The sequence below is a fragment of the Oncorhynchus keta genome, chromosome 18 (assembly GCF_023373465.1).
Source record: "Oncorhynchus keta strain PuntledgeMale-10-30-2019 chromosome 18, Oket_V2, whole genome shotgun sequence".
Lineage (NCBI taxonomy): Eukaryota > Metazoa > Chordata > Actinopteri > Salmoniformes > Salmonidae > Oncorhynchus > Oncorhynchus keta.
The window spans coordinates 9,845,319-9,989,497 of record NC_068438.1 but is presented as its reverse complement, the minus strand read 5'-3'; the positions used below and the strand labels follow the sequence as shown (position 1 = coordinate 9,989,497).

The 144,179-nt window shown below is 44.6% G+C and overlaps 7 protein-coding genes across 14 annotated transcripts in view; 1 reads left to right on the top strand and 6 right to left on the bottom strand.

Moving 5' to 3' along the window:
* Window positions 1-17,341, bottom strand: part of LOC118397222 (smoothelin-like protein 2) — a 20,387-nt gene extending 3,046 nt beyond the window's left edge. The window contains exons 1-8 of the mRNA XM_035791773.2: window positions 17,187-17,341; window positions 15,986-16,795; window positions 2,108-2,189; window positions 1,756-1,998; window positions 1,552-1,614; window positions 1,374-1,440; window positions 1,087-1,230; window positions 299-422 (exon numbers count right to left, since the gene is read on the bottom strand). Of these exons, the coding sequence (XP_035647666.1) occupies window positions 299-422; window positions 1,087-1,230; window positions 1,374-1,440; window positions 1,552-1,614; window positions 1,756-1,998; window positions 2,108-2,189; window positions 15,986-16,528 (1,266 nt within the window). The 5' untranslated portion in view covers window positions 16,529-16,795; window positions 17,187-17,341. The remainder of the gene's footprint in view (window positions 1-298; window positions 423-1,086; window positions 1,231-1,373; window positions 1,441-1,551; window positions 1,615-1,755; window positions 1,999-2,107; window positions 2,190-15,985; window positions 16,796-17,186) is intronic.
* A 24,424-nt stretch (window positions 17,342-41,765) lies between these two features.
* LOC118397220 (tapasin-related protein-like) lies at window positions 41,766-50,168 on the bottom strand. Its single transcript, XM_035791771.2, has 8 exons — window positions 49,893-50,168; window positions 49,522-49,707; window positions 49,137-49,415; window positions 47,793-48,122; window positions 47,175-47,510; window positions 44,752-44,850; window positions 44,584-44,600; window positions 41,766-43,512 (listed from the first exon to the last, which is right to left on the bottom strand). Exons 1-8 carry the CDS (start codon window positions 49,936-49,938, stop codon window positions 43,498-43,500), a joined length of 1,308 nt encoding a protein of 435 aa, XP_035647664.1. The 5' UTR covers window positions 49,939-50,168; the 3' UTR covers window positions 41,766-43,497.
* Window positions 50,169-50,197: 29 nt separating this feature from the next.
* On the top strand, window positions 50,198-56,052 carry LOC118397219 (gem-associated protein 4-like). The gene is made up of 3 exons (XM_035791769.2): window positions 50,198-50,351; window positions 50,448-50,538; window positions 52,725-56,052. Exons 2-3 carry the CDS (start codon window positions 50,526-50,528, stop codon window positions 55,976-55,978), a joined length of 3,267 nt encoding a protein of 1,088 aa, XP_035647662.1. The 5' UTR covers window positions 50,198-50,351; window positions 50,448-50,525; the 3' UTR covers window positions 55,979-56,052.
* A 60-nt stretch (window positions 56,053-56,112) lies between these two features.
* LOC118397221 (TLC domain-containing protein 3A-like) lies at window positions 56,113-60,399 on the bottom strand. Its single transcript, XM_035791772.2, has 5 exons — window positions 60,190-60,399; window positions 59,453-59,536; window positions 57,560-57,776; window positions 56,831-56,929; window positions 56,113-56,709 (listed from the first exon to the last, which is right to left on the bottom strand). Exons 1-5 carry the CDS (start codon window positions 60,306-60,308, stop codon window positions 56,410-56,412), a joined length of 819 nt encoding a protein of 272 aa, XP_035647665.1. The 5' UTR covers window positions 60,309-60,399; the 3' UTR covers window positions 56,113-56,409.
* Window positions 60,400-79,953: 19,554 nt separating this feature from the next.
* Window positions 79,954-82,662, bottom strand: LOC118396936 (GTPase IMAP family member 8-like). The gene is made up of 3 exons (XM_035791326.2): window positions 82,238-82,662; window positions 80,717-81,442; window positions 79,954-80,549 (listed from the first exon to the last, which is right to left on the bottom strand). The coding sequence occupies exons 1-3, from the start codon at window positions 82,263-82,265 to the stop codon at window positions 79,987-79,989; spliced, it is 1,317 nt and encodes a 438-aa protein (XP_035647219.1). The 5' UTR covers window positions 82,266-82,662; the 3' UTR covers window positions 79,954-79,986.
* Window positions 82,663-83,815: 1,153 nt separating this feature from the next.
* Window positions 83,816-126,161, bottom strand: LOC118397217 (ubiquitin carboxyl-terminal hydrolase 2-like). Of its 6 annotated transcripts, XM_052467367.1 has the most exons (14): window positions 124,536-124,644; window positions 123,492-123,609; window positions 114,977-115,767; window positions 92,229-92,279; window positions 89,633-89,759; window positions 89,390-89,501; window positions 88,740-88,850; window positions 88,470-88,534; window positions 87,913-88,016; window positions 87,630-87,789; window positions 87,152-87,256; window positions 86,932-87,052; window positions 85,849-85,952; window positions 83,816-85,809 (listed from the first exon to the last, which is right to left on the bottom strand). In XM_052467367.1, the coding sequence occupies exons 3-13, from the start codon at window positions 115,721-115,723 to the stop codon at window positions 85,868-85,870; spliced, it is 1,788 nt and encodes a 595-aa protein (XP_052323327.1). In that variant the 5' UTR covers window positions 115,724-115,767; window positions 123,492-123,609; window positions 124,536-124,644; the 3' UTR covers window positions 83,816-85,809; window positions 85,849-85,867. The 6 variants fall into 6 exon arrangements, with proteins under 6 accessions (XP_052323327.1, XP_035647657.1, XP_035647658.1 ...); XM_035791764.2 differs by lacking the exon at window positions 124,536-124,644 and adding an exon at window positions 125,701-126,161 and having other exon boundaries at window positions 83,816-85,952; XM_035791765.2 differs by having other exon boundaries at window positions 83,816-85,952.
* A 286-nt stretch (window positions 126,162-126,447) lies between these two features.
* On the bottom strand, window positions 126,448-143,502 carry LOC118397216 (tubulin-specific chaperone cofactor E-like protein). Of its 3 annotated transcripts, none has more exons than XM_035791761.1 (10): window positions 143,346-143,502; window positions 136,875-136,993; window positions 135,873-135,937; window positions 132,929-133,162; window positions 132,604-132,743; window positions 132,239-132,420; window positions 131,704-131,960; window positions 131,341-131,467; window positions 130,474-130,590; window positions 126,448-130,210 (listed from the first exon to the last, which is right to left on the bottom strand). In XM_035791761.1, exons 2-10 carry the CDS (start codon window positions 136,877-136,879, stop codon window positions 129,826-129,828), a joined length of 1,512 nt encoding a protein of 503 aa, XP_035647654.1. In that variant the 5' UTR covers window positions 136,880-136,993; window positions 143,346-143,502; the 3' UTR covers window positions 126,448-129,825. The 3 variants fall into 3 exon arrangements, with proteins under 3 accessions (XP_035647654.1, XP_035647655.1, XP_035647656.1); XM_035791762.2 differs by having other exon boundaries at window positions 132,929-133,102; XM_035791763.1 differs by lacking the exons at window positions 136,875-136,993; window positions 143,346-143,502 and having other exon boundaries at window positions 132,929-133,166; window positions 135,873-135,943.
* Between the last annotated feature and the right edge of the window lie 677 nt (window positions 143,503-144,179).

Here is a 144,179-nt window from a genome sequence, read left to right as displayed (position 1 = left end):
TAGCACATTAACGCTCCACTACATGCTAATGGTTTTAGCCATGGAGAAACTAGGGGAGTCATTTCACTACCCTGTTCAGGAACTAGCAAAAACGACACAGACTGCTCCTGTGGAGTGGGTCCATTTCAGGTGAACAGATGACAGTTCCATATTCAGTATCTTTGTTCCTGGCTGCTATAGAGCTGTATTCATAATGGGTGGACCTGATCCTAGATCAGCCTCTAGTCTGAGGTGGTTTGTGAATACGGCCCAGGACTCTGTTCCGGTGTGTAGCCGTGTTCTGTCACCACGGTCTCACCTGGTATCCTATGGTTTTGGAACGGCACCACTCCAGAAGAATCTGCTTGATGCTGCTGGCACTGGACACACCAAAGCTCTGAGAACGCTTCAGCTTGGGCTTGGAGTCCATGGGCTTGGGCCTACTGAGAGGAACAGGGACAGGGGTCAACACGATGAGCCAGCAAACGTGACAGAAGTCGTGTCCCCATTCGCTCTTGTCTCTCCCCAAGTGTACACAAGCACACTCCCTTTGGTTAGGCGGTGGTTTTCCACCATTGTTAAATCCACTATGAGAGAGTGTGCAAGTGTAGAGAATTGTAATGCAACCCGAAGTATGAGTTTTCTATTTGTATTTAATAGTTATTATGGATCCCCATTAGTTCCTGCCTTGGCAGCAGCTACTCTGCCTGGGGTCCAGGAAAATAAAGGCAGTTTATACAATTTTCAAAACATTCCAATACATTCACAGATTTCACAACACACTGTGTGCCCTCGGGCCCCTACTCCACTACCACATATCTACGGTGCAAAATCCATGTGTATAGTGCCTATGTTCGTGTTGCTTCACAGTCCCCGCTGTTCCATAATGTGTCTTTTTATCTGTTTTTTCAATCTAATTTGACCGCTTGCGTCAGTTACTTGATGTGGAATGGAGTTCCATTTAGTCATGGCTCTATGTAGTACTGTGCGAGTTAAGAATTACCCAGAAGAAAGGAGGGATAATATAAGGGAAAAGGAGAGGACCTATCAGTTTAGGGACGGATGGCATAGAAAGAGAAATGATGGTGGGAGGAGAGAGGTTGGTACCTGCTGGCTTCAGAATCCAGCCTTTCAAAGATGGACCGGCGGGCCTGAGCTCCAAGGTTGCGCGGCAACGTCTGTGACCTCACCAGCTCCCGCCTCCGCTCCACTCCCCTTCCAAAAGGCAGGTCCCCGCCCGCATCTTCCACCCTGCGGGTCGGAGAACGGAGGAGTGTCACACATCAACTTGGGCCACAATGAGGCCATTCGAAATGGCAAGTGGGTTCTGGCATGTGGGTTAAAGCATGGACTATCTCACTTCTCTAGGAATGAGTAAAGAATAGTTCACTCACCCGTCTGTGTTGTGTTGGATGAGGCCAGAGTAAGTCACTGACTTCGGGGGAGCAGACAAGGACTTTTCTGCAAATGACAAATCAAAGAACAGAGAAGGAAACTGTGGGAATAAAACATGGTGTGAGTCTGGTTAGTTCCAGTTCTAGAAACAGGCCCGAGTTGATAGATCCCTCTTACCTGACAGTCGAGGAGAGCCCAGACCTCGGCTGAGACTGGGGGTCCATGTCTTCATAGACGACACTGAACAACAAAAGGACAAAGAGTGCAACAAATCAAAGGATATTAATGCTTACGGAGCAGAAGAACCATAGAAAGATATGAAAGTCGAGAGTTCAAATATTTGGTCTGGACAGCTTTTAGCTGATGTCTGGTCCCTCTTACCTGGTTGAATTGGGGATTCTTGGATGGCTTGAGGCTGGTTGTTGGCAGTATGCTCTGATACAGGCGAGGGCTTAGAGCGTACGGGACTGGCGGGAGACTCGTATTTCATAACTGAGGGGTCAGCCGTTTTGGTTGTGGCGGTGATGGGTAGGTGTGGCATCCGCATGGCAACAGGGGCCGTGCTTTCATGAGGGACGTTGTTATTGGCTGGCGAGCTCGTTCCATGTGACACTGTCGAGTTTTCTGATTGGACAAGCATTGAGAAAATAAATCCCCTCATACAGTACATGGACGGTGTGTATGGTTGTATTTCTACTGCAGCTGAGATGGGAGAGAATAGAACAGGCATTACCTGGGGTAGTAGAGTGTCCATTCTCCAGTCCAGGGGATACAAGGTCTGGATCCACCTCTATCGGCTCCTCACGTTCAATACTCTACAGGGAACAGAGAGAGAACCACATGAACACCCCACCCCACAGTGCTCAGGTGTCACAATATCTTCAACAACAGTCTTTTGAAGACAGGCCCTTTAAACATATGAATATCTCTCGGATGACATAATATGCATGTTATCTGAGACATCATCAGATCAAGTCATTTCAGAGTGCAGACATGTTTCAACGTCCCATTAATGGCATCCATTTTCTCCGTTTTTATCTCATTGACCGTGTTACTACCACGCCACATCTATGACTTTCATTAGTAAGTGACTGGGGCTCAGTACACTGTGTGCCAGACTAACCAGCCAATCCACAGAGGAGCCTTTCAGGAAGACAACCAGGAAGTGACCGAGGGCTGTGTGATTTGTCTGTGGAGGATGTGTCACGTATCTGTCTGGTTCCTTCTTGCTCTTTCTCTCTCTCACACATACTCACACATACTCACACATACTCACACATGCAATACAAGTTATTATATACAGTTATTGTCAAAGAAATTGTACATTCCTCCCAGTGAAAATAAAGTCAGTAATTGAGCTGTAGGGGAGAGAGGAGCCAGGTGACCTCAGCAGAGAGGAATGCTGCTGCTGGGTTGTGTGTGTGTGTGTGCGTGCGTGTGTGTGTGTTACAGCATTAGGAGGGCCGATGGGAGCAGAGAGCTGGGAACAGCTGGCTGTCCCACTGGGAGAAGGTGATAAGGGGGAGACAAATTTCCCCCGCTCAACCATGGAAGCCCGTGAGCCCCAATCAACCCTGATGCTCTGGCTGAAACTCAAAGCTCCTCCTGTCTTGGTGTGTCCCAGCCATGGAAACTTTCTGTACTAAGTCACACTTCTCCTCTTGTCTGAATGGGCCACCAGACACGTGTGTGAGACTGTGGTGCTCTGGGCCTGAAGATAAAAGTAGGTAAATCTTTTCGGGTATAAACGATCGAACGTAGAGTGTACCACCGGCTATGTTGAATCTGATCTCAGATCTCAGAAATAGTTCTGCAGCTAAACTGTATTGAGAACGGAAGGAAGGCACCTTTCACATCATCTCTATTGTGTTTGTGCATTTCAGACAATGTTAAAACAGTGTGGAGCTCAACCCAGTGTGTGCAGTCAGATCTGCTGTCATGAGCTGCCCAGATACAATGCTATATTAAAGAGGATGACCAGGAATCAAGGCAAACCCCACAGTGCAACACCAACACTCGCACCCATGCACGCACACGCACAGGCAGGAGCACACAAAAGCCCCTTTCTCCGCTTTCCTGGAACAACAAATCCCCCAACCCTGAGAGTGCGTCATCGAATTATCAGTGGAGAACTATAAAATATTAGGAGGAAATCGTGAAATTAAGTAGAAAATGTGGAAAAGCCCTCAGTCTGCTACACAGACTCACGAGAGAGGGGGCTCAGTCTTAGCCTGCAGGGCTGAATGAAAGATGAAACCCCCTGTCCTGTGTGTTTAGTTTCTATATTTGTGTTGTTTTAGAAGCAGTGTTGCTGGGCACACACCAATGCAGCCATTCTAGGAGCCTCTACTCTCTCTTCTCCCTAGTGAGGCACACCTGACCTGAGAGAGGATCTCTACCTTAGAATCTCCCCATTCAGCCCTACTCAGCAGGACTGTAACCCCACCTTTAAACACTACAATACATCTGCATCTCTCTCTCTCTCTCTCTCTCTGTCTCTCTCTCTCTCTCTCTCTCTCTCTCTCTCTCTCTCTCTCTCTCTCTCTCTCTCTCTCTCTCTCTCTCTCTCTCTCTCTCTCTCTCTCTCTCTCTCTCTCTCTCTCTCTCTCTCTCTCTCTCTCCCTCCCTCCTCCCTGATGTGCTTCAGCACAGTACAGACACAAAGCATCAGGGCCAACACAGCATTCAAAGGAATGAAACTAATATAGGCTGTGGTGGTAGAGTGGGACAGTGGGTTCTTCCAGGCACATGGCTATTTCATATGGGTTTAACTATCACAGCTGTCCCATGTGACCTTGGCCAAAAATGCCATGGGTGGGAATTTTTCCTACCTGGCAACGTGCCATAGAAATGTTGATGTGCAAGCACAAGATAATCTAAGTGGATTGTTATATCGCAAGTCTTGCAGTTTTCGATGACGTTTCAATGAAGGGGTGCAGCGTGTTACAAGGCTGACATGCCATGTAACACGCGTTAGCGAGGTGAAGTCCAGTCGGGACGGAGTTGGAGATGAGGCGGTTGATTTTGAGACGATTAGTTGAGAGGATATTCAAGCCTGTTTCCCGGGATGACATTTGACATTCTTGGAACATTGAGTGGTTGTGGAATGGAACGTGAAAACAATGGAGGCATGCTGTGAGAGAACACTGGGCCTGGGGAGTTGAGTGGGGGGTATGACAGTATGTTGGGCACAGAAACAGAGATAGACAGCTCTTATGGACAACAACACCACCCTGCCATACAACGAGCCTCACTAGTACAACTTTTCCCCATTTTCCACTGATCACATACGAATCCTTTATTCTTTGAACACTTCACAACATCGCTGTCTCAGTCACCATTTCCACACAAAAAAAAAACACACAAGCAAACACAATAGAAGGAAATATCTGCTATGCTATTGTAGTCTACGGTAAACAGCATGCAAACACATGCTTTCAATGTACCATCACGATGATTTAATAAGACAATTAGAGGGATAGAAATATATTGTGTTTAAAAGGTACAGTACTCATTCAGGCGTGTACAATACATGATCACATATTTAACTAACTCCGCAACCCCTTCTGAAGTCAAGTGAAAAACACACACGCACGCACGCACGCACGCACGCACGCACGCACGCACGCACGCACGCACGCACACACACACACACACACACACACACACACACACACACACACACACACACACACACACACACACACACAGTTACAAAGGTCTTTGCTCTGTAATTTGCACACAGGAACAGGGAAATCCTCACGGAGGGAGAGACACATTAAAAAAAACACCTGTTTCTCAAAAGACCCACAAAGCCTACAATTTAGCAGGGAGACCCAGGCCGGCGCCTTGGTCCTACAGAAATGGAAGGGGCCCTTTGAACACTTTCTTTACATCACCTGACTACAGGGGGCCCCTGTCTTATCTGATGGGGGTGTGTGGGAGCTAGGCTGTTTGGCCGAGCACGCACACACATGTGCGCAAGCACTCACACACAGGCCCTTGTATTAAATTCACTGGGCACGCATACCCTTTCTCCTCTACTCCCCCTCTACACCTGCTTCAGGATCACTCCTCTGTTACTGGGGTTTTCCAGGGTTTCAGTCACAAGGCAGGGACCATAAAATGCTGTCAAAGGTTAAGAATAGATATACTAAAATGTCACTGACATACAGATAAGACAACCTTATGTTCCCGGCTGGATGTCACGGAAGACCATGTACCACTGAGAATATGTGACCACATTCTGCATTATTTACATTTGCAGTGAGAGAGTGGGATGATGACTTGAGCAGCCTTCTGTGACACACTGTCTGTCCTGTCCTGTCTGTCACCCTCTCCGTCTCTCCTGTCCGGTCTGTCCCCCTCTCTATGTCTCTCCCGTCCTGTCTGTCCCCTTCTCCGTCTCTCCTGACCTGTCTGTCCCCCTCTCCGTCTCTCCTGCCCTGTCTGTCCCCCTCTCTGTCTCTCCTGTCCGGTCTGTCCCTCTCTCCGTCTCTCCTGTCTGGTCTGTCCCCCTCTCCGTCTCTCCTGCCCTGTCTGTCCCCCTCTCCGTCTCTCCTGTCCAGTCTGTCCCCCTCTCTGTCTCTCCTGTCCTGTCTGTCCCCCTCTCCGTCTCTCCTGTCCTGCCTGTCCCCCTCTCCGTCTCTCCTGTCCGGTCTGTCCCCCTCTCCGTCTCTCCTGCCCTGTCTGTCCCCCTCTCCGTCTCTCCTGTCCGGTCTGTCCCCCTCTCTGTCTCTCCTGTCCTGTCTGTCCCCCTCTCCGTCTCTCCTGTCCTGTCTGTCCCCCTCTCCGTCTCTCCTGTCCTGTATGTCCCCCTCTCCGTCTCTCCTGTCCGGTCTGTCCCCCTCTCCGTCTCTCCTGTCTGGTCTGTCCCCCTCTCCGTCTCTCCTGTCCTGTATGTCCCCCTCTCCGTCTCTCCTGCTGGCTATGGAACGGTCAGGGGGTCAGAAATAAAGTTTAAACTGCTCTGGGGTAGGGGGACGGGGAGGGAGGGTGTGAGGGAAGGGAGATGGGACCATCTCCCGACTCCCCAGGACAGCACAGCAGTTGGCACCTAAGAACTCTGACATCTCCAAGATCTGAGAGGTTTAGTAGTCTGCTCTCGGGTTACAAGGCACCAGCTGTGGAAGACATGGGTATACCAGCCTCCCAACACCAAAACAAATCAATAAAACCTGGTGATATGATACGGCTGTCTGATGATTCAATCAGTTAAGTTAGAGGTGATAGGACACATGCTCCGATCTGACGCTTACCCTCTCTAGTCCATACAGTATGGCTGCATGAAAAGCGTGGAGTCAAACCACCGCACAAGTCTAATTCAACCCCCTAATTCGTACTATACATTTGCTGTTCTTGTCTGTCTGTTTGGAAAATGTCAAATGTAGAGGGCCCAGTGCCCTCTAGAACGATGAACGTAGAGGGCGGTGAGGTCGTCCACTAAACAGTGAATTATTAACCTGTAACCACGGCGATGGAAATACAGGGCATTGTATGGAAGTAATTAGGAGAGCCAGGGGCAGCCTTGGAGGGGAGCGGCCAGCCAGCCAAGCCCGGCTCGCATGCCTCTCTCAATCCCCCTTCACCCCTGACCCTGGCCTCTCTCTCTTTCACTCTCCTGTTCAATCTCTCTCTCGCTTAAGTTCTCTCTTGCTCAAGCTCTCTCTCGCTCAATCTCTCTCTTGTTCAAGCTCTCTCTCGCTTAATCTCTCTCACGCTCAAGCTCTCTCTCATTCAAGCTCTCTCTCGCTCAATCTCTCTCGCTCTCTCTCTCCCTCTCTCTCTCCCTCCCTGGGTCTGTCTCTCAGGCTGAGCTCCACTGTATTAATAGCCATGCTGAGGGGTTTGTGCCAGGAATCTGGATCCCTGGGCTGGATGGCTGGATGGCCTGGCCCAGGCAGGGGACACACAGACAGACAGAGAATAAAAGACCCTGCTCCATTGTGGGAAAGCTATGAATTTGGGAGGGGAGTCTCTGTGGCTGTGCTGGAAATGTGAAGCGTATTTATCATGGGGATAAACACAGACGCACACAAGCACGCACACACACAGGCTTGAATGCACACAGACACACACGCACGCACGTACACACTCACACTCACACACACAAGTGCTCTTGAAAGACTTGTGATGGGAACTTCCAACTCTGGCACGTAAAGTAGAAAGCATACACCGCTCTAATTAAGTTCCCAAGACATTGTCTGAGAATGTGACCATTTTAATAGGGAAAAGAAGCTGAGTTGGAGCTGTTTGATGTTGCTGAGTTGCTCCCATCATGTTTCTCGCTTTTAAAGGGCCCGAGTGGAGAGATCTGGTGTTGGGGGCAAGAAGGGGTCAATGATGCCATGCCGGGCAAGATCACATCTCTAAATCTCTGAGAAACAGATGATTACCCAATGTTGGCCACAGTGGAAGCTGGTGAGGGGAGGACGGCTCATAATAATGGCTGGAATGGAGTAAATGGAATGGCATCAAACACATGGAAACCAGGCGTTTGATGTATTTGATACCATTCCACTCATTCCACACCAGCTATTACCACGAGCTCATCCTCCCCAATTAAGTTGCCACCAACCTCCTGTGGTGGGCCAAAGATCCGCATCAGGAGAGGAGTGTGAGGTCAAGATGCATTCCTCTGGGCACCATGGAAGAGAATAGCTTGTCTGGTGGGATAGATGAGGATGGAGGACAGAGAAGCAGGTGGAGCTGATCTGACTCCTGAGGTGTGTTGGACCATCCACTAGAGTGATGAAAACAACGGAGAGCTCACATTTGCACTGTGTGTGTGTGTGTGTGTGTGTGTGTGTGTGTGTGTGTGTGTGTGTGTGTGTGTGTGTGTGTGTGTGTGTGTGTGTGTGTGTGTGCGCACGCGTGTGTGTGGGGAGAGGGAGGGGTTGTGTGTACGTGCGTGTATGCATGCTTGCACAACTTACGCGTGTGTGTGCCACAGGAGGTTGGTGGCACCTTAATTGGGGAGGATGGGTTCGTGGTAATGGCTGGAGCGAAATAGGTGGAATGGTATCAAATACGTCAAACACGTGGTTTCCATTTTGTTTGATGCCATTCCAGTCTCACCGTTCCGGCTGTTATTATGAGCCGTCCTCCCCTCAGCAGCCTCCATTGCTGTGTGCATATGTGGCAAGAAAAAGTATGTGAAACCTTTAGAATTACCTGGAGTTCTGCATAAATTGGTCATAAAATTTTATCTAATCTTCATCTAAGTCACATCAATAGACAAACACAGTCTGCTTAAACTAATAACACACAAACAATTATAGGTTTTCATGTCTTTATTGAACACACCGTGTAAACATTCACAATGCAGGGTGGGAAAAGTATGTGAACCCTTGGATTTAATAACTGGTTGACCCTCCTTTGGCAGCATTAACCTCAACCAAATGTCTGTAGTTGCGGATCAGACCTGCACAACGGTCAGGAGGAATTTTGGACCATTCCTCTTTACAAAACTGTTCAGCAATATTCTTGGGATGTCTGGTGTGAACCGCTCTCTTGGGATCATGCTACAGCATTTCAATCGGGTTGAGGTCAGGACTCTGACTGGGCCACTCCAGAAGGCGTTTTTTCTTCTGTTGAAGCCATTCTGTTGTTGATTTACTTCTGTGTTTTGGGTCGTTGTCCTGTTGCATCACCCAACTTCTGTTGAGCTTCAATTGCTGGACAGTTTGCCTGACACGGAACCCGAACCGGCTACGCGCGTGTGCCATTGTGCATCAATTTAACGCAATCATGACATGCAGGTTAAAATATCAAAACAAACTCTGAACCAATTGCATTAATTTGGGGACAGGTTGAAAAACATTGAACATTTATGGCAATGTAGCTTGCACTTGCTAGCTAATTTGTTCTATTTCACTAGCTTGCGGTTGCTAGCTAATTTGTCCTGGGATATAAACATTACAACGATGACCGGCAACACAGTTCGTCTTTCAATCACCCACGTGGGTATAACCAATGAGGAGATGGCACGTGGGTACCTGCTTCTATAAACCATTGAGGAGATGGGAGAGGCAGGACTTGCAGTGCGATCTGCGGCACAAATAGAACTGACTTCTATTTTAAGCTTTGGCAACGCAGACGCTCGTTGACACGCACGAGCGTTGTGCGTGCAATAATTGAATAACATAGATTTCAACATTTATTTTGCTACACTTGCGCACGCGAAGCAAGCGGTGTAGTCAGCCTGTTACATTCTCCAGCAAAATGTCTTGATAAACTTGGGAATTCATTTTTCCGTTGATGATAGCAAGCTGTCTAGGCCCTGAAGCAGCAAAGCAGCCCCAAACCATGATGCTCCCTCCACCATACTTTACAGTGGGATGAGGTGTTGATGTTGGTGTGCTGTGCCTTTTTTTCTCCACACATAGTGTTGTGTGTAGTTTAGTTTCATCTCTCCACAGAATATTTTGCCAGTAGCGCTGTGGAACATCCAGATGCTCTTTTGCGAACTTCAGACGTGCAGCAATGTTTTTTTCTGGACAGCAGTGGCTTCTTCCGTGGTGTCCTCCCATGAACACTATTCTTGTTTAGTGTTTTACGTATCATAGACTCGTCAACAGAGACGTTAGCATATTCCAGTCTTTAGCTGACACTCTAAGATTCTTCTTAATCCTATTGAACATTCTGTGCTGTGCTCTTGCAGTCATCTTTGCAGGACGGCCAATCCTAGGGAGAGTAGCAACAGTGCTGAACTTTCTCCATTTCTACACAATTTGTCTTACTGTGGACTGTTGAACGTCAAAGCTTTTAGAGATACTTTTATAACCGTTTACAGCTTTATGCAACTCAACAATTCTTAATATTGGGTCTTCTGAGATCTCTTTTATTCGAGGCATGGTTCACATCAGACTAGGCTTCTTGTGAATAGCAAACAAAAATGTTGTGAGTGTTTTTTATAGGGCAGGGCAGTTCTAACCAACATCTCCAATCTCATCTCAATGATTGTACTCCAGGTTAGCTGACTCCTGACTCCAATTAGCTTTTGGAGAAGTCATTAGCCTAGGGGTTCACATAGTTTTCCTAACCTACACTGTGAATGTTTAAATGATGTATTCAATATAGACAATTTGTGTGTCATTAGTTTAAGCAGACTGTGTTTGTCTGTTGTTGTGACTTAGATGAAGATCAGATCTCATTTTATAACCAATTTATCCAGAAATCCAGATCATTCCAAACGGTTCATATACTTTGTCTTACCACTGTACGTGCACACTGCGAGCCAATGATCACAAATAGTAATCTGGCTTGGAGCAGAATGAGTACTTTCCCCCCACTCATACAGTCTATCCATCAGACTATACTAGACCGTGACGAACACGCACCCACGGCACTGCTACGTAAGCCGAGCAGTCTGTTAGTAAATTGCCTGTTTGAGCAGCAGTGCAGAAGACAGAGGTTAAGTAATGTTAACAGTGCGAGTCGGGGTCCTGTGTGTGTGTGTGTGTGTGTGAGGGATTTTACGTGTGGCAGTGACAGGGAGGATTGGTTGTCAGCTGTCAGCTGATTTTAGGGGTCTTGATAATAGGATTTTAGTCCTCTCTGCTTGTACTCTATATCAGTATGTGTTTGTATGTGTGAGGTGTGTGTCTGTGTTTGCTCACAGTGACAGTGTGAGCGTGCTCTGACGGAGTTTCCACTGATAACACCTCACACACACACATCTTATCCCCCCACCCCTCCCCTCCTGTCGGTTCACAGGGCCTGGAGATGCCTCAGTCTGAGAGAAGACACACACACACAGCCCACATGACACAACCCAGCCCAGGGCAGTGACAGGGCAGGGACCTAAGGATTCACACTGTGGTCCTGTGTTATGTAGTTGTGTTACATTAACTGTCAAAGATAACATTGTGACCTGGGTGGAATCTATCTAGTTCGTCTTATAGCAGGGCACAGCCACTCTCTCTTCAACTTGAGTACACTGAGGAACGCAGCGAATGTGAGGTTTGAGGCGTGCAGGTGTGGTCTGTCTGAGAAAGCATGCCTGTGTGTGAATTCTACCGCATGCTACAAGGGAACAGATGTGAAGAGGAGGTCTGTGAGAGGAGGGAATGGGGGAGTGGAAGAGGGGGCCCTGACTCACTCCTGAAGCCCAGAGAAGGCGTGTGGAGTCTGGGGATGGCTGGGTCTTGTGTGACCCTCTCCTCTAATCCCCTCCTCAGTCAATGTACTTCAAATGAGGTAGAATGTCGACACAATAGTCCTTTGAGACCACAGCTATGTTGGAGTAATTGGCAACAGGCAGCATTGTGTGACTCCTCGGCAGAGACCGGACAGACTGACTGACGTAGGTGGCCGTGGAGGATGAGAAGGAGGACGGAGGAGGAAGAGGAGAAGGAAAGGAGGGGGAGGAATAGGGAAAAGTAGGGAGGAGGAGGTTGGAGGAAGAGGAGGAGGAGGAAGAGAAGGAGGGGGGAGGAGGAGGAGGTGTAGGATGGGGGAGGAGGAGGAGGATTCCTGTCAAGGGAGTTTTTCCTAGCCACCGTGCTTCTACACCTGCATTGCTTGCTGTTTGGGGTTTTAGGCTGGGTTTCTGTACAGCACTTTGAGATATCAGCTGATGTAAGAAGGGCTCTATAAATACATTTGATTTGAGTATCAAAAAGCCCAGTGAAACCCACTGCCTGTCCTCCTCAGGCTCTGGGAGAGCTGGTGTGTGCTAGAAGGGACTGAGGGGAACTTGTGATGAACTGTGCTCAGCCAAGTAAGACTCAATAAAAACAGGGCCCAGTTAGGACCAGAGGGCTCTATAGAGGCTCTGCACATGAGAGAGAGAGAGAGAGAGAGAGAGAGAGAGAGAGAGAGAGAGAGAGAGAGAGAGAGAGAAAGAGAGAGAGAAAGAGAGAGAAAGAGAGAGAGAGACTCATATCTGCATCAGAGTGTCAGGTGTCCCAGGCACAGTCGAGCACAGGTGGAGATGTACTGTAAGCAACCCTATAGTGAAAGTGCAGACCCAGGGCAGGCCCGCACACATCCCAATTGGCTGTGCTCTTTCAGTACGGTGACGCTTAACTCCAGGGCTGCAAAACCATCTTCAGATGTGCCTGGAGGTCCCCAGCATAATCAGCTACCTCCCTCAGACCTGCTGAAACAGCCCCATCTGACTTTATGAGGTCAGCATACAGTCTCTGTACAGTCTCTCTCTATTTCTCGTTGGCTGTGTCTCGACTTGACAGTTCATGTAGATTTTGTATTCTGGTCATGGAGTTCTGGTCATGGAGTTCTGGTCATGAAGTTCTGGTCATGGAGTTCTGGTCATGGAGTTCTGGTCATGGAGTTCTGATCATGGAGTTCTGGTCATGAAGTTCTGGTCATGGAGTTCTGGTCATGAAGTTCTGGTCATGAAGTTCTGGTAATTGAGTTCTGGTCATGGAGTTCTGGTCTTGAAGTTCTGGTCATGGAGTTCTGGTCATGGAGTTCTGATCATGGAGTTCTGGTCATGAAGTTCTGGTCATGGAGTTCTGGTCATGAAGTTCTGGTCATGAAGTTCTGGTAATTGAGTTCTGGTCATGGAGTTCTGGTCATGAAGTTCTGGTCATGGAGTTCTGGTCATGAAGTTCTGGTAATTGAGTTCTGGTCATGGAGTTCTGGTCATGAAGTTCTGGTAATTGAGTTCTGGTCATGGAGTTCTGGTCATGGAGTTCTGGTCATGGAATTCCGAACACGTCTAGGCCTACATTTAAATGTGTCTATGTCCGGATTCCCTTTTGCCGCACTATATTTAAATGTAGTATGCATTCTGCAAACGGTGGAACAGGCTAAATCTGATAACACAACGACAACAACTTGATGGCGGTAGCCAACTACAGAAGCTAACTAGCCAGCCAACCTCTGAAACTAACCAGCAAGCTATCTAGCAATGCTAGAGCGTTTGCTAACATGTTAGCATAACTCTTGCCAAGCAATGTTTTCCCCTTTTAAATAAGCTAGCTAGCTAGCATTTATGAGGTCAGCAAACCCGTTCCTCACACGCTAGGAATGTATTTCATCCAACGTTTAGTGAAAAACGTTGCCTTGCAGTCCCAAAACACACTTTTTCTGGAGACTTGTGGTCAGAGAGCTGATGACGTCGTCCACTGTATGCGCTTTCGGTAGCCTGATTGCATCCACAAACAATCAGTCCCTGACCACCTCCTGATTGAACACAATCAGGCCACAAAGCGAACTTTGTGCGTCTACACTTGTCTTTTCAATGCGATCTTCGTACTCTGATAGCAGAAGTCCGATGTAAGTGTCAAGTGTAGACATGGCCATTGAGGCTGAAAGGTGTAGATGTGGCAGTAGGGGAAATCTGAATAGGATAGCGTTTCCCTGTTGAGTTCCCGGATTAGATTCGATTTACACACACAAGCACACACACACCAATGAATAGATTTGCGTTGGATCAATAGATGAGGAACTCACATTAGTTTTCTACAGTATTATGATCCAATCTCTGTCTGGTTGTTCGGAAATTTGGAGAATGTGGAGAAAAAAGTTTTGGCCACGAAAAGGGGATCTCCAGCAATGTATTATGAGAAACAAAGGACTTCTGTTTCATACTAACCGACATATTTACATCAGATAAGAATCCTCAGATGCTTTACAACATACTTTGTTAAGATGAGGCGTATGACATCACTCATTTGCATACATGTTTTTGGGTTTGTGTGTGTGTGTGTGTGTGTGTGTGTGTGTGTGTGTGTGTGTGTGTGTGTGTGTGTGTGTGTGTGTGTGTGTGTGTGTGTGTGTGTGTGTGTGTGTGTGTGTGTGTGTGTGCGTTTGTTGCGTCTATGGCTGTGTGTGAGCAGTCACAGTTAACAGTCAACATCCGTGCCAGACTATCAAGGGTCAGTTTTGCTACAGAAAACAGCTGTGAGTTTACAACCAAATACACAGCAAAGGATCTCAGTGCTGAGAGGAAAGACTGAGAATCAAATAAAGTGAAAATCTGAATTATAGACCTTATGAAAGATGAAAGTAACCGGTGTAGTTTCCAATGCAGAGTAGCCATATGGCCTTGTGTTGGGATACAGTCAAGACAAACCTCTGGTCTTTTCAAACAGACAGTACTGTGGTTTACAATACACCAAGAACTGAGATGAGAACTTTCCCAGACTTATCACTGAGTTCCCACCCAAACCTCATCAACAAGTGTCAAACTGTACTGGACCTTAGAACTGACCAACTACCACAGCATTAGCTTCTCATCAGCTGTACCAAAGTACACGCGTTTTTGTCTTTCAGTCCCTCGCTTGTTAGTCAAATGTCCCAATGACAGTCCGGATAGAGATAAGTAAGAAACAATGTACTGTGTTTATATTTGTTACTGGTAAACCTGAAGAACATGATTGAATCCATTCTAAAATGTTGCGCAAGCTGTGGTGCCACTCAACAAAGAGTATAGTGGGAGAAGATTCATGAGCAACAAGTTGTCAGCAACATGACAGCAGCTGTGGTGTAAAAGTGCTTAAGTAAAAATAGTTGAATGTACTACTTAAGTCGTTTTTGGGGGGTATCTGTATTTTACAGGCATTTTTTACCACTTTTACATTTACTTCACTTACATCCCTGAAGAAAATAATGTACTTTCTACTCCTTACATTTTCCCTGCCACCCAAAAGTACTTGTTACATTTTGAATGCTTAGCAGGTCAGGAAAATTGTCTAATTCACACAGATATCAAGAGAACCTGGTCGTGCCTACTGGCTCTGATATGGCGGGACTCACTAAACACAAACGCTTCGTTTGTAATTGATGTCTGAGTGTTGGAGCGTGCCCCATAGCTATCCGTAAATGTAAAAAATAAGACAACACTTAAGACATTTTCAATTATTTATACTTTTACTTAAGTGTATTTAAAACCAAATACTTTTAGACAAGTAGGATTTTACTGGGTCAATTTCACTTACTTACTTGAGTAAGTTTCTATTAAGGTATCTTCACTTTTACTCAAGCATGACAATTGAGTACTTTTTCCAGCACTGGATAGCAGTATATGAGTGCAAAAGAACCATTCACCGCAAAGAGAGAAAAAGGGAGAGAGAGAAAGAAAGAGAGAGAGAGAAAAAGGGAGAGAGAGAGAAAGAAAGAGAGACTCTTCCCATGATCTATCACACTCAGGAAAGAGTGGTCCAATGCCAGGAGAACAGCTTCTTTCTCAGACTGCAGAGGCTGGACGGACATTAAAATAAGCAATTACTTCTCCCAAAAATGTTCAGCGATAGGAAATGATCCTGATTGCTTTCATCTGGTATCTACTCTGCTCACGTGTCTAAATATTAAGTTGAATATGACCTGAGTTTCCCCACCACTGTGAAAGCTCTGACATCATCCCTGTGACATATTCAAGAAAGTCTATTCAACCCCCATATCATGATTTAGTTCAGACACACTCTGGATGAATCATTGCACAATCTTGACAGTCTCTCAGATCCACATACAGTCACCACCACAGATTCAAATAAAACACTTTAATTTATCCCTGACCAAGATGGCTGCCATTCTCACCCCCTTCTAGAGTTTTGGAGGTTCATGACATAGTCTACTGCTCTAATGTATCTATGTTCGCCATGACCCCAACCCCGTCTCCCCACTGTATAAGGCTACTCACGTTAGTCTTGCTGGACACAGCGAAGGTAGCTCGGCTGGAGAAGCGGGCGGCAGTGGGGCTGGAGGCTGAGCCCGAGGCTGACCCGGTCAGGGCTCCCATGCTGGGGCCACCAGCAGGGCTGGTAGGGGAGGTGGAGGGGGACCGGGGGCTCGCCCTTTCCTGGCTGCTGCTGTGTGTCTGGGCCTGGATGGATGCTAGCTGGTGCTGGTGGTGGTGGTTGTTGTTGTTAGTCATCAGGGCGCCTCTGTCGCACACTGTCCCAGTGAGGAGCTCTACCTGTCGGGTAAGGGCCTCCAACTGGCTCCGGAGCTGCCGGTTCTCCTGCTGCAGCTGCGCCACAGCCCGGCCTAGGGGGCCCTCGCTGGGGTGGGCTGTCGCCTCCTCCAGACGACGCTCCACACCCTGCTTGAAGGCGCTCATGTCCACATGGATCTCACACACGGCATCTCTCAGTGTGGCCTCGTAGCGGGCGAGCGCAGCGCACACCGTCTCGCCCTTCGGAGAGGAGCCCTCTCCCTCGGCTGTCAGAGGACCTGTGTCCATCTCTGCTCCACTGCCTCCAGTCCCTGTGTTCCTCACTGGGTCTTCTCTGCTCTCACTGGGTCTTCTCTGCTCTCACTGGGTCTTCTCTGCTCTCACTGGGTCTTCTCTGCTCTGTCTGGGGCTGCTCCTTCCACACTACTCCTCCTGTCTGAGTGTCTCAGACACATCCACTTTGAATGGAGATTTGGGAGAAGTCAGTCTTGTCAGCTGCAGCCGAACCTTTCAGATCCCATCTGTCCCAGGAAATCCCTCAGGGTGTCCTCTATCCTGCAGAGTGAAAGCACACTTTTACAAGCCTGCTCCGAATGACAGTACTGAGGTCTATCGAAAAGCAAACATGACAGACTCTAAAATAAGTGAAGTGAATCAGTAGATAAGTAAAATGACAATCTGTGTTGAAGCCAGGCATGTGACAAGGCTGTTGTGAATTAAACCAGTGAGGTAATTGTAACTTAGTTTCAGCGAGTGTACAGTGTGTGTGTGTGTGTGTGTGTGTGTGTGTGTGTGTGTGTGTGTGTGTGTGTGTGTGTGTGTGTGTGTGTGTGTGTGTGTGTGTGTGTGTGTGTGTGTGTGTGTGTGTGTGTGTGTGTGTGTGTGTGTGTGTGTCAGAGAGAGAGACAGAAAGAGAGAGACAGAGAGAGATAGTAGGAACCCATACCTAAGTTCACCTCTGGAGCTCCGGTATAGTATTCCCCCTCAGCGCTGGACAGCTATGAGTGTCTGCTCTGCTCTGCCCGGCACACTGCTTTAAAACACTCCTCTCTCTCACACACTCACTCAGGTTAATCTCCTTCTTCTCTACTGGTCAGGGGGAGGGAGCAGGGATACAGTGGGAGGGAGGGAGGGAGGGAGGGGAGGGAGGGAGGGAGAGAGAGAGAGAGAGAGAGAGAGAGAGAGAGAGAGAGAGAGAGAGAGAGAGAGAGAGAGGCAGGCTAGATTTCCTCATTAGTTCAATTGAATTTAAGGGCTTTCTTGGCCTGGGAAACACATGTTTACATTGCCATAGCAAGTGAAATAGATAATAAACAAAAGTTAAATAAACAATAAATAATTGACAGAGAAAACATTAAACTCACAAAAAAGTTCCTAAAGAATAAAGACATTTCAAATGTCATATTATGTACTAAAGTTAAAGTACAAAAGGGAAAATAAATAAACATAAATATGGTTTGTATGTTTGTTCTTCACTGGTTACCCTTCTCTTGTGACAACAGGTCACAAGTCTTGCTGCTGTGATGGCACACTGTAGTATTTCACCCAATAGATATGGAAGTTTATCAAAATCGGGATTGTTTTCAAATTCTTCGTGGATCTGTGTAACCAGAGGGAAAAATGTATCTCTAATATGGTCATACATTTGGCAGTTTAGGAAGTGCAGCTCAGTTTCCACCTCATTTTGTGGGCAGTGAGCACATAGCCTGTCTTCTCTTGAGAGTCAGGTCTGCGTACGATGGCCTTTTCAATAGCAAGGCTATGCTCACTGAGTCTGTACATAGTCAAAGCTTTCCTTAAGTTTGGGTCGGGTATTCTGCCACTGTGTACTCTCTGTTTAGGGCCAAATAGCATTCTAGTTTGCTCTGTTTTTTTGTTGTTGATTCTTTCCAATGTGTGAAGTAATTATCTTTTTGTTTTCTCATGATTTAGTTGGGTCTAATTGTGTTGCTGTTCTGTGGCTCTGCTGGGTTTGTTTGTGTTTGTGAACAGAGCCCTCCCAGCACTCTGTTGAAAGGAATCATATGTGTTCATGTTGCCTTTCCCCTTTCCACATCTCCCCGCACCTCTCTGATTCAGACGGGCTGGGTTAAATGCGGAAGGCACATTTCAGTTGAAGGTATCCCCCCATCCATTCCTTCTCCTCCTAGTGTATTTGTGTCACTCCCTCACCAAGGGAACTTCTAACAGCAGGACGTTCAATCAGCACTCTCTCTCTCTCTCTCTCTCTCTCTCTCTCTCTCTCTCTCTCTCTCTCTCTCTCTCGTCACGGGAAACATATGTTTACATTGCCAAAGCAAGTGAACTAGATAATAAACAAAAGTGAAATAAACGATACAAATTTACAGTTAACATTTACACTCACAAAAGTTCCAAAAAAATAAAGACATTCTTTCTCTCTCTGATCTCATTTCTCTTGGTTCCAAGTCTTGTCAATCACGCTGGCTGCCTCCCTCTTTTAGCCGTGCTGTCATACATCAGGGGGGAAACGGATGCTTTCTTCCTCCCCCCATACCTCTCTCTTTTCCCTCCCTCTCTCTCTCTTTCTCTAATGGTATTATTATAGGTGGGCTGACAAGATAAGAGAGATAAGACCGGACAAATAAACTTGTGAGATTACTTTTAATGAGAGAGAGATTTACAGGCAAGATAATGACTGGCTTCGGGTAATCTGTGAACAAATCTGTGAAATTCAGTACATTCAAGTAGTGGAAAAGGCTCTGTGAGAATTCCATTGTATAGTTGTATTGTGACGTGAACAACTATTGACCAAATTGTATTGTCAAAGTGGGTAGCGATAAAAGCTGGGTTTGAGCCTGGTGAGTGAAGGGTGAAGGGCTACACCCCTCTTCTCTTCCCCTCCCCCGCGTAACAGGACCCTAGCAGAACAAACATTCCATATCAGATTGGAGAGTGAGTGAGTGGGGGTCTGGCTGGGTTGGGGGGCACAGTGCTTGACAGACCAATACTGCCCTGCACCACCATCACGATGAGAGCAGACGGACAGACACAAATACCTTTACATTCCACCCCACTGTTTACTGTAAACACAGGGGGGTTTGGGGGGGGGGGATATTTGATGGCGTATAGACTGTACCTCCCTCCCTCCATCCCTAATTCCCTCCCTCCCTCATACCCCAGGCCGTATGTAAGTCTACCTGGCTGAGACAGCCAGCTACCACAGGGACCACAGTCTACAGTAGCCTGGTTCAACCAGACAGAATGCTGTGCTCACCAATGTTTCAATTCAAATCAAATCACATTTTATTTGTCACATGCGCCAAATACAACAGGTAACTGTGAAATCCTTACTTACAAGCCCTTAACCAACAATGCAGTTCAATAAATAGAGTTACCTAATAATTACCTAATAAACTAAAGTAAAAAATAAAAGAAAATAAAATAGCAATAATGAGGCTATATACAGGGGGTACCAGTACCGAGTCAATGTGCGGGGGTCCAGGTTAGTTGAGATAATTGGTACATGTAGGTAGGGGTAAAGTGACTATGCATAGATGATAAACAGCGAGTAGCAGCAGTTTAAAAACAAAGGGGGGGTCAATGTAAATACTTTGGGTGGCCATTTGATTAATTGTTCAGCAGTCTTATGGCTTGGGGGTAGAAGCCATGTGGTAGCAGAGAGAACAGTCTATGACTTGGGTGACTGGAGTCTTTGACTATTTTTGGGGCCTTCCTCTGACACAGGTCTCTGAACTCCTCCCTATAGGCTGTCTCATCGTTGTTGGTGATCAGGCCTACTACCACCGTTGTGTTGTCAGAAAACTTAATGATGGTGTTGGAGTCGTGCTTGGCCACACAGTCGTGGATGAACAGGGAGTACAGGAGGGGACTAAGCATGCACCCCTGAGGGGCCCCTGTGTTGAGGATCAGCATGGCAGATGTGTTGTTGCCTACCCTTACCACCTGGGGGCAGCCCGTCAGGAAGTCCAGGATCCAGGTGCAGAGGGAGGTGTTTAGTCCCAGGGTCCTTAGCTTAGTGATGAGCTTTGTGGGCACTATGGTGTTTAACGCTGAGCTGTAGTCAATGAACAGCATTCTCACATATGTGCTCCTTTTGTACAGGTGGGAAAGGGCAGTGTGGAGTGTGATTGAGATTGCGTCATCTGAGTATCTGTTGGTGCGGTATGCGAATTGGAGTGGGTCTAGGGTTTCCGGGATGATGGTGCTGATGTGAGCCATGACCAGCCTTTCAAAGCACATCATAGCTTCCGACGTGAGTGCTACGGGCGGTTGTTATTTAGGCAGGTTACCTTCACTTTCATGGACACAGGGACTATGATGGTCTGCTTGAAAAATGTAGGTATTACAGACTCAGACAGGGAGAGGTTGAAAATGTCAGTGAAGACACTTGCCAATTGGTCAGCGCATGCTCGGAGTACGCGTCCTGGTAATCCGTCTGGCCCAGTGGCCTTGTGAATGTTGACCTGTTTAAAGGTCTTATTCACATCGGCTGCGAAGAGCGTGATCACACAGATGTCTGGAACAGCTGGTGCTCTCATGCATGCTTCAGTGTTAAAGCAGCATTCAGACTGCTTTAACCAGGCTAGATCTACAGGGGTGAGAAGGAAGAGAACTCACAACAACTCCTATCCTGTTAATGTGTGTTAATTGAATATCTGGATAAATCATGGCAAATACATTTACTTCACCGATACTTAAAATTGTATTAGTGGGCTGGTAATGAGCAAAATCCACTTGCCATCCTCCAAACAATGTCTCTAACTCCCTGAGTCGCTGGGCCAAGAGCAGCTGTTTATTTCAGTGTTTTCATAATGAATAAATATGATTGAGCTCCTGGGGTGACGTCAGCCATGTTGCACCACTCGACAAATGTCGGACATGATTAGTGGGACGAACCAGAGGAGTACACAAACTTTGTTGTGCTCTGCCTATCTACAACAAGTGTTTGTTATTGTACTTGAATCCCTAACCGTCTAACACTCTAGTCTGCTGTGAAGAGTGGCTAATGACGCGTGACGAAATGAACTCACGGATGTTTGTGGTTCGTGGTCCAGCTCTGGAGCTCACCGGGCTGCTGAAGAAAGGGCTCTTTTGATGTAAAACTGAGATCCCTGATAGCGATAAGTTAAGTATTGCGCAATCAAGTAGTAGTGACACAAAAGCTGGAAGTCAGAGAGACAAAAAAAAACATGACGCATGCATAGTCACACGCCTGTTCCTACACTCTACTCTGGCTTCAGTTCAGGGAATTGTGTTGGGCCGCACATGACATGATGACACCAACTCTCGTTGATGCTATACAGATAGTGGGATCCAGAGATACTCTAAGTGGTAGACCAGGTCTTCACACAGAATTTCAGTTAGCTTTGGAATCCAAACCCGAGTCCACACTATTAGTGAAACAATAGTGAAATGTGGCATGGATTCAGTAGCAGGAGCAGAAATAGTCAAGATTTCGATTCCATGTCAGTCTGGGGATCAGTAAGAGAAGACAGAGGAAAGAGGTTGTGTGTTGTGAGGGGTAAAGTATGGTGACCTCTGACCTCAGAGTACTGGAAGCAGGTCAGTTGCTACAGTACCTTTGCTATTCTATTCTTGACTTCAACACGTCAATATATCAGTCAACATATGATCAAAACGGTTGATTCGTTAAGTTAGTAATAACCTTGGTTAACCCAGAACTAAAGTCTTGCGTAATTGGTCAGCTGCTAAATGAAGTTCGGGGCCCATACGTGTTAAGAGAAGAGATGCTAGAACCAGGAGCGGAACCGTAATGAGGAGCTCCACCACCTCTCTCTTTCTGCGGGTAAGTCTACGGGCCGAATGTCTCTGCCCCTTTCTGAAATTCGAAAGATGCTAACACAAGCGAAGCCGTGATTTGGACAAATAACCAGTGACAGTAAAACCCAAGCACCAGAACTATTGCTGCTCGTTTAGCTATCAGTGTCCATCGTATAAAGACAGATCTACCGTACCATTTATGTGTACGTAGTCTGCCCATTAATAAGTTGAAGTTAGTAAGTATAGTAATCTGCATGTAGGGTCAACATTATTCATCTCTTCAGAGGGTGCCAGGCTAAACCCCATTCCTATGTCCCCTGTAATTTCTCCTCCAACTAATGGTTTTGAGCTGTGTACATTAACAAGGAGCCCTGAAGCTCGCCCACAGAGCAGGGCTGCGTCACTACACTATTAAAACTGTACACAAACTTGTCTGTCCACTCTCTCTCTCTCTCTCTCCCTGCACTCAACCTCCCATTAAAACTCCCAGTGTTCACATGGAGGCCAGCACTAGTCTCTGTACTAAACAAGCACTCCTCAGCCAGAGCAAGTGCCATGCAAACACCTCTTTGTCTTTACGAAGCATCTCAGAGTAGGAGTGCTGATTTAGGATCAGCCCCCCCCCCTCTCCCATCTTATTCATTATAATTTACAAGGAAAAACAGATCCTAGATCAACATTCCTACTCTGAGATGCTGTGTGAATACAGGCCCAGAGCTGCATACACTTAGCAGGGCACAACATTGTGGAACGTTCAGACCAAAATAGTGTATATGAACAAACATGGCTCTCTGATACGTAAGGGATCACGCCAGCTCTATTCATGATATTTCCATCGGCAATGTTCCATAACGTTTGCCTACTGAACGTGCCCCAGACGTCTGACTGAGGGATGGACAGAACACTCTCACTAGGAGGGAGGAAGAGAGTGAAGGAATGCCTCGGCTGCCTCTCCTGTCTCCTGGGAAAAGATAGAATACCTGCTGGCTTTCGCCCACCGAGACAGCCCGTTGACAAACCTGCTGATCCTTCCAAAACAAAGGCCCATTTCTCTCTCTTTACCACATGTCGACTGCGCTGTGGTTTCCCCAAAAACAAGCCTGCATGGATGTGATGACATCAAAGTTTCCATGGAAACCCTGCAGCCCCCCCAAAAATAACAGGCAGCTGATGATGTCATCGTCGTTTCAAAGTCAATTTAATGAAGTGCACATGGAGCCAAGACAGAGAGAGAGAGAGAGAGAGAGAGAGTTCTTCGGCTGTTCCCATAGGAGAACCATTTTTGGTTCCAGGTAGAACCCTTTTGTTTCCAGGTAGGGTTCTACCTGGAACCAAAAAGTGTTCTCCTATTAGGACAGCCGAAGAACCCATTTGAAACCCTTTTATTATAAGAGAGTGTAGAGAAGACAGAGAGAGAGAGTGAAGTATGCTAATAAAATGTATTTGTTACTAGCGTTTTTGGCACGGTTTCTGAGGTACCTGCAGAGACATCCCGTGATGAGGTGGATTGAGAGGTTGGCTCAAGGTGAGAAGGCTGATAATTACCATTTTATGGCAGGGGTTGCATAACTCCAACCCTGCAAAACACTATCTACACTGAACGTACCAGGGATGCAAACTGGTGAGGGCCCAAAAAGGTGAAACTTTATTTATTTTTTTGCACTGAAACATGCAAAAAATCCCTGCTAAGGGGAATTGCAGGTTTTAACTGCATTAAACAACAAATAATATGATCTACATGATCAGTCTCTTTCTGTAAAATAAAAAATGGTTCATGTGAACCTAACTCACAGCTAAAAACGTAAAGAAAGCTATTGTTGCCTAGACTTTACTGCAAATGACAGTCTTGAGATAAAACAAAACACTAATATTGCAGTTGGCCATGACAGCCTTTATAACAGAACACTTGTGACCACACATGTGTAAATATTGCACTTGGGGGGAAAAACATCTTAAAGTAGAAATAGAATGAAACAAACAGGCATTCTATTTTTGCTCTATTATAGTGGCCACTATAGTAGACATTGATCAAGTGCACAAGGCTACATGTGTATAAATAACGTTCACTGAGTAAAAAATGTAATAATCCCCCTCACACACACACACACACACACACACACACACACACACACACACACACACACACACACACACACACACACACACACACACACACACACACACACACACACACACACACACACACACACACACACACACACACACACACACATTCACCTGCATTGCACAGGCCCCAGAAGCACTGAGAATAGTGGGCCTCATTTGGCTCTCTGTCACTGCAGCAAATAGCTAACGCCATAATGAAAGGCTTATGATATGAGTAGCTGTTTTCCCCTGACGTGTCTTCGTCGAACTGTGGAAGTTTATTTAGTGGTGAAAGTCACTTTCTTCCTGTGGACATCTGTTCTACAATGTGCCAGCAGAGCATGATACCCTTTGTTGGCATAATTGATCTCGTTCAGGCAGAGAGTACACCTGGCATACCCCTTTTTATCCACTGTATTGAAAAAGTGAGAAAGTAAGAAAGAGGGAAAGTGTGTGCTATTCCTTTCACCTCTGTAGTGACATCCATCTGAAGCCAGGCCCAGCTCCAGCTACACTTGTTTAACAAGCAACGCCTCATTTACACCTAATTCTCTCATTCTGAAAACTAACCCCACACTGTAGAGGGAAAACATTAGTTCACAGATAGTGGTAGGTCCGTTAGCTAGTTGACTGGTTAACATTTCACACAGGTTGCCAGGGTCCAGTAAGCAACTAACGCGTTATAACCTGAGGAACCGCAAGGAGTCGTATACCAGTTAATACTATTGCGAATTGGTTACTAATGTTAGCTCATCTGATGTTGTAGCTGTCTGACTTTATTAGACAGCTAATTTTGATCAGAGAAATTGGCTCATGTTGCTCAACATTTCTCTGGCTAGCTAACGGAGAATTCGATCCAGCTGGCAAGATTCTTAACAATGCTAACCATTCTTGTTCCACCACACTTTCTCAGTCGCCTCAAACTTTCCAAATGACAGTTGTTTTTTGGTTGCAGCTCATGAAGTACGCTTCATCACCTTCTCAACCCCGTCTCCGTGGTCAGGCTTCTCGACTAACGTTACCTCTTCGTTATCGTTCAGGGAACACGCTGCTGTTACTGGCAAGCTGCCTTTCCACTCTCCGCTGTCTTCCCAGAGTGCACGCTGATGCACCCTATAGGAGAGTTTAACTTAATCTAAATGGAAAAATACTGTCACATATCTGCCATACATAGCCTAAAGACAAGTGGGCTAGTACTGTATTATAGCTAGCAGAGAGAAAGTAGAAGGGGTGATGGAGGAGAGGGGGGAGAGGAGGATGGGAGGAGAGTGGAGAGGGGGGGGGGGGTACATTCCCCAAACCCCAGCTAACCTACTGAGATCACTGGCTCTGGATAATTACAGCCCTGCTCCCCCCAGCTCCCAGAGTCGGGATGGGCTGGGCCCATGTCCTCACACACACACACACACACACACACACACACACACACACACACACACACACACACACACACACACACACACACACACACACACACACACACACACACACACACACACACACACACACACACACACACACACACACACACACACACACACATTCGCGCAAACACACTGTTGTTTTCGGCACATTTGACAAATACAATTTTATTATATTTGACATGCAAGCAAACACACAAACACACACACACACACATTCGCGCAAACACACTGTTGTTTTCGGCACATTTGACAAATACAATTTTATTATATTTGACATGCAAGCAAACACACAATCACACACACACGCACATGTAGCGCATGGGAATGTGTGAAACTTTCTCCTCAGCATGAAGTGTGGCCACTTGCACAGTTGAATTGTTCACTTTTCGGTTGCATCGACTGGTAAGATCACGTGTGCTAGCAAAGCAGAGGTCCGGGGTTCGAGCCTCGATGTGAGCTGAATGGAGGAAGTGGTAAGCTCTAACCAGGCAGCAAGACGTCTGTTACACACACACACACACACATACACACACACACATACATAGACACACGTCGTGTAGCTCTGTCATCCTCATACACCACGTTTAAGATATCCTCAGAGACAGGAAATTACATTGAAAAGACAATGACCAGACACACACTGGCTCTGTGGAAAGTGGCAAATTATGAATGAGAGATGAGTCACCTCCTTGGGCCTGCACTAGGAGGAAGGTGGGAAACAGACTAACCCCACATGCACTCCTCACAGCTGGAGTGCATGTGAAAGATTGTGACACACGCACAAGAACACATGCGCGCGCACAGACACGCTGAAACATTCCCATGTGCCAAGAACTATCAGTCTGTGTGCAGCTTCAACAAAAACTGATACTTCAGTGATGATGGATTCTCAAGGAAGTGAGCAGTGCTGATGTCATACTCCCAGGCCGAGCCAAAACACATCTCTGTCGTATCCATCAATTGTTCCCCACAATCTGCTCTCCTATATCGAAACCTCACAACCTTCTCCCAGGCCTCCCTCCTCTGGCAACCAGACGATCCCTGATTCAGCATGACATCATCCACACACACACACACACACACACACACACACACACACACACACACACACACACACACACACACACACACACACACACACACACACACACACACACACACACACACACAAATACACACACACACATCAACAGGACAATAAAGGTTGTCTGTCTGTCAAACCTAACATTTTTCACTTAAAGACCCTGAAGTGTGGTTTGGAAACAACATCACTATTTGTCCTGGCAATGAAGGTCTGTCCTCCGGAACACTCATGAAAAAAGAGAATAGTTTTCATTGAATTTGTCCACTTTAAAACCCCTTCAGCTTCTCCCTCTCTCTCAGAGTTGCTTGAGGGCATAGGAGCGCTGTGGCGAGGATGCACAAGATAGGTCCTTAAAATAACCTACTTAAGGCTACTTAACACTGTAGAAACTCTGGAATCACACCTTACATTTTTTTATTGACCTTTATTTAAACTAGGCAAGTCAGTTAAAAACAAATTCTTATTTACAATGACGGCCTACCCCGGGCCAAACCTTAACCCGGACGATGCCGGGCCAATTGTGCTCCGCCCTATGGGACTCCCAATCACGGCCGGTTGTGATACAGTCTGGAATCGAACCAGGGTCTGTAGTGACGCCCCTAGCACTGATATGCAGTGCTTTATACCGCTGACCCACTCGGGAGCCCTTGTTGGCATAAGGACACCCAAAATCTCTCTCTCTCTATCTCTGTACATTCTGTTGCGCAGCATCGGGTGTTCAGTCCTTACACACCATATAACGGACGGTGTCATTCCAAAACACCCCTCCGCTGCAGTGAACCTGCTAATTACCGAGACAGTTGAACGTTAAAATGATTGAGCGTGACTTTCACCACTAAATAAACTTCCACAGTTCGACGAAGACACGTCAGGGGAAAACAGCTACTCATATCAAAAGCCTTTCATTATGGCGTTAGCTATTTGCTGCAGTGACAGAGAGCCAAATGAGGCCCACTATTCTCAGTGCTTCTGGGGCTTGTGCAATGCAGGTGAATGTGTGTGTGTGTATGTGTGCGTGTGCGTGTGTGTGTGTTTATGTGTGCGTGTGCGTGTGTGTGTGTTTGTATGTGTGTGTGTGTATGTGTGTGTGTGTGTGTGTGTGTGTGTGTGTGTGTGTGTGTGTGTGTGTGTGTGTGTGTGTGTGTGTGTGTGTGTGTGTGTGTGAAATGTTGGATTGTCTGAGCACAAACAGAGTGACTTCTTTTGGCAACGCATGAAGCAGAGTTAAAAAACAGCTTGAGTGATGAATGACAGGCTGCTAGGAGTGTCAGACAACCCAAAGATCCTTCCTCACTCACACTCCCAGAAAAGGCTTTTGAGTTGCTGTGGATCCAGTGTGTGTGTGTGTGTGTGTGTGTGTGTGTGTGTGTGTGTGTGTGTGTGTGTGTGTGTGTGTGTGTGTGTGTGTGTGTGTGTGCGCACGAAGCAGGCTGCCCCTGCCAAACTCTTAATGAATGCGTTACTGAGGAGGAGAGTGATAACTCTTAGACAGATGTGCCTCAGCTCACCTGTGTGTTTGTGTGTGTGTGGTGGTGGGGGGTATGATGAACACATGACATCTGCCTGTGGCACAGATGAGAGCTCCAGGATCTAGCCCAGCCTGACTAGAAAAAACTCATCTGAAATTTGACAATAAACTACAGTTTGTAATGAAATACAGGAATGTGTTTTAGTGCCACATCACTGAGCTTTCTACATTTATAGAGGCCTTGGGTCTGAATGAGGTTTCTACAGAGATGAAGCACTGTGGTCAGACAGTGATGTTGACACCGTGGTGGGGCTGTTAAGCATGAAACACACTGAGAATCTCACTGCCGACATACTGCCGATAGGTACTTACTTTACTTTACTTTCATTGTCCCCATGGGAGCATTTTGTTGCAGTATCATGTACATTTTTAAAGTGGTGTTTAAATACAGTAGACAACAAATTGACAATACAAAATTAATAACAGCTACATACAGTATATACCAATGAAAGGGACTAGCCTGCTGGCCTTACTGGTGGACAGGAACGTTAGCACGAGCTGTTTAGGAGGGATATCACACCTGGCACAAATGATTGTCTAGTTGTGTTTTTCCTGCTGGGGGGGGTGCCCTATACCTGCACCCAGAGGGGAGTAGTTCAAAGTTAAGGTACTATAGTGACTTGGATTTACACATTTTTATTGAGAGTATTTTCCCTTTTTGAATTGTTCACTGGTTTGGCTTGAGTCTAAAAGGTTTTGTGAGCCTTGCTGAGGGCCCTGAACTTAAAGATCTCATCACTTTGCTTGCTGTGGTGATAATCCTTCTCAGCATATTTTTCTGGCTGACAGTGGCATTGCCAAACCAACAAACAATGCAAAAAGTTTAAATACTCTCAATTCAAGATTTGTAAAATAGAGTCTGTATAGTACAGTCAACATTAAAAGATCCCAGCTTTTTGAGAAAGTACAGTCTCTGCTTGACTCTTGTTGTAGATCAGGTCTGTACATTTACTCTACTTAAGCTCATTGTCCAAGAGGACACTCAGATAATTGTATTCCTCTACAACCTCTATGTTATGACCTCTGATAGATGTTGCAGAGGTAGGTGGTTTATCCTTCCTGAAGTCTATGCACATTTCTTTGGTCTTGTTGGTATTGAGGACCAAGTGTGATTCATCACACCACTCCACAAATTCATTTAGTACCACTGGGCCATGACAGTGGGAGGCCGTTCCTTCTCTAGCAAGAACAAAAACGGTGCCTGCTGCGTGCCGACCCAGTAGCAACGAACCTACCGATTCTACTTGTCAAATAGCAATGCTCGTCAGTGGCCAATACTTTGAGCCAGTCAGAGAACACAAACCCCTATATGGGCGAGCCAACAAAATATATATACTATAAAGATGGCATTTTCTGCGTACATCCACAGATGAGCCATTCACACTTCATATGCAATGTAGGCTATGGACCATGAAGAGTGACTTAAATTGTTTCTTCTTTATCCTGCTAGGTAGTTATTTAGCTGAGACCATCTGGCTCGTATCAACAAGGGCTTTCTACAAAATAGCAACATTAGCGCAGATAACGTTGTAACGTAGACCATGAGCAATACGCACAGATATGCATTGCCAAACAATGCTACTGCCACCTTCTGGTTTGGAGTATTTTAGCAAGGCTGAGTAGCTGAAGGTCTTTGCTGTGTGAACACATAAGAGATAGACTGCCAACACTCTTTAACAGAGGTGCTAAGTACTGTCGGCAGGCAAACGTTTGACAATCCTACCCGTGTGTCTGAGCTTTTAGAGGAGGGGAGACACCCTTCTGTGCGTCTGTCACAGCTGAAGACCAACACAGACGTGAAGGGCTGTTGATCTGAGAGGAGGAGTGAAAAGAAAGGCAGGGGGAGAGATCAGGGCCTAATGTGCTTAACAGTCCAGAGAGAGGAGTGTGAGAAAGCCATCAAGGAGACCACACCTCTGTTCAAATGAAGAGGCACCAGTAACCACAACGACCTCTGCTTCCTCCCCTCCGTGTCCACCCCAGGCCCCTCCCAACTATCCCCTCCCCCAGACCCTCACTACAACTGGTGGTCCTGGAGGTAGAGCTCGGGTGTTGCCAGACCAAAACAAAATGGGATGCAAGAAAACACACAAACCCCTCACACCCAGCTCACAGAGCAAACTGTTCAGATGTGGCTACTTTTGAGTGGATTGGGCAGGATTTTGGTTCCAATTGTGCTAGAAAGTGTCAGTAGAATTTGGCTACACTGGTAGAGCTATACCAGCCTTGGGATGGGGAAGAAACCCAACCAGCTTCTGAGCAGCCTCTAAGTATGCTTCTTAGTCAAAAGTTTGGACACACCTACTCATTCAAGGTTTTTATTTTATTTAGACTATTTTCTACATTGTAGAATAATAGTGAAGACATCAAAACTATGGAATAACACATACGGATTCATGTAGTAACCAAAAACGTGTTAAACAAATATGTTAAAAAAATATATTTTATATTTGAGATTCTTCAAAGTAGCCACTATTTGCCTTGATGACAGTGTTGCACACTCTTGGCATTCTCTCAACCAGCTTAAATGAGGTAGTCTCCTGGAATGCATTTCAAATAACAGGTGTGCCTTGTTTAATGTTAATTTGTGGAATTTCTTTCCTTCTTAATGCGTTTGAGCCAATCAGTTGTGTTGTGACAAGGTAAGGGTGGTTTACAGAAGATGACCCTATTTGGTAAAAGACCAAGTCCATATTATGGCAAGAACAGCTCAAATAAGCAAAGAGAAATGACAGTCCATCATTACTTTAAGACATGAAGGTCAGTCAATACAGATACAATGTCGAGAATTTTGAAAGTTTCTTCAAGTGCAGTCACAAAAACCATCAAGCGCTATGATGAAACTGGTTCTCACGAGGACAGCCACAGGAAAGGAAGACCCAGAGTTACCTCTGCTGCAGAGGATAAGTTCATTAGCCTTAGAAATTGCAGCCCAAATAAATGCTTCACAGAGTTCAAGTAACAGACGCATCTCAACATCTGTTCAGAGGAGACTGTGTGAATCAGGCCTTCATGGTCGAATTGCTGCAAAGAAACCACTACTAAAGGACAGCAATAAGAGAAAGTGACTTGCTTGACCTATTTACAGTACCAGTCAAAAGGGATAGAGCGTAACTGGACATGCCTAGCTCTGGAACGCAGTCCTAGTGGTGCTAGGATTCTTCACAGATTTATTAAGCTCTTAATGAAAGAAGAGTGAAGACAATGGAGGGAAAAACAAACAGAGAGGAAAGAGAAGGGGAAACTGCTGGTTCTTTGGGTGACGATGATGAGTTGTGTCTTATTTGCTGAGGTGCCAAGATAATTCACTGCAGAGGACTCCCACATACTCCCGCATAACTGATAGATCTCTGCTGCTAGGAGAGGCCCACACTCTCACACAGAGAGTACACACACAGAGTACACAATGTATCTTTTGGGGTCATGCACTGTATGACCTGACTGCGCACGCACACACACGCACACGCGCACACACAGACAGACAGAACTGATTAACTGGCTCCCAGAAGGCCTGATAAAACACTGTCTGCATGGCCTCACTTCCTGTTGCTGCAGCCAGAGGATGGATAGACAGTAATCCGTTGAGTGGTAGAGGAGAGGAGAACACACACACACACACATTTCCACTCAGGGTGTTTTACTGGCTGGGAATCTGTCCCCCCTGACCTTTCCCGTCACATGCTTTTAGGGGAGGTGGTCTGATCCTGATCTGTGACCCCCACATTGGCCCTTAACAAATTAAATAAATTTGTCCTTTGGGGGTTAATAATGTTTTCCATACTATCTATCTATATACAAGTAATATAATTGAACCTCAACTCTCAGTCTCAATTACAGTTCCAGCGAGTTTAAGAGTGATGTCTGATGTGACGACATCATGAGGTTTTCCAACTTCTGTCCCTCGTTGCTTAAATCATCCTTCAATATGAATTCATTTTACATAGTCGTTTGCCTGCTGGTGTCTGCCTTCAATTTACTGTATGGCTATGTAGAGAAATGCCTTTTTGGAAGTAAACCCCATCACTCAAGCTTGTGGCGTCAAGCAAGTTTTAGAAGATACATTTTCCAGTGGACAACTTTCTTCTTTAATCGGTGCAATGTGCCGAGGAGTGAGGAAAAGCCTGGCCACATTTCCTGGCATGCCCTGGGAGAATCTACTCCCATATGGACCATGACATCAGATCAGTCCTTAGCAAAGCTGCACTGATTAAAATGCTCAGACTGTAATTACTACGAATTGCTTCTTCAAACAGGTAAGATGACAGAGGTACCCGGGAGGCCAAGGCCAGACTCAGTGAGATGACTGAGGTACCCGGGAGGCCAAGGCCAGACTCAGTGAGATGACTGAGGTACCCGGGAGGCCAAGGCCAGACTCAGTGAGAAGACTGAGGTACCCGGGAGGCCAAGGCCAGATTCAGTGAGAAGACTGAGGTACCCGGGAGGCCAAGGCCAGACTCAGTGAGATGACTGAGGTACCCGGGAGGCCAAGGCCAGACTCAGTGAGATGACTGAGGTACCCGGGAGGCCAAGGCCAGACTCAGCGAGAAGACTGAGGTACCCGGGAGGCCAAGGCCAGACTCAGTGAGAAGACTGAGGTACCCGGGAGGCCAAGGCCAGACTCAGTGAGAAGACTGAGGTACCCGGGAGGCCAAGGCCAGACTCAGTGAGAAGACTGAGGTACCCGGGAGGCCAAGGCCAGACTCAGTGAGAAGACTGAGGTACCCGGGAGGCCAAGGCCAGACTCAGTGAGATCTGGACCCTCATACCATCATGGCCACCTAGTCATCTTATTGATTGTACATGACGGAATTATCCCCAGGTCGTCAGTAAGTGGCATCAAGTACTTTTTTGTATTTGTTACTACAAACTGGTGACATGACAGAGAGGTCCCGGGAGGTCCAGGCCAGACTCAGTGTAGTAACTGAGCACGTACTGTAGAGCGCGTCCCAAATGACACTCAATTCACAGTGTACTACTTTTGACCAGTGCGTAATACACTGAGAGTACAAAACAGTAGGAACCCCTTCCTAATTGTCTCGAGGGTTAAAAATCCTTCTTTAACCTGTCTCCTCCCCTTCATCTACACTGAGTGAAGTGAATGTAACAGGCGACTTCAATAAGGGATCATAGCTTTCACCTGGATTCACCTGGTCAGTCTGTGTCATGGAAATAGCAGGTGTTCCTAATATTTGGGGCACTCAGTGTATAGGGAATAAGGGGCCATTTCAGACATAAACCAAGCCAGCGACATGCACCAAAGAAATGGTTACGAGGATAATGTTTATAATGTGACCCCTCTGCTTTTCCCTCTTACTCCCCTGTGTCTGTCTGGGTGCCTCTCCTTTAATCACTGGATCCTGGATGAATATAGCCCACTAACGAGCACTCTGACAGGTATATTACCACTCAATCTCAGGGGACTAACTCCCAACCTGTATATCCCTTTCAGCTTCCATGTAAACAAACAGGTCAACAGTCGGAGCATTAAAATGTTAAAAATACATTGTTACTCAACATGAAATGCGGATCTCAAATCTCAGGAGTCAAAACAACTTCAGCTTTCAAATGCTTGCCATCACCATCCCCACTTCCTATCACCATGGTGCACTTTACAGTTGACCTTCTCAGCCTGGCCTCAGAGCCACACGAAACACAGCCACTTCTCAGTGAAATCGCACAGGGCCTTTAGAAACGGAAGCCTCTTCTGGTCTAACTTGCTGCTGAGAGTTCATACTCACACTGGGCCCACAGAACATAACTATCCTGTGACACATATGTTTTTCTGATCGTACTTCATGTTTAGCTGTTGAAAGCCATATGAATCATACTATAACCACTTACACAACGTTTCAACATGAAGGACAAAAAGACCATGCATGTGTCTTTCACATGACATCATCTCTTCCAAGCTGCTGCTTGTATTTATACCGTTCATTACACACTTGGTGAGGCCAGACCTGGGTTCAAATATTATTTGATATATTTTCAATTACTTTAGCTGCCTTCGATTGAGCTTGCCTGGTGCAATGGAAGCAATAGAACAGTGACAAAACGTTTGAAACGTGGTACTCCAGGCAGTAAAGGACTCCCACAGAAGACTATTCATAGACGTAAAACTCAGAGTGGATCGTGCCGAACAACTAGCTGTGAGTAATGATAGGGTGTTGAAACAGAACACAGAGGGGATAGAGAGCAGCTGGACATGCCTAGCTCGGGAACGCAGTCCTAGTGGTGCTAGGATTCTTCACGGATTTATTAAGCTCTTAATGAAAGAAGAGAGAAGACAACTGAGGGAAAGACAAACAGAGAGGAAAGAGAAGGGGAAACTGCTGGTTCTTTGGGCGACGATGATGAGTTGTGTCTCATTTGCTGAGGTGCCAAGATGCATGCGTCTTTCACGTGATGTCATCCCTTCCAAGCTGCTGCTTGTATTTATGCCTTTCATTACACACTTGGTGAGGCCAGACCTGGGTTCAAATATTATTTGATATATATTTCAATGAATTTAGCTGCCTTTGATTGAGCTTGCCTGGTGCAATGGAACCAACAGAATAGTCGCAGAAACTGTGAAACCCGCCCATCTGGCACTCCAGGCAGGCTAACGCAAACACTCAAGGTTTTGGAAAAACTTCAAAGAGTATTTGAACCCATGTCTTGGTGAGGCCAGTTCAGGCAACATGACCCAGCCCAGAGATGGGTGGGATAAGCAGCACTGGGAGATGAGGATCCTTCGACGGGGCTGTGTTCAATTTACATGTGGTACACAATATTTTGCTCTCGCTATCCAGTCAACAAAACAGTTCTGAAACTTCACAACAGGTCAGAAAACTGAATTGGGATGCGGCAGTGAGGGCAGTCGGGTTCACTCTGTCCTCTAGATACTGATGCATAATAAGAGCACATGGTATTTTGTTTATAGTACATACAGTAATGAGTAGAAAATGGTCCCAGCAGACACAGGCTGGAAGTTGAGTTGATAATAAGAAACTGTGGGATTACTCGTGAGGAGAGAGGACAATGAGTGTTGGGTTATAGGAGAACTGCCACAGACAGATGAATGCAGGCAGACAGGCAGACAGGCAGACAGACGGACACACACACACACACACACAAGTCTTTCGACTTGCTCTGCATGGATGTTGATTAAGTTAGTGCCAGTTAAAGTGTGTGGACTGTGGCTTTGTCACAAGGCCTGGTATGCTACAAATTCTGACTCGGGTGGACTTTCCCTGGTCATGACCTCGACATTACACCCTGCTAGCTAGGCTTTCCATAGGTCTGCGTGGAGACAACATGGCGACAGGGTCACTACCTGTCACATAGAGGGCAGACGCGCACCTTGTGTGTGACATAATGTTCAAACATACACAAACACAAGTTGATGAAAAGAGAGATGGCATGGGCCTCCCGAGTGGCGCAGTGGTCTAAGGCACTGCATCGCAGTGCTTGAGGCGTCACTACAGACCCAGGTTCGATCCTAGGCTGTGTCAAGGACGGCCATGACCGGGAGACCCATGAGGCGGTGTACAATTGGCCCAGCGTTGTCCGGGTTAGGGTAGGGTTTGGCCTTCTGGGATTTCCTTGTCCTATCGCGCTCTAGTGACTCCTTGTGGTGGGTCAGGCGCCTGCAAGCTGACTTTCTTTGCCAGCTGGACGGTGTTTCCTCTGTCACATTGGTGCGGCTGGCTTCGGGTTAAGCGAGCAGTGTGTTAAGAAGCAATGCGGCTTGGCAGGGTCGTATTTCGGAGGACGCATGGCTCTAGACCTTTGCCTCTCCTGAGTCCGTAGGGGAGTTGCAGCGATGGGACAAGACTGTAACTACCAACTGGGGAGAAAAAGGGGATAAAAGTACAAAAAAACAGAACAGCAATAGAAGAGGAGGGTCAGACTGTCAGAAACAAAGAGACTGACTGAGGCACAAGGGGCCAAAAATGAGACAAAAGCTATGGCCAGAGGCCAGACATATGAAAACGGTTAAGGATACTAGAAGAAAGTTCATTTTATGGGGAGGTAAAATGCAGTGGTGTAAAGTACTTCAGTAAAAATACTTTAAACTTAAGTCGTTTTTTGGGTATCAGTACCTTACTATTGATATTTTGTTGACAACTTTTACTTAACTACATTCCGAAAGAAAATGATGTACTTTTTACTCCATACGTTTTCCCTGACACCCAAAAGTACTCGTTACATTTTGAATGCTTGGCAGGACAGGAAAATGGTCTAATTCACACACTTATCAAGAGAACAAACATCCTTGGTCATCCCTACTACGTCTGATCTGGCGGACTCATTAAACACATTCTTCGTTTGTAAATGATGTCTGAGTGTTGGAGCATGCCTCTGGTCATCCTTAAAAAAAAAAAGAAAATGGTGCCGCCTGGTTTGCTTGATAAGGAATTTGAAACAAGTACAGTTTAGCAATTACATTTACCTCTAATAATTAAGTATATTTAAATCCAAATAGTTTTACTTTTACTTAAGTAGGAATTTGCTGGGTGACTTTCACTTTTACTTTAGTTATTTTCTATCAAGGCATCTTTACTTTTACTCAAGTATGACAATTGGGTACTTTTTCCACCACTCGTAAAATGCTGTGACTTTTTGTACACATGATGTCTGCAGCCTCTTATAGACACTAAGGTCTTATCCTGAGCTAATTGTTTAGTTAGTGTAACAACATCTGTGGCATTCGAATGGATTATACAAGCAGCATAACTGAACTCATGCGAAACCACTACTGTGCCTGTGGCCTTAAACTACACATAACTTACCCTTGTCTCAAAAACTGGGCAAGTGATGTTCAATGAAGTCAGTTTAATCCTAGCCAACTGGCACAACTCCTACTGTTTCTGTTCCCTTCCTATTGGTTCCTATTGGCTTCCTATCTGTTTGCTCTTGTTGAACCTTGATTTCACCCTCCGGTAAAAGCTCATCTACCAGCACATTTACCATCATTTACCTTATAATTATTGTTTTTCTCCCAGAACAAGCTTTACACTCCACCAGCAGGTTCACAGGTGGCTGGTTTGGAGGAGAGCCAAGTCGGGCACTGCACTGGAAAACAAAAGCACAATTTCTTCTGCCTTAGCTTTCATTTTCTTTTACAAGCCTCCATCTACCTTCTTCCACCTCCCAGTGAGATCTAGTGCTGTTTGTTTTCCATTGGCATATTTGATTAAGCCAGGGGCCACACCATATGCCCTTTCAGCAACAGCAGAGAGGCCCCATGGGTCCCAGGGTAGACTTTGTAGACAGGGGACCAGGTCTGAGGGCAACTCAACAGCCATTCCATCTGGTCCCACCTAAACTCTGTTTATCCTTCTGGCAATTTTTTTATCCCTGACAGACTGACTCCTCCAGTTGAATTGTCCTCTGTATACTTATTTGTTTATCTGGATCCCCATTAGCTTTAGCAGAAGCAGCAGCTACTTTTCCTGGGGTCTACAAAAATCACGACACGACAAGAAACAAAACACTGATAAGACAGTCACACATATGTAAAATACAATGATATACAAAAATGTCACCAAAAATAATACAAAAAATAAAACAATTTGTGTTAGTGTGTCTGTGTGTTTGCGCGTCCCCTCTCACAGTCCCCGCCCGTTGTTTTGAAATCTGTTTTGAAAGGTAATTTTGCTGTATGCTTGAGTAAGATGGAAAGGAGTTTCATGCGATCATAGCTCTGTATAAAACTGTCCGTTGCCGTGAATTTGTTTTGGACTTGGGGACTGTGACGAGACCCATGGTGGCATGTCTTGTGGGGTATGTATGGGTGTCTGAGTTTAATGTTATTTGATTATGCAGATAATCTGGAATTTTAGTCAGTAATATTTCTGATAAAAACTAGGGAGAGAAGCAGTTCATCTCTAGTCAACCTTCAAACAGGAAATACTGGCATGAATGGTGTTGATGACAAGTAAGGGCATGGCGTGCAAGTAAGAGCATGGCGTGCTGCTCTGTTTTGAGCCATCTGCTGCTTTGCTAGGTCTTTCTTTGCTGCACTTGACCATATTACTGGACAGTAATCAAGATGGGCCACCCCTCAGAGCCTGGTTCCTCTCTAGGGTTCTTCCTAGGTTCTGGCCTTTCTAGGGAGTTTTTCCTAGCCACCATGCTTTTACATCTGCATTAATTGCTGTTTGGGGTTTTAGGCTGGGTTTCTGTATAGCACCTTGTGACATCTGCTGATGTAAAAAGGGCTTTATAAATACAGAGCCTGAACAACGAGTACAGTTGATGTGTCTAAAAACGCAAAACGTCTTTTTACAACATACATACCACTCCCAATCTCCAAAACAATTTTGTCAATATGACTTGCCCATGATAATTGACCATCCAATGTTATACCTAGGAGTTTAGCTTCCTCAATTCTCTCAATGGTCACACCCTTTATACAACTCCAGTTGAGGTTGAGGTCTTAGAGAATGTTTTGAAACAAATACAATGCTTTTAGTTTTAGATGTATCTAAGACCAGTTTTTATTAAATCACCCATTCTGATACTGACTGTACTCCTTATTTTAAATTTCCGTGAGCTCAATGGCTTTGGGTGCTGACATGTAGAGTATGGAATCATCCACATACATAGTCATTCTAGCTTTGTGGAAGACCAGTGGCAAATCACTTGTAAAAATAAAGAAGAGTAGCGGCCCAAGACAACTGCCCTGAAGGACACCGCTCTGTACATATCTGATGTTAGAGAAGCTTCCATTGAAGAACACTCTCTGGGTTCTATTGGATAAATAACTCTCCAACCTTAACAAGTTTATTTTTTCAATAACATTTTATGATCAATTACATAAAAGGCAGCATTGAAATATAACAATACAGCTCCAACTATCATCTTATTATCCATTTATTTTAACCAATCATCAGTCATCTGAGTTAGTGGAATACAAGTTGAGCGCTCCTCTCTATATGCATGCTGAAAGTCGTGTACTCTGAAAGATAGCATTGTATTTGGTCAAACAATCCTCTCCATCAGTTTACTAAGAACAGGCAGCAAACCGATTGGGCGGCTGTTAGAGCCACTAAAGGGGGTTAGAGCCACTAGAGCCACTATTTTTAGGCAGTGGAATGACTTTAGCTTCCTTCCACACCTGTGGACAAACACACTCCTTTAGGCTTTAGTTAAATATATACCAAATATGGGTAGCAATACAGTTCCTACCATTCTCAGTAGTTTCCCATCAAGGTTGTCTATACCTGGTGGCTCATCATTATTGATGGATAACCATCGTTTTTCCACCTCTCTCACACTAACTTGACCAAATTCAAAACAACAATCCTTCTATTTCATTATTAGATATTTTATACAAAAATATGATGGTTCACTGTTCAATGTTGTCATTTCACATCTGAGTCTCTCCAATTTACTAGTGAAATAGTAATTTAAATGATTGGCAATATCGAATGTTTTTGTTACACCCATCAACTTCAATGAACGTTGGAGATTAATTGGGTTTTCTGCCAGTGATATCATTGAAGGTACTTTTGTCCATTTCTCAATTTACAGTATGCCAAAAAAATCAGCTGAGCAGCCGGACTTGTTTGCCACTTCTTTTGCATCATTTCTTTGAGCCAGACACGTTTTCAATTCATCATCACTCCAGGGGCTCAAACAGTTCTGTTTCATAAAGAGGAACATGCTTTTCAACAAATGCCATGAATCATTTTTGCAAATACACCTGCTACATCCTAGGTTTTTTGACAATCCCTTTGATGAAGGACTATATCTCCGAAACTCATCTGGAAACATTTACTAAAGGGAAGTTACCATCCATATCTGTCTCTTCACTTTCCCAGTTTATATTCAATGGAGTCCATCTGAGGAACTAAATATATAACCCACAACAATAGTTGACTATAATAGAGCTAGACCACAACCAATCCTGACCCCAGATTGTGCATCATCATAGTTTACAGGAAGCAGATGCTTCGTTAGAACTACCAGTGGGTCTACTCTGTGCATCCTTGAGCCTCCTGATCCCATTACAGCCTTTTCCACTTGTGGAGCTCTGAGCTGGGCTGTGTGTCAGAGCGGAGCCTCCCCTGGCCCTCAGCTGACTTCTAACCCACCAGGCACGCAGCTTTACACTGGCTCTGCTCTGTGATGATAGCCTCTCCAGAGCCACACTTCTCCCCATGTGCCAACAGTAGAGTCCAGAGATATGGCTTGGCATTTGCAGTAGCAGTGCATTGGCATGTACTCCACTGGACAGCTCTGGAGTGCATGCCTGTCTGCTGACTGTAGACCCAAAGCCAGCCACTGAGCATCTACTCTTGGGCGAAATGAAGTGCTCGGGTGGGGAGCTCTGCTTCTCAAGACCCACCGTCCGTGCAGTGGCATGAAACACTGAAGAATCAAGTCATTTTCTGGATGGGATATGGGACATCTCTTCAATGCCTTGGTGAATGGCAGAATATGGGAGGTTCACTTGAGTATATATATAAGTTTGAAAGTGGAAAAGCAGGCTAATGAACGAGGGGTCGAATAAGTGTAAGAGAGGGTGATGGTGAGGGTGAGTGGTGTACAATGTGCTCTTTGAGAACAGCTGCCATTCCAGAGTGAAGTGTTTATGGTTTCCATACTCACCTGGTGGACCGCGGATTGGATCCGGACTCAGGACGGGGGTCAATACGGACCGCACGTCCCAAGTAAAAAATAAATAATTAACACTTTCTATGTTTTGGGCATCGACCCCCGGTATCATACAACCACACATTAGACATTGAAGAACGCATACAATTGCAGGAAATTAGCTTTAAAACGGCAACATTTTCTCTCCGCCAAGAAGAGGGTTGTGCAGTTTGGGGTCGCATGGGTTGCGAAGTGGGGGTTTGTTACTACGCCAATAAATTACATTATCCATCCGGACCTTCGCCACCTCGGAAATATGTACGACCAGAGCTTCTCAAATAGTACTTGAGTACCCTGGTTTATGGTATACTTGACTATGTAGCAACTGAGAGATAGGGTTTTGGCACAGTATTTCTCCATTTGTAGGGTACTAAAGACCTTATAACCAAGAATACTCCAAAGCCTTTGAGGCTTCCAGGCTAGGAAACAGATTGGTTTTCAGCATCGAATGCATCGAACTACAGCTTTTCATACTCCATCAGAAAAGGGAAAAATGGTGGGGGGGACAGACTCTATTTTTACTAATGCCATCAGCGGTAAGGACATTTCGTTGGCAACTTCGTTTGATGCTACACTTCTTAAATGTCAGCCACCAGTGCTTGCCATAACCCTGTATAGGCCACCAAAACACTGCCTCACTTTCTTTACAGATTTCTCTAAACTATTGTCTATTTGTCCTTGAGAGCTATGATCAAATCAATGTTTTGGGTGATTTTAATATTCATGTTGTCAAAGAGACTGACTCCAAGGCCATTGAATTGATGAATATGTTGAGCTCTATATCCAACATGTTACTGGGTCCACCAATAACCACAGCCATACTCTGGACCTGGTTATTACCAAGGGGCTTTCTATTGACATATCCTCTATTGTTGATGTTGCTTTATCAGATCACCACAGTGGATATTTGTACTACCCTGTTGACCGTAGCACAGGGTAATATTGAACACATTATTAAGAAACGCTATTTAAAAACTCTGAAGTTGCTACAGATTTTATTGAGTGCATGAACAATACTCCATCACCTATTCTGCAGTCCTCCTGTAGGATTTAGTTGACAACTTTGATAGGAAATGAAGGGCAACCATTGATGCTAGAGCTCCAGTAAGGATGAAAAAGGACACATCCAAATGGACAGCCTCTTGGCAGCGTTATCAGAAAGCCCAGCGTTGCATTTCACTGCTACACAGACGATACACAACTTTACATTTCTGTGGCACCAAAGGATTTTAGCTCCAAAGATATATTATTAGACTGTATTAGTGATTTAAAGACTTGGATGGCTCACAACTTCAGCTAACCTCCAGCTAAGTCAAGACCGAGGTACTTATTGTTGAAGCCAAAGCATACAGAGAGAATCTGGCCGCACATTTTAATTGCATGGGCAATAAAGATAAAACATCAGGTAAAAAACCTAGGCGCCATTTCAAATTCTGAACTCAATTTCGAATCACACATTAAGAATGTGACCAAAATAGCTTTTTACCACCTGAGGAACATTGCCACGGTGCGGCCGTTTCTCTCGCATGCTAATACATAAAGATTCATCCATGCTTTTATTACAAGCAGGCTTGACTTCTGTAATGCTCTCCTGTCTAGTCTGCCCAAGAAAGCCATTGGTCAACAGCTAAACATACAGAATGCTGCAGCACGGGTACTGACCACGACCAGAGGGAGAGCACATATTACACAGGTTGTAAGGCCTCTGCACTGGCTCCCTATGAGTTTTAGAATTAATGTTAAGATTCTTCTATTGGTTTTTAAATCAATCCATGATTGTGCACCCCAATACATGTCAGACATGCTTTTAAGTTATGTTCCCAGTAGGTCCCTCAGGTTCTCTGACACTGGCCGTTTAACTATCCCAACGCCTAGGACCAAGAGGCATGGAGAGGCAGCATTCAGTTATTATGCCCCCAGCCTCTGGAATAGCCTGCCAGAGAATCCACGCGGGGCCAAATCTGTGGACATATTCAAAAGAGATCTTAAAACACCTTTTTAGCATTGCTTTTCCTGAGGGTGCTTTATAGTGTTTCAGTTTTCATTGATATTCTATCTGTTTTAATCCTCTTGTGTAGTAAATATTTCAGTTTTTATTTTCATTGTTTTTATTTGTTTTCTTCCTGTGAAGCACATTGCGTTGCATTCCATGATGGAAATGTTCTGTATAAATAAAGCTTGATTGGATTTGACATCACACACTCTCACTGACCCGCTGACTTAGTAGAACTCTCTAGAGCGAAAACAGTCAAAACAACAGCAACTATTAAATACATGAAATTAATGAAAACAATAACTTCAAACAAATACATTTCTTACTGCATATTTTCATATCAAACATGATCGTGCATTTTTCTAAAAGAAAATCATTATTCCATGTCAATTATTTGTTATAGCAAAATTAAGCTACCTTACACAATCTTAGAGTGGTATTATCATAGAGTAGTACTATGACCTTGTGGGATAGTCCCTGGTTCACAAATAATTAAAAACACATGATCAATCTTTCTACATTTACTGTACTTTTATAATGGGAGAATCGGAAGAAACATTACCCCTTATCAAATGACTTGATGGACACACACTATACCCACATTCCCAAAATAAACCTCCTGATAGAGAAGTACTGAGATGAAGAGAAGGAGAAGGAGGGTAGGAATGGACTGTCTCTATCCATGGAGATCAGCTCTAACCACTCTGGCATGTTCTCTCAGTAGGGCTTTCTCTGAACAGGAGAGATACAGTACACACACAATGAGCAGGGAAGTCTTTCTCTGAACAGGAGAGATACAGTACACACACAATGAGCAGGGAAGTCTTTCTCTGAACAGGAGAGATACACACACAATGAGCAGGGAAGTCTTTCTCTGAACAGGAGAGATACAGTACACACACAATGAGCAGGGAAGTCTTTCTCTGAACAGTAGAGAGATGACAGGGAAGTCTTTCTCTGAACAGGAGAGATACAGTACACACACAATGAGCAGGGAAGTCTTTCTCTGAACAGGAGAGATACAGTACACACACAATGAGCAGGGAAGTCTTTCTCTGAACAGGAGAGATACAGTACACACACAATGAGCAGGGAAGTCTTTCTCTGAACAGGAGAGATACAGTACACACACAATGAGCAGGGAAGTCTTTCTCTGAACAGGAGAGATACAGTACACACACAATGAGCAGGGAAGTCTTTCTCTCGTTCTCTCACCCACACGTATACAGTCATGTTGGGTTGTCTCGATACCAGTATTGCGATACTACAATACCTGATTCTCCATGGCAAAAAAGGAAAACACAATGCAGACTACTTTATGTCAAATGTTGTGTGTTATAGCTTGTTAAAGAAACATGTGATTCTGGGCGACAACATAAGGCTGCTTGTTTCCAACATTAGGACTGTTTTCCACCAGGACATTTAGTCTGCTTCATGTTTTGTTTCCTTGCTACGATACCTTGGAGTATCGCAATGCTGGTATTGTGACAACCCTACATTCATTCTACACACACATCACAACTGCTGCTACCAAACAGCTTAAACACTTCTCCCTCCTTCTCCAATACACGTGTAAATATTGGACTATATAGTTTGCCTTCCGGTATTATACTTATGCTAAAATGTTTATTGTATTCTACTGCCATTTACTTTATATTCATATTCTTATATTGTATTGGCTGCATTGAGACGAAATCTGCGAGTAAGCATTTTGTTTGATGATGTATACCATGTGTATCCCGTATATATGACCGATAACACTTGAAACGCACACACCCTCGTTATGTATGAAGATGTACCCACCTTGTTTGCTGTTCTTGCTGTGAAAGAAAAACAGTAAATGTTCAAAAGGTTGTCCTGGCAAGCAAACAACAATTAGCAATATCTCAATTGGGTGAACTCGTTAACAAATTTAACCTGGCAATGACTAAAAGGTAAAGGACAGAGTAGTGGTGAACGAGAGACGCTCACCTGAGCTCAGGCGGGGTAGCATCACACACAAAGTGGCCACCATGACCAGGATGAATCCACAGCCAAAGAACAACCACAGCAAGTTCCAACTGTCAACCTCTGACAAAACACAACATCCAAAGTTTTATCAGTCAATGCAGTTTTTGTGGCATGTTCTCCTCTCAAAGCATACTACAGTATTGTATGTATTGGGGCTGCCATCAAGTGGCCATGAATTGGTGCTGCATACATTATAGTACATGTTTGGATCAATATCCTCTGAAGACTATATACACGAAGTATACAAAACCTTAAGAACACCTGCTTGACATAGCTTTGACCTGCTTTGACCTGGATTCACCTGGTCAGTCTATGATCCCTTATTGATGTCACTTGTTAAATCCACATCAATCAGTGTAGATGAAGGGGGTGAGACAGGTTAAAGAAGGATTCTTAATCCATGTATCAATTGTCTCAAGGCTTATGTATGTGTGCCATTCAGAGGGTGAATGGGCAAGGCAAAATATTTAAGTGCCTTTGAACGTGGTATGTTAGTAGGTGCCAGGCACACCGGTTTGTGTGAACATCTGTAATGGTGCTAGGTTTTTCATGCTCAACAGTTTCCCGTATGTATCAAGAATGGTCGACCACCCAAAGGACACCCAGGCAACTTCACTCAACTGTGTACAGCTGAAGTCGGAGGTTTACATACACCTTAGCCAAATACATTTAAACTCAGTTTTTCACAATTCCTGACATTTAATCCCAATAAAAATTCCCTCTCTTAGGTCAGTTAGGATCACCACTTCATTTTAAGAATGTGAAATGTCAGAATAATAATAGAGAGAATGATTTCTTTCAGCTTTTATTTCTTTCATCACATTCCCAGTGGGTCAGAAGTTTACATACACTCAATTAGTATTTGGTAGCATTGCCTTTAAATTGTTTAACTTGGGTCATACGTTTCCGGTATCCTTCCACAAGCTTCCCACAATAAGTAGGGTGAATTTTGGCCCATTCCTCCTGACAGAGCTGGTGTAACTCAGTCAGGTTTGTAGGTCTCCTTGCTCGCTCACACTTTTTCATTTCTGCCCACAAATTTGATATAGGATTGAGGTTAGGGCTTTGTGATGGCCACTCCAATACCTTGACTTTGTTGTCCTTAAGTCATTTTGCCACAACTTTGGAAGTATGCTTGGGGTCATTGTCTATTTGGAAGAACCATTTTACGACCAAGCTTTAACTTCCTGACTGATGTCTTGAGATGTTGCTTCAATATATCCACATCATTTTCCTGCCTCATGATGACATTTAGTTTGTGAAGTGCACAAGCCCATCCTGCAGCAAAGCACCCCCACAACATAATGCTGTCACCCCCATGCTTCACGGTTGGGATTGTGTTCTTCAGCTTGCAAGCCTCCCCCTTTTTCCTCCAAACATAACAATGGTCTCCATGGCCATTTTTGTTTAATCAGACTAGAGGACATTTCTCCAAAAAGGACAGTATTTGTCCCCATGTGCGGTAGCAAACCATAGTCTGGCTTTTTTATGGCGGTTTTGGAGCAGTGGCTTCTTCCTTGCTGAGTGGCCTTTCTAGTTATATCAATATAGGACTCGTTTTACTGTGGATATAGATACCTTTGTAAATGTTTCCTCCAGCATCTTCACAAGGTCCTTTGCTGTTGTTCTGGGATTGATTTGCACTTTTCGCACCAAAGTACGTTCATCTCTAGGAGACAGAACGCGTCTCCTTCCCGAGCGGTATGACGGCTGCATGGTCCCATGGTGTTTATACGTGCATACTATTGTTTGTACAGATGAACGTGGTACCTTCAGGCATTTGGAAATTGCTCCCAAGGATGAACCAGACTTGCAGAGGTCTACAATTTTTTTCCTGAGATCCTTCTGTTTTCAAAGTTAAGAGGTAGTGAGTTTGAAGGTAGGCCTTGAAATATATCCACAGGTACACCTCCAATTGAAGTCAATTAACCAAATTGAAGCTTCTAAAACCATGACACCATTTTCTGGAATTTTTTAAGCTGTTTAAAGGCACAGTCAAAACTTAGTGTATGTAAACTTCTGACCCACTGGAATTGTGATACAGTGAATTATAAGTGAAATAATCTGTCTGTAAACAATTGTTGGAAAAATTACTTGTGTCATGCACAAAGTAGATGTCCTAATCGACTTGCCAAAACTATAGTTTGTTAACAAGAAATTTGTGGAGTGGTAGAAAAATGAGTTTTAATAACTCCAACCTAAGTGTATGTAAACTTCAGACTTCAACTGTATATTTAAAATATGCTTCTGTAAATCTGCAGAAATGTGTATGAACACATACTGTATCACTGTACATAATCAGACTGGGTTGTAAGGTACTCAGCTGTGCCTGAGAAAACAACCTTTACTTGAAGACTTCACGAGAAGTTTCTAAACCACCTAACCTGTGACGATGAGGGTGAAACTCTTGCGGATGGGCATGCGCAGGGAGCTGTGAGACACCCTGCAGAAGTACTTGGAGCTCGAGTCATGCATGGAAGCGTGGAGCAGGAAGAAGGCCGACAGAGAGTAGGTCCCGTCCTGGTGGTGGCGGTGGCTGGAGTACAAGACAGTGTCCAGCTTCTCTGGTAGGAGGCCTCCACCTCCACCACTGGGCTCCCTGAACCACTCCATCTCCACGTCCAGGGGGTAGTAGCCCTCTGCCACACACACCACCTTCTGCTTCTCCGTTTCCACCAAGGAGATGACAGAGTCCACGTTCAAGGACACGCGAGGAGGCTCTGAGGGACCATGTCAGAAATGACTGGCATTACAATGAGGATGTTGGCGGTATATACCAGGTGATCAAAATGGCTAGTCTATGACACCTTTAATTGGTTGTTATGGTTACCATGTCATAGATATGTACATATTCATACATGTGTATACCATATCAGGTAGTGATAATAAAAGTCATTTGTTTATCCTTTCAATTTTCAATGATAGCGCAAATGAGTGAGCAAAGTTTCAACAATTAAATGTATCTGCCTCATGTCCCGTGACCCCTAACCCTTCCACCTTACCCATGATGTGCAGAGCGATTTCATGGCTGCCAAACAGTGGAGGCACCGAGACAAGGCAGACATACGTCCCCTCGCTGCTCTGCTTGGTGAGGGGGAGCGTCAGGGATGCATCGCCCCTACCGATGCCCTTAAGCTCCACCCCGCCCCCCTCCCTTTGGCCCGAGCGTCTGGAGTGGCTGAAGAGCCTGGTCCGTTCGCTGCGTCGTTGCAAACGCCATTCCACTGTCAGGTCGACTGCCTTGTGGTCCACGTCAAACTGACAGTGCAGGCTCTGTTGCTTCATTAGGCCCACCCACACAGAGGGAGTGCGGGTGAAGACTAGCATCGCAGCTACACACAGACACAGGTCACAGCCAAGGCAGGGCAGGAAGGGGGGCATGGGTTGCAGAGGAGGGAGAGGGAGGAATTTGGGGAAAAAAGGGAGGTTATAGCTAGGGACTTATTCTGTTGTGTGTGACATAGACATACATTTTACAATTTACATGAAAATGTAACTCACACATAGATCATAACTCAAGATAACAACGGCCTAAAGTAAATAAACAAGGGTATAAAAGGAAACAATGACCCCAGGAGGTTGGGGGAGCGGAATAGGTGGAATGGTATCAAATACGTAAAAGACATGGTTTCATGCGTTTGATGCCATTCCATTAGCTCCGTTCCAGCCATTATTATGTGCCGTCTTCCCCTCAGCAGCCTCCACTGACACACGCTACAGACTAGAGCAGTGCTTCCCAATCCTGTTACAGGGGACACCAAGGGGTGTACATTTTTGTTTGTTGCCCTAGCACTAACACAGTTGATTCAAATAATCAATTTATCAAGCATTTGATTAGAATCAGGTGTTAGGGCTAGGCTCAAAACTCAAATGACCAGGAATGGGAAGCACTGGACCAGAGTACAGACTACATCTACTGCATGGGGTGTCAAACTCATTGCACAGAGGGCCGAGTGTCTGCAGGTTTTTGGTTCATCCTTCAAATTAAGGCCTAGACAACTAGGTGAGGGGAGTTCCTTGCTAATGAGTGAGCTTAATTCATCAATCAAGTTTTGGGCTCCCAAGTGGTGCAGCGGTCTAGCACATCTCAGTGCTAGAGGTGTCACTACAGACCCTGGTTCGATTCCAGGCTTTATTTCAACCGTCCGTGATTGGGAGCAAAATTGGCCCAGCGTCGTCCTGATTAGGGTTTGGATGTCATTGTAATTAAGAATTTATTCTTAATAACTGACCAGCTAATAAAAAATGTTTTTATAAAGTGTTCAGAGAAAACTTGCAGTCCCTCGGCCCTCCTGGAATGAGTTTGACATGAGATCTACTGCACAACAATCAAAAGTTTGAATTACTTGAGGTGGTTAGCATCTCTCTGTCTGCGATGGCGGCCCAGTTGCGGTAGTCTGTCTGGCCAGGTGTGGGTGTGGCAGGGGTTTGTCTGAGGAAGCTGGTGATGACGAAGAGGCCGTCGGTGTGCCGTAAGATGCTGGTGAACCAGATATCGTGATCCTGGGCTCCTAAACCTGGCCAACGCACCTGGATACCCTCTGTGCTGTACCTGCGGATCTCACACTGCAGCTGGTGCTCCACTACTGCTCCTTCAATGTACTTCCTCATGTCCACCTTAGAGCCTGAACACACACGGTTTGAAGAGCACCTCTCAGTGTTGAAACACCAAACACAGGCGTAGAAAACATAACCAAATCTGACATTTGTTTAGCTGTTTCTCTCATTCACCTGTAACAAGGAAGGTGATGGCATTAGGGTTCAATGCACTGTCCCCTGGATGACCAAACTGCAGCCCAGCGTTTCTGTGTTGATACTGGGTTTCAGCATGTCCCTCATCATTGAACTTTACAAGTTCATCCACCAGCATACAAGGCAGCCAAGGCACCTGTTGTAAAGACTGGATGCCTGGCACCTCTGTCAAATAGATGAATAAGTAGAATAATCACAATGAGTTTAAAATGTAACTTCAGCTTTAAAAATCAATCATAATTGGAGGCTAACAAATAGTCCATTCATAAGAACTCTGAATGAACACAGCACGCGTGAAACCGTCTGGGGAATTAAAAATACTCGCAAAAATAGTTCATAGGGTAGCCTACCTGCACAGAGAAATAAACAGATAACAATATTGACGTTTAAACGCATAATGTTACAAAACTGTCTTCCGGAGATGTCTTTCCCTGTGCCATTCGACTCCAAAGAACTTTCACTTTCATTTCGGCAATTTGACGCAAGTGAAAAAAAATAGAATCTGCTCGTGCAGCTGCCTGTAAGTTAACATTAGATTTTTACAATGGCTTGTAATAGTAAACTAAATATCATCAGATAATATGTGAATGAGGAAGAAACTGTTAAAAACTGCAACTGAACATACACCCCCATACATCCATACCATGAGTGGCGCTGTAAAGTCACGAAAATACGTTTCGTCGCTCTTCAATAAAAAAAAATCCCGCCCACGTGACGTTGATGCGGACGTACGACGAGTTGTTTTGAATGGTCGAAAAAAAGTTCAACACATTTTATTTGATTGGTTTCTTGTCATATCTCCTTGGAAAGTAAGTATATATTTACATCTATTAACTTGTCTCTTTTTATTATAAATCAGTATAATAATTAAATGAACAAAAATGTGCACGTGTTCTTCGTTGTAGTTGGCTTGGCGTGCTGTTAGGTCCGGCGTGGATGACAAGGTGCACATTGAAGACTGAACTGCCCCTCACCCAAACAAAATGATGACTCAAGGTAGCTATGAGATTTAAGTTGAATGCATGTGCTTTGTTTATAGCTATAAACATGTTAGCTGTATAACTAGCGAGCTGACACTGACACACATTATTTACTGTCAGTGGTACCTGGTAGTGAAATGTGTAGCGATGTGTTGGGGTAAAACCATTTGAATCACTTTTTGACAGGATACCTTTTGATTTGAACTAAACCTTTAATACATATTTGCCCATTTGTACGCAGAAAGTGCTTTTTCTTGGGACCTGAATGGATAAACATTGTAAATAAATGTGCTCAAAGTTGACCGATTTTGCAATCCCAACCATACCATGAGACACAGTGCATTTGGAAAGTACCCCCTTGACTTTCATTTTTTGTTGTTACAGCCATATTATAAAATTGATTTATTTTCCCTTATCCACACACAATACCACATAATGACAAAGCAGAAAGAGCCTTATAGAAATATTTGCAAATGTATTACAAATAAGAAACTGATATCACATTTACGTAAGTATTCAGACACTTTACTCAGTACTTTGTTGAAGCACCTTTGGTAGCGATTACAGCCTTGAGTCTTCTTTGGTATGACGCTACAAGCTTGGCTTCTCTGCAGATCCTCTCAATCTCTGTCAGGTTGGATGAGGAGCGTTGCTGCACAGCTATTTTACATTTACATTTTCAGGTCTCCCCAGAGACGTTAGATCAGGTTCAAGTCCAGGTGCGACTGCACTTAAACTTTCAATGTTATTGAAATGTTCTGGATTGACTGACTTTCATGTCTTAAAGTAAAGTAATGATGTACTGCCATTTCCCTTTGTTTATTTGAGCTGTTCTTGTCATAATATGGACTTGGTCTTTTACCAATTAGAGCTAGCTTCTGTGTACCACCCTTACCTTGTAACAACAACTGATTGGCTCAAACGCATTAAGAAGGAAAAAATTCCACAAATTAACTTTTAACAAGGCACACCAGTTAATTTAAATGCATTCCAGGTGACTACCTCATTAAGCTGGTTGAGAGAATGCCAAGAGCTGTCACGGCAAATGGTGGCTACTCTGAAGAACCTCAAATAAACCATTTTGATTTGTTTAACACTTTTTTGGTTACTACATGATTCCATTCCATTTCAAATGGTACCACAAAGATGGTTGGGAGTCCACACATAAGAGAATGTTGACTTGAATGGGAATAAAGGACTGTTTTAAATTACTGTTACTCATCATAGATAATAGAATAGATGTGACCATTTAAAGGTGCCACACATCATTTTTATTTTAAAAAACTGCATTGTAATTTAAAAAATGGTCCATAATATCTGCAGTAATAGTGGAATGATGGTGTGTCACAGTATTACTTACCTTCCAGTGTTGTGATATTCACCTATTGATTTCTTCTACCTGAGAGGCATCCAATGTCAAAATGGGAAAGCTGTTTTGACTTTGTTATCTAGTGGAAATCGTGTCATGTGGCCAATGTAGAAATCACTCTTGTCATTTCTTTTGGTTGCTAATATTCTACACTGTCATTCAATAAAAAAAAAAACAAGCACTGAATAGTGTAGGGAATTATTGTACCATCTAAATTGTGTGAAGTTTAATAGAAAAATATTGTTTCTACATCTGTTTGAAGCTGGTGGACCAAAACCTAAAGTAAAAGGCTCAAGGGCAAGTCTCTGCCATGTTACGGGGAAATGGGATGCGGTGGAGGGGGAGATTATGTTTTCAATGCAGCCTAGTGGCGTTGCAATTCACCTAGCTTCCACATGGGGGGAGAAATTATAGGCGTCGCGCCTTTCAGTTGACATTCGAATATGGGCAGATCAGCGGACATCTTTTGTGGTGGTGAGTTGAAGGTCAAATTTCAATGGTCTGAAGAATAGGTCCATTCTATTTCTATGATTGAAATGACACACACCCTGTATCCAAGAACATGTGTCTCAATGGAAGCTTGATGAAGACTTGGACGTCTCATGGTATAGTGGCGTATGCAAAATGGGTCAACTTTGAGCTCCTTTATCCCTGGAATGTTTTGGCATTCAGTTACATGTATACGAAGTAATAGATTTTTTTAAACAAAAGGGATGCTGTCAAAGTGATTAAATTCAAATGGATTTACCCATGGCAACCTGGTTTCTGTACTGAACTAACTACTCTAGTCTACTCGTGTTCATTCGTTCTCACTGTTCTGCTTGTACTTTCAGATTCCTGGCTGAGCTGTGAGAAGACTGCCATACTCCAGGGAGGCTTTCTGTTGGCCAACAGATTGTGCCAGCCAGCGTCACTCAGTGCCCTGCAGAAGGAGGACTGGAGTAAGGTTGGCCACCCAATTCTACAGGCTGTCAGAGAAATTTGTGGGCAGGAGCGAGGTAGCTGTCTGACCAGTGTCCGCTGGAAGAAGAAAATCATCTGCGTCTTATGGAGCAAATTACTGGGAAAGGAGAACGAAGAAGACATGGAAATCGGCTGGAGGGAGAATCCATTCTTCTCTCTGCAGAACAGCCTACCTGACATTAACCGCATAGTGCTGTTTGAGCTGGTCAAGTTGACAGGCTTCTCTCAGATCTACGCCCAGCTGCTGCTTTGCCTCCCATCGGCCCACCTGAGTGCAGAGCTGGGGGAGCTAGTTCAACACGTTACCCGAAACAGCACTGAGGAGGATGTCCGCGTCCTGCTGGAGGTGTGGTGGGAGCTGTGGAAGGGCAGGTGGGGAAGGCAAGAGGAGGACAACCTAGATAAGGTCTTTACTAACCGGTGGACCAGCCTCACCAACACCACCGGCCTTTCACCTCAGGCTGCCAAGAGGTTCAAATCAGACCCAGAAACCTCAACATCATCATCGTCCACCACTGATGTGCTATCCATTCTTTTTCATGCTCTGGAGGAGATGAAAGAGCATCTAAGCACCTCTGACCTTTGCTACCGTGCCCTATCCAACTGCCTCGACTCCCTGTACACCTCACATCTGATAGACCAAGCTATCATCCTCCCAGCTGAGGTACAACTTCAGAGCCTGAACAGTGCGGTGACTGTCAGAAAGAGTCATGCTGGGATAGAGAAGTTTGACCTGGTCCAGGTGATAAGTGAGGCCCGCAGTGACCTGAGGGCAGCCCACACACCCTCTCTGTTTAAACCCTGTGGAATGACACTATTGCAAGCCCTGCAGACGGTCTCACAGCTCACTCAGGCCTGGGAGAAGAGAGGGCTGTTGGAGATGACAGACAGCGGGGACCACAGTGACTTGACACGCCGTTTGAAAAACAGTCTGGCCAGAGTGCTCGAGTCCCTAGAGGAACGGTCCATGTCTGAGACCATGGATGAGGGGGAGCAGCAGACACTGAACAACATGCACAGCACTTTGAGAGGCTTGTTTGTCTCACTGTCCTTCCCCGACACAGAGAGCAACGCTGGGGAAATGGCCCACATTGCTGTAGCCATCATTGACCACCGCTTGGAGGGCTTCCAAGATTTCACTATGCTATTTGCCACTGAACTGAGCTGGTCCCTGAGCATGGAGGAGTGGATCAGCTGTCTGGAGAGAAACAAAAACGCATTCCAGCGAAAGGATATTGTCATGAAATTAGTCTCCACTCTCATTGCAAAGTGCCAAATGGATAGTGAAGTTAGGCACTGCAGAAAGCTGAAGGACATTATTGTGAACATGTTCGCAGAGCTCCCCTTAACTGAGAAAAACACAATATTAGCGGAAATGTTAACCTGCTCCAAGAGGGGTCTCCAGGGCTCTCTGCCCCTGGCTGTGATGGAGGGCTTTAGTGAGGAGCTCAACATGACGTTCAACTGCATCATCCAGGGTGGATCGGCGCAGAAAAACATCAGCTTGGCCGTGGCCGCCATAGCCCGCGTGGCCTTTCAGAACCCCGAGGCCACCCTGCGTCGGTGCTGCCATCTGGCGGTGGTGAACCATGGGGCCCACAGCCTCCTCTCCAACATACTCCAGCAGCTCTCAGGGCTGAGGGGCGGTGCCCCCGGTTGCACAGAGGGGACGGGCAGCTCTGCGGGGAGCTTACTGTGCAGCTGTCTTCAAGATACTGCCATGACTAAACTGTCCTCGGCTAAGGAGGAGGACCAGTTCCTGCACTTCCTGGTTGCACTTATGCAGCCGAGCATTTCGGAGAGCTTAGAGCGAGGCCAGAGTTTCCTGCACCCTGAAGAGGTTGTGTGTGCCTTTGTCCTGCCTCACCTCTCCCCCTCTTCTGGCTATAGCACCTGCAGCCTGGAGCTGTGCCTGCGTTTGCTCCACTCTGCCTTTTCTCTGGAATCCCAGGATCCATCTCCACACTGGGTCATGAACTGCTCCCCATTCCCCCTCCTCTACGTCCTCTGCCAGATTCTGAACGAGGGCTGCAGGTGCTGGGAGCTTCCTGTAGAGGGCGCACCCTGTCACTTATCCACGGAGTCCAAGGAGATGCTCGTCACTGTGCTGACTGCACTGGGCAAGGTGGTAGGACGGGAGGTGGCCTCAGCCCCCAACACCTGGTCCAGAGCCCTCTTCTGGCTCTACAATAAAGTGGAGGCCCTGGACTGGACTGTTCGCTTCCATCTGAAGGTAGTTTGGGGGGATCACTTCAAAAACGAGGTGCCGTCCTCACTGTTGGCTGTGTGCGAGCTGCCGGAGCAGGAGTGGTCAGGCCTAAAGTTGGCCCAGTATGGGCAGGGCACAGGGCTGCTGGCGTGGATGGAGTGCTGCGCTCTCTCTGACGAGGTTCAGAACACCATGCTGACCTCTCTGGCTCTGGACCAGCACCGGCCCGACGATGTCAACATGTTCAGCAAAGGCCTTCTGGTGGCAGTGACACAGACTCTACCCTGGTGCACCGTCACCGAGTGGGGCAGGCTGCTGAGAGCACTGCGAGAGCTGCTCCGCTCAGGTCGTCTCCACGTGCCTTACTCACTGGAGTACGTGGACTTTCTCCCCCTGCTGGACCTGCGGCCGTTCTCCTGCGAGCTGCGTCTGTCCGTGCTACTGCTGCGTGTCCTCCAGCTGCTCTGCGGCTCCAGCTGCAAAGACTGGCTGCCCGGCCAGGGCTGGGCCCATGTGGGACTGCTGTACGCCAGCGCCATGAGAGAGGTCATAGACTCCCTGAGGGGAAAGCTGTCGCCGTCTTCCTCCAACACCTCACCCAAAGACTCAAAGGTAGAGAGGGCAGCTACCACCACTGCCAGCCAGGAGGTGCTGTTTGTACTGAGCCAGCTCTTCTGTCATGTTCAGCACGTTCAGGTGATGATGCCCGGCGGGCAGTGCGAGTCTCTGTTCCTGTGTGCCCTGGAGATCCTGACTCACTACGAGGCAGTGCTGGCCACACACCCCAGCAGCAGCTCCCACTTGGAGATCGAGAACACTCGCCACTTCTTCACCACTATCACAGACAACCTGGAGAGCGCCGAGATGAAGGCCGTGTTGCATCAGAAAATTGCTCAGCTGTCGTCTTCGGGTTGATTTACTTTTTTCAGACAGCACTTGAATGAGGGTTTATTGTTTTCAGCCTCAAATAAAAATGTGTTCTGACCTTGTGTTGAAAATACAATTATTTTTATTTAAAAAAATAATTAAAAAAAAATGGACAAATTGCATGTCTTTCAATTGTTTATTAATCAAACAATAGTTTGGGGGTGGAAAGTTATCCTGATAAATCACTAAATATTCTGTAGTCTGTAGTAGTACAGACAGTATAACACCCTGACCCCTGAGAATTTTGATAAATACTGGTCATTTTGTATTGATAGGCAGTTGCAGATCCTAAATTCCACACAGACTGTTCCTTCAGAGGGAAGGATTGAAATAACTGCTAACTCATAGCATGGAAGACCAGCAGCAAAAGAAGCATAATTGACATTACATGTTGCTAACCATAGAATTTGATGGCAACTCTAATCTGTTTTTGAGCCATCTTTGTGAGCAAGTTGACCCTTTGACCTAGTCTGACGCAGGTAGAGGCGATAGGCCTTGTGACACAGAAGCATAAACCAGTAGATCTGAGGTGCCAGTATGGATAGGTTGGCTAAGTTACAGTGGAGCGGTAGATGGAAAGGCACTTTGTGGAAGGGAATGATGTACTGCTGACCATACACCCAGTACATGTAGGGGAAGAGCAGGATACGGCAGGTGAAGAAACTCAGCAGAACCATCACACCGTTGACTCTGTGAAGCCATGAGTCCTCTAGTCCCAACTACAGAGGAAAATATAGGGAACGTTTACTGATTGTACAGCAAGTTACAGTACATACTATGCTCAGTCTTCCTAAAGCACAACAAAAACAAAGGGGTTTATGAATCTGGGTGTGTCTTTACCTGGATCAGAACCTTTCCTAACGAGACAAAGGGAGTGCTGAATTCTGCCATGAAGAAACAGCCAATGAAGAAGTCTCCACCTAGACCAGTCCTAAGGAACTGAGAAAAAAACAGCACTATATGAATATTAAACACTAACTTACTGTGAAATGAGCACAGTCAGCTTTTGAGGATGACATGGCAGATTCTCAATAACAAACTGGACTATAGTTAAGCAATAAGGCCTGAGGGGGTGTGATATATGGCCAATATACCACGGCTAAGGGCAGTTCTTAAGCACGACGCAACATTACAAATCATTAAAATCCAGACAGAAAATATTTACACAAGAAGCAATCTTATATCACACACAGTCAAAACTCTCCGTCGTTTAGTTCACCATTCTGCGATTCTCACTGTTAATAAACATCAGACGTTTCAACACAACGGCATCATTTATGGCATCATTTGATCTGAACGCCAAAATGTTTTTTTCCTGGATACAGGCCTTAGCTGTTGTATATTGGCCATATACCACAAACCCCTGAGGTGACTTATAAGTTTGTTAACGTAATTAGAGCAGTATAAATAAATGTCATACCAGTGGTATACGGTCTGATACACCACGGCTGTCAGCCAATCAGCATTCAGGGCTCGAACAAACCAGTTTATAATTAACAAATTTCAACTGCCGTTGTAACACATCAGACCTAACGTTACGGTCCAGTAATGTTTGTGATCCTTCCTCACCAGAATGGTGGGCATGAAGACCGTGAGGAGGACCATGTGATGGACAACCAGCAGGGGATGCCGGAGGAGGAACAGCTTGATGGTAAGGAGGGAGTGCTTTCTGTACGCCTCGTGCCCTTTTAACTTTTGACAGTGGTAGTTACTCAGATACATGGCGTAAATATCAAACGCCATGTAAGGAGCGCCAAACCACACAAATTCATTGGTCAGTCTGTGCCTAAAGAAGATGGTGACATACCGGTACATTAGGATCATGAGGAAAGTAAGTACTTACACTCAATTTTTTTGTTGTTGTGCGAAACAAAAAGAAATGTTACTTCATCCTTCTAAAAATCACAGAATTCTCTTCCTCCACCAAATGCAACTTTGGAGCTTTGAGTAAAGTATTATAAATAGGTCCCTGTGTTTTGGTTAATCATGTCACATGACCTGGATTTGAACATTTATTTTAAAAAGGTCCCGAACAGTCATTCTGATTCCCATGTAAAATAACCTTTTGAGTGACTAAAATAAATCACCCATTAAATATTTGCTTTGGATAAAAATACTAACAATTTTGAGAAAGACAGGCTGAGTGGGCGGGGAGCATATATTCATGAGCTCGCCTTGAGTGACAGCTCTTTGAAACACCCATGTCAAGCAACTTGGATGAAGTGTTGCGGTAAAATCATCAAGCAAATTTGGTGATAAAACAAAGCAAATCAAACACTGAAATTGCATCGATGATGTCATACATTTTTTTATCCATCTTCCATTTGGCACGTCTCTTGTGAGGCGGTTCACAGCAGCACTGACAGGTGTTGACCTGACAATGGCGTTGGGAGTTTTGAACAACTGCCCCACCCCCCCTTTTGTTCCATGCTGGCAGAAGACCTAGCTAACCAATAAATAGCTAACCCCAGACAGATGAAAGGGGAAACATAAGTATCTTTGCCATAGATTAATAGGGTCAACTTTTAATTCTGTTTGCCGAGACCCTACAGTGACATTTTGGCACCAGTCGAGTAGCCATCTCGCTATATAAACCACGGCCATCTGCAAACAAGCCTTCTTTGATGTTGGTTACAAGACGGTACTTATGACACAGGGTAGGGGACCGACCAGTAACTTTATCATTGTGGAAGCAAGTCATTTTTCATACTTTGATCTGTTTTCATCCAAGTATCATCACATTTCATGAAAACATGATTTGACTGTTCGTGACCTTTAAAGCTTTTTCAACAAACTGACCCCTTTTTATGTCAGATGGTCCAGAACCATCCTTAGACAATTGCTTTAATTTTTGGTGTAATTCTAATTCCAGGAAAAGGCAGGAAAATCTAGGTCATGTGACATGATTAACCCAAACGTAGAGCCCTAATTATAAAGTGTAATTCTTGAGCGGTGACAAACTACATCATAAACTGATCATCAATGCCAGCTGACTAGTCAGATATTTGTAGGCTTATAAAGACTATATAATACTAATACTACTGCACAGTGCACTTAGAAGCCTACCTATTCTAATCTATAACCTGTGTTTGGTATGAGATGATCATGTATAGAATACTATGAATATTTGAGATACAGGAAATAAATACAGCAAACCCATGCTGATAATGAGAATATGATAATTGGGAATGGTTGTGTAAATTGACCACAGTGTTAAGATGGGGGATTGATCTCTAGAGATCACTACAGTGATGGGGACGTATACATGTCAGTCTTGTATCTGAGTGTACTACTGCCTCTGCCCCCAAAAGCTTGTTTTTATGGCACCGGGGGTAGTGCATTCAGCCGGCAAACAAAAGTACCACTGGTAAGTCTCACTCAGAGGAGAGGGGAGGAGATGACTCAATCACGACAAGTGATGATTGCTGGTTTGATGGCAATAATCAAAATATAAATTCTTACCTGTCATACATCACATCACTGGAGGCAGTAGCAATTATGAACCCAACAATAGTAGCCAGAGTGGCATGGATGGAGGACACCAACCTTGCAAAGAGATGGGATATATGATGAGGCTATGAAAGTGTACACAATTGGTTATTCATTTGTTCTGATATTAATTTAAAATAAACACATTTGTATTTATTGGCATGCCAGTTAAAGGGTTAAGTAGACAATATAGGCTACATTTCAGTGATTGTATATTTATAGATAGGCTATATTTTGTGTATTATAATGATATTACAAATATTGCAGGGGGTACAGAAGAGGTATTTGGCCCATCCACACTTCGTCAAAAACAATGGATTATTTTCAGATAAGGCATTTTTCCGGTTACATGTAACTTTTTATTTAGACCTATTCTGGAAGTCCATCGGCTGTGGCGGCTGTAATGACGATAGTTGCTCAGTGAAACTCCATTATTTGGTAAGTACCGAACGTATTTTGACATTATTAAGCTTGAAAAGCTGGTGAATTGCAAGTTGGATTGCTCCTGGGTTTAAAGGAGAATCGCCAAATTCAATGTCTCCTGTAAATCCAGGTTGTGGTTCAGTCCTGATAGATTGATCTCCGGAGTTGTTTTGATATAACTAGACATCTGCTCACTGAAATAACTGTTGTCAGTTACTAGTGAAGTCATTCAAGGACAACAACTAGCTAGGTTATGCATATGTAAATATTACTGTAATAAAGCCTACCTTTCGCTGACCACAAACACATCTGCATCATTCCAGTTTTTGAAAACTGATTTAAGCACTTTCCTGGATATGAAGAACAATCCCGGGAAAAATGCAGTGCCCCAAGCTAACATAAACATGATACACTCGCATTAACCCGCCTCGAGGTCAAAGTGCGAGGAAGCAGGAAGAGAACTTTCACGGTGCAGATGCAAATTAATAGTAGCTGAGCGTTTTAAGTTCAGCTACTATTAAAATAATGTGCAGAGACTTTCCTGTTTTTCAACGAGGAAACCTTCAAAATAAAAGCCCTCATTTCTAAACATTGTAATGTAGATGTAAAAAAATATATTAAAATGAATCAGTGGCCATTTGTATTATGCTAATAAACAAATATAACAAGGAATTTCTGAAAAAAATGACTCATATTTAAAAAAATATGTTGAGACTGGTATGCAATAATTGGATGTAAAAAAAAAATGTTCAGAGATTAAAAAAAAGGGGTTGGAAGTACTTATTATTAGGGTCTCTACTAACCATATATTATTTTTAGGGGCCCTGTGGTCTAAATATCCAGCAGCACTTCGTACTCAGCTTATTTCATTACCCCCGATGCAATACACCAGGGGTGTCAAACTCATTCCATGGAGGGCCTATTATCTGCTGGGTTTTAGTGTTTCCTCTCAATTTAGACCAAGACAACCAGGTGAGGGAAGTTCCTTACTAATCAGCGACCATAATTCATCAATCAAGTACAGGGGAGGAGTGAAAACCCAAAGACCGTCAGCCCTGCGTGGAATGAGTTTGACATGTGCAATACGCAGTATATGGAAATCATTTGGTTAAACAGAAAAAACGATTATTTGTGCTGATGTTAAAGTTGGGTTGGAGCTACTCAGTAAGGTCTGTAGAATCTATATCTGATGTAATTTTCATGGGAGACTAAGGAGTGTTTTAAGCAACATATCCTCAAGCCAACAACATATTTTGCATAATTGTACACAAAGTACCATCTTACACAAGATACCTTAAGGAATGCACAGGCTGCCACCAAAATGGCACTATTCCCAATATAGTGCACTTCGTTTGACCAGAGCCATATGTCCAGAATATGATTTTTTTTGTGCTTTGAAAATACTTTTGCACTATGATGATTTCACCCTTATACTACCTTTTTACACAAGAAACCTTACACTATAAGAGGTCCGAGTTTAGGCCACTAGAGCCTGTCATTAGACTGTAGAGAAGACGGACCAGATAGTAGACTGGTCAGGGGCAGACTTTGGACTCCATTCCATTGTCTTGTTCTTCCAGAAACGCAGAACTCCTATACTCTTCTCCTATTCCTATCTCCCCTCCAGACCTTCAGGTTCCATCACCTCTCCTGTAGAATAATATAATTTATACAATTGGTGGGTGTAATCCTGAATGCTGATTGGTTAAAACCGCATTCCAGCCAGTGTCTATTCCACAAATTGCCGCCAGCTAAATCTATGATGTTAATATGCCTATTTACTCTGTTCCATCTGACTGCGCATTGTCTCGTCAGCCAAACAATTTATAAACGTTATCTCCACTATAAAAGCATCTAGACATTATCTCACTTTTTTTTAGACAAACATTTAGTTTTCAACAGCGGAGATTTGTATAATCCTTGCTGACTGTCTCTCCGATATTTGCAACATTGTTTCAATATTCAAATTCGATCTCCTGCTGTCCCATAGTAATGAACGTGTCGTGATTCCGGATGAGACAGGCAGGTACCGTTTCTCAGCCAGTCTAAATCATGATTCAACTGGCATCATTTTAATGGATATATACAAAAAAATGTGACTTGAAAAAAGGTCAAACGAAACGCAGCTAATTTGCAGTCTTTCCAGCTTCAGTTTGAAGTGATTGTGTTTCTGTAGCTGTGTTGTTGGCTAGCTCCTCTGAACAACAGTGTCCTGACTAGTGAGCACATTTTCTATGCCAGACGAAATCTCCCCTCATCAGCTTATTATGGATGTTTCCAAATAAATGTCACTAGAAAACAGTTTAAACAAATGCAAATGCAGCTACTTTGCTGTTATTCTGTCTGCACTGTTTGACATGACAGTAAGTTAGCCGTAGTTGGTTAGCTAGCAAGCAAGAGATAAGAACGTTGCCAGCCAGTATGGCAATATAACATTTAGAATGAACGACTGGGTCGAGTCCATAGATATAGAACAGACAGACTGAACGACTGAGTCGAGTCCATAGATATAGAACAGACAGACTGAACGACTGGGTCGAGTCCATAGATATAGAACAGACAGACTGAACGACTGGGTCGAGTCCATAGATATAGAACAGACAGACTGAACGACTGGGTCGAGTCCATAGATATAGAACAGACAGACTGAACGACTGGGTCGAGTCCATAGATATAGAACAGACAGACTGAACGACTGGGACGAGTCCATAGATATAGAACAGACAGACTGAACGACTGGGTCGAGTCCATAGATATAGAACAAAACGACTGAACGACTGGGTCGAGTCCATAGATATAGAACAAAACGACTAAACGACTGGGTCGAGTCCATAGATATTGAACAAAAAGACTTACGACTGGGTCGCGTCTCTAGCAACCCTATATTTGTGTCGGGACTATATGTTGTGGAAGGATGAAATTGTATAAGTAAATTAATCAAAATAAAGTTTTTAATGAAAATGTTACAATCATTATTTAAGTATGTTGGTAACCCGTTGTAGAAAAGTGATAATGCCCTTGAAGCCGGTGTTTGGGGGACATATTGGCACGGTTTGCCGGCCCTCGACTAATCCTGTTCCGTTGCAACGTTCCATACTGGCTGGACCAGACTGACCGCCTTACAACACTGTGGTTACGGGTGTGATATTAGGAATTTCTAATTCATTGATTCTCTTCAGTAGCCGTGATGAAATCAGGTTATTATTTAAACAGATACTAGAAACTCCAGCTAACTTTAGCCACTACTAGCTAAAAGCAATGGAAGTGGTACAGTAGGGGCATAAAAAAAGGCCAAATCACCTTTAAGAGTAATGTCAGAACAAATTATTCCTCTCCTCTCTCCTCCATCTCTACTCCCATTTCTTCTCCTCTCATCAGGGGCCCTAGTCAAAAGTAGTGCACATGAAATGACACCAGATATAGATTCTACAGTCCTTACTGAGTACTTCCAACCCCACCTTTACCTCTGCACAAAGAATAGTTTTTTCTCTATAACCCAATTTGTATTTCATGTATAGTGTATTGCATTGGGGGAATGGAATAGGTGGAGTATGGGGTGCTGCTGGATATTTACGACACAGTTCCCCTACAAAACGAAACATTTGGTTAGTAGAGACCTTACTGAATAATTTCCACACCCTCTAGCTGAAACATGTAGTCAAGTATTTTTCTCTATGGCCGTATGTATTTTGAATATGGTGTATTGGATTGCATTGCAATGAATGGGGTGGGTGGAGTAAGGAGTCACCAGCACTCTGTATTAAACCAGTTGCCCAGCACAAGAGACCATTTATATTCTACAGAATCTATTGAGTAATTCCAATAGCATATACAGTGTGTTTCGTTAAATATACACAATAGTTTTTAACATAACAGTATTTGTGTAAATCTTCAGAATAAATGCTGTTAGAAATAATACAAAATATAAAAAAGCTAAAAATATATTTTTTCCCCCCAAGGTCTTTGTTCTTGCAGAAACACAGAAACTTCTCTCTTCTTCTCCAGACCTTCCGAACAATCATGTTTGTGCTGCCAGCATAATTTCCTGCTTCTGGGAGAATGGAATACAATTGTTCTAATATTTTTCACAACAACATCACACCCCAATCTAGCCAATATGTCTCGACTTGAGGTTCAGCAAGAAGTTACAAATCCTCCCTTCAAGTCATAACGATGCCATGCTAAATGTTTGCGCCAGGGTGGCGAATGAGGGGTATGGCTTCAAAACGTTCCTCAATTTAGGGATGAAAGGTGTTTGATTTTTATTTTACCTTTATTTAACCAGGTAGGCTAGTTGAGAACAAGTTCTCAATTGCAACTGCGACCTGGCCAAGCTAAAGCAAAGCAGTGTGACACATACAACAACACAGAGTTACACATGGAATAAACAAACATACAGTCAACAATAGAGTAGAAAAAGTCTATATACAGTATGTGCAACTGAGGTAGGATAAGGGAAGTAAGTCAATAAATAGGCCATGGTGGCGAAGTAATTTAAAGAAAAAAAGTATTTTATTTTTATTTATACCGTTTTTTGTTGTTGTTTTTTTTCAGCAAACTTAACATGTGTAAATATTTGTATGAACATAACAAGATTCAACAACGGAGACAAACTGAACAAGTTCCACAGACATGTGACTAACAGAAATTTAATAATGTGTCCCTGAACAAATGGGGGGGGGGGGTCAAAAGTAATAGTCAGTATCTGGTGTGGCCACCAGCTGCATTAAGTACTACAGTGCATCTCCTTCTCATGGACTGCACCAGATTTGCCAGTTCTTACTGTGAGATGTTACCCCACTCTTCCACCAAGGCACCTGCAAGTTCCCGGACATTTCTGGGGGGGAATGGCCCTAGCCCTCACCCTCCGATCCAACAGGTCCCAGACGTGCTCAATGGGATTGAGGTCCGGGCTCTTTGCTGGCCATGGCAGAACACTGATATTCCTGTCTTGCAGAAAATCCCGCACAGAACGAGCAGTATGGCTGGTGGCATTGATATGCTGGAGGGTCATGTCAGGATGAGCCTGCAAGAAGGGTGCCGCATGAGGGAGGAGGATGTCTTCCCTGTAACGCACAGCGTTGAGATTGCCTGCAATGACAACAAGCCCAGTCCGATAATGCTGGGACACACCGCCCCAGACCATGGCCTCCACCTCCAACGCTCATTCCTTCGACGATAAACTCCAATCTGACCATCACCCCCGGTGAGACAAAACCACGACTCGTCAGTGAAGAGCACTTTTTGCCAGTCCTGTCTGGTCCAGTGACGATGGGTTTGTATCCCATAGGCGACGTTGTTGCCAGTGATGTCTGGTGAGGACCTGCCTTACAACAGGCCTACAAGCCCTCAGTCCAGCCTCTCTCAGCCTATTGTGGACAGTCTGAGCACTGATGGAGGGATTGTGCATTCCTGATGTAACTCAAGCAGTTGTTGTTGCCATCCTGTACCTGTCCCGCAGGTGTGATGTTTGGCTGTACCGATCCTGTGTATGTGTTGTTACACGTGGTCTGCCACTGCGAGGTCGATCAGCTGTCCGTCCTGTCTTCCTGTAGCGCTGTCTTAGGCATCTCACAGTACGGACATTGCAATTTATTGCCCTGTTCACTGCAGTCCTCATGCCTCCTTGCAGCATGCCTAAGGCACATTCACGCAGATAAGCAGGGAACCTGGGTATCTTTATTTATGTGTTTTTCAGAGTCAGTAGAAAGGCCTCTTTAGTGTCCTACGTTTTCATAACTGTGACCTTAATTGCCTATCGTCTGTAAGCTGTTAGTGTCTTAACGACCGTTCCACAGGTGCATGTTCATTAATTGTTTATGGTTCATTGAAGAAGCATGGAAAACATTACATTACATTTAAGTCATTTAGCAGACGCTCTTATCCAGAGCGACTTACAAATTGGTGCATTCACCTTATGACATCCAGTGGAACAGCCACTTTACAATAGTGCATCTAAATCTTTTAAGGGGGGTGAGAAGGATTACTTTATCCTATCCTAGGTATTCCTTAAAGAGGTGGGGTTTCAGGTGTCTCCGGAAGGTGGTGATTGACTCCGCTGTCCTGGCGTCGTGAGGGAGTTTGTTCCACCATTGGGGGGCCAGAGCAGCGAACAGTTTTGACTGGGCTGAGCGGGAACTGTACTTCCTCAGTGGTAGGGAGGCGAGCAGGCCAGAGGTGGATGAACGCAGTGCCCTTGTTTGGGTGCAGGGCCTGATCAGAGCCTGGAGGTACTGAGGTGCCGTTCCCCTCACAGCTCCGTAGGCAAGCACCATGGTCTTGTAGCGGATGCGAGCTTCAACTGGAAGCCAGTGGAGAGAGCGGAGGAGCGGGGTGACGTGAGAGAACTTGGGAAGGTTGAACACCAGACGGGCTGCGGCGTTCTGGATGAGTTGTAGGGGTTTAATGGCACAGGCAGGGAGCCCAGCCAACAGCGAGTTGCAGTAATCCAGACGGGAGATGACAAGTGCCTGGATTAGGACCTGCGCCGCTTCCTGTGTGAGGCAGGGTCGTACTCTGCGGATGTTGTAGAGCATGAACCTACAGGAACGGGCCACCGCCTTGATGTTAGTTGAGAACGACAGGGTGTTGTCCAGGATCACGCCAAGGTTCTTAGCGCTCTGGGAGGAGGACACAATGGAGTTGTCAACCGTGATGGCGAGATCATGGAACGGGCAGTCCTTCCCCGGGAGGAAGAGCAGCTCAGTCTTGCCGAGGTTCAGCTTGAGGTGGTGATCCGTCATCCACACTGATATGTCTGCCAGACATGCAGAGATGCGATTCGCCACCTGGTCATCAGAAGGGGGAAAGGAGAAGATTAATTGTGTGTCGTCTGCATAGCAATGATAGGAGAGACCATGTGAGGTTATGACAGAGCCAAGTGACTTGGTGTATAGCGAGAATAGGAGAGGGCCTAGAACAGAGCCCTGGGGACACCAGTGGTGAGAGCGCGTGGTGAGGAGACAGATTCTCGCCACGCCACCTGGTAGGAGCGACCTGTCAGGTAGGACGCAATCAAGCGTGGGCCGCGCCGGAGATGCCCAACTCGGAGAGGGTGGAGAGGAGGATCTGATGGTTCACAGTATCGAAGGCAGCCGATAGGTCTAGAAGGATGAGAGCAGAGGATAGAGAGTTAGCTTTAGCAGTGCGGAGCGCCTCCGTGATACAGAGAAGAGCAGTCTCAGTTGAATGCCTAGTCTTGAAACCTGACTGATTTGGATCAAGAAGGTCATTCTGAGAGAGATAGCGGGAGAGCTGGCCAAGGACGGCACGTTCAAGAGTTTTGGAGAGAAAAGAAAGAAGGGATACTGGTCTGTAGTTGTTGACATCGTAGGGATCGAGTGTAGGTTTTTTCAGAAGGGGTGCAACTCTCGCTCTCTTGAAGACGGAAGGGACGTAGCCAGCGGTCAGGGATGAGTTGATGAGCGAGGTGAGGTAAGGGAGAAGGTCTCCGGAAATGGTCTGAGAAGAGAGGAGGGGATAGGGTCAAGCGGGCAGGTTGTTGGGCGGCCGGCCGTCACAAGACGCGAGATTTCATCTGGAGAGAGAGGGGAGAAAGAGGTCAGAGCACAGGGTAGGGCAGTGCGAGCAGAACCAGCGGTGTCGTTTGACTTAGCAAACGAGGATCGGATGTCGTCGACCTTCTTTTCAAATGGTTGACGAAGTCATCTGCAGAGAGGGAGGAGGGGGGAGGATTCAGGAGGGAGGAGAAGGTGGCAAAGAGCTTCCTAGGGTTAGAGGCAGATGCTTGGAATTTAGAGTGGTAGAAAGTGGCTTTAGCAGCAGAGACAGAGGAGGAAAATGTAGAGAGGAGGGAGTGAAAGGATGCCAGGTGCGCAGGGAGGCGAGTTTTCCTCCATTTCCGCTCGGCTGCCCGGAGCCCTGTTTAACCCGTTTACAATGAAGATCTGTGATGTTATTTGGATTTTGACTAATTATCTTTGAAAGACAGGGTCCTGAAAAAGGGACGTTTCATTTTTGTTGAGATTAGTTATAAGGGCCTCCAACAAGTAACCTTACTTAGTTCAATGGGAAGTTCACCCCAAAATACTCCTGGGCCCTTTACAACACTTACATGGCTCTTTGTCAGTACCCCAGGTCCATTGTTTGAGTATTTAGATTTCTGTATTTTTATATCAAAATGCTGATATTCTGAAATGACCTAAATTGCATTAAAAACGGTGTATTCCTTGTTACATAAACAATGATTGTGGTGTTTAATGTAAAAAGTATAAAAAACAAAGACCTACTATGTGCACGCGCAAGGGCTTCCATATAGAATGTAATCCGGTAGATGCTCTTCTTCGTGGTTCTAAAATGTGTGGCCACAGAGGGTCTACAGTTCCCACTGAATTGGAGGCTGCTACTGTACATTCTGATTCTGTATGGAAAAATGTGGAGGATGTCCATCTAGGGACGTTAGATTCTCCCAAAGAGATCGTAAAGCAAAGGAACCACAAGTAAATTCCATCTGCTGGAAAGTCATGTAAATAAATGTGTTTTTTGATAATTGTTCTGTATGTGTTTGTGGTGTCCACTTGCTTTATGTGGAGCACCAGTTTCAACATTCCTTTTTACCGTATTATACAATGTTGGGAAATGTTCAGATAAAACAAAAATGTTGTGTAGAAAAGACATGCCTCTGATATGTAACAATCGCTTTCTCAATTGTCCTTCCTTGTGGATATTTCGTTACCTCTTTCTCAACGCATTGGAGGAGAAGTTCCAAGGTCCCTCCTGATCGGGAGTCACATAGGGCGGCACACAATTGGCTCACCGTCGTCCGGGTTTGGCCAGGGTAGACCGTCATTGTAAAATAAGAATGTGTTATTAACTGGCTTGCCTAGTTAAATAAAGGTTAAATAAAAATTGTAATAATGGATAATTACACAGTCTTTCTATTGGTCTTCAAGAAAGGAAATCAGAACGAAAGGAAGTAAATAAAGAGATGGTAGCTAGCTAGGCTTAAGTAAAGTAAGGCGAATGTAATGAACACGAGGGGAGACAGAGAGCTGGTTTCAAGAGCAAGGCGCAGCAGGTGTTTATTGCAAAGGACCGCAGGAGGAGGCAGGTAGCTGGGTCCAGGGGCAGGCACAAGATCATACACAGGTCCAAAAGGGCAACAGTACAGACAGGGGAAAAGGCTAGTAACGTAGTCCTGGAGATCAGGCAATAGGTAGATAACAGGAAATCTCCTAAGCTAAAGTACAGGCAGGAATAGGCAAACGGCATCGTTAGTGAGGCAGGCAAAAACTATTATACACGGGAAGCGTGAATAAACAGAACAAACCAGAGCTCTGAAAGACGTGTGTCACAAAACAAACAATACCTCACAGTGATGGGGTGCAAAGACCTAAACTAAATAGTGTGTGATAATGACATACAGGTGTGTGAACAGGTGATTAGAATTCAGGTGATTGGATCTGGAGAGTGAGCTGCATTCAGGGGATCTAGGTGTTTGAGAGTGTGAGCTGGAAAGTGGGCTGGAAAGAAAAACTTAGTAATGTAAACTCACCCCATTCCGTACAAATGTGCGTAACCACGACATTCAAACGAGGCTACAAAGAAAACTAATGGGACTGTAGCAACTGTGTTGACGTCAAAATCGGGGTGTGAACTAAGTTTCTATTCAAGCGTTGATCAACATGGTAATGGCTCTATAGTATTGGAGAAAAGTTGAAAAAACTGACCCTCCGTTACATCTTGATGTGTCATGTCGTAACGTACAGCACGCATAAAGCAACTATTTCTGTCTTACAATCTCTCTCCACCAGGTGTAGCACTTCTCTCATCATTTAGAAACAAGAAATGGACAGTGACGGGGGATACCTCGTCATTTTTTCGTCATCATTGCATGCGATTTTCATTCTCAAAGCCGCTGTTTACTTCTAAGATCACTTTAGCACCGCCCTATAAACCCGATTCAAATTCGACATTAACCTTCAAATAGGTATGTAATAACTCTTTATAGTGTTTTATTGACATTTTAGAGGCGATAAGGTGATAAGTTGGACAGATCGAGTGAAAAAAGCCATTTTCCCACACGACATCTCTCCCTCTCACTATCACGCATTAGTTTCGCTTCCCCACCCGCCATTTGAAAAGACCTGACAGACCTGACGGGGCTCATTAACTGCTTGAATTATGCAGAAACGGGCAGTGTTTAGGTCATGTAATTGATTATGTTGGAAAGGGGAGAAATTGTGCTTTACAATGGTATTGACATTACAGTTGATCTGGAAGTATCCTGTTTTTGGGACGCTAAAATAAGGGCAATTGTACGGACCAAGTTGATGTACGAGTTTACGTTAACGTAAACTCACTGCTCTGTCTCCTACTCACTGCTCTGTTTATTTAGCTTTGTGATGCAATTCTCTTTTTCATTACAACGTTACTGATAGTAAATAGTATATTCTTTTCTGCTAGGCATCAGTTTTATGTAGTGCTATTGATTGCATAAAATTACTTGCCCTAGTTAAGGTACATGAGTCGGACACAGCCCTCTCCAGAGACAAAAAGATAAATATAACAGTATCATATTAGGGTTAGTGCCTTCGAATTAAGTTTTAGAAACACGAGTTTGGTCAGAGTCTGTGGCTTCAGGCTCATGCGATGGTGCCTGGAGAGCAGGCCAGCAGCGGTGAATACCTTCTCCGCGCTTGCAGAGCAACTGGGGATGCTAAATACTCTTCAGACCAGTCATGCCAGGCTGGGCATGGCTACTGACTGTGCATAAGTTAGGTCATGTAATTGATTTTGTTGGAACAAAACAACAAATTCTAATTTAGAAGACTAAATCACATTGTTATCTTTTCAAATCAACCATTCCAGTGTTTTACTTGCTATATTGTATTTACTTCGCCACCATGGCCTTTTTTTGCCTTTACCTCCTTATCTCACCTCTTTTGCTCACATTGTATATAGACTTATTTTTCTACTGTATTATTGGCTGTATGTTTGTTTTACTTTATGTGTTGTATGTGTCGAACTGCTTTGCTTTATCTTGGCCAGATCGCAATTGTAAATGAGAACTTGTTCTCAACTTGCCTACCTGGTTAAATTAAAGTGAAATAAAATAAAAAGTATTCTTATACTTATTCATCCATCTTATACAACATTCAAAAGTAAACCTGACAGCAGGGAAATGTACACTTAAAGAGATATAGCTGTGTGTTTCCTGTCCTTCATGAGATCACCAAATGAAACATACTCGACATGACTGTCCCTTAAGTGTCCACAGACCATTCTCAAAAATATAAATCTTGTTTAATTCTCCCATTGTGGGGATTAGGAGTTTCTAAAGAGAAGCTCTTTGCTCTCCATAGGCTCTCTCCATCCATACTCCAAGGCAGCGAAGAGAGTTTCTAGCAGGAATGTATGACCATTGTAAAACCTGATGTGGGAGAGAAAGTGAGAGAGGGGGAGAGCCATGATATACACCCCAAACGGCCCACGTCGTGACAGTCCCCCTCTGGTGGGTTCAATTTTGGGGATTATCCTGCAAGTTGCAAACCAACATAAAAATAATGACCATGTGATGTCCAGTTGGTGATCGCCGTTGCAGTCCCCCTCTGGTGGTCGACCCGGGTAGGATTTATGCAAATGAAGCAGGCAGCCACAAGAGGGAGCAGCAAGATGTCTGGATTGGGATCGCCGTTCCGGACCAGTCGTCTGGTCGTCCAGCCTGGTGGATCTGGCAGATGTTAACTTAGGCAGATGTTAACAACGCGCACACACTCATGAAATACATATAGTTGATGTCGGAAGTTTACATACACCTTAGCCAAATACATTTAAACTCAGTTTTCACAATTCCTGACATTTAATCCTAGTAAAAATTCCTGTTTTAGGTCAGTTAGGATCACCACTTTATTTTAAGAATGTGAAATGTCAGAATAACTGTTCCTAGGCCATCATTGAAAATAAGAATTGGTTTTAACTGACTTGCCTAGTTAAATAAAGGTAAAATACATTTTATTTTTATTTTTTAGGCCCATTCCTCCCGACAGAGCTGGTGTAACTGAGTCAGGTTTGTAGGCCTCCTTGCTCGCACACACTTTTTCAGTTCTGACCACAAATTGTCTACAGGATAGAGGTCAGGGCTTTGTGTTGGCCACTCCAATACCTTGACTTTGTTGTCCTTACATCATTTTTCCACAACTTTGGAAGTATGCTTGGGGTCAATGTCCATTTGGAAGACCCAATTGTGACCACTTCCTGACTGATGTCTTGAGATGTTGCTTCAATATATCCACATAATTGTCCTGCCTCGTGATGCCATCTATTTTGTGAAGTGCACCAGTCCCTCCTGCAGCAAAGCACCCCTACAACATGATGCTGCCACCCCCATGCTTCACGGTTGGGATGGTGTCTTCGGCTTGCAAGCCTCCTCCAAATATAACGAGGCTTGCAAGCCTCCCCCTTTCCCTCCAAACATAACAATGGTCATTATGGCCAAACAGTTCTATTTTGTTTAATCAGACCAGAGGACATTTCTCCAAAAGTACGACTTTTGTCCCCATGTGCAGGTGCAAACCTTAGGCTGGAATTTTTATGGCTGTTTTGGAGCAGTGCCTTCTTTTTTTGTACCTGTTTCCTCCAGCATCTTCACAAGGTCCTTTGCTGTTATTCTGGGATTGATTTGCACTTTTTGCACCAAAGTACGTTCATCTCTAGGAGAGAGTGCGTCTCCTTCCTGAGCGGTATGACAGCTGCGTGGTCCCATGGTGTTTATACTTGCATACTATTGTTTGTACAGATGAACGTGGTACCTTCAGGCGTTTGGAAATTGCTCCCAAGGACGAACCAGACTTGTGGAGGTCTACAATTCTTTTTCTGAAGTCTTGGCTGATTTCTTTTGATTTTCCCATGATGTCAAGCAAAGAGGCACCGAGTTTGAAGGTATGCCTTGAAATACATCAACAGGTACACCCCCAATTGACAAATTATGTCAATTAGCCTATCAGAAGCTTCTAAAGCCATGACATCATTTACTGGAATTTTCCAAGCTGTTATATAATTTGTGATACAGTGAATTTTAAGTGAAATAATCAGACTTTAAACAGTTGTTGGAAAAATTACTTGTGTCATGCACAAAGTAGATGTCCTAACCGACTTACCAAAACTATAGTTTGTTAACAAGAAATTTGTGGAGTGGTTGAAAAACAAGTTTTAATGACTCCAACCTAAGTGTATGTAAACTTCCGACTTAATTGTAATTACATTTCTTCCCAAATGAGCAGCATTGTGTCACTAAGTAATGGTTGTATGGTGAGCTTGTTTATGGCTCTATCACTTCCAAAGTGTCAAAGGAAATTAAACTAAAAGGAATGAAAGCATAAAAAAAGATATACAAAATATAGTTATCACACCTTCTAATTGGACTGTATTCTATTTACGTCTGTCACATTCGTTAAAAGGATCGGACCAAGGCGCAGTGTGGTATGTGTACATTCTATTTTATTTGAAGAATGAACACTGAACAAACAGAACCGTGAAGCTATACAAGTGCTGACAGGCAACTACACAGACAAGATCCCACAAAACATAAAAGGGAAATGGCTGCCTAAATATGATCCCCAATCAGAGACAATGATAAACAGCTGTCTCTGATTGAGAACCATATCAGGCCAACATAGAAATACAACAACCCCTAGACCTACAACAACCCTAGACATACAAAAACCCTAGACAATACAAAAACTAGCATACCCACCCTAGTCACACCCCGACCTAACCAAAATATAAAGAAAACAGAGATATCTAAGGTCGGCTAAGGTCTTGGCAAAATGACCCTATCATGGCATTGTCTAAATCTATGGTGTTGATTAGGGCACAAGTCGATAACTACATGATAAGTCTACAGCTGTAATGCACAAGCTTTGGGCAGTCTACAGGGATGACCTATGGACCTCTGTGGAGAAACTGGTGAGTACTGCAGCTGTAGAGTCAAAAGGCCTAAGAGTAACCTTTCAACTTTACGAAGGCTGGTATTTTGTTGACCCTTCAGTGATCCGAGCATAAATCCTTATTAAATGTTCCGTTGTACATTGGCGTTTGTGCTTACACAAGCGCACATACCAAGGGAAAGAAACCAAGTATCCGGATAGACTGCAACCTATTCAGAATGAGTCTGATGTCATCAGATCATTTCCGGGTCAATGCCTGGAGGTCAGTAAGAATTGATGTCGTCCTCAAGACGGGTTAAGGGGACCTGTAGTAGTTTTACTACACGTCAATGTGTCTTACACCATTGTAGTGGTGATAGGTATGAAGGAGTCTATTTCATAGCTATGTCCTCCACAGAGGAGCTAACCTCACGACGGAAGTACTGTACTCTATAAGCTCTGAACCAATCGTACGCGGTGTGATCATGGTTCATAACTTCTAATAACATTTCTCCTGAATGGAGGGTTCTATTTATTAGTGGCATGTGTGTTAACCATCAGAAGATTGTTCTGGAAATTCCCTTACACGTGTTGCAATCTGAGTGACTACTAACTCCTCTGTCGCTGTTATCAATAGCAATTAGACTTGTGAGGTCTCTAACCTTACTGATTGTGACTGGACTGACTGTGCTGGCATTGGTACTGGTACTCAAGGGGACCAGTTGTCCTACTGATTTATTATGAAATATTATCCTACAGCAACCCATGATTAGAGCATTGTACTAGTTGTATTGTAGTTGAACCTACACATGGCAAGGCATGACTATTTTTGCAATTGTTTTGGAGGTGGAACGTCCACTGGACTTCTTTTACCACCAGTGTGGTACACCTCGGTAATATCTTAGATGTGTTCTAAGGTTATCTCCGGTTGAAGTCGTGTAATACGCTAGTTGAGATTAACTTCTCTTGCCCTTTGGACACATCCGCAAGTACTGCGGCCGCCTCAGCAGTAAAAGCATTGACACGCAGAGGGTACATTTTCCACTTTGTGGGGGACTGTGACTCCTTACAATGACACTCATGGCGTCAGTTCAGCACGTGACACGATGACTCCCACTGGTGTAACACTTTGCTATATCACAGACCGATATCCTCGTCTCAGTTTGCAGGTACTGAAGAGGTTGCCACACGCAGACGCTGTGGTGACTGACAGACCTCGACAGCCACTGAGCGCTTTAAAGCACAAACACCAGGAGATTTGGTGGAAAGGTTCTTCTCATAACAATGCGGCCACTGACAACTCGTACATAGGGTACGATCTTTTCGTTTGTACCTCGGATACCAACACCAACCGCTGGGGGGGTCGAGACTACCTGCAACACCGTACGAGGCCTCCAGAGCAGAAAACAAATCTAGTTGTAAACTTCCCCAGGAGAACAGAGAGGAGCGGACAGGCACCTAGACAGAGGGCACCTAGACTTAGGCACCTAAAGTATGTCGATGGCAACATACTTTAGTTATTTCAACCTCGGTGGTTATTGGATTTGTGGTTTCGTGGTAGAAACCGTTGTTGTGCATCATCCTCTCAATGCTCCAATTCCTGATAATGCACCCTCTAACTGGGGTGAGTGCTCCTGGTCAAACTTCAAAACTGACTTGTCAGGGCTCTTAGCGTGGCGAGCTTTTGATGCCTCAAAAGCTGTGCGTGCAAGCTTTCTGAGTTGTAAGATAGGCAAGCCAACGTGGGCTGTAGGGCCCAAGTAGGTAATGAAGGTGGGATACATGTTCGACAGAAACATTTGTTTGAATGGTATCAGCTCTTCCATTCCTGTTTCAGTGAGTAGGCCAAAGTAAGCTGAACGAAGCCTATGATAGTAAGCTTGGGGGTGTTCATTCTGAGCTTGTTTGACAGTGTTAGTCACTGAGCTATCGTGTTTGTGAGTTGCAGAACCACTGAATTCTAATTTCAAAGCTGTGGCAAGTTTAGCATAGTCGTTTAGCACTTGTTGCTGTTGTAGAGACGAATGAACCTCGTCACGTGTCTATTCGACATTTGCTTCAACAGGTAAACCCTTATAGAACCCGTAGTGTTCGGATAGCCATCCAATACGTCCTCTATGTCAACTAGGAATGTCTCAAACGTATCGTTTGGCTGTCCTGGAATGAGGTCAAAGGTGGGGAAATTTTTGACGAGTTTGTTGAAGGCCAAGAGGCCAAGAGGAGAAGCCAAGCTTGGGCTTTGTTGGCAAAGAGGAGCATATTGCTCAGTGCCAAATGGCCAAGAGGAGAAGACTGAGGGACACATGAGGGAGGCAAAGTCTGAAACCTTCTATCGTCTTCACTCCTTTGAGAGCCGGGCTCCGGTTGCTTCGTTGGGTCGTCACGCTGTAGCATGTGAGCGTTCTGGAATTCCACCAGATTATACCTGGTGGTATTCTGCTCCATTGCAGAGTCCACTTGAGCACTTAGACTACAGATTTTTAAAATATTTTTTATTTAATTTTTACCCCCTTTTTCTCCCTAATTTTGTGGTGTCCAATTGCTGTAGTAGCTACTATCTTGTCTCATCGCTACAACTCCCGTACGGGCTCGGGAGAGACGAAGGTTGAAAGTCATGCGTCCTCCGATACACAACCCAACCTAGCCGCACTGCTTCTTAACACAGCGCGCATCCAACCCGGAAGCCAGCCGCACCAATGAGGAAACACCGTGCACCTGGCAACCTTGGTGCACCTGGCAACCTTGGCGCCCGGCCCGCCACAGGAGTCGCTGGTGCGCGATGAGACAAGGACATCCCTACCGACCAAGCCCTCCCTAACCCGGACGACGCTAGGCCAATTGTGTGTCACCCCATGGACCTCCCGGTCGAGGCCGGTTACGACAGAGCCTGGGCGCGAACCCAGAGTCTGATGGCGCCCTTAACCACTGCACCACCCGGGAGGCCCCTAGACTACTGATTTTGGACACGTGAGTGTCGTACTTGCTACTGTCGGTCTCATACTTATCTGTCATGGTTTGCAGATAGAGGTCGTGAGTATGAGAGATTCAGTGATGAGATTTCCTTTGCTTGCTTAGAAATCAATATTTCCATCTGCCTCACCTGAGTTCTCTCATCATTCATTTGGTCAGCGACTTCAATGAGTTCTAATGACCTGTCATTCAACTTAGTCATTGTGTAAACTTTAATTAACCTGAAAGTGTTGCTTCATCTAGATTAATATGGAAAAGTTTAAAATGTCTCATTTACTTGGAAGAACCTGAAAAGGTATGTTCGACAATTTTAATTTATGAAATTGAATGAGACGATTACATCCAATCAATTGAGATTGGCTGGATTATCATAAGTGTAAACAGGAGTTCAAAGTTTAGGGTACATTCACCACTAGGGTCACTTATCCCTAAGGCCGAAGCCACATTGTATTCTCGCGAAGGCGGGACTTCCTTCAGTACTGGGTAGTACTAGAATTGTATTTATTAGTTAGTATTATGTCTCATACTGTGGTACGCTATTAACCAATTTAACACATGGTGATGTCACTATGGGAACCCGAAACTCCTGCCCATGCAAACCTGCTAATTAGAAAATCCTGTGTAGATTGTATTTTCAACCAGCAATGATCAGGAATCAAATCAAATCAAATTTGATTTGTCACATACACATGGTTAGCAGATGTTAATGCAAGTGTAGCGAAATGCTTGTGCTTCTAGTTCCGATAATGCAGTAATAACCAACGAGTAATCTAACCTAACAATTCCACAACTACTACCTTATGCACACAAGTGTAAAGGTATAAAGAATATGTACATAAAGCTATATGAATGAGTGATGGTACAGAACGGAATAGGCACAATGCAGTAGATGGTATCGAGCACAGTATATACATAAGAGATGAGTAATGTAGGGTATGTAAACATTATATTAAGTGGCATTTTTAAAGTGGCTAGTGATACATTTTTTACATCAATTTCCATCAAAGTTTCTATGATTAAAGTGAGCTGGAGTTGAGTCAGTATGTTGGCAGCAGCCACTCAATGTTAGTAGTGGCTGTTTTTCAGTCTCTTGGTCCCTGCTTTGATGCACCTGTACTGACCTCGCCATCTGGATGATAGCGGGGTGAACAGGCAGTGGCGCGGGTGGTTGTTGTTCTTGATGATCTTTATGGCCTTCCTGTGACATCGGGTGGTGTAGGTGTCCTGGAGGGCAGGTAGTTTGACCCCAGTGATGCGTTGTGCAGACCTCACTACCCTCGGGAGATCCTTAAGGTTGTGGGTGGAGCAGTTGCCGTAACAGGCGGTGATACAGCCCGACAGGATGCTCTCGATTGTGCATCTGTAGAAGTTTGTGAGTGCTTTTGGTGACAAGCCACATTTCTTCAGCCTCCTGAGGTTGAAATGGCGCTGCTGTTGCCTTCTTCACCACACTGTCTGTGTGGGTGGACCAATTCAGTTTGTCCGTGATGTGTACGCCAAGGAACTTAAAACTTACTACCCTCTCCACTACTGTCCCGTCGATGTGGATAGGGGGGTAGTCCCTCTGCTGTTTCCTGAAGTCCACAATCATCTCCTTTGTTTTGTTGACGTTTAGTGTGGTTATTTTCCTGACACCACACTCCGAGGGCCCTCACCTCCTCCCTGTAGGCCGTCTCGTCGTTGTTGGTAATCAAGCCTACCACTGTAGTGTCGTCTGCAAACTTGATGATTGAGTTGGAGGCGTGCATGGCCATGCAGTCGTGGGTGAACAGGGAGTACAGGAGAGGGCTCAGAACACACCCTTGTGGGGCCCCAGTGTTGAGGATCAGCGGGGTGGAGATGTTGTTACCTACCCTCACTACCTGGGGATGGACCGTCAGGAAGTCCAGTACCCAGTTGCACAGGGTGGGGTCGAGACCCAGGGATGACGAGTTTGGAGGGTACTATGGTGTTAAATGCTGAGCTGTAGTCGATGAACAGCATTCTCACATAGGTATTCCTCTTGTCCAGATTGGCTAGGGCAGTGTGCAGTGTGGTTGCGATTGCACAGCATTCTCACATAGGTATTCCTCTTGTCCAGATTGGCGTCGTCTGTGGACCTATTTGGGCGGTAAGCAAATTGGAGTGGGTCTAGGGTGTCAGGTAGGGTGGAGGTGATATGGTAGTCTAGTCTCTCAAAGCACTTCATGATGGCGGAAGTGAGTGCTACGGGGCGGTAGTCATTTAGCTCAGTTACCTTAGCTTTCTTGGGAACAGGAACAATGGTGGCCCTCTTGAAGCATGTGGGAACAGCAGACTGGGATTAGGATTGATTGAATATGTCCGTAAACACAACAGCCAGCTGGTCTGCACATGCTCTGAGGACGCGGCTGGAAATAACAGTGATCACATTTTCTCACAATTTTACAGTGTTAGTTTCATCGGTTGTTGTACAATGTGATAGAAAATACAGGAAAAACAATGTTGACTGCACTGTTTGCTGCCAAAAATGTTCAAGACTATTTATCTGTCTGGTGGGTATTACATTCAGTGTAAATAAACCTAATGTTTCAGCAGACTAAGCATAGCTTTAACTATTTGAGAACTATCAATTCCGTTGATATTGATAGTAGGTATTTCCTCGTTTACAAGAGAGAATCTACTGTGGCAATTTACTCTACACATTTGTATTAATGTAAAGCTTGTGTTGGTTGACTTACTTTTAATTTCCAATGTATTTAATACATTAATAAAAACTTAATACAGACTTAGTACAGATCATTTCTTATCAAAAGGGAAAAAGTAAGTATTCCTGAACTGTCTACATCTAACATTGGTAACTTAATCAAGCCAATCATGACTTAATTAATATAATCTATGTTTTCATTCAAATATAGTCTAATCAAGCAATGTCAAATTACAGCATGGTGATGTCACCATGGAAAGACCAAAACTATATCCCACCAAAACAGACAGAAGTTTCAGGTGGTTTTATCAAACATTATCCTAATTTTCACTATTTCACAGTATTATTCCAACCTCATGGTGTGGAAATATATATTAAACCCCATTTTTGGCTGCAGTTGACCTTTAAATTATTTGACTGGATACAGAGGAACATAGACATTTTGTTTTAGATAAGGCCATACAAGAACTTAATTTAAATAGTTTGGCGCAAATGACGTCAATGTATAATTTCAAACATTTTATATAACAGGGTGTTATCCGCAGAGGTGAATGATCCAGTGTCTACAACTGCTCCACCATCTGCAACAGCTCGACAACCTGGGTTAGATCGCCCTTAATATTGTTATCTAAGACATGGTACCTGTGAGAACACTTCGCCAGCAGCCCACGGAGGGGTTCTCCAGTCTTCTCAATGTGCTCCTCAATGGTTCTGCCTCTTAACTCATCACCATAGGTGAAAAGCACCATGGTGCTTCTCCATACCCCCTCACCCAAAACACTCAGGTATTTCTCCACAGCACACCTATCTTTCTCTGTGAAGGAGTCAACAGGTATGGCCAAGAGGAATGTACAAACTACCCCATAGGGGCACAGGGATGCACTGCCTCTCATCTCCAGTCTGACCTGCTTCGGTTTGGACAGACCGTAGAGACTCCAACCGGGAGTGTCCACCACCGTGACTGTCCTCCCTCCCACCTCTCCCTGTCCCACCACACAATGGACTGTTCTTTTGCCACTACTAAACTCTCTTCTGCCAAGAATGGTATTTCCTGCTGAACTCTTCCCAGAACATCTTCTTCCCAGCAGCACAAGGCCAAACGCAGCTGGCCTACATTTAGATGTCTCTGTCAGAAAAATAAACAAAAACATCTGAATACAGCCTGTGCAGTTATACAATGCTACTAAGTAGCCCAATGTTCTCTATTTGCAATGGTATTCTTTAACCTTTGCCACAAACATGCAAGTTTACACCCCAGCTCATCATTGAGCCTTGTGAGATCAGAGCACTTACCTATGGGTACCACTGCTGTGACCCGCTGGTTCTGCCTTGTCCTCATGTCCTGCATGACAAGCATTTCTATGTCCTCTCCCTGCTGTTTCCCTCCTCCCATCCTCAAGCTCTCTCTCACCTGGGTGTACAACCTCTCCTGTATTTCCCTTGGACGCCTATTTATCTCAACCATCCTATCAATCTTCTCCAACAGCAATTGGACCTGAACCTGTTTGTCCCTGGCGTGGCTGTCCAGAACATGGAACTTGTTCCCACACCTCTCCACAAGCCACAGGAGACTCTTGCCCTTCCCTCGGATGTGTTCCTCAGCTGAGGTTCCTCTTGGTATCTCAGCTCCGTGGGTGAGGAGCACTATAGCTCGCTGCCAGATAGGGGCCTGGATCTGCCTCAGGTGCTCCTCCATGGCCCTCCATTCTCCCTGACTGAAGTCCCCTATGGCAGAGACCACCAGGAGGATGGCATGGGGACCCAGGGAACAGAGGGACAGGGCTCGCCCCAGCTCCTGTGCCACTCTGCCAGGGGTGCTTCTCCAGACGTACCATCCAGGAGTGTCCACCACAGTCACCTGTCTTCCTGCAACAGTGCCCTTCCTCTTGGAGCTGTGACTTGTCATAATCCCTGTGTCAAATTCCCTCTTGCCCAAGATGGTGTTCCCCACTGAGCTCTTTCCACTCAGTCTCTCTCCAAGTAAAAGCAGGATCCGCTTTGAAATACATGGGTCTTGACCTAATATGGAGTTAAAGAGTTAAACACACCTCAAACGTATTTTATATCTATTCAATGCTTTCATTTCATTGAGTAACAACACATGATCTTATTAAGAAATAAGGCCCGAGGGGGTGTGGTATATTGTCAGGTCCTGACCTTAGTTTTTTTTTATGTCTCTGTTTTCGTTTGGTCAGGGCGTGAGTTGGGATGGGCATTCTATGTTTTGTATTCTAGGTTTTGTATTTCTGGTTTTGGCCTGGTATGGTTCCCAATCAGAGGCAACTGTCAATTGTTGTCTCTGATTGAGAACCATACTTAGGCAGCCTGTTTTCCCACTATGGGTTGTGGGTAGTTGTTTTCGGTCTCTGTATTAGTTACCAGACAGAACTGTTTCGGTTGTTCTTTTTGTTTACTTTGAATTGTGTTCAGTTCAGTGTAATAAAATGATGAACACTTACCAGGCTGCATATTGGTCCGATCCTTCCTACTCCTCCTCAGAAGAGGAGGAAAACCTTTACATATATGGCCAATATACCACAGCTAAAGGCTGTTCTTGGACACAGGCCTTAGCCGTGGTTTATTGGCCAAATATCACAAACCCTCGAGGTGCCTTATTGCTATTAGAAACTGGTTACCAACTTAATTAAAGTAGTAAAAATAAATGTTTTGTCATCCCCTTGGTATACGGTCTGATATACCACGGCTTTCATCCAATCAGCATTCAGGGCTTGAACCACCCAGTTTATAATTATAGCTAATGCATGTGTGGCACTATTAATGATACAAGAACAGAATAACAGTCAAAAGACTTACCAAGAGTGGTTGAACTGTGAGCTGCCATTTGAAGGTGCTACTCTTTGTTATGATTGAGAAGTGCAGTAGATTGCGACAGCCAAGTCCATGCTCCTGTGACTTACGTTCCGGCGATAACACAACTCTTCTCTTCCCTAGCCTGCTACATTGTGAAGAAGGTACCTCCCATTTGCTTCAAAAGTACCCATTGATTAGTATAACAAACCCTCTCTATGATAAGTGATATCGTAGACTAGTCATGCCCAAGGCATTCATAACAGTTCCAAATTACACTTTACAGTTCTTCAGAAGTCGTTCTAGTTAATATGCAACCAACCAGGCGTGTCATACGTGTGTTGATTCAAACACCTGTTCTTTCCGTGACATAGACTGACCAGGTGAATCCAGGTGAAAGCCATGATCCCTTATTTATGTTGAATGATGAATTGAGGCTGTTCTGGGGGGGGGGCTGCCGTGGTGTACTCAGTATGTTTACTGATATACTGTAGACTCAAAGCAAACAAGAGGTGAAAATGTACTTCCCACTATGTCTTTAAGAATGACTCCTCCCAGTGTTCTCTGTTGAGTGATGTCATCCATTGTAACCAGGGGGCAAAGTGAGCAGTACTATTCCTGGGTGTTGTACTTACACGGCATCAGCCCTCGGCAGGACAGTGACATCCATAGGCTACATAAATAGGTCTCAGCTAAGGGAACAACACCTCAGTCCAGGAGGCAAGTCTGGGATTCCCATAAACAAAGTGTTGAATGGCTGGGGGGGTGGGAGTCTCAATACAGGGAAATCATTTTAGAATACATGCCAATCAAGTGGACATACAGCATTGGATGAGCTTGGTGGTTTGTTACTAACGTGATCATTTAGTAGACCCTTTAATCCAGAGCAACAGAACTGTTAACCTCGTCCCCGGGCTAATTGTGTATAGCAGCTGAAAGGGGAAGTTAAACGGTATCTTTGTTTACAAGCAATGGGAGGAAGTGTTTGGTGAATGAGATTACAGCACGGTCAATATTGAAAGTGATACACATTCAGTATGTTAACCAAGCAGGAATTTAACCCATAGACCTGGTGTTGTTGGCACTATGCTCTGACCCATAGACCTGGTGTTGTTGGCACTATGCTCTAACCCATAGACCTGGTGTTGTTGGCACTATGCTCTAACCCATAGACCTGGTGTTGTTGGCACTATGCTCTAACCCATAGACCTGGTGTTGTTGGCACTATGCTCTAACCCATAGACCTGGTGTTGTTGGCACTATGCTCTAACCCATAAACCATTGCAACCACGGTCTTTGACCATTTAAAGCCACAACACGGGGTGCCTATATGATGTAGATGATGTAGATGATGGTAATCAAATATATATGTGAAGATCTGTTTGCTCAACTAGCCGCCCAAATAAAAAGCAAGTTGTTTTATAACGTGAATATGTTTTAAATTCGTACACAAGCATCCAGGCTATGTAAGGGCTATGTGCCTTGGCAGCACAATTTTAGACTCGTGTCTGTAATGAAAAAATATAAAACCCATAAGTGACTGAACATAAACACAACACAAAATACGAAACTAAAAGCCACATTTTTTTTAAATTAATTTATATATATATATAATAAATTCATGTGTTTTGACTGCCACTGTTAAAAAGTACGACTCGTATCACATGTAAGTCACCTGTAAGCATAATTAAGAGCCTTTCTCATTCACCTGTTAAATGAACTGAAAACACTAAACAGGTCTTTTCAGCACCACTGTAATAGTACATTCTCTATATTGCATCAGAATATAAAAATATACAGATATGTTTTTTTTGTTTGTGTGAAAACATTCTTCCCGTGTTGTTCAGTGGCATGACAATTGAAGGATGAACAAATCCATACGGACAAGATTGGGATCAATAGTGTGACTTCCTACGGGATCGTCCTTTCATTCACAGCACTTTAAAACATCAGTCGCAGCCACACTGAAGAAAATAACACAAGGTACAGGGCATCCTCTGAACACGTAGCACTCTCAAGAGGACAACCTGCCCCCCACCTTCAGAGAGGAAGATGCAGGACATAGAGAGAGAGAGAGCAGCAGTGAGAGGACAGAGTAGTACTGTACACAGCTGAACAGAGAAACTGGGATGAGACATTGCAGTGTGTCGGCAGGAGGGGGCACTCAGGTTTGTGTGAGCGGTGTGGTAAGAAGACTTTCTGACGGCTCCATATTGTTCTACTCCAACCTGTCAGCAGGGGGCGCTGCCGCAGTAACACCGTTCAGTTAATCTTCCACCGTGATGATGGTGGTAATACCAATACAAAAATCAACAAGAAAATCCAAAAACAAAAATTGAAACAATGTCTTTTAATATTGAGGCGATCTCGAACAAGAAGAGAAGAAGGTGCGGTCGGGGCGAGAGTTTGGTTTGTTGCAGTGCATTGAGAGGGACTTCGGAGACGATTGGTTTTTATTGCCTGGTGATGCTCCCCTATCTTAACCTAACACACATACTCTCTGAGACACACACACACACACGCACCACACTAGCACAGGCCGACTCCTCCGACCACCCTGCTCTCCAAGACAGAGAGAGAGCGATGTGGCAGAGAGAAAAGAGAGTGAGGAGGGCTGGGTTGAACAGCAAATGCAAAGATGACAGATTCCTGTAGTGTTTCCATAGTCTGAGGGTGGACGTCCAGCAGTAGAAGTAGCCTCTCTCTGTTGTGGATGGAGTTGGGGAGGGGGGAGTAGTAGCCTCTCTCTGTTGTGGATGGAGTTGGGGAGGGGGGAGTAGTAGCCTCTCTCTGTTGTGGATGGAGTTGGGGAGGGGGGAGTAGTAGCCTCTCTCTGTTGTGGATGGAGTTGGGGAGGGGGGAGTAGTAGCCTCTCTCTGTTGTGGATGGAGTTGGGGAGGGGGGAGTAGTAGCCTCTCTCTGTTGTGGATGGAGTTGGGGAGGGGGGAGTAGTAGCCTCTCTCTGTTGTGGATCGAGTTGGGGAGGGGGGAGTAGTAGCCTCTCTCTGTTGTGGATCGAGTTGGGGAGGGGGGAGTAGTAGCCTCTCTCTGTTGTGGATGGAGTTGGGGAGGGGGGAGTAGTAGCCTCTCACTGTTGTGGATCGAGTTGGGGAGGGGGGAGTAGTAGCCTCTCACTGTTGTGGATGGAGTTGGGGAGGGGGAGTAGTAGCCTCTCTCTGTTGTGGATGGAGTTGGGGAGGGGGAGTAGTAGCCTCTCTGTTGTGGATGGAGTTGGGGGGGGGGGGAGTAGTAGCCTCTCTCTGTTGTGGATGGAGTTGGGGAGGGGAGTAGTAGCCTCTCTCTGTTGTGGATGGAGTTGGGGAGGGGGAGTAGTAGCCTCTCTGTTGTGGATGGAGTTGGGGAGGGGGGAGTAGTAGCCTCTCTGTTGTGGATGGAGTTGGGGAGGGGGGAGTAGTAGCCTCTCTCTGTTGTGGATGGAGTTGGGGAGGGGGGAGTAGTAGCCTCTCTCTGTTGTGGATGGAGTTGGGGAGGGGGGAGTAGTAGCCTCTTGTGGATGTGATTAGTCCTAAAGGGCCTGGCTTTGCCCTCCTCCTCCTCCCGCCCGCAGTGCCCTCCACCTCCTCCTCCTCCCGCCCACCGCCCGCAGTGCCCTCCACCTCCTCCTCCGGGAGGCCCTCACATCCGCGAGGAGGAGGCCAGCTCGTAGAACAGCACGTAGGCGTCACTGCTGCGCACTTGGCTGGAGGACATTGGCGATACTCTGTGAGGGGAGAGAGGAAGAGGGGATGCATGTGAATGAGCTGTAATGTTGTTGACAGTCCTAACAGTGCAACGAATTGACAATATCATTGGAGAAATGCAATTATGTTGAACTGGGAACAGCCATATTGAGGCTCCCTTCCACTATGTCACAAAACCATGAAAATGGATGGTGTATTCAGACGGTTGTTTTCTAACAAAAGGTACTCGTTTTATGGGCAGAGAGTGTTGAGAGTAACCTTGCGTGGGTACTATCATACTGTGCATTAAGCATAGAGAAGGTTAAAGGAGGAAAGGGAGAGAAAAAACAGGAGAGAGAGAACTGCATAATGAATGAGAGCGGAGGAGCAGGGAAAGAAGACACAGGTAGCTGCTGAGAGAGAGAGAGAGAGAGAGAGAGAGAGAGAAGCAGATAGGCTCTCACGAGGCAATGAGTGGGAGAGAGGTGAGAGAGCGAGGAGAAGAGAGGGGGAGGCGGAGAGAGGGAGGAGGTAGGCTACTGCACACTTGACAGAATTTAGAGGAGGTACTGTTATTAAGAAAGCAAGTAGCTCTGGGTGAATGGTATGTAGCCAGCAAGCAGGACAGACCGACAGACGGACGGACACAGGCTCTTCATGTCCTCTCCCTGACAGTCTCTGCTCTAGCACTCAACATGAGGCCCAGCAGATCATTTGTTACACAGAGGTCCTACACTGTGGTGGTCCATTCTAAACAGCATCCTATTTCCTACTGTATAAAGTGGTGCACTACTGTTGACCAGACTAGTGATAAAAGTAGTGCACTAAAAATCGGAACAGGGTGCCATTTCAGATGTATGCAGTGAGGTGGAAGAGTGCTTGAATGTTCTCAACAGGAGAATTTCCAGTTCGAAGATTTCCAGTCGATTCAACGCAAATGAGCTCAGTTCTGAGCAGTATGGTTTGCTAGCAGAGCCTTGTGGGTAGTGTAGTGTCATAAAGGGAGAGGGAAAGACATACCTGGAGTCATTGAACGTGTACCATTCTCCCGAGGTGGGGTTGCGACAGTACGCTGTGTAGTGGCCGCCCATGGTCGTGCCTGAGTGATTGGACACTGCGTACAGGTTATAAACTGCATTTACTGTGGGGGGGGGAAAGGGACAGGGGACAGAGAGGAATCAGTAGAACGCCACTGTGGTACCTCGACGGACGATTCTACCCGACAGACGATGGTACTCACTGCTGTTTTCCGAGGCAAACTCCCTGAGGTCCAGTTTCTCCATGGGGAAGTTGACAAATGTGGACAGTTTGCTGGTTCTCCGCGCTTCAGAGAAGCGTTTCAGATCTGGACACGTAGGTGGGTAAAGGACAAAACAGTGCAGGGAGGAAGTGTCTGTAAATACACAGAGACGGGGGCTTCATATGGAACCTTGGGTGGGTTTCACATGAAGGTTGACATACATACATTAACACATAGGCAAGCCTCTATAGTAACAGAGAGCACTTCTAGGCTGGTCCCAGGTCTGTGTGTCTTAGTTGAACCATAACCAACTCCTCGGACTACAATTGTCTCATGCATGACGTGTTGGCATAAGCACATTATATACAGATCTGGGACCAGGCGTCAGCCAACTCCTCTCTCCTATATAACATCTAATGGGATAGAGGACTATCAGACCAACGGAGCCCACAAATATGAGCGGCTTGAGAAAGGATACGAAGCACTAAGATCTTGGGGAATTTCTGTACAGTGAACTTCTTTGTGCATCGTCTTCTGGCTTTACACCTGTAGCACGTTGGTTTTTCATCTCCGTCGAGCACATCCTCTTTGGTGAAGAGACTCACGCAGTCCATCAGACTCACTTCTCCGTAGCCCTTCTTGACACATAGACACAGGGCACATTTAGGCGACATAAAAACGCTGGGACTGTATGTGGGTCTGGTGAACGGTGAATGTGCAACACTGTGGGGAAGAAGCTGGTGTGCATTGTCGACACTGACCTTGGCGATGGGTAGCGAGAGATCCCAGAAGGGGTCAAAGACAGTGGAGCAGTAGCCACATGTGCTGCATGTCAACGAGCTCTTCAGCTGACCCACAAACAGGTCTGTGGAGGACAGGGCAGAAAGGGACCATTACTACCCCCTCACACACACACACACACACACACTCAGACACAGACAGACACACATGCATGCACGGCAGATTGGTGTTGCTTGCCATGAATCTTGCCCTGGAGGCAAAACTGAGCAATTTCCGCTAGATGGGCCAGCTGTAAAGTAAAAATTGCCTAGTTATATCATAAAAATGTATGATAACAAAAAGTAGCTTTTTGGTCTTCATTTAAGGTTAGGCATCAAGGTTAGTGATGTGGTTAAGATTAATTTGACTTTGTGGCAGTGCCAGCTAATGACCACTCTGCAGAGCTGCCCCCAGGGAAAGATTAATGACAATAAATGCCAACCTGCGCACACACGCACTACATCAACAGACGACACACAATTTATTAACAGCACAGAAGCGTTACTCAACCCCTGTGGGTGTTGATGCGTGCCCTTACCCACTACTTTGCTGTCCTCTCTCTCCAGGTACTTGCTCCACATTCTATCCCCTTTCTCTCGGTCACTGTGGGAGGGACGACCGGACAGGAGAGGGTGTGTCAGTATTCATGCTCACTGCTCCCACGCCCTCCCCTCGTGTAAACCCACGAGGCGTACTAATAATATGGGACATGCTGCAGCCCTGGCTTTGTCCTACTCTCCCAGTTAACATTCTCTTGACCGTAGTCGCACGGTCGTTCACGGAGAGAGAAAGAGCAGGAGACACTCACGGCAGGTGGTCAAAGTCCTCCGAGCTGCCCCGCGGCCGCACCGTGACCCGGTTTACCTCGTTGTGCAGCCCGTCCAGCAGGAAGCGCAGGAACTCCTGGGCGTCCTGTTGGCTGGAGGGATGGACACAGACAGACAAAACACATTTTTGTTACGCACTGGAAAATCATCTACAATACCATTACTGATACAAAAGGTATTGGATTCGGAGTGCCTCTGAAATGGCAACCTATTCCCTACAGATGTAGGATCTTAGGAAATGTCAAACTTTCATGCATTTGAAGTTTTAAAAACGCTTCTGAAGTTTGTCATTTCCACTTTGAAATTACTGACTTGATTTTCCCTTACGAAAAATGTATCAACCTCTACAAAAATGTCTGTTAATTATAATCCACACAATAATTCACATTTCCTGTTGCGGCAGAATTATTCTCCTGCTGTAGCAAACTGGCTCAAATTAAGATCCTACATCTGTATAAAGTGCACACATGTTACACCAAGACCCATAGGGCTCTGCTGTTGTCAAAAGTAGTGCACTATATAGGGAATAGGGTGCCATAGGGCTCTGGTCAAAAGTAGTGCACTACATGGGGAATAGGGTGCCATATCACAGGTAGCCTTGGTGAATAGCTAGTTGAGGAACAACACATACTTGTATCCCACAAATCGGGGGGCATATCTCTGGATCTGAGTTTTGAACTCTGAGGGGCCGACCGCCTCGCTGCTCGAGGACGTCCACATGGTCTGGAGGAGCTTGGCAAATTCTAGAAGCACAACCAGGAAGATAGATCAGATTCCCTCGGAATAGGGGTAGACATTGTAAAATGGGGGACTGGCTGGTAAATACTATGTTCAGCATTCACTGACAGCAGGGGACTTAGGCTAGCTGTCTCACCCTCCATGAGGGTCCCAGTGTTGGTGCGGCTGTTTTTGTTAAGGTCGCGTCGGTGGGAGTTGTGCAGACAGTAGTCCCGGAGGTTGTGCGTGTTGCTGAGACACTGCAGGATGGAGTTCATGAAGCACTGTAGAGACACACACACACACACAGTCTTTAGAAGAGGGTTAAAACACACACACTACCATGCTGTTTGTGGTGCAGAAAGTTACAGCTTCAATATCGAGATTGTTGAGAAATATATATATTTTTTTAAATTCCTGCATACACAATAATTTGACAATTACGGTTTCAATGTTGAAGACAAATGTGCAGAGGTGAAATCGTGTCTGCTGAAGTTATTTTTAGATATTTGTTTGTTACATACATGCATGCATGGAGTGGCAGGTAGCCTAGTGGTTAGAGCGTTGGGACAGTAACCGCAAGGTTGCTAGTTCGAATCCCCGAGCTAGATCGAATCCCCGAGCTGACAAGGTAAAAATCTGTCACTCTGCCCCTGAACAAGGCAGTCATTGTAAATAAGAATTTGTTCTTAACTGACTTGCCTAGTTAAATGAACAATTAACATCACATGTTACACATGCTAGCATGGGGAAAACAAGGAACAGCGGGTTGAGTGAATGAAAGGTAGCAGGGATAGAGAGGGTGAGAGACAGTCAAGTCCCCCAGCCGGTGCAGAGTGCAGCAGAAACACTCTGATAAGGTTACTGTGCAAGTAGACAGTTTATTTTGGGACCCATCCTTCTCCCTGTTGCCTGGCAAATGCCCCCTCCCCTGTCCCCTCCCCTCCTGTTTGTAGAGCCATGAGATGGCATGGCACATGCCCCCCTCCCCTGTCCCCTCCCCTCCTGTTTGTAGAGCCATGAGATGGCATGGCACATGCCCCCCTCCCCTGTCCCCTCCCCTCCTCCTGTTTGTAGAGCCATGAGATGGCATGGCACATGCCCCCCTCCCCTGTCCCCTCCCCTCCTGTTTGTAGAGCCATGAGATGGCATGGCACATGCCCCCCTCCCCTGTCCCCTCCCCTCCTGTTTGTAGAGCCATGAGATGGCATGGCACATGCCCCCCTCCCCTCCTGTTTGTAGAGCCATGAGATGGCATGGCACATGCCCCCCTCCCCTGTCCCCTCCCCTCCTCCTGTTTGTAGAGCCATGAGATGGCATGGTACATGCCCCCCTCCCCTGTCCCCTCCTGTCCTGTTTGTAGAGCCATGAGATGGCATGGCACATGCACCCCTCCCCTGTCCCCTCCCCTCCTCCTGTTTGTAGAGCCATGAGATGGCTTGGCACATGCCCCCCTCCCCTGTCCCCTCTCCTCCTGTTTGTAGAGCCATGAGATGGCTTGGCACATGCCCCCCTCCCCTGTCCCCTCTCCTCCTGTTTGTAGAGCCATGAGATGGCATGGCACATGCACCCCTCCCCTGTCCCCTCCCCTCCTCCTGTTTGTAGAGCCATGAGATGGCTTGGCACATGCCCCTGTCCCCTCTCCTCCTGTTTGTAGAGCCATGAGATGGCATGGCACATGCCCCCCTCCCCTGTCCCCTCTCCTCCTGTTTGTAGAGCCATGAGATGGCATGGCACATGCCCCCCTCCCCTGTCCCCTCCCCTCCTCCTGTTTGTAGAGCCATGAGATGGCATGGCACATGCCCCCCTCCCCTGTCCCCCCCCTCCTCCTGTTTGTAGAGCCATGAGATGGCATGGCACATGCCCCCTCCCCTGTCCCCTCTCCTCCTGTTTGTAGAGCCATGAGATGGCATGGCACATGCCCCCCTCCCCTGTCCCCTCCCCTCCTGTTTGTAGAGCCATGAGATGGCATGGCACATGCCCCCCTCCCCTGTCCCCTCCCCTCCTGTTTGTAGAGCCATGAGATGGCATGGCACATGCCCCCCTCCCCTGTCCCCTCCTGTCCTGTTTGTAGAGCCATGAGATGGCATGGCACATGCACCCCTCCCCTGTCCCCTCTCCTCCTGTTTGTAGAGCCATGAGATGGCATGGCACATGCCCCCCTCCCCTGTCCCCTCTCCTCCTGTTTGTAGAGCCATGAGATGGCATGGCACATGCCCCCCTCCCCTGTCCCCTCCCCTCCTGTTTGTAGAGCCATGAGATGGCATGGCACATGCCCCCCTCCCCTGTCCCCTCCCCTCCTGTTTGTAGAGCCATGAGATGGCATGGTACATGCCCCCCTCCCCTGTCCCCTCTCCTCCTGTTTGTAGAGCCATGAGATGGCATGGCACATGCCCCCCTCCCCTGTCCCCTCTCCTCCTGTTTGTAGAGCCATGAGATGGCATGGTACATGCCCCCTCCCTCCTGTTTGTAGAGCCATGAGATGGCATGGCACATGCCCCCCTCCCCTGTCCCCTCTCCTCCTGTTTGTAGAGCCATGAGATGGCATGGCACATCTCAGCTAATGGAAAGTGTTTGTGATATCAAAACACAGCCCTTAAGCCGATGGCAGAGGATAGGACATGTGGATTACACTACTTTTTCGGTACACTGACAATATTCCACATTTATTACACAACACACATGAATAGAGGCCTAAATATAGTATAAATATGTGTGTGTGTGTATGTGTGCACACCCAGGCCACTACTTACGGTATTTCCCAGGTTCCGTAGGCCCACCAGGCCCTGGGTGCTCTTGGAGTTCTGGGGAGGAGAAGAACACGACAAGGAAAACCATTTACGACAAAAGCACGTGAGAGAATGTGATCTCTAAATGGCCCTATGGTGGAAGGACGTGTGCGAAAACGGGGGCCGTTCTACTGTAGGTTAGGCGACTAGAAACGCTGTAAGATGTAAAGACGGACATATCCTTTTCGAACGTTAGCCTGTTCCTGTTTCAATACAGGGGGAATCACACCGTCCGCACCACCTCAGATGTGCAGCGTTCCCGACACAACTGAAAAATCTTTAAAAAGGCTTTAAAAGTGGATAACGGTCTACGAATGTAGAATAAGGGCTTTGTAGAAAAGAACATGACTGACATCACTGCAGTTTAATTATATAAAGTTCAGTCGTTTTATAATTTAGTAGTAATGGAAATAATTACCAAAGCACCAATATGACTGTGGACAAAACTTTACATTAAGTACATATCTCTTTAATATGGAAAGCAATGTGTTGTGCCTTAAGGCCTCTGTAGAAATGCTACAATCAATTATTTATGCCTCGTACTTTGAACATAAGTGAACACAAGGCCCGATCACAATGATACAGGCCCCACATTTAGACCGGGAGGAAGGGAGACTGGGATAGGTAGAGTACAGTTCACGCAGAGTCACACAGGCCAAAAACCTGACACAATTATGCTTTTATGGGTTGATGTAGAGCACAGCGCTGCTGGGGCACAGGAGAGGGAACCCAATCCAGCTTCCAGTGGACCTCAATATAACACTGAAGTGACCCTAACTGAAGCTCTCCAGCAACCCTCACCTGCATGTTCTGTTCCGGGCTGGCTCATATAGCCTCCCTCCCTAGTCTCTCCCCATGAGCGCAGGAGTGACCAATCACCACAGGACACACAGTGAAAAACAGACACACACCCATGTGCTCCTGGTGTCTGGGAGTTCAACCAGACAGTGTGTTCCAGTTATGAGAACACAAACTTGGGACGGGCTGTGAGCGTTTTACTATTACATAAAAAACCCAACGCCATCTGTCCCCCTTTCCCAACAGGATAGAAAAACCCATCCAACAGTTTAATTAACTCAGGATTATCTAAATCCTTCTTTCTCAATTCCAATGTAAAATAAAGTGATTTATTAGTCCGCGACCACGTAAACAAAACATTTCCTGTTGTCAGTTATTGGTATACAGTCAGTTCCTTGTAGTGGGTTGGTTCCTACTGTCCGAGACAATATATCTCATTTTCCCCCTCGTGTTCACTTCCCTTCATTTGAAAGGAATTGACTGGTATGATTCCTTTTGTAGCCCACACAAATCCAAATGCTTTTACATTTGTGGCAAGTAGTGTGCGAGTGTAGGCTACACTTCAGGAGGAAGGGCGGATTATTAGGTCGCTGCAAGGCAAGGATCATACTGGATAATGCTCACAACAAACTCACACCGCTTTTCACCTCCAGAAGAGTTTTCCAGAATGAGCCCCATAACGTCACCATGTGCCGTACTTTGCTGAGTAATATCATCAGAGCCCAAAATAGCACCTTTCTTTCATTACTGGCTGCCGCGTTCCCATTGGCTGGTTGCTGTCAGAGCGGTGTGACTGTCACTGCAGAAGTCATCCTGACAGCCTCTCTCCCAGAGAACGCTATTTTTACATGAACAAGCTAGAGGACAATATGACAAACGCACTTGGTCACACTCACAACATCTGGCAAGAGCTTTAGTGTGACTTACTGATGAACTGACTGACCGACCAGTGTTCTTCTTTGGACTTGCAACAGATGAATGAATCCATGTCCCCCATTATGAAAATGTCTTATTCATTAATCTTTGAGGATAAACTTAGTTATAGAACTCTTAGTCTTCACAGTGGTGTGACAAGCCCCGGCACATGCAAGAAGCCCACTGCTGTTAATCATCATAGCAGTGCACTAAACACCTTGTGATCGGAAAAGTTTGCCGGTTCAAACCCCCCGAGCTGCCTGCGGTGAAATTTGCATAACAGGCAGCGTTACTGGCTTCAGTATCCCTGTATACTGCCCCTGTGCTGCTCCCAGCCTGCGTTGTGTGACAGCAACAAATTAAGAATATCTGTGCAAAAGGACCAATATTGTAGTCTCTGTCTGAATGCGAGCCGTGCAGGTCCCATGCTGTCTTGCCAACTCCTATTGTCATGCCAGAACACTTCTAGGACCAGGCTATGTGGAGCGTTAAAACATGCCCAGGCATATCCATTACTCCAATCCATGATGGAGGCCATTCGGTAGTAGGCCGTGTTTGGTTCAAACTGTAGCTACAGTAGTCCAATCTCTCGTCTACAGTCATTCCATCTACAGATACAAACGTGGGCCCGGTTTTCACGTAACACAGAGACTGATTAATGAATTGCCTTGCACTCGGAATGTATTTACACATAACATGATTACTGCCACCACACTATCAATCCGAGACATTTGATTTAAATGTTATCTGTTGTTTTGATGTTTTGGGTTCCGTGGCCCTTGGCCGTCACTGACATCGATACCGAGCTGAACTATCTCATGATGAAACAGGTACAAGTTGAGCCCTGAATGGGTTGAATAGGCCTGGCCTGCCTGACACGGTTCCACCTTGCTCCATGGAATGCGCTATAATCATTAGCTGGCAGCGGGGTTGTGTTGTGTTGATGGCTGCTGGAGATGGAGAACAGCATGTTCTTACCTCCCTGTGCCCAGCCCCTGCTGGGGGACAACAACAACAGCAACCCACCAACTGTCTTCACATGGAGTGACTGACCAGTCATGGACCAGTCATGGATGAGTCATGGATGGACCAGTCATGGGCCAGCTTAATCAATTGATATTTACATCCACTTGTCTCTCAAGACTATTCAAGACCAAGATAATGCACTGAAACAATAGCAACACGTTCCCAAAACAGGTTATAGAAAAGCCTCACAAGACCTAATATGAGCCATAGATAAAACATTTGAGGGACAAGCGAGAAGAAAAAAAAGAAAAAAAACTCTACATTGTGATAGCCAGATACTAGCGTCTGCCACAGGCTTTCGCCTCATGAGAGCGAAGCCTGGGAGCCAAAGATAGAGGCGCCAGGCGCTTTCAGTCATATGCCCCTCCGCTCCTTCTATTGCGTTTGTTTCCCCGAAACGTTCAATACACTCTCTCTAGGAGGAACCCCGGTTATTGAAGATGATCAATGAAGTGTCAACGTTGAAGGTTGTAATAAAATAGTCAATCATTAGACTACAGTGGGTGACTGTTGACCAACGAGTTATCCAGTCACTGCTAAAGCCATAAACACCATTAGCTCATGTCAGATGATTTCAACATCAGTCTGAAAATAGACCCCTTAGCCAACAATTGTACCTTGATTTGTTTCTCTCTATGGACATGGAATTATGGATAAAAATAGCGAGAGGGTGGGACATATTGTCCCATACGATATTACAGATGTTGCATAATAAAAAAAAAAAGAATACAAAACCCCATTCTAAATATATTCTGATACAGGCCTCGGCTATGTAATATAATGTATCAAAGGCCTGCTATGGAGTGAGATTAATTTGAGATTGTATAACTAGTCTAATGACCTGCCAGAATACTGATCCTCCACAGAGGTTTAGCGGGGTTTAGGCTACTGCTAGAGTGACTGCAATGCTATATCGCTGTCAATGACGTGTAGAAGAACCCCTAGTGCTTTTCATCCAGGAAACGCAACATCAATCCTAGATCCTTATTGATTAACAACACATATATATTACTGTAACTAATTCGCAGACAAACATTCGATAGTTTATCTTGGTGCCAATATATCCTCTCTTGTTTTTTTTAAATGTTTTACCTTGGCTTGATTAATGAGAAGTCCTACAAAGGTTGACACCAGCACGGAGCTGCTCGAGCTTTTCCGCCGCATCTCTTGCTTCAAGAACGGGAAAACCGAGGCCGGGGGTTCTTCGGGTACGGTCACCGTGTATGACTGTCTCATGCTGGGCATGATGACTGTCTGATATAGTCGGCTACCGGTGTGTTCTGATGCTCTGCCGGTATCAGACAGATAGAGCCGGCGCGCTCTTGATTCACCGGGAGTTGCGCTCGTTCTCCTGATATTCTATGTCGCAGGATCTTTGAATGAAAGTGTAGCCTACGTTACGAATATATCAGTATTTTTGCTCGAGCTTGTTCGTTTCCTTTTTGCGGTTGTCATGAAAAACCGAGCCATTCATCTCATCTACACTCGATTTACAAGCGATATATACCAGACTGACACTCCTGATATCATGAAAAAACACATACACAATACATGAATGAAATAGTTTCGCAATGAAAACAGACTGAGCAAGGTCTTTTTTTCTCCCCTATATATTTCAGAAATCGAAGACCTTGAGTATACGCAAATCAAAACAATTTCACTCGTGCAGTATATCAATCACCGGGCTGTTTGAGAAGTAAATGACCACTGCCTCTCCATCGTTTTTACAACCCCGAAGACACGCCTCTTTTCGGTTTAGTACGACAGACGTCAGCCGCTGCCACAAACCTCTCCGACGTCAAACACCATCAGAGTGGTCCATTCACATTTCTACGAATTACGCTTATGCTTATTACTCGAATGGTGCTGACGAGGACACCCGTGGAACATTCATTCCCGTTGTCCATACATCAAGCAGAGATACAACACATTCACGGTCGAATAAGGCTTTTCTGAAGGGGTACTCAGCGTGAGACCCATTCATTCAACGCAGGACGACATTTCAGAGGAGTACAGTATATCGTGTTGGGGGGAGTAGACTACTACTACTGTACTACAAGCTCATAATCTGACCATGGCTGTAATAATACATCTCTTCATACAGTTGAAGTCGGAAGTTTACATATACCTTAGCCAAATACATTTAAACTGTTTTTGCACAATTCCTGACATTTAATCCTAGTAAAAATTCCCCGTTTTAGGTAAATTAGGATCACCACTTTATTTTAAGAATGTGAAATGTCAGAATAATAGTAGAGAGAATGATTTCTTTCAGCTTTTATTTCGTTCATTATATTCCCAGTGGGTCAGAAGTTTACATACACTCAATTAGTATTTGGTAGCATTGCCTTTAAATTGTTTAACTTGGGTCAAACGTATCCGGTATCCTTCCACAAGCTTCCCACAATAAGTTGGGTGAATTTTGGTCCATTCCTCTTGACAGAGCTGGTGTAACTGAGTCAGGTTAGTAGGCCTCCTTGTTCACACACGCTTTTTCAGTTCTGCCCACAAATATTCTACAGGATTGAGATCAGGGCTTTGTGATGGCCACTCCAATACTTTGACTTTGTTGTCCTTCAGTCATTTTGACACAACTTTGGAAGTATGCTTGGGGTCATTGTTCATTTGGAAGACCATTTGCAACCAAGCTTTAACTTCCTGACTGATGTCTTGAAAATTTGCTTCAATATATCCACATCATTTTCCTCTCTCATGATACCATCTATTTTGTGGAGTGCACCAGTCCCCACTGCAGCAAAGCACCCCCCACAACATGATGCTGCCACCCCCGTGCTTCACAGTTGGGATGGTGTTCTTTGGCTTGCAAGCCTCCCCCTTTTCCCTTCAAACATAACGATGGTTATTATGACCTAAAAGTTCTATTTATGTTTCACCAGACCAGAGGACATTTCTCCAAAAAGTACGATATTTGTCCCCATGTGCAGTTGAAAACCATAGTCTGGATATTTTATGATGGTTTTGGAGCAGTGGCTTCTTCCTTGCTGAGCGGCCTTTCAGGTTATGTCGATATACAGTGGGGCAAAAAAGTATTTAGTCAGCCACCAATTGTTCAAGTTCTCCCACGTAAAAAGATGAGAGGCCTGTAATGTATCATAGGTACACTTCAACTATGACAGACAAAATGAGAAAAAAAAATCCAGAAAATCACATTGTAGGATTTTCAATGAATTTATTTGCAAAATATGTTGGAAAATAACTATTTGGTCAATAACAAAAGTTTATCTCAATACTTTGTTATATACCCTTTGTTGGCAATGACAGAGGTCAAACGTTTTCAGTAAGTCTTCACAAGGTTTTCACACACTGTTGCTGGTATTTCGGCCCATTCCTCCATGCAGATCTCCTCTAGAGCAGTGATGTTTTGGGGCTGTTGCTGGGCAACACAGACTTTCAACTCCCTCCAAAGATTTTCTATGTGGTTGAGATTTGGAGACAGGCTAGGCCACTCTAGGACATTGAAATGCTTCTTACGAAGCCACTCCTTCATTGCCCGGGCGGTGTGTTTGGGATCATTGCCATGCTGAAAGACCCAGCTACGTTTCATCTACAATGCCCCTGCTGATGGAAGGTTTTCACTCAAAATATCATGATACATGGCCCCATTCATTCTTTCCTTTACACGGATCAGTCGTCCTGGTCCCTTTGCAGAAAAACAGCCCAAAAGCATGATGTTTCCACCCCCATGCTTCACAGTAGGTATGGTGTTCTTTGGATGCAACTCAGCATTCTTTGTCCTCCAAACACGACGAGTTGAGTTTTTACCAAAAAGTTATATTTTGGTTTCATCTGACCATATGACATTCTCCCAATTGTCTTCTGGATCATCCAAATGCGCTCTAGCAAACTTCAGACGGGCCTGGACATGTACTGGCTTAAGCAGGGGGACACGTCTGGCACTGCAGGATTTGAGTCCCTGGCGGCGTAGTGTGTTCCTGATGGTAGGCTTTGTTACTTTGGTCCCAGCTCGCTGCAGGTCATTAACTAGGTCCCCCCGTGTGGTTCTGGGATTTTTGCTCACCGTTCTTGTGATAATTTTGACCCCACGGGGTGAGATCTTGCGTGGAGCCCCAGATCGAGGGAGATTATCAGTGATCTTGTATGTCTTCCATTTCCTAATAATTGCTCCCACAGTTGATTTCTTCAAACCAAGCTGCTTACCTATTGCAGATTCCGTCTTCCCAGCCTGGTGCAGGTCTACAATTTTGTTTCTGGTGTCCTTTGACAGCTCTTTGGTCTTGGCCATAGTGGAGTTTGGAGTGTGACTGTTTGAGGTTGTGGACAGGTGTCTTTTATACCGATAACAAGTTCAAACAGGTGCCATTAATACAGGTAACGAGTGGAGGACAGAGGAGCCTCTTAAAGAAGAAGTTACAGGTCTGTGAGAGCCAGAAATCTTGCTTGTTTGTAGGTGACCAGATACTTATTTTCCACCATAATTTGCAAATAAATTCATTAAAAATCCTACAATGTGATTTTCTGGATTTATTTCCCTCATTTTGTCTGTCATAGTTGAAGTGTACCTATGATGACAATTACAGGCCTCTCATCTTTTTAAGTGGGAGAACTTGCACAATTGGTGGCTGACTAAATACTTTTTTGTCCCACTGTAGGACTCGTTTCACTGTGGACATAGATACTTTAGTACCTGTTTCCTCCAGCATCTTCACAAGGTCCTTTGCTATTGTTCTGGGATTGATTTGCACTTTTTTGCACCAAAGTACGTTCATCTCTAGGAGACAGAACGTGTCTGATTCCTGAGCGGTATGACGGCTGTGTGGTCCCATGGTGTTTATACTTGCGTACTATTGTTTGTGCAGATGAACGTGGTACCTTCAGGCGTTTGGACATTGCTCCCAAGGATGGACCAGACTTGTTGAGGTCTACATTTTTTTCTGTGGTCTTGGCTGATTTCTTTTGATTTTCCCATGATGTCAAGCAAAGATGCACTGAGTTTGATGGTAGGCCTTGAAATACATCCACAAGTACACCTCCAATTGACTCGAATGATGTCAATAAGCTTATCAGAAGCCATGACATAATTTTCTGGAATTTTCCAAGCTGTTCAAAGGTACAGTCAACTTAGTGTATGTAAACTTCTGACCCACTGGAATTGTGACACAGTGCATTTTAAGTGAAATAATCTGTCTGTAAAAAATTTGTGGAAAAATAACTTGTGTCATGCACAAAGTAGATGTCCTACCCAACTTACCAAAACTATAGTTTGTTAACAAGAAATTTGTGGAGTTGTTGAAAAACAAGTTTTAATGACTCCAACCTAAGTGTATGTAAACTTCCGACTTCAACTGTAGATAGCTTCACAGAGGAAGACTGTTAATTCTGACACCTGCAACTCAGCCACAGCATGAGGTTGTCAGGCTATTTTGAAGGTCAAACGGTGATGCCTACAGTATGGCTCTTCTGTTCGTTGTGGCAGATGGGGAGAAACATCAGGATCAAGCCTTTTTTTGTAAATTCCTAGTAAAGAAGAGCTCCTTCTCTGCAATGTGAAAATTCTGCTGAAAGAGAATATGGTAGGCCTAATATATTTGAGCTACATTCAGTACCAAAAGGTGAAAAGTACAAAAGGTGAGGTTTTACAACATGGTACAAACAGATTGTTGGGTAGAACATGGAACAAATAGAATTAATTGACAAACCATTGTCAATTTCCTGTTAATCAATAAAAATGAAAAGTGCTGACTTGACACCCTCTGTAATAAACATTTAGCACCGTTAGTTCTGAACTCTCACCTTATGAGAGACAAACATGTTTGCTTGTTTACAGGCTTCAACACTCAATCTTGTTGCTCACCCCTCTTGCTCAAAGTCTAAAAATACCCCGATTCATTAGGACTCAAAAAGGGAGTGGGAAAATACAGATGCCTTTATGCAGCTAAGATTCCATCGGTCCATTTCAAGTTCACCACCTCTCTTAAAACCTAACAAATGACATAGGCATTGGAAAAGTACAGAGTCCCCGACACAGCTAATTGTATTTGCAATGATGTTGCCTATTACATTTGAGGAGATCAGAATGACATTTCCCCATACCAGTCACACATAGAACAGCGGTCTGCTATGAAAGGGGATTGGTAAACAGGAGACGATATGAAGTGGGTCTAAAACCTCGTCAGCCATCAAGTCAAGTCAGCCTCAGTCAGAGTCGGATAACGGCTGCAGAGAGTAGCATTAGGCCTAGCGCGAACAGCAGACCGCTGCCAGGAGACCTGTCTACCTATAGGCTACCTAGACTATTGCCTCGATTCCATATCAAATGATCTACTAGATAGGTCTACTAAAATATAACAACACTGCCATAGATTATGGGTTAATGAACCAAAACTGCTTTCATGCTGCCACAGCTACTTCTTTAGCCTTTGGGCTTTCGAAATGTCTTCCTCTGTAATTGTGCTTCTGATCTAGAAGGAATCTGACGTTAAAATCCACATGTCCTACCAAAAGCATTGCTGGCTGTGACGTGACTCATGCTCATCTGAGCTAAATTGTACCGGACTAACTTTATTAAAAGCCGTGAGCATTGCGTCTGTCGCCGTAATGTATGTGTCGTCTACGACCACATTCTGTTTATGGTGTCTAGGTCTGTAAGTTGTTATGTCTGATATTTGTCTGAAACATTTGTTCCCCCTACAACTGCTGTCTTGTCTGAACCAGGACTCTTTTGAAACATACATTTGATCTCAATGAGACTAACCTTGATAAATAAAGGTTCAATAAAATAATCAAAACATGAATGTGAGTCAAGAGGAGAGGTATATTGTTGTACATACTGGGTTTCATTGAGGTGATGTGTAGGCTAAATGGGAAAGAGAGAGAGAGAGAGCAGTATGTCCTCGGCTCAGTCTTGTGACCTAGCATGTGTACACAACAAACAGCCAAGGAACACATTCCATTACTCACCAGGCTGAGCGTGTGTGTGTGTGTGTGTGTGTGTGTGTGTGTGTGTGTGTGTGTGTGTGTGTGAAACAATCCCACCTTGAGGGGAGATGCAAGAAAACACAGAGCCTAAAGGATAGCAAACTATAAAACACAACAAAGAAATCCATTTTTGTATTTTGACTTCTGAGATAAAGACCTGGTTAGCTAGGCAAATCATTACACATTTGATCAATGAACATCTGCCAAACACATTTCCTAGATAAGGGCATGTCAAGGAGATTCATTTGTTTAAGTAAACGCCCAAATTGGTTAGCACAACCAAAAGTAAAGTAATACCATGGTTCAGCATAAAGCTAGGGTAGGCTACCTTTCAAAGTTCTGAAACTAGGCTAAACCCAACAGTCACTCAAATACAGAACACAACATTAATGGAAAGGACTTTGTGTTTCTGTTGATATTTAGGCTCCTCATCATTCTGCGGGCACTGACTGGAACGGAACGGAGGAAAACGCTCTGAATGGTCATCGTTGCACTTAAAATACCAACATCAAAAGGCCTGCTGTTCTCAGTGCCAAGTAGAGTAGAGAGATACAGTTTGGCTACACACTGAACTGTTTGAATCCATTCCCCAAGGCTTTAAATTCAACAGCCAACCAGATGTGGACGTTGAGCAGTGTGAACGTTAGGCTACTGTTTGACATCATGGGCAGCTTGCTGAGTGGTAGACCTATTTCTCACGATCCCGCCCTCTAAACTCCTCGGAATTAATACAACGCCTAATGAGTTCTGGGTAATTGTTTTCCAGAGGGCTCAGTATTAAAGCTCTCACACAGACCAGACTGGCGTGACATTTTCACCAAAGCATTATGCTACTGTATCGGACTGAACTAGGTGGCAGACTTGCAAAATATTGTTGGTTCCACGGGAGTCTAGACTTAGGCTAAAGCAACCAAGAGACAAACGACAGACAAATTTCCCGCACGTGTGATAGGCTGGCATCACTTATGCAGAGTTGCGGACACATAATGGGAAGCTGGGGGTCCCATCTGACAGGAGTTGACCTGGCCACTAATTCAGCCACCCAAAACTCCTCCTAGCCCTCTGAGGTTAAGGGAAAAGGGTTGCTGTGCGATTTATAGAACACAGTAGGCCTATGTAACTCAAACTTAGCGCTAAGGGTGATAGAGAAGTAGCCTAAAAGCTAGGTTTTTAAAGCCCAGGCTTTTCCACCCCAGACTATAGTACAGTATGAAGACAGAACAGTAGGCTGTGCATGAAGGTGTAGCACTACACAGCGTTATTATTACTGTGTCCAGGACTGTGCCAGCCAGCTCGCCCCGGGTCAAGAGATAGGATGATGGAGTTGACTTTACTGCCAGGGCTATTTCTAGGACCACTGTCACGAGGGAGTTTAGAGTTAGATTCCACCACACCAGTGATTTGGCATTGAAAATGAGTTCATGGGATTTGGTGAAAATAACTGAGCTATTATTCTCAGTGCCACTTCTAATGTCGATGGCATTGTTCGTTGTAACTAGGAGCTGTGTATTGGGGTAGTATTATGCTCCAAATGGAAGAAAACTAACTGAATTAGGGAGGGAGTACCTGAACTTGACCGATAAGAAACGCTAATTTTCTTTATTTCCGTTGCAGAACATTTTGCTATAGTGTGCCTTAATGAATACAACCCAGGGCACTGGGTAGTGTGCAACAGCTGGAGCAGGCAGCACTGAGCTTTAGGATTAAACCATTTGCCTGGCCGTGCCTGGCTGGATGACATAAAATGGCATGATGTGAGATCAGGATGGCGTCACAAAACTGGAAATTCCTTCACAATGTTTTCCCATGGTTCGTCGGTCAATCAGCTTTGTGAGACTGAACACACATCCCACGCAGTAGGCTTATGTGGATCGACTCCCAAGGACGCGCAGTATAATAGGCATGGAGGCCTATTTTACAATGCCGCTTGCTAACAGTCACAGGAGGTGGCACCCAATCACTCGTCATCCTACCCACTTCTGACGCTCTTAATTAGGAACGGTTTCAGTTGACTAGGCATCATCACAGCCGAATACATCGAGTTTACCTTTGAATCAGTATCTGTAAAGGATCTCGTTGTTACTCTGACTCTGGACCCTGATCTCTCTTTTGAGGAACATATGAAAAAAATATTTCAAGACCAGCTATTTTCCATCTTTGTAAACATTGCAATAATCTGAAATTTTGTCCAGAAATGATGCAGAAAAACGAATCCATGCTTTTGTCACTTCAAGATTAGACTACTGCAATGCTCTACTCTCCGGCTACCTGGTTAAGACACTAAACTTCCGCTAGTGCAAAATGCAGCTGCTAGAATCGTGACTAGAACCCCAAACTTTGATCTTACAGTAATTATTCCTGTGCTAGCCTCTCTACTGTCTTCCTATTAAGGCTAGGGCTGATCTCAAGATTTGACTGTTAACCTACAAAGCATTGTATGGGCTTGCATGTACTTATCTCTCTAATTTGGTCCTGCCGTACATACCTACACGTATGCTACGGTCAATAAGATTCCTTATTGCTCCTAGAATTTCTAAGCAAACAGCTGGAGGCAGGGCTTTCCCCTTTAGAGCTCCTCTTTTATGGAATGGTCTGCAGATCCATGTGAGAGACGCAGACTCAGTCTCAACCTATAAGTCTTTACTGAAGACTCATCTCTTCAGCAGGTCCTACGATTGAGTGTAGTCTGGCCCAAGGGTGCAAAGGTGAACAGCAAGGCACTGGAGTGACGAACAACCCTACTCTCCACTAGGAATCTTATTGCGGTGGCCGAGCCACTATTTTGCTCGCACTCTCCCATTCCGTCGCTACCAGAGCGCATCTTTTTTCGCTATACTCAATTCCCTTGGGTGGGTTGAGTTATTGATGTAATCATCCGGTCCGGTTTTGCGACCCCTCAGGCTCGTGCGGTGGGGAGAGATCTTTGTGGGCTATACTCAGCCTTGTCTCAGGGTAGTAAGTCAATTGTCTGTTGATATCACTTAAAGGGCGACTGCCCTTTGTGATTTGGCCTCGTTTTAGATTTGGTTCATTAAGAAATGGTAGCGGCCATGACTGAATTTCAACGTGAGTTTCAATTTTTGCCAATTGGTGTGCGACCGTGGCAAAGTTGGTTTGACATTGGATAGCCTATCTCCCGGGAATAGTTGAGGACCGTCAATAAATTACACAATGTAAATTAGACAATATTTTCATGTTTCACACCTTTTATTTTTTTCATTAAATGCTTTCAATATTTGTATATGAATTTCTACAATTTATCATTGGTTTAAGGTTTTTAGGTAATTGAAATTTGGAGATATTGGAATTTTAACATATTGTTCCATGTACATTGTGTAATTTACCAATGGTCCAAATGATCCCCATAGGCAGCTGCAGTCCAAATCTATGATTACTTGTGTGCTGCAAGCTGTGGGCATGTGGGCAGGATTGTAACAGACCCAACCTTCATTAAAGTTGTGATGCAGTCACGACCACAATTCTCACAGAACTCAAAAAAGTATCTTATTTTCACTTTGTAGTACATTTTGACAGTAGAATAAATGTTTGACTCACATTGATGCCACATGGGCTGTTTTCTAAATGAGAAGTTGGTGTTTAGGGGCAGTTGCTCTTTAAGTGGTGTGGGGGCTTGCTTTGGCAAAGTGGGTGGGGTTATATCCTGCATGGTTGGCCAGGGGTAACTTTGAACGGGGCTACAGTGTCCTCCTGCACGCCCTGTCTCGGTCCCCAGTATCTATGCTGCAATAAGCCAAAATTATTGCCACCCTTGATAAAGATGAGCAAGAAATAAAGTATAAAATGAATAATACAAATACTGAGCTATATTGTATTCTCCAAAAATGTATATTATTTTATACTAATACAATTGCTCAGAGAAAGATTTTGTTAACAAGTAACACATTAAAAATGATAGGGGTCAAAATGATTGGCACCCCTGTTTTTAATACTCTAGCACCCTTTCCTTGCGAGGATAACGACACTGAGCCTTTTTTCTCAAATGTTTTATGACATTGAAAGAACACATTGGGAAGGATCTTAGACCCTTCCACCATACATGATCTTTCCAGATCCTTGATATCCTCTGTCTGCGCTTATGGACGGCCCTCTTCAATTCAAATCACAGGTTTTCAATGGGGGCTGAGATGGTCATTGCAAAATGTTGATTTTGTGGTCAATTAACCATTTAGTTGTGGAATTTGATGTGTGCTTGGGGTTATTGTCTTGCCTGAAGATCCACTTGCGGCCAAGTTTCAGCCTCCTGGCTGAGGCAACCGGAGTTTTGGCTAAAATGTCCTGCTACTTTGTAGAGTTCATGATGCTGTTAACCTTAACAAGGGGAAGGGGCTTTATAAAATGCAATTGATTGATTGATATCATTATCTCGGTTTCCCTTTACTTGGTGACAGATTTTCATGTGAATATTCAAAATGTTCCCACAATAGATGGTTCCATCACACTGTGCGTGATGACGTAGTGCACATGAAAATAACTTCTGCAGTTAAATTCCCATGTACCGAATACAATTTGCATTTTAAACTCTACCAATGGTTTTGTCACAAAAACTGTTGTGTTATATTATAGCAAATGTGCCCACTCTGGTTTTGGCACCTGCACTCTAGCCAGCAGCTCGCAGATCAAGTGCGGGAGGCTAGCCTACATTATGATGAGATTATCTTGGATAAGAGCGAGATCATTTGATATTTGTCAAATGGCAGCCATGCATCGATCATCATGTCACCAGAATAAGAACCTCAGTATTTATTGGAAAGGAGTATCAAGATCATCACCACGCACTTTCACCACCCTGTGGAAAGTTCATCAATGAAGTGCATTTGTAGCCTAACAAACTGCATGCTTTCCCGAGTCACAGTGGGAAGACCACACAACATGCTATCACGTGACTCAAAACCTGTGTTTGAATACCCATACTATCAAATCAAATCATTATTTGTCACATGCGCCAAATACAACAGGTGTTTACCTTTACCTTACACCTTACATTGGAATGCTTACTTACAAGTAAGCTCTTGGCTATGCTTCCCTTTGTAGTCTGCAATAGTTTGCAAGCCCTGCCACATCCGACGAGTGTCGGAGCTGGTGTAGTACGATTCGATCTTATTCCTGTATTGACGCTTTGCGTGTTTGATGGTTTGGAGGGCATAGCAGGATTTCTTATAAGCTTTCGGGTTAGAATCCCGCTCCTTGAAAGCGGCAGCTCTACAGTTTAGCTCAATGCAAATGTTGCCTGTAATCCATGGCTTCTGGTTGGGGTATTTACGTACAGTCACTGTGGGGACGACGTCCTCAATGCACTTATTGATAAAGCCAGTGACTGATGTGGTGTTCTCCTCAATGCCCTCGTAAGAATCCCGGAATATATTCCAGTCCGTGTTAGCAAAACAGTAATGTAGTTTAGCATCTGCTTCATCTGACCACTACTTTATAGACTGAGTCACTGGTGTTTCCTGCTTTAATGTTTACTTGTAAGCAGGAATCAGGAGGATAGAGTTATGGTCCGATTTACCAAATGGAGGGCGAGGGAGAGCTTTGTACGTGTCTCTGTGTGTGGAGTAAAGGTGATCTCAAATTGTTTCCCCTCTGGTTGCACATTTAACATGCTGACAGAAAATAGGTAAAAGTGATTTAAGTTTCCCAGCATTAAAGTTCCCTGCCACTAGGAGAGCCGCCACTGGATGAGCGTGTTCCTGTTTACTTATAGCAGCTCATTGAGTGCGGTTTTAGTGCCAACCTAGGTCTGTGGTGGTATGTAGACAATATGTAGACAATTTAATTAATTACACTTTTTTGCCGACGTTTACTGACATCGGCCATATTCAACGGGTGTTGAGCGCTCGTAAATGAATTATTCTGTGCTCTGGCACACTCAGACGAGAGTCCTCTGAAATTGGAGTAGATAGCCAGAGCGAATTTACGAAAGCACCCGAATATCCATTGAGAACGCACAAAGACAATACCATTTAGCTAAGCTAATAATGACGGGAATAATCAAGTCAATAAACGTTGGGTAGTTAGTTAGACAGCCTATCGTTAATACACTGGCAAGTTTGAAGTATAAGTAGCCAACTAACATTAGGTAGCTAGTTAACAACATACCGGTACATACTGCTGTAATGATATGCTATGTGGTTCTTTTGGACAAAGTACAGTTGAAGTCGGAAGTTTACATACACTTAGGTTGGAGTCATTAAAACTCATTTTTCTCCCACTCCACAAATTTCCTGTTAACAAACTATAGTTTTGGAAAGTTGGTTAGGATATCTACTTTGTGCATGACACAAGTAATTTTTCCAAAAATTGTTTACAGACAGATTATTTAACTTATAATTCACTGTATCACAATTCCAGTGGGTCAGAAGTTTACATGCACTAAGTTGACTCTGCCTTTAAACAACTTGGAAAATTCCAGAAAATTATGTCATGGCTTTAGCAGCTTCTGATAGGCTAATTGACATAATTTTTATTTATTTATTTTATTTCACCTTTATTTAACCAGGTGGGCAAGTTGAGAACAAGTTCTCATTTACAATTGCGACCTGGCCAAGATAGAGCAAAGCAGTTCGACACATGCAACAACACAGAGTTAGACATGGAGTAAAACAAACATACAGTCAATAATACAGTAGAAAAATAAGTGTATATACAATGTGAGCAAATGAGGTGAGATAAGGGAGGTAAATGCAAAAGAAAAGGCCATGGTGGCGAAGAAAATATAATATAGCAAGTAAAACACTGGAATGGTAGATTTGCAGTGGAAGAATGTGCAAGGTAGAGATAGAAAGAATGGGGTGCAAAGGAGCTAAATAAATACAGTAGGGGGAGAGATAGTTGTTTGGGCTAAATTATAGATGGGCTATGTATGTACAGGTGCAGTAATCTGTGAGCTGCTCTGACAGTTGGTGCTTAAAGCTAGTGAGGGAGATGTGTTTCCAGTTTCAGAGATTTTTGTAGTTCGTTCCAGTCATTGGCAGCAGAGAACTGGAAGGAGATGCAACCAAAGGAAGAATTGGTTTTGGGGTTGACCATAGAGATATACCTGCTGGAGCGCGTGCTACGGGTGGGCGTTGCTATGGAGACTAGCGAGCTGAGATAAGGGGGGACTTTACCTGGCAGGGTCTTGTAGATGACCTGGAGCCAGTGGGTTTGGCGACGATTATGAAGCGAGGGCCAACCAACGAGAGCGTACAGGTCGCAGTGGTGGGTAGTATATGGGGCTTTGGTGACAAAACGGATGGCACTGTGATAGACTGCATCCAATTTATTGAATAAGGGTATTGGAGGCTATTTTGTAAATGACATCTCCGCCTTGGTGAACCAGGTGAGGCAATCATTTGAGAAACCAAGGCTATCGAGTCTGCCGATGAGGATGTGGTGATGCCTTGGCCAGGTCAATGAATACGGCTGCACAGTATTGTTTCTTATCAATGGCAGTTAAGATATCGTTTAGGACCTCGTTTAGGATCATGAGCCAATTGGAGGTGTACCTGTGGATGTATTTCAAGGCCTACCTTCAAACTCAGTGCCTCTTTGCTTGACATCATGGGAAAATCAAAATATTGCTGCTGCTCCAGTTTCAACTGTTCTGCCTGTGGCTATGGAACCTTGACCTGATCACCGGACGTGCTACCTGTCCCTACCTGCTGTTTTCAACTCTCTCAGCAGGAGCGGTAGAGTTACTTTCAATGATCGGCTATGAAAAGCCAACTGACATTTACTCCTGAGGTGCTGACCTGTTGCACACTCGACAACTACTGTGATTATTATTATTTGACCATGCTGGTCATTTAAGAACATTTGAACATCTTGGCCATGTTCTGTTATAATCTCCACCCGGCAAAGCCAGAAGAGGACTGGCCACCCCTCATAGCCTGGTTCCTCTCTAGGTTTCTTCCTAGGTTTTGGCCTTTCTAGGGAGTTTTTCCTATCCACCGTGCTTCTACACCTGCATTGGTTGCTGTTTGGGGTTTTAGGCTGGTTTCTGTACAGCACTTTGATATATCAGCTGATGTAAGAAGGGCGACATAAATACATTTCATTTGAAATCTGACAAGAACTATTTTTTTTTTTTGTAGACCTCCACAAGTCTGGTTCATACTTGGCAGAAATGTCCAAATGCCTGAAGGTACCACGTTCCTCTATACAAACAATGGTATGCAAGTATAAACACCATGGGACCAAGCAGTCGTCATATCGCTCAGGAAGGAGACGTGTTCTGTTTCCTAGAGATGAATGTACTTTGGTGCGAAAAGTGCAAATCAATCCCAGAACAACAGCAAAGGACCTTGTGAAGATGCTGGAGGAAACCGGTACAAAAGTATCCACAGTAAAACGAGTACTATATCGACATAACCTGAAAGGCCGCTCAACAAGGAAGATCAGCAAGGAAGAAGCCACTGCTCCAAAACCGCCATAAAAAAAACAGACTACGGTTTGCAACTGCATATGGGGACAAAGATCGTACTTTTTCGAGAAATGTCCTCTAGTCTAATGAAACAAACATAGAACTGTTTGGCCATAATGACCATCGTTTTGTTTGGAGGAGGCTTGCAAGCCGAAGAACCCCATCCCAACCGTGAAGCACGGGGGTGGCAGCATCATGTTGTGGGGGTGCTTTGCTGCAGGAGGGACTGGTGCACTTCACAAAATAGATGGCACCATGAGGAAGGGAAATTATGTAGATATATTGAGGTAACATCTCAAAACATCAGTCAGGAAGTTAACGCTTGGTCGCAAATGGGTCTTCCAAATGAAGATTGACCCCAAGCATACTTCCAAAGTTGTGGCAAAATGGCTTAAGGACAACAAAGTCAAGGTATTGGAGTGGCCATCACAAAGCCCTGACCTCAATCCTGTAGAAAATTTGTCAGCAGAACTGAAAAAGCATGTGCGAGCAAAGAGGCCTACAAATCTGACTCAGTTACACCAGCTCTGTCAGGAGGAATGGGCCAAAATTCACCAAACTTATTGTGGGAAGCTTGTGAAAGGCTACCGGAAACGTATGACCCAAGTTAAACAATTTAAAGGCAATGCTACCAAATACTAATTGCCTGCATGTAAACTTCTGACCCATTGGGAATGTGATGAAAGAAATAAAAGCTGAAATAAATCATTCTCTCTACTATTATTCTGACATTTCACATTCTTAAAATAAAGTGGCGATCCTAACTGACCTAAGACAGGGAGTTTTAACTAGTATTAAATGTCAGGAAATGTGAAAAACTGAGTTTAAATGTATTTGGCTAAGGTATATGTAAACTTCCGACTTCAAAACTGTAGCTAACAAATTGTCAGCCAATATAACGTGTAAGGTAACTTATTTGAAAAGTCATTACTTTTTTACATTGCTCAACTTCGACTACATATTTTTCACCATTTTCTTCAAATCTGAAAACGATGTGAAGCCACGCCCATTTCCTGAAGAATTGCATTATGGGCCATAAAGTACGGAAATAGTGTCCTCTCCGTGTATACTTCATATTTTGGTGATTTTAGTACGACATCCGGGAACTTTTGGCATACTAACTATATCCATACTATGACCAATAAGAATACAATATACTCAATTCACGTCACAAATAGTACAGTTAGTGTGGTTAGTATGAGTATTCAAACACAGCTCAAGTTTACTTCGATATGGTGCTTATTATATTAATATGTGCGCATAAAGACGTGTCCACCTTAATTTCTCGCATCATTAATTTTAAAGACAAAAAGATCCCACCACGTCGAGCGAACAAATTGTTTATCAACAATTATTGAATTGTACCGGAATGTCCTGTTTCCATCAGCCCTGTCATGCATCAGGTAATTAATGGATGGAAACCTGGTTAAAGTAAGCAGCAAGGCCAGTTGTCTTTTGGTGCTTGTGTAAAACACAACATCTTGTTAATCAATGAGAGAGAGGTGAATAATTAGATGTCTTTGAGAGTGGGCAGGGAGGGGCCCGAAAATCAGTCTTCCTAGAATGATCAATACCGCAGTGTACTTGACCTACACAACCTCTCTTCTTCCATCCTGACCTTCCAGCACTCAGCCTGGGAGAGAGCTGCTCTGATGAGGAGCTGCTGGTCCTACTGGTCTCGCTGAGTCATAATCCAACACATTCCTCAAAACATGACTCCATAAAAACTCCTCCTAACCATTGGACTGGATGAGCTGACAGAACATTGTGACTCAGCCAACAGGGATGCCTGACAGAACATTGTGACTCAGCCAACAGGGATGAGCTGACAGAACATTGACTCAGCCAACAGGGATGAGCTGACAGAACATTGTGACTCAGCCAACAGGGATGAGCTGACAGAACATTGACTCAGCCAACAGGGATGAGCTGACAGAACATTGTGACTCAGCCAACAGGGATGAGCTGACAGAACATTGACTCAGCCAACAGGGATGAGCTGACAGAACATTGACTCAGCCAACAGGGATGCCTGACAGAACATTGTGACTCAGCCAACAGGGATGAGCTGACAGAACATTGACTCAGCCAACAGGGATGAGCTGACAGAACATTGTGACTCAGCCAACAGGGATGAGCTGACAGAACATTGTGACTCAGCCAACAGGGATGAGCTGACAGAACATTGACTCAGCCAACAGGGATGAGCTGACAGAACATTGACTCAGCCAACAGGGATGAGCTGACAGAACATTGACTCAGCCAACAGGGATGAGCTGACAGAACATTGTGACTCAGCCAACAGGGATGAGCTGACAGAACATTGACTCAGCCAACAGGGATGAGCTGACAGAACATTGACTCAGCCAACAGGGATGAGCTGACAGAACATTGACTCAGCCAACAGGGATGAGCTGACAGAACATTGACTCAGCCAACAGGGATGAGCTGACAGTCAGGATGAAGATTCAGCGCAGATATTTATTTATGCTGACCTTTATTTAACCAGGAAAGACCCTTGCGGTTAGAAACCTCTTTGGCAAGTTGATCTTCTAGAGTGGGGTGAACTATCAGCCCATATCTCCTAAATCAAACCCACATACAGCGCAATCACAGTTATACATGAACCCCTAGCCCTTACTTCACCTGCTCTGGCTACTCTCCTGTCATAGTAAGGGGATTTATTGTATAAACTCCCTGCTCTAAACCGGTCCGGGTGGAACATTATGAGAATTAGGAAGGATAATTAAAATTACGTGATGAGAACATTCGAGCACAGGGCTCACGAAATCCTCTCGTGACATTAATTACAAAATCTGAACCTCTTGGTCCAATAGGCAACCCAGTTCCACTGTTCCAAGTCCAGGAGATTCATTCCCTCATTGATTGATAACTGTTAATTACGGAGACGATTCCATACAACCTTTGAGTGGCTTCAGTAATGCAGACATGGTGGCAAACAACCGTTAGCCTTGATGCATCCTTCACTGAAGAGTTTCATTACAGTGCATCAACAACCTCTTTGCCTGCCTGAGCCTGACGCTAATTGTGATAGATGTTTGCGAAAGCAGCCCCGTAACAACAACAAAACAGCCTTGTCAAAGATTGGATGGTTGGCTGGTTGTGAAACAAATGTCCTCCTCCTCCTTCTCCTTCCCACTTCTCCTTCCCACAGTGGTCAGCAATCAGGGCTAATCCCGTAACTGGGTTAATTCACACTCTGCTCTCTAAGGAGAGGGAGAGGAGGATAGCCAGGCCAGCCACTCCCGCAGATGTCATTACTCTCCATGCGAGGCCTCCTGAGTACTTGAGGCGTCACTACAGACCCGGGTTTGATCCCGGGCTGTGTCGCAGCCGTCCGCAACCGGGAGACCCATGAGACGGTGCACAATTGGCCCTGCGCCCTGCCCGCCACAGGAGTCGCTAGTGGGCGATGAGACAAGGATATCCCTGCCGGCCAAACCCTCCCTAACCCGGACGACGCTAGGCCAATTGTGCGCCGCCCCATGGGCCTCCCGGTCGCAGCCGGAGTCTCTGGTGGCACAGCTAGCACTGTGATGCAGTGCCTTAGATCACTGCGCCACCCGGGAGGCCTATCCTGACATTCAAGGCCTGAATTGCTTCGCCTTGCTTTTCTGGTTGGCTGGCAAGTTTCACCATCCAATTATTACAGATCTACGGGAGTGCAAGTCTCACCATGGCACGAACTGTGGCGATACGTTGGCACATAAGAATTATTAGAATATGGCAAATATTAGTAAATGATTGCATTCTATCCATGCTGGCTTTTGCGGTCTACCTGAGACATGATAGGGGGGATGTCATACAGGCTGTCGACAATTTATAAAATGCGCAATTTGCCTAAATGGGTCATTTTTTGTTGTTGGTATGACATCATTACATCCAGTTCTTTTTAACGACACACAATAGTTAAATTAATCTATTTTATCTACATTTTTTTTTTAAATCACTGGACAAGTTCATGGAAACATAGATAGTGACACACAGACAGACTGTTTGGCTAGCCTGGTCCCACTGCCTTGCCAACCCCTATGGTCATTGTCACGTTAAACATGCAGGACCCATAGGAGTTGGCAATACAGCAAAAACAGATCTGGGACCAGGCTATAGCTACGGACTCACAGGAACTTCCTGATTCATCATCATAGAGAGAAATTGAATTTCTGAGGACATTATGGGAGCTATGGCAACAGGAATGTTTACAGAAATCAGTGTGTTTCTACATACAGGGGCATGGAGATTTTGTTAAGCATGTTCTTGTCTCTGTGAGATTAATTTCCTTTCTTATTGGAAATAGACCTAATATAGCTAGCTGACATAGATGCATTTTCTAATTCAATACTGTACGAATGAATGAATACTGTGACAATTGTGTAATGCCTATTTTTATACTGTGTAGTGAGTGACAGTGTTCCCCAACACAGGATCTTAGTACTGTACAGTAACTGTGCAGAGCATCTGTACTGACCATGAGTGCCCCCACATGGTGTCAGTCTGCCATGTCAGTGGCCTGAGAGGCTAAATCTAAGATCACTGCAAAACAGTTGAGCAAACAGAAGAACACTGGTCTTACCAGGGAGTCCCTGGTGGGGGAGCTGGATCGTCCATTGCTGCTGCTGTTGCTCCTCTCATAGGAGGAGGTGAAGCGGCTACCACCACCACTCTTTAGGTTGCTGCTGCTCAAGGCCTCCTGCGTGGCGCTGTGGGACAGGCCATAGCTGGATCTCTGCAGGCTGCTGTTGTAGGAGTCGGCCACATCGCTGGCCCTGCTCCGGTAACCCCTCAGGGCGCTGGAGGAGGAGGGGGACGTGGGCTCGGTGAGGCCCAGGGACGACAGGTCCCGCGTCAGGTCACTCTGGCTCGACGACCTCCGGCGGCTGAGAGAGATGCTGGAGGCCCCGGGCGACGAGGAGAGGTAGCTGGAGCGGCTGGGCGTGGTGGACGAGGAGTAGCTGCTGTAGCCAGTGTAACCGGAGCCGCCGCTCAGGCCCGACGAGCCATAGGTCTTCACAGGGGTGCGGCTCAGGCTCTCGCTGCGCCGGCTGCTGCTGCTCAGGAGGTCAGTGCGGGGGATGGGCCGGCCCCGGTCGAGCTCCAAGGAGGTGCTGTAGTTGCGGGCGCGGCTGGCGGCGCTGCTCAGGTAGCTGGAGGAGGAGTAGCCCGAGGAGGAGGCAGCGTTGCTCCTGTAGGAGGTCAGCCTATCCCGGTCGGAGGTGTAGGAGCTGAGAGAGGAGGGCGTCAGGGAGGAGCTATAGGAGCTATAGGCACTGGTATAGGAGGAGCCGGTGTAACGCTTGGCTGTGGTGGAGACGCGAGACATGCTGGGTTCTCAGCCACGGGTGATGCAGTGGAAGACCGCATCGACTACAAGACAAGAGAAAGAACAGAAATCAGTGTGTTTCTATTTTCAGACTGTGAGCGGGAAAAACTTCATTTCCAAAAATGAAAACTTATTTAAGCAACATTTTAATCTTTATAACCACCAACTGTAATTGTATATTTTATATCATATCGGTTCCATCTGAGTTTTTATGGGTTAGTCTTGTCTGATCACGAGAGAGGTAGGATGCCAAAGGTCACAAGGGTATCATCCAACTCTTAACATACGGGTGCACTATTTATCAACGGGCTGAATACACTGTACCATGGCTCATTGCTCGAGCCTGAGGTTTTACTCGATACAGGATACAGATATTTGACAAGCAACGTTATGTGACCCTCCTTGGAACACATTACACAATATCAACTGTGTCATCAGTTTTCATCCTGAAGTAGAACCCTGAAACACTGTTTACGCAACCAACTGGAACGTCATGCTTGATAATGTGATGTACTGTCGTATCGATGGGTTGTACAACATTGTTCCCGGCTGAATGCGCCCCCTGGGAATCCTGTAATGGGAGAAGCACCTAAGCGAAGCACCCGAATGTTTCTAGTGGCACAGTCTGTTCCTGAGGAGAGACAGGCAGTGCAGCGTCTGAATAAATAAAAGTATCTGGTGTTGTCGATCCGTGTTGGGTTCAGTGGGGGAGGCTTCTCTCTCTCTCTTTCATATATATATATATATATATCTATATCAATAATTCAGCATATGGATCTGGAATAGGCAGAGCACTGGAGCCAGGCCAAGATATACAGCTTTGTGCAGCTAGCTAGATCCAGCCGGAATACTACTGCTCGGTTAGCTTAGCTAGGCCATGCCCAACCGAGCCTTGCTTATACCCCCACTGTGGGTATAAGAGGCCTCTGCTTATGCACCCTACCATTTCGCCTATACCCTGCGCAAAGATGGCTGGACTGTAAAGGTACACAGCTGATAAACATGGGCCAGTATCTCAAGTCAATATACTGTAGTCTGCATCACTATTGTTTTGCCCCCCTAAATAAAACAGCAGTACTATAACACCCCTAGGTCCTAGAGTATGCAGACATAATGTAGCTTGTTTGTGATTCCCTGTTTTCGCTGGGATGAATGTTTTCAAGTCAACCTCTCTTAGTGTGTTGTTTAAATAGGCGGAGAACAGGTGACAACAAACATAGAACACTACCTCCACCACACTACCAAACAACAGTGACAGTGCCAGTTTGCACTACAAGGCAAACCTGGCCATGTCTATCTAAATGTACAAACCCGAGAGAGTGCTTGTACTTGTAATCCCTGACTCCTACTCCCACCCATTCCTAATTGCCCTTAATTATAAACATACACATCATTTAGGCTGCTGCAGGTGTCTCGTCCCAAAAAATGAGGGCCTTGACTGAGACAAGTTCAGGCTAGCCTGGTGGCGTCACTTCAAATGGGAAAACGCAAACAACATCCATGGGGAATACAGCCTAAATGGACATGGGATTTGTAAGATGGCGGTAGCACAGCACTATTATGTTATTCATTTCTCAAACCAAAAACAAACAAATATGCTAGTTGCCCTGCGTTTCAGCCTCCCCAAAGGCTCTGTTAAACGGGGGTTTCCATGACTACATGGCAACAAGCACCATTTGACTGCCACACAATCTCAGTGTCAAAACAGGAAAGCAGGTGTTGCACTGATCCCATTGATTTCCTGATTCCCTTGCCCAGCAGAAATACAAAGGTCCGTCTAGCTATAGCCTAGGGTCCAGTAGATGGGACTCTACTTGAGCATACAGAAAGGGCAGATAGATTGAAAAGACTATAGGCCTAATCCAAGTTTATTGCCGAAGAGGATATATTTCTGTTACCATCTTTAGCTGTAAAATCCAGTGATTCCCAAGCAGGTGTAGGCTATATAATTGAATAGGGCCTAAACTCTGAAACCTCACACTGAGCCACTCTTTCCCACAGTCTGCCCATTCCTACTTCTCCCACTTATCACAGTGTAACTGTGTTCTTTTGATCTCTCAGAGAGAATGCCAAGCGTGTGCAAAGCTGTCATCAAGGCAAAGGACGGCTACTCAATAATAAAATATTTTCCGGTTACTACTTGATTCCATATGTGTTATTTCATAGTTTTGATGTCTTCACTATTATTCGACAAATGTAGGAAATAGTAAAAATAAAGAAAAAAGAAAAACCCTTGGATGAGTAGGTGTGTCCAGACGTTTGACTGGTACTGTACATATATATATATATACACACACACACACACAGTGGGGCAAAAAAAGTATTTAGTCAGCCAACAATTGTGCAAGTTCCCCCACTTAAAAAGATGAGAGAGGCCTGTAATTTTAATAATAGGTACACTTCAACTATGACAGACAAAATGAGAAAAAAAAATCCATAAAATCACATTGTAGGATTTTTAATTAATTTATTTGCAAATTATGGTGGAAAATAAGTATTTCGTCCTGGAGTGGCCTAGCCAGTCTCCAGATCTCAACCCCATGGAAAATCTTTGGAGGGAGTTGAAAGTCTGTGTTGCCCAGCAACAGCCCCAAAACATCACTGCTCTAGAGGAGATCTGCATGGAGGAATGGGCCAAAATACCAGCAACAGTGTGTGGAAACCTTGTGAAGACTTACAGAAAACGTTTGACCTCTGTCATTGCCAACAAAGGGTATATAACAAAGTATTGAGATAAACTTTTGTTATTGACCAAATACTTATTTTCCACCATAATTTGCAAATAAATTCATTAAAGATCCTACAATGTGATTTTCTGGATTTATTTCCCTAATTTTGTCTGTCATAGTTGAAGTGTACCTATGATGAAAATTACAGGCCTCTCTCATCTTTTTAAGTGGGGGAACTTGCACAATTGGTGGCTGACTAAATACTTTTTTGCCCCACTGTATATATATTTGGTCATCTTACAAAACCAAATGCTATTGGAAATACTGTTGGAAATCAGAGCACGTAATGTACCCTGTTGTCTGGATCTTAGGGGGGAGCTATATTTACCCTGAAATGTGAGCAGATAAGAGACTAGCGTCTGTTAGGTGCCTCACTGACGCCAAAGCCCTAACTCGGCTCACCGGTCATCGCACCAAACTGTCCATGCCAACTTAGTCTACATCACAACTCTATGCACAATTGTTTTTATTTTATTGATTCAACGTACAATTGTAAGGCAACCAGCTTCAATAGGATTGTGAGTTTGGTCAACATTTGGGCATATAGCTGAACCAGCATACATTCTGAATTTGAAGTGTATGTTCACTCAATTTTTAATTTTGGGTTGAGCAAACATACAATTCACCTTGAGAATTTATTCTACCATATTAGCATATTTCCCAGTGTAAAATTCAATTCTTCATGACAATACAAATATCAAATTTGAGAAAAGTTAACAAGTGCTGTTTATCTCATTTCAACCAGCGTTGTAAACATTGAAATTAGGGTAAAACTTAAATACATTGACTTTACATCAATATAATTTCAACATAATCATCAGAACTATGTATATGTTGAAATTTATTTGACAAATCTTTTTCATCCTATATTCAATTGATTGGTTGAAATGATGTTGAATTTCATATTTGATTAGACATATTTCATGTGACCTTTTTCTCAGCATTGATAGTAAAATGGTTTGTTTGAATCCACATCATTGTTTCAATGTCACGCTATAGCAACCTAAATAAAGATTGAAATAAAACGTGAAGCGGCAGTCCAACATCTACTGGTATATATGAGGGGCAATGCATTTCAGTGAGAACTAGTCTACCATCCAGATGCTCAGCTGAGCTATCATGCCAACACATTTAGACATTGATCAGCTTCCATACTCATTTACGTAGACTACCTAAATAACATTGAAAAGTTGAAAGGTTACCCCTACAGGACACCCAGAGATTACTATAATTCCCAACTACAAAAGACTAGTGCCCCCCTCAAAGTAAGAAAAGCTATTCAAGAATGAGCTACATTTAAAAACAAAATGCACTCAACAACACATTGGGATCTAAAATCCATGATATAGTGATACCGGATCATTCCTCTGTATCATGCTTAATTACACCAACAGGAAATACGCTTAGTGACATAATATGGAGAATGAACAGAGCGCATCTTCAAGACCCGAAATGTATTAAATACATAAACAAAAAAATTAAAGACCTTCACCATTACAAATGTAGACATAGAGGACAGAGAATAGCCAACACGAATTGGGAGGCTTTAAAGCCGTGCATTAGGGGAATGATAATCTCGTTCTCGGCAAAAGTTAAATCTGAGTTAGAAATCACTATCTTAAAAAAATACCATTAAAGAAATCTTTACATGGTAAAGAAAGTACAATTTCTGAACATAAGCAGGCTTATGATCTTTTACTTTTGAAGAGAGCCAACAACTACAAACTCAAATACAGCACACCATTTAATGGCAAACAAACCTGGTAAACACCTCGCAGCCCTCACAAAACTAATACACGGCAAACCAGTTATAATTTTGAAAGATAAGGATACAAATGCTTTAATTAGAAAAAACAACACTATTAATAACAATTTTAAAAGTTTCTTTGAAAATCTATATCAATCAGAATGGAATAACAGTTGAACTGATCCTCCTTAGACTCGATAACCATGAAGCAACTTTCAGCAGATAAAAAAAAAGAATCACAAAAAAATGGAAATCACCCCCCCCCCCCACCCCAAAAAATATGACACTGTAAAATTATTATGTATTATCAATATCATACATTTGGTATCCTATTTATAGGGCTAATGGTAACTAGTTCTAAACTTCCAAAGATCCAATCAGCCATGGATGAATGAAAGTACCTAGCTACATGTTGAAATCATGGTGTCCTTTGTTGGGCAGATCAGATGTTAATGTAGCCTACGTCAACCCACCTCACCCCATATTTACTTTCACATACAGCTTGTGTAAGAATTAGTACTTAACTGACTTGCCTAGTTAAATAAAGGTTACATGTAAGAAAAGTTAGTTACTTTCAACGCTATTTAGGTAGTCAATGCAAATGAGTATGGAAGCTGATCAGTGTATAATTGTGTTGACGTCATATCTCAGCTGACAATAGCGCTGCTTATTCCAAAAGCCAAGCAGGGTACATAGAGGTCGGCATCTGGATGGTGGACAAGTTCACACTGAAGTGCAATACCCCTCATATACCAGTAGGAGTCCCTGTTCTTGAAGAAATCGTTGGACTGTGTCTTCACATTTTATTTCAATGTAAGTCTTCATTTAGGTTGATAGCATGAGGTTGAAACAATTTAGTTGATTCAAACATACCATTTGACTATCAACATTGAAACAAGGTCAAATAAAATATGTCTAATCTAATCTAAAATTCAACATAATCTCAACCACCCAATATACACTGAGCGTACAAAACATTATGAACACCTGCTCTTTCCATGAAATAGACTGACCAGGTGAAAGCTATGATCCTTTATTGATGTCAATTGTTAAATCCACTTCAATCTGTGTAGCTGAAGGGGAGGAGACAGGTTAAAGAAGGATTTTTAAGCCTTGAGACAATTGAGACATGGATTGTGTATCTGTGTGGAAAAGACAAAAGATTTAAGTGCCTTTGAACGGGGTATGGTAGTAGGTACCAGACGCATCAGTTTGTGTCAAGAACTGCAACGCTGATGGGTGTTTCACACTCAACAGTTTCCAGTGTGTATCAAGAATGGTCCACTACCCAAAGGACATCCAACCATCTGTGGGAAACATTGGAGTTAACATGGGCGAGCAATCCTGTGGATCGCTTTCGACACCTTGTCGAGTCCATTGCAACGCAATATTAGGAAGGTGTTCTTAATGTTTTGTACACTTAGTGTATTGAATATAGGATGAAAAATACATTTTAGGTTTCTATGTGAAATTTTCAACACAATTTCAATGTATACATAGACATAGTTCTGATAATTACGTTGAAATTATATTGATGCAACAACCTGTTAGTCAGATTAAATCAATATATTTAAATGTAAGTTTTACCCTAATATCAATGTTTACAACGCTGGTTGAAATGAGATGAAAACAGTACAGTAGTTATAAAAATAAAAAAAATATCCAATGTATTTTCTATGTTGATTCCATGTCACAATACATTGACCAATTACATTGAAACAACATTGCTTCAACCCATGTTTGCCCAGTGGCACTTTAATGCAGTGGTCTGGAACTTCTGTTTTACATGTCACATTATTATTGAAGCTTTTAATCGCCCACAACCTGCATTGAGAATGACTGCCATGGTAGGGTAAACTGATTATTGAGACTCCCTAAATCATATAAACTCCAACAGTAACGGGTGCAAAAAGTTAAAATTCCTAACAGATTGGATAAGTTTATAAAAAATTATGTTATTTACGTTTGTGTTGCATAAGATTACTAAACCAATCAATGTACACACAAAAATACAGGTATTGAAATAAACAACTCTTAAAATCAACCTGCAATAGAGCATGCTGGGAAATATGACAATGACGGACGTGGTTTTGAGCAAACATACATTTGTAATTTTACTCAACAAGCTTGTTCAAATTCAGCTCACTTCAAGCTGAGTTTGTTGATTCAACGTACAATCGTTAGGAAGCCAGCGGCAATAGGGTTGTGAGTTTGCTAAACATTTGGGCATATAATCTAGCTGAAACAACATACCTTCCAAAGGCAAACATGAATTTGTAATTCGCCTCAACACATTTTTTAGATATTCAGCTCCCGTGAGCAAAGTTTGTTGAGTGAACAAACGTTCACACATTAGCTCAATTTCTTGTCCTTCTGAAGTGCACCCAACTCACCAAATAACGCTGATTATGCAATTGGTTAAATTAGCTTTTTTTTTTACAGTCTACCATACACTAAGAATTAGACTCTGATATCATCCGGTCAGCTGAGAGATAGGCCTACTCTGTTATAGCACAATTAACAACAACCCCTTTCTTCTGTTCGTAACTCAGATAAGAGCATTAGCTCAAAGTAACCTCAGAAAGGGCAGAATGTGTGCGTGATTGACGCTCCCAATGTCTGCTGTAAGTGACTTCGTTCCTTATTCACTGTCCTGAAGATAAGCTCAATTAGACATCATTACTATTTTAAACACCATCAATCCGTGCTCTGTGCCACTGTGTGAAATGTTGTTCTGTACTGAATACTTATTGGAAAAGGGTCAAATCAAACGTTGTGTCTCTTTTTAAAAAGAGGCAATCAGCAGTAGAAACAATAACAAAGCGTCTTCCTCGCCCCTGTTTTGTCAAAAAGCTGAGAAGTGGGGTTGGATGTAACCACTCTCAAAAAACACTCTCAAATATAGTTTCAACCGTGTTTTGAGGCTGCAGTATAAACCGTTTGTTTACATTTACTTTGTTTACAAACAAGCTTATATTTTGGGTCCTGATGGGGCACGACAGTTGAGCTGACCTCGTGAGGCATTTATAAGTTATATTCTTCAAGAATCAATGGGTACATATCTTTCATTTAGAAGTCCACAAATGGATGTAGCAACTGCTGATTGCCCGTTTAAGCCTCGTGTCTGTGTGAGCGTCGGAGCCACTGCATATCTTTGGACATGTTTTTCACTCCCAAAGTACCATCAGTCCTTGAAAAAGTGCTTGCCTCTCATCGTGTTTGTGAGATGCACGCTGATTGCTGACCGTGTGTATGCGGGCGTGTGCACGTGTGTTTATTCAGTTATGATCACCTGCTGTGTATAGGGCGGGGTCTCTCAGTCCACGCAGGCAGCGATGGAGTGGAGCCCGCTCATCCTAATGTATTTCACAGACCCATTCACAGTCACAGGGACCTCTCACTGATTAGACCTGTGGGGAGACAGAGACACATCAAATGACAGACACACAGCCATGCGGATATTACCCGGGCAAAAAAATGACTACGGTAATGGATTTGCAGTCTCGCTAACATGGACTTTGTTGGATACCACTGCCATGAGGCTAGCAGATCGATGTTGAGCCATTAGAACATACATTTTCTAACATTACTGGTTTGATCATGTCCAATTATCCTCTTCAATTTACACAGAATTCAAGGAATTGAATTAAAACAACACCGCTTTATGGGAGGAGCAAAACATCCCATAACAAAACAATCTACCGGTAGCCTACAGTAGCCTAGGCTACACCTCATGCCTCCTCATCAACTGCATCACTTGACAGGCACAGAAATAGGTCCAAGTGATCATTCACTACAGGTCTCCAGTCAGCAAGTTGTCAGTATTTTAGGTTCATCTATTACAAAAAAATGTGAAAAAGCATAACGACTGTAGACTATTCTTCAGTGCGTGTTGTCAAATCCACAAAAAAATCTTCCTTGAAAATGTGGTTTCAGGAAAAAAAAAAAGGTTTCCACCCTGCCTATTTAAAGTCCTGTTTCGGAAATACTGTACTTGTTGAGTATCTTAATAATCCAGCGCTTGTCCAAACACACCATACCAACAGACCTGCGTCCCCACAACCCTGGCACAGCCAATGAAGTTCAACGAATAGGCCGAGCACAGCCAACAGACAATTACCAATGAATAAATAGGTCTCAAGATGATTTTCTGAGAAACGTTATCCCTCGTCTCTTTAACAAAACAAAATATGGGATAAGCAAAATGAAGACAAAAAAAACCCAGTAAGCCTAGGCTTCAAACAACCAACACCACACACAATGATTGTCAGGGAAAATAACAGAAAGGTACCCTTTGTAAAAGGGAACCAACGTGTCAATTGGTGGAGAGGCTCACCAGTGGCGTATCAAGCGGACGGCCAGAGTAGGGTGCTGTATAGGAGGCTGTAGCCTCTGAGTGAAAGGAGCCAGGGAGGGATTGTATGAGCACAGCGATCCAGAATGCCAGAGATCAAGTTACAGAGATGGTAAATATAGCAGTTGCCTATGACCTCCACAGGTCACTCAACACTCACTGGCATTAAGTTTTTTTTTTTTTATAGGCCATGAATAGGCCATGCAATGTAGGCCAGCAGCAACCACCGGGATGTGCTCTCTCTGTTATCTAAAGGTGTTTTCATTGTAAACCTACACGGAATGGTAGTCAGTGAAATGTCCCCATAAATGTCATCCAAAAGTTGAAAAAGACTAATGAAAATATTGTTTATATCTACTAGCCGTGGCTAGTTTTAAATTAAAAATATAAATTATACTTATATTATAATGGGTGTATGACACCATTTGGATACAAACAGGCAGTTTTTGTCATAATTTGTGTTAGGCCTATTTGCAAAATGGGGGGTAGTTCACCTGCAATATTACATAGTCTGGTTTGAAATGCATATCACATAATGGATAGTTGAAAGTGATGAAAACTGAAACCCTGAGCTGACAGCTACTTCGAGTGCAGGGATGGGCGTGGGTGTACGGGGGCGAGGAAGCAGTGACATTACAGCCAGCTACTGTCAGCGCCAAATTCAATGAGAGCAAGTCTCTATGACACCGAACTACAAAGTCAGCCAGAAGTTGTTTTAAGCTTCTATAGCAATTCATGAATGATCTCGATTCATGGTTGTGCATTTGCAGTGGATGAAGGACTAACGGTTAATACACCAGGAGCTAGCAGCTCCCCAAAATGATATACTGCAGCAGTTGGTTAGAACCTCGCACCACTCCCATGGCAGGCAAGTTGGCTAGCTAGGCTAACTTGTTAGCAGAGCGTGCACGCGAACTAGTCAGAGCGCGGCCGTGTATAAAAAAAAAGGGGGGCAGAGTTTTTAAAATTATATAGCTAAGCACCTGAATGCGACTCAAGACCACCGGTTTTAGCTCAGATGCATTCATATTAAGAGATGAAGCATACACATATGAAGCATACACATTTTAGATAAACTATCCGAGCGGCATCAAAGCAACTGATCAAGGTTTGCCTGCAGCTACTGGCCACTGCATTATTCACTCACCCCAGTCCGAGATCATCCCGTCTACTGTCAGTCCCGCTGGCAGAGCGTCCCCAAAGTGGCTTCTAGATAGTCTATCGGCGTCGTTAGACCACAGTTTTGAATATCGGTATGCTGAACCGATAACATTTGACAGATTAAAATAGCTAGATACTTTTCGCCATCACTGCCTTTGCGTTTCAATAGTTTTTTTAGCTGACCAAGTAACGGACGTTTCCCTTTAACTGTGACGTTGGTTCAGCAAATAGCTGCGGTGGATTGGTTTATTCTTGTCCACGAACGTAAAACCAGAGGACCGCCTCCCACACGTACATCTTAGTGACGGACGTAAACAGCAAGCAGACCCCCCACACTGATTCTGATCCACACACACATTCACATATGATCTGACATTGCTCACACAACTGGTTGCAAACAATTGTATATTTATCACAACTCCCTTTGCGTCCCGCTTTGAGTTCTAGACTGACTCCCGTCGCTTGCCTTTCCTTTTTTCTTTTTGCTGTTTGTGGCCATGACCACACACGGCTGGGGAAAATAATCAAGTTAGAAAAACGACAATTCCGGAAGAGGGCAGTGGTGTCATAACGAGTGCCTGTTACGTCACAACAAAGCTTTTCCACAATCCATCTGGTCACATAACCACGCAGACATTTTCATATATGTCATGGCTAAGGATAGTGGTTGACACTTCAAAATGTTTGATTTGGAATTCAGTAATACCACATAATTCACACACCCAACACCATACAATATTTAATACGTGTTTAATGCAAGAGTCAATGAGTTAAATTAAAAGGTGCATGTGTGTCCCTGGGTTACAATTCCTTTAGTTTGTTTCACAGCTACCAACGCTGATGAGAATCATTTAGTTATTTGCATTCTAGTTACTCACACTGCAGCGACCAATTGTCTTTTTTTGTCATTCAGCAGGGGGACACAGATAATTCACATAATACAAATCATACATCTACAATCTGTGTCATTGAATGTTTCATCACCTGCCCTGCCTCTTATGAAAAGAATGGTTTAGAAGCCAGCATAATCTGTAACATTATTATAGCAGCACCTCTATAAATCCCATGCTCTAAAAAAAAAATAATTGATTTGGATTTATAGTGTTGCAACGTATTTGTGCTGAAATGGGGCCATTTGTTTTGAAACTTCCACCAATGCAATGGACAATAAAACAACGGGGACTGGAAACACTACCACAGACAGCTTCATAATAAACCAGCCTTACAAAACGGAGGCTGATAGACAAGATCAATGCAGTCAATGCTATGTCTTCCAACATCTCACAATCAAAGCAACAGTAGAATAATTGAATGCTGCACTGTAGAAAGAACACGACTGTTTATTTTTGTATGCATCTTGCTCTACACAGGTAAGTAGTATGGAGTTCAGAGGAATTACATCCGTCTTCTCATTTACCATTCAAGTTGCATTCGATCATGTAAACTCATAAAGCCATCATTGAATGATCCATGTTCCATACTTATATTTATGCCACACAGATATACCTTTTCTAAACATTTGCATGTACTGTAGTAAGCACATTTGTACAGCACTGTTACATCCAGGAGGCAGACAATCAGAAAACAGTCTCTATACTGGTTGAACTCATGGAACACACATATATCAGGTGTTTAGCATCACGCTAATTTCGATGTAGCTAGCTGCCCAGTTTACCTAGCCTATAATGGCTGAAATGTTCAGATTATTTTGCCACACATAAACCCATTCCCTTCAATAAAACAGTAAGTGGTACATTACTTTAAGTATTCCTTTCTTCTTCCCACATTTGACACAATGATGAGAATACACTGGGTTAGGTTGAATAAGCAGAAGGTTTCATACCCACAACACAACAACAGGAGATATATGTACTGTACCTGATTATTGTGGACCTGCATAATGGCTTTATAAATAATTTGCAGTTCAGGATAGGCACTGACCCACAACAATGATAAATATTTTTACTACTCCGGAGCAAATAACACATGAATGAATTCTAAAGCATTGGCCATTAAAGCCAGACAAGAGTGAGGTGGTGACATGGAATAGATCAAAGACAGATCCTTCACACTAAAACATACCGATCCTGAACGTAACTAGTGCACCAATTCAGTGTGTGCTGACAGTACTAGGGAAAGCACCTCACACAAAAATAAATCCATCAAAATGTATTACACATTTTTGCACTTCAAACATGTCAAACTCTAGCAGATTTAAGTTGATAACTTGATTCAGAATCCTTCAAATGTGCAACGTGCAAAGCTGATGAAAGTGAAACAAAAACATTACAGTAAGAACTGCACGCCCAGGAAGCAATGGTTACAGGCTCAGATGACTGTCGCGTGCCATTAGCCAATAGCGGATTCAATTTCCTTTAAATCACTATACTGTGCCACTCTCAATTATCACACGAAGCAGTGGTGCCTACTGCCTACACTAAAACATTACTTCAGAAACCATGGGAAGCCATTACATCTAGGCCTATGGCATTATCTAAATGTACATGGAGCCACGACTCCAGATTCAAATGAATGTTTTATTCCTTTATATTTGATTACATCTTTATCCCTTTACACAGTGCCCCTCACAGTCGTAACATTCGTGCATTAAGTGTGCCTGCCAGTGCATGCTGACTCCATTAAAGCATGGGTTCACTAACCAAGGGAAGCTGTCTAGGCCACACAAAAAGATTAGGCCTAATGGACCCTTACTGCGTATTACTATGCAATGGCAAAATAAATACAACAAGCAGTATAAAATATATTGCTATGGTCTAACGTTCAATCTTTTGAGAGGTCTAACTCTGCTAAGTGCATCTTCCAATACTTTACTGTCTTCCAAATCAGACAATGACATAAAGCTAACAAATTCTGTAAAATCCAGGGAAACAAGCAGCGTGGAAATTGGGATTTATTAAAGTGGCGGTGCCCCTCAGCTGTGAAGTACCAAGCAATGCCTTAGTTCTACTGTCCCAGCTACTGACCTAGTGACCTTCGCCCCCGCGATGACAAAAATAACACCAAGCATGAGCCTCTACACGCAAGGAAAATGCGTCAACAATGCAATGAATAGTACACAAGAGTTCATACAAATCTTTGGTGAACACACAAAGCCTCTTGTCTGCAATAGACCTAAAATACTGTGGCTCTGGCACAGAAGCAAACGTGTCAATAGGTGTTCAAACGTAACCTAGACCTAACATGTACTGACGGTCCCCGACAGTGGAAGGATCCACACGAATGCAAAAAAAACTGAACACACACTACATAAAAACATACTTCGCAAAGGACATTGTCATGCAGCACTATATGGTACATCCATTTTTTTCAGCCAGAGGCATCAATAGCCTAAAAACACTACGGTACAACTGGCCAAAGAAAGCCAATTTGAAAACTCAAGGTGATTTGAGTTTGAATAAGAAGTATCCTCCAAAAATACTAATCTCACTGAACACTACTTAGAATAACTAAACCTAACTTAGAATAACCCATCAAAAACTATGGCCTGGTCTTGTGAGGAAGTGGAATGACACAGCGCAATGAAGACTTCCATTAGCTACAGTACGGTCACCCTAGTACACTCAAAACAGAGTTTGTGGCACAGCAGTATACCATATCCTTTAATCAGCATTCTCTGCATACCACAGGGTATGCAAAGGGGAGATTGATTGTTTTAAAGATAAAAGATACACTGGTTGTACTCTGCAATATCTCCTGTGCTCCTCCCCTGAAGATAATACCTTTTAGGAGTCAAGGGCAGAGGCGTTACACCAAGACAAAGAGGGGACTCAGTCACACAGAATATGCACACCTTTAGAGGGCAGCATACAAGACACATTTGTTGTGATTAGTTGGTGTGTGTGTGCATGTGTGGTGCAGTGAGGTGAAACACAACAAAGCCAGTCAGAATCAGAGTCAGAGTCGCTGTTATTCCTGATAGTGTGTCCCACACTGAATGTAGAACATAGGACGGGCGAAAGGAGGGGTGCAGGGAGCTCTTCAGACAAGATTAGGATGGGGGAGGGTATGAGCATAGAAATATAATGACTAGAACTGCGCCCCCTTCAAATCAATGTGCCATGATAGGTGGACCGTTCTAGTCATTCTATTTCTATGGCGGGGGAGTTAAGGTTTTGGAGTTAAGGTTTGATAGTGATTTGGCAGTGGTGGTAGTCCCCCGGCCAGCTTTAGGCACCACCAGGAGTTCGTCCCCGTCCTGGATACTGTAGGAGTGGAGGGCTCTGGTGTGGTACTTCATCTCCTCCGGCCCAAAGACACACTCCTTGTCGATGTAGTAAAGACGCATCTGATTGGCCGACAGCTGCACGACTGTCCTCAGCTGTTTCTTCAGCTCGGCCACAGTCTGGTCCAGGCGGATACTCACCTCTGCCACCTTGTCCTCGCAGTGCACCTCCACCTTGGCGTGGCAGCGGGGTCGAAGGTCGATCTCAGCCAAGGGTTCTAGCTTCCCGTATTTGGTCACCAGGCAATGGTACCTAGAACGGCAGGTATAGACGGATTTAGAAACACACAAACATACTAAATATACCACAGTCATCGAGACTAAGTTATTTAACATTACGGTTAGGTGAGGTTACAGTCATTATTTTTAACGAACATGAAGACTTTATTTTGAATGTGCACATTTTAATAGGCACCTGATACTACAATTAAGCCAGTAAAGTACGTGCCAAATTCTATTGAATGGATATATGCAGTCTCATTGGATCAGTTAAAGGAGTAGCATAGTGTGGTATACCTGTAAGGTAGCTCCTCCTCTGGGTAGTCGACATGGTAACGGATGAAGAACCTCTCAGAGTCCTCTCTCTCCCCATCCGTCACCACACTGCCATTGAGCGAAGATACAGAGGGCAGGCTGCGAGGATAAAGGGTGAGCTTTTCACTACCTAGAGATATATGGCACTGTTGCAGTATTGTGTGTGTGTTAACGCAATGTCACAGTGAGTACGTTTACATGCAGAGGAACAATTTGATATTAAACTGATTATGGCAGTTGGCAATAGTCATGTAAACACCTTACTCTGTTTAGCATAATTGGCTCAAGGACAAAATCGAAGTAAGCATACACCGATAAATACACCTGTTTTTCTGAATAATCTTTCTAATTATTAGGACATATAAACAACCTAATTGGCGTTCCAGCGGTGTCTTTGGTCTGCACACGTGCCAGCACCAGCAGAGTGAGTCTCCCGCATCAGAGCGAGTGAGGTGAGTTCGGAACAAATTAACGTATCCGTCTTAGAAGTAGTTTTCACATACAAAATGTACATGTCCGACCTTCGGATGAGAATTGCTTCCCAAAAACAACATGGTTGCTGTGGTAGAATGTTTATTTCGATTGGCGATGTTCTGCACTTATCAGAGTCCCATCAGGCAGCCTGATTTCAGATGTGTCCATGGAAACAGGGTTGTTAGGGAAATTGTTATTTCCAGTAAAGCATGTAAACATTATTATTCAAACTATTATATTCATCTGACATTCCACAACTCTCACATTATTGTGTGCATGTAACCGTACTCAGATAAAAATGAGATCTTTCCACTATGTGTGTGTTGAGGTCTGTGTGATTGCCTCACTCACCCAGTAGCTCCCAGAGAAACTTACTGTGATACCATGAGGCTCCGACGCTCTGTGTTGGTATAGGTCTGCAGTAAGGGAATCCCCTGCAGCCTCACATCTTCCAGTTTAGGAAACTGGTTCAGCTTCTCTATGTCCTCCCATCGGTTAAGAGCTGGCACACACAGACGCATAGGTGACCACACACCCACACCTTATTAAATACATTTCCATAAACAGTCAAACAGAATGATCTTTACATTTGTGCCCCGGCTCTGACACTAGATAGCTAGATACCACAGAGAAAGTAGAGGGGTATTAGCAATCAGGATGTTGGGTAAACTTCAAATATCAATCTCAAGAACTGAAAGGAGTCCAAGGACAGTTTCCAGTGAAGGCTCTGGTTGATACCTGAGTTGTGCAGATTGATGCTGCGTAGGTTGGGGAAGAGGCGTCGCAGCATTTCTTCTGAGTCCTGAATGGAGCTCAGGTTGCAGTTGGACATGACCAGAGTTTCCAAGCCGGGGAACATGGGGCCAATCTTGCGCACCTCGGCCCAGTCCTGCAGGTTGTTGTCAGTGATGTGCAGTAGGCGCAGTGTGGGGCAGGGCACAGTAGAGGCTGACACGGTGGTGTACTCATTAAGGCACAGGAACAGCTCTTCCAGCCTGGCGGGCAGGGAGCAACACAAGGTTCAGTATAGAGACCATTAACTTTTCTTAATGCTTCTACTGTAATGTACTGTTAGCTGCCTGAAACCTGGACCTCATAACAGATGACCACTCACTACTCTCTCCAATCCACAATACTCGAGAGGGACACAAAATCCCTCTCACTGGCTTGGGAAAACACATTTCTCTCTCTTGAGAAGTGAACAATCAGAATTTGCCTTTGATTTTTTTTTTAAAGGTGTTCAATAGCAGTGTAGCATCAAGGTTTATCTTACTCAGGCATCTCCCGTGTTAGCACGAGCACTGTGTTCCAGGACACTTGAGTGTTGTTGAGGACCAGGCGTCGGACTCGGGCAAAGGCCTTAGCACCGCTAGGCTCCAAGACAACCTCACTTAGCGGGTTGGAGCTCAGGTTGAGGAAGTCCAGGTTGGGGATGTTTGACACAATCTTACTGATCTGAAAGGAGTGGCTTCAAACTTAGTGTGACATCCTCAATATAATAATTCAATGCATACATGTAAATAGCTACAAGGATATGGGTGAGATTGCATACTGGTAGAGGAATTATTGTACAAAGTTACTATAAAATGTACCCAATGTTTCCCATCTTGGCAGAGTACCCTAGTTGAGCCTACCCACCTCATGCCAGTCCTGGAGCTTGTTGTGGGACAAGTCGAGCTCCATCACGTGGGCACAGAAGGCTGCGATCTCTCTCTGCTCTCCCGCATGGCTGATTCCACAGCCAGCCAGGACGAGCACACTGGGAAGGTTCAAACGATCTGGAGAGAGCAGAATAACTTGAGGAAACCAGGCCTATCTATACCACCGCTCAATCATCAAAATCCTCATCATCATCCTAACTGAGCTGCTGAAGAGGAAGGAACCTACTCAGGGATGGCAATGGCATTTTTAAAACAGGGTTCAAATGGGTAACACTGTGGATGGATCATATCGAAGACCTCACCTTTCATGGGTGAGCCTTGTGGGAGAGTTGGCACTACCACCACGCCCATGCCGGGCCCTCGGCGGTACGGGAAGTTCTCCGGGCTGTACTTCTCGCTGAGAACCTGCATGAAGGTGCGGCCCTCCTCCTCGGGTGGATCCACGGCCCCACTGTCCCACATCCCCTCTGGGTCGGCTGGGTCGCCGAAGTGGTAAAAGAGCCAAACACTCATAGAGGTTAGCTTGGCAGGGTCAGCTGGCTGAGACAATAGTGGAAGTCATTCACCTTCACGCCCACATCCAATCCCTCGGAGGGTCTCGGCCATCACTGACATTAGCCTGACCCGTTTCCCCTTCTAAACAGTTATGGTCATACAGTGCATTCGGAAAGTATTCAGACGCCTTGACTTTTTCCACATTTTGTTACGTTATAGCCTTATTCTAAAATGAATTGAATTGTTGTTTTTCATCAATATACACACAATACCCCATAATGACAAAGCAAAAACAGGTTTAGACATTGTATTATATTAAAAATTCAAAACTGAAATATCACATTTACATAAGTAGTTAGACCCTTTACTGAGTACTTTGTTGAAGCACCTTCGGCAGTGAGTACAGCCTCGAGTCTTCTTGGGTATCATACTACAAGCTTGGCACACCTGTATTTGGGGAGTTTCTCCCATTCTTCTCTGCAGATCCTCTCAAGCTCTGTCAGGTTGGATGGGGAGCATCGCTGCACAGCTATTTTCAGGTCTCTCCAGAGATTTTCCATCTGGTTCAAGTCCGGGCTCTGGCTGGGCCACTCAAGGACATTCAAAGACTTGTTCAGAAGCCACCCATGCACTGTCTTGGCTTTGTGCTTAGGGTCGTTGTCCTGTTGGAAGGTGAACCTTGAGGTCCTGAGTGCTCTGGAGCAGGTTTTCATTAAGGATCTCTCTGTACTTTGCTCTGTTCATCTTTCCCTCGATTCTGACTAGTCTCCCAGTCCCTGCCACTGAAAAACATCCCCACAGCATGATGATGCCACCACCATGCTTCACCGTAGGAATGGTGCAAGGTTTCCTCCAAACGTGACACTTGGCATTCAGGCCAAATAGTTCAATCTTGGTTTCATCAGGCCCGAGAATCTTGTTTCTCATGGTCTGAGAGTTAGGTGCCAAACTCCAAGTGGGCTGTCATGTGCCTTTTACTGAGGAGTGGCTTCCGTCTGGCCACTTGACACAATCCTGTCTCGGAGCACTACGGACAATTCCTTCGACCTCACGGCTTGTTTTTTTTTCTGACATGCACTGTCAGCTGTGGGACCTTATATAGACAGGTGTGTGCCTTTCCAAATCATGTTCAATCAATTGAATTTACCACAGGTGGACTCCAATCAAGTTGTAGAAACATCTCAAGGATGATCAATGGAAACAGGATGCACCTGAGCTCAATTTCAAGTCCCTTAGCAAAGGGTCTGAATACTTATGTAATATAAGGTATTTCTGTTTTTTACATTTAAACATTTGCAAACATTTCTAAAAACCTGTTTTCACTTTGTCATTATGGGGTATTGTGTGTAGATTGATGATGGAAAAAATGATAATACATTTAAGAATAGAGGTTTCTATACTCTCCAAATGCACTTTCCAATACATACCAGTCTTCACTGAAAAGTATACTATTCACATACGACACATTCCATTTTCAGCTACAGTATTTCAATCAGGCATGTTAACAGATTAGATCAACTTGATTATGGGGTGGTAGGTAGCCTAGTGGTTAGAGTGTTGGGCCAGTAACCGAAAGGTTGCTGGATAGAATCCCTGAGTTGACAAGGTAAAAATCTGTCATTCTGGCCCTGAACAAGGCAGTTAACCCACTGTATCCCTGTAGGCCGTCATTGTAAATAAGAATTTGTTCTTAACCGACTTGCCTAGTTAAATAAAGGTTCAATTTTTATTTATTTTTTAAAACAGTTACTATTTTACATGGTCAGTCAGTTGATGCTGCTTGATATCAATGCCTTGGACACAAAACAGACAGAGCATAATTATTGGTATTTCAATATGTATTTCCCTTTAAGAGGGAAAAGGAGCCTCAGTGATAATACTAAAGAAGGGAGTGACGGAGGGAGTCGTCTGTCCTAAAGTCCTTATCAGTAAAACGCAGTGAGACTTTGCCATTTAAACTTTAAAGCCCTCTGAAAGCCTGAGGAAAGGGTAGGCCTCTCTTTTTATGTACTCGAGACCAAAAATTAATTAATTGAAAAAGTGGATAGACTTCTGCTCTTTGGCCATAATATTTAACGTTTAACCAACTGAGCAGGCAAAGTTTGTCATAATCCGGAAACACTGATGACATCATCTGGTGTGCATCATGTGACTTTAAACAACTATGACCAGGCAAATGTCAGTAGTGTTTGACTACAAAACATAAAAAACGTAATTTTCAAATATGTTGATAATGGGGTGGTGCTGGCCATCTGCTGCTGGCTACATAAATAATGTTGAGGTTTTACTGAAATGAAAGTTATAGTATCAAATTAAAGTACTTCACCGGCAGGTGTAGGTCACAGTAAACACTTTCCCACTTTTGATTATTTATTTCAACTCCTGTTGTATACTCATTGTTTCTAAGTCCGTGTTCATGTAAATGTTTTATGTTCCACAGTGTCATGTTGATAATTACAAGAGAACGGCAATGAAATGCTATAGAAATATTCCCTATGATGTCGTGTTCTTAAACAGTGGAATTTTCCTATATATCTGTTATATTACAACAACCATAAAAGGAAATGATAGATTACAGTATCCATAATATACGTATCATTGTACAAAACTGACACGTTGTTATTACTAGGCTATTGACTAATATGATTAAAATGATGTCCTTAACATACATGAGTGTGAGGAAAACAATAGGTAGTATAAAGTACAATGACAATACAGGAACAAGTGTGCTCTGTAGGCTAAGTGTCTTACCTCCAGCAATGTTCCTCTCCACCAGTCCACTATCACAGCTCATTGTGGGTTTCTGCAGAGAAGGCCTGTCAGAGGAACACAGTTTTTGGAATTAAGGACCAGTCATGTGCTGGTGGGACGGACTTGCAAGTAAAATTAGTATAAAAGGATGTACAAATCTCTCTTACTCCCATAGTTTGACTCTAGATGGATAAACCTGTTTTGGCATGGACAGTGCCATTGAGTGCTTACACCATTTTAAAGTAGTCAACTGGGTGGGACTTCATATGGGTTAAGGAAGGATCACATGATTGTATCCAGGTCATCGGGATTATACTTGTGAGAAAACATTCCATAACTGTAGGCGGCAGTAAATCCTTAATTCCAAAACCTGTTCATTCAAAACACACTCTAGGTGGCAGTATGCACCCTTTCAGTTTTTTTGCCAAAATGGACTACTTCAAAATAGAGATGCCTCAATGGAACCAAAGATATTTATAACTAACCCAAAATCAAATTTCCAATGGGAGCAAATTAAGCATAGTGGGCAGAACAAGCAAGGAGGTGGGCAGAGCCAAGCACGCGCTAGAGAGATCCTATTGACGCATTCAATCATGTATTTGCATATTTCCATTAGGGAACACCTCCTTTGAACACTGTGTAATAACTCAATTTGCCATTGCACTCCTTGTAAACAATACATTTTTTTTTTTAATCAAAGGGTCAAGTCTACAAAGCTTAGTGCACTCTGTTCACAACAGATTCTAGTTTAGGTGAACTTTAAACTGTATTGAGATTGGGCATTTCTTCAATGAGAAAATCAGCAGAATGTCGGCCCGGTTCCAACTTGGTCCATGCTCTCCCACTGCCGACCACTAGGCTTCCTGTCCTCACCCATATTTGATTGATACAGCTGATGAAACATCTGGCTCCTTGATCTCTGTGATGGCGCTGCCTGTGCGCACACAGACGCCATAATGGGACATTTATAAAGATGTTATCTCTATCAGTCTCAATGCTTACTCCATAGTGGCTGGCTGGGCAGGGGAAGAGAGGCTGAGCCCTCCTCCTTCAGACTTCTCTCCAGCGAGGGGCTGCTAGGTGAACAGGAGGGACACGCAGGCACCACGTGAGAGTAGACACTGGAATCAAAACAAACCATATGTCACGATTGTCGTAGTGAGGAGACCAAAGCGCAGCGTGATGTGAATACATATTTTTTAATGAAAGATGAAAAAACAAGAAGTACACGAAACAAACAAAATAACAACACGACCGTGACCGCTATCAAAACTGAGTGCAAACATGCAACATCACATAGACATAGACAATAACCCACGAAATACCCAAAGAAGATGGCTGCCTAAATATGGTTCCCAATTAGAGACAACGAAAAACAGCTGACTCTAATTGAGAACCAATCTAGGAAATCATAGACATACATAAACACCTAGATAGTAAACGACTCCATAAACCTACAAAACCCCTAGACAGTACAAAAACACATACATAACCCATGTCACACCCTGACCGGACCAAAACAATAAAGAAAACAAAGAATAATAAGGTCAGGGCGTGACACCATATGCAGTTAGGCATGATATTCAAATGACATTAAAGAAATCTACATAAATATATATGCATTGTTGACTTGTTAAATCATCACTTTGAGGAGCAGGTCAAATAAATATCTGCATGAAAAGGAATTCAGATGGTAAACTGGCCTAGGCTTACTAATTATATTAGTTTGAGTAGGCTATAGCCTAGTTCAGGGATCATCAAATAGACTCTGCCGCGGGCCGATTTGTTATTGGGCGGATGGATGGTCAGGGGACCGGAACATCATTATAAATTATAATTATTTGTAGACTGCAAATTGACAGAAACAATCCCAAACAGATATAATATTTTACTAATGTCACGACTCCCACCGAAGGTGGCTCCTCTTCCTGTTCGCGCAGTGGTTGTCGTCACCGGTCTACTTTTCTATTGGTTTTGTCTTATTTAAGTGGGAAAGAAACAATTTAATTTAACCTGTTTCTTGTTTAGGTTTTTAGTTGGGCTATTTAAGCCGGTAAGGCCCGCCTGCTCTTTGTGCGGGCTTATTTTCCCCTGTGTTTGTGTGTGGTAGTGCGTTTCAGTTTTGTTTTTCTCTGGACTGGTTAGGTCCTGGTTTTGGGCCGGTCGTTTATGTGCATCCTGTATTGGCGTGTACTATTTTCTCTGTGCCGGAGATAAAAGCATTGTTCTGTACCTTCTGCGCCTGACTCCGCACCCACTACGCCTAAGTGCGTCACAGAAGCCCGCACCATCGAATGGAGTCAGCAGGAGCAGCGGCCACCCCCCTTCCATCGATGATGCGCGTCCTCCATCATACGTCCATCCTCCATCAAATTGGGTCGGCGATGGAGCAGATGATGGAGCGAATGGACTGATGGGAGAGGAGTGGTCTACCCACCTCACCTCCAGCTCCTCCGACGAGTCAACCCACTCCTCCGGCGGCGCCCGGCTCCAGCGCACTACGTCTTGCGCCCCCGAGGGAGTACAATGGAGCGGCAGCTGGGTGCCAGGGTTTTTTACTCCAGCTCGAGTTGTACCTGGCTACCATGAAGCAGACTCCCTCGGGCGAGGAGAGTGAACGTTCTCGTCTTCTGCCTGACGGGCCAAGCCCTGGAGTGGGCCAACGCTGTTTGGAATGGTCCAGACTCGGCGAGGGATCACTATACAGAGTTCACCCGGTGAGCGGCTCTTCCACCTTAGGCAGGAGACGAGGAGCGTGCAGGATTCATAAACATGTCAATCCGGCTGGACAATATGCTAGCTGCCCGCGGGCGTTCAGAAAGGGTCCTGTCAGTTCCACCTCCTGGCCATCCCGCTCCCATACCTATGGAGTTAGGGGGGGGGAGGGGGGCGCATCGAGAGGTACCGGAGGAGGAGGCTCCTCCTGCACCAGCTGTGGTCGGAAAGGACACACTTCCGAACGGTGCTGGAGGAGCCCGTCTGGGAGTCGAGAGGGCAGGCAGAACACTTCTCGGTCACCCCATGTGAGTCAGCATCAAACTCACCCAGAGCCCCCTGTTGGTCACATGTTTGTATTTATTTATTTTCTTTCATTTTCTCCCTCTCTCCAGCATAAGGCGCTAGTCGATTCAGGCGCAGCTGGGAACTTTATGGATCGCGAACTCGCCCGTAAGCTGGGGCTTCTGCTGGTGCCGATAGATCCACCGTTCCCCATGCACTCCTTAGATAGCCAACCGTTAGTGTCAGGGCTGGCCAGGGAGGCCACGGTTCCACTGGACATGGTAACGCAGGGGGATCATAGGGAGCGGATTAGTCTGTTCGTTATCGATTCACCTGCGTTTCCAGTGGTGCTGGGGGTTCCCTGGCTGGCCAGTCACAATCCCAGGATTTTGTGGAAACAGGGGGCTCTCCATGGGTGGTCTCAATTCCATCCCAGTGGGGTTTAGTTACCCGCTACCTCTCATCGCTACGGCAGTGGAATCATTTCACGGAGCACGTTTTTTCACGAGACCTCAGAAGTATAATCTGGTGCGTATTCGGGAGGGAGGTGAGTGGAAAAACGTGTTTAGTACCACATCTGGCCATTATGAGTACCTTGTCATGACGTATGGGTTAAAGAATGCTCCAGCCGTCTTTTAATCCTTTGTAGACGAGATTCTCAGGGACCTGTACGGGCAGGGCGTGGTGGTATATATATATCGATGATATCCTGATCAATTCCGCCACATGCACCATGTGTGTGTCTCTGGTGAGCAAGGTGCTTGGTCGACTGCTGGAGCATGACCTATACGTTAAGGCTAAGAAGTGTGTGTTCTCCAAACGAGCCGTCTCCTTCCTGGGTTATCGCATTTCCACCTCTGGGGTGGTGATGGAGTGTGACCGCGTTAGGGCCATGCGTAATTGGCCGACTCCAACCACGGTAAAGGAGGTGCAGCGGTTTTTAGGGTTTGCCAATTACTACAGGAGGTTTATCCGGGGTTTTGGCCAGGTGGCGGCTCCCATTACCTCACTGCTGAAGTGGGGGCCGGCGCGTTTAGGGTGGTCGGCAGAGGCGGACAGAGCCTTCAGTCGGTTGAAGGCGCTGTTCACTGATGCTCCCGTGTTGGCGCACCCAGACCACACTTAAGCGTTCATAGTGGAGGTGGACGCGTCCGACGCTGGGGTTGGAGCCGTGCTATCACAGCGCTCGGGTACACCACCGAAGCTCCGCCCCTGCGCTTTCTTTTCGAAGAAGCTCGGTCCGGGGAAGCAAAACTATGATGTGGGGGACCGGGAGTTGTTAGCTGTGGTAAAGGCCCTGAAGGTGTGGAGACACTGGCTTGAGGGGGCTAAGCACCCTTTCCTCATCTGGACTGACCACCGTAATCTGGAGAATATCGGTCAGCGAGGAGACTGAATCCGCGTCAGGCAAGGTGGCCTATGTTTTTCACCAGATTTAGGTTTACGATCTCGTACAGACCAGGTTCCCTGAACACGAAGGCCGACGCGCTGTCCCGTCTCTATGACACAGAGGATCGGCCCATCGATTCTACTCCCATCCTCCCAGCTTCTAAACTGGTGGCACTGGTGGTATGGGAGGTGGACACGGACATTGAGCCGGCATTACGGTTGGAACCTGCGCCTCCACAGTGTCCTACAGGTCGTAAGTACGTGCCGCTTGGTGTTCGTGATCAATTGATTCGGTGGGCTCACACACTACCCTCTTCGGGTCATCCTGGTGTGGCGACGACAGCGCAGGGTCTTAGGGGGAAGTACTGGTGGCCCACCTTAGTTAGGGACGTGAGGTTCTATGTCTCTTCCTGTTCGGTGTGTGCTCAGAGTAAGGCTCCTAGACACCTGCCTAGAGGGAAGTTACAGCCCCTCCCCACTCCAAAACGGCCATGGTCTCACCTGTCAGTGGACTTCCTTACCGATCTTCCCCCGTCTCAGGGGAACACCACGATCCTGGTTGTTGTGGTTCGGTTTTCTAAGTCCTGCCATCTACTCCCGTTGACCGGTCTCCCTACGGCCCTACAGACTGCGGAGGCCCTATTTACCCACTTCTTCCGGCACTACGAGGTGCTGGAGGACATCGTCTCTGATAGGGGTCCCCAGTTCACATCCCGAGTGTGGAGAGCGTTTATGGAGCGCCTGGGGGTCTCGGTCAGCTTGACCTCTGGATATCACCCCGAGAGTAATGGGCAGGTGGAGAGAGTGAACCAGGAGGTGGGTAGGTTTCTGCAGTCGTATTGCCAGGACCGACCAGGAGAATGGGCGAGGTATGTCCCATGGGCGGAGTTGGCCCAGAACTCACTCCGCCACTCCTCCACGAACGTGTCACCATTTCAATGCGCGTTGGGCTACCAGCCGGTCCTAGCACCATGGCATCAGAGTCAGACCAAGGCTCCTGCGGTGGAAGAATGGGTGCAGCGCTCTAAGAAGACCTGGAGGGTCGTCCAGGAATCCCTCAAGCAAGCCGGTGGATGGCAGAAGAGGAGCGCTGACCGCCACCGCAGTGAGGCCCGGGGGACAGGGTCTGGCTCTCGACCCGAAACCTGCCCCTCCGCTTTCCCTGCTGGAAGCTGGGGCCGCAGTGTGTGGGGCCCTTCAATGTCCTGAGGAGGATGAACGAGGTGTGTTATCAATTACAACTCCCTTCCTATTATCGTATTAACCCCTCGTTTCATGTCTCTCCTCAGGCCGGTGGTAGCTGGTCCCCTGCAGGAAGGTGAGGTGCCGGAGGTCCCTCCACCCTCTCTGGACATCGAGGGGTGGAGTGAGGGGCCTGCAGTACCTCGTGGACTGGGAGGGTTACGGTCCGGAGGAGAGGTGCTGGGTACCGGTGGGGGACATCTTGGATCCGTCACTGTTGAGGGATTTCCATCGCCTCCATCCGGATCACTCTGTTCCTCGCCCTCCGGGCCGCCCTCGAGGCCGGTGTCGGCGTGTGGCTCCTGTCGGGGGGTACTGTCACGACTCTCACCGAAGGTGGCTCCTCTTCCTGTTCGGGCGGCGCTCGGCGGTCGTCGTCACCGGTCTACTAGCTGCCAGTTAGAATGCTTGTTACTTCGTTGTAGGCATACTGTATGTTATTGTCAGGTACTACTTTGTGCTGAAGCACTATGTTAGCCAGTTTACATCCCTTTTCTGTTGGTTTTGTCTTACACCTGTTTACACCTGTCTTACAACTGGTTACACCAGTTTTGTTTTTCTCCGGACTGGTTAGGTGCTAGTTTTGGGCCGGTCGTTTATGTGCGCCCTGTATTGGCGTGTACTATTTTCTCTGTGCCGGAGATTAAAGCATTGTTCTGTACCTTCTGCGCCTGACTCCACACCCACTACGCCTAAGTGCGTCACAAATAAAACATTTTCAAACCTTGCATACAATCACATGCTGTATCTCTCTATTATGCCTGGCAATACTTTGGAACATATTTACAAAATTAAAATCACTCTGGGATGATTTGCTGGTACTTTCAGTCTTTTATGTCCAACATTGAAAAAAATTGTTGGACATTTTGTGAAACAGGACTTGAATCACAGAAAAATTGAGGGGCCAAATAAAATGACCAGCCAGTTGGGAAACCTGGCCTATGTGATGTCACTGACATTTGATCATGTTTTATGAATAGCTTGGCTCTGATGAATATCAAGTGGCACATAAACTGTCCATAATATAGTACTGTTAGCTTCAGAATAGAGGGAATAGAAGGACCAAATTACATATCTGAACCTCTGTTAAAAAGCTATGGTCATAAAATAGGTTGGGAGAATAGTTAGTCTGGTCTCAGATCTGTTTGTGCTATTGCCAATTACATTTCTGTCATTGTCAAGCCAAACATTATGTTTGTGCAATCCATGCCAAATACCTGCCACTCATTCTGTGAGAATAGCTATCTAGCAAATTTTTTTCTCAAATTAATTATTTTATATACTAGCTAGTACTACAGTACAGCAAATGTACATAATGAGTACTGCAGAGAGCTAGCTAATTATATGCCAATCAAATCAGGGACAATTACGTGCAGATGGACTCGAGCACGAAAAAGAACACGAAACAAGAACCGTGAACGGAAAACGCTGCGATAGAAAATAAAGATGTGAAGCATGAAACGTATTTTATAGCTAGGATAAACGTCGAGGATGATTACAACGTTATTTCATAAACGTTACACATAATCATTCTGTACAATTTGACAGTAGCTTTCACCTGCTAGTTATCTGCAGGATCAGTGGTTTGCAATCTGACAATTTATTACGATTACACTAGTACGATTAGCAAACTAGATCAGCTAACCAAAACGTTACATTGCATCTTCTCCTCTACGAATGGTCAGACTGGTCCAGACTCCACACTCAGCATCATTGAATGACCAATGTAAAGACAATGCATCAACATGACACAAATACTATTGTCATAATACGATTGCATTAGCTAGATATAATCCAAAAGCAATAGACATACATGTAATATTTTCGCATTTCCAAACTCACCTTTATTGACCTACTCTGTGTAAATGTCTTGTTGTTGATCCAGCTGTCATTGCCCCCCCCTCTCATCCCGGAAATGACGTGGCTTAATGAAACGTCTGGATATTTTCCTTAGATCGTGGATGCGCAGCTTTGAACAGTATACTTACATGTCTTTGAATACATAATTGGTAATAATAACCCATCTACAGTCAGGTAATGCTACTATAGCTGACTAGATTTAACACTGGTAATGATGGAAAGGCTTGACAATCAGTTTGCTGACGAAATATGTTGCATCTATCTCCAGGGATATACTTCCTTCTCTTCTTGCTGTTGTATACAAATACAAATGACGAATTAAGTTTGATGACTTTGACTGGGCAAAAGCTAGTACATTCACTTGTTCATGACAAGTGTCACTGAAATTCCCCTGACTGGCAATCACCTTCTTGCCCTGTCCTGCACCGCACTCTCCTGGTAGAGAAGCTTGTTGTTTTGGTTCAATCCGAAGAGGCGCTGTCTCTACTGTCACTGTACTGGCGCCATCTGTACTGAACATCCCAGCCTAGTTTCATACTAGACGTAACATAGTAAATGTATATTCGCGGCACTCAAATTAGTATATTATTTTTGATACTGTATGTTATTTTTGGTATGGTTAAATAAGTCAGATGGCTACTTAAGGTAAAAAAAAAATGGATAGGATGGTTGGTCGGGGTGGATGTATAACGCAAACGTCTAGCAGCCCAAAGGGTGCATGTTCAAATTTGACTAACTTTTCAACTGTTTAATACTTTTTAGCTACTTTACACCTACTTAGCATGTTAGCTAACCCTGCCCCTAACCCTAACTATT

Coding starts and splice junctions, on each gene's coding strand:
- LOC118397220 (XM_035791771.2), bottom strand. CDS start 49,938: ATGCGTTTAAACGTCAATATTGTTATCTGTTTATTTCTCTGTGCAG. Junction 47,511..47,792: donor AATCGCTCTGCACATCATGG/GTAAGGTGGAAG, acceptor ATGGTCCCTCAG/AGCCTCCTCGCGTGTCCTTG. Junction 44,851..47,174: donor TTTCACCCTCATCGTCACAG/GTTAGGTGGTTT, acceptor GTGTTTTGTCAG/AGGTTGACAGTTGGAACTTG.
- LOC118397221 (XM_035791772.2), bottom strand. CDS start 60,308: ATGTTTATGTTAGCTTGGGGCACTGCATTTTTCCCGGGATTGTTCTTC. Junction 56,930..57,559: donor TCTTCATGCCCACCATTCTG/GTGAGGAAGGAT, acceptor TTTTTTTCTCAG/TTCCTTAGGACTGGTCTAGG. Junction 56,710..56,830: donor TAGGAAAGGTTCTGATCCAG/GTAAAGACACAC, acceptor TTTCCTCTGTAG/TTGGGACTAGAGGACTCATG.
- LOC118396936 (XM_035791326.2), bottom strand. CDS start 82,265: ATGGCAGCTCACAGTTCAACCACTCTTG. Junction 81,443..82,237: donor TCACAGTTCAACCACTCTTG/GTAAGTCTTTTG, acceptor ACTCCATATTAG/GTCAAGACCCATGTATTTCA. Junction 80,550..80,716: donor CACAGCAGTGGTACCCATAG/GTAAGTGCTCTG, acceptor TTTTTCTGACAG/AGACATCTAAATGTAGGCCA.
- LOC118397217 (XM_035791764.2), bottom strand. CDS start 115,723: ATGTCTCGCGTCTCCACCACAGCCAAGCGTTACACCGGCTCCTCCTAT. Junction 88,851..89,389: donor CCCCGATTTGTGGGATACAA/GTATGTGTTGTT, acceptor CCATCCCTCCAG/CCAACAGGACGCCCAGGAGT. Junction 85,953..86,931: donor TACACGTTCAATGACTCCAG/GTATGTCTTTCC, acceptor CTCCCCTCACAG/AGTATCGCCAATGTCCTCCA.
- LOC118397216 (XM_035791761.1), bottom strand. Junction 133,163..135,872: donor GGAGAGGAACATTGCTGGAG/GTAAGACACTTA, acceptor TGTCTCAGCCAG/CTGACCCTGCCAAGCTAACC. Junction 131,468..131,703: donor CATCAATCTGCACAACTCAG/GTATCAACCAGA, acceptor TGTGTGTGCCAG/CTCTTAACCGATGGGAGGAC.